This window comes from Mytilus trossulus, chromosome 8, assembly GCF_036588685.1.
Source record: "Mytilus trossulus isolate FHL-02 chromosome 8, PNRI_Mtr1.1.1.hap1, whole genome shotgun sequence".
Lineage (NCBI taxonomy): Eukaryota > Metazoa > Mollusca > Bivalvia > Mytilida > Mytilidae > Mytilus > Mytilus trossulus.
Genome location: NC_086380.1, coordinates 15618361 through 15760362, shown reverse-complemented (window position 1 = coordinate 15760362; position 142002 = coordinate 15618361). Strand labels below are relative to the sequence as shown.

At 33.0% G+C, this 142002-nt stretch overlaps 8 protein-coding genes and 2 long non-coding RNA genes across 13 annotated transcripts; 5 read left to right on the top strand and 5 right to left on the bottom strand.

Annotated features, from left to right (window-relative positions):
• Positions 1-14244: 14244 nt before the first annotated feature.
• Positions 14245-29459, bottom strand: LOC134680597 (hillarin-like). Of its 2 annotated transcripts, none has more exons than XM_063539699.1 (7): positions 29052-29459; positions 20840-21109; positions 19925-20293; positions 19159-19290; positions 18205-18287; positions 17479-17625; positions 14245-16205 (listed from the first exon to the last, which is right to left on the bottom strand). In XM_063539699.1, exons 1-7 carry the CDS (start codon positions 29457-29459, stop codon positions 14852-14854), a joined length of 2763 nt encoding a protein of 920 aa, XP_063395769.1. In that variant the 3' UTR covers positions 14245-14851. The 2 variants fall into 2 exon arrangements, with proteins under 2 accessions (XP_063395769.1, XP_063395770.1); XM_063539700.1 differs by lacking the exon at positions 29052-29459 and adding an exon at positions 21228-21287.
• Positions 29460-29505: 46 nt separating this feature from the next.
• On the top strand, positions 29506-31237 carry LOC134680599 (uncharacterized). Of its 2 annotated transcripts, none has more exons than XM_063539701.1 (2): positions 29506-29608; positions 30109-31237. In XM_063539701.1, exon 2 carries the CDS (start codon positions 30140-30142, stop codon positions 31043-31045), a length of 906 nt encoding a protein of 301 aa, XP_063395771.1. In that variant the 5' UTR covers positions 29506-29608; positions 30109-30139; the 3' UTR covers positions 31046-31237. The 2 variants fall into 2 exon arrangements, with proteins under 2 accessions (XP_063395771.1, XP_063395772.1); XM_063539702.1 differs by having other exon boundaries at positions 29564-29597.
• Positions 31238-33852: 2615 nt separating this feature from the next.
• Positions 33853-44385, top strand: LOC134680596 (lysophospholipase D GDPD1-like). The gene is made up of 10 exons (XM_063539698.1): positions 33853-34094; positions 36979-37021; positions 37598-37733; positions 38467-38512; positions 39024-39145; positions 39869-39958; positions 40227-40360; positions 41100-41162; positions 41643-41694; positions 43039-44385. The coding sequence occupies exons 1-10, from the start codon at positions 33947-33949 to the stop codon at positions 43183-43185; spliced, it is 981 nt and encodes a 326-aa protein (XP_063395768.1). The 5' UTR covers positions 33853-33946; the 3' UTR covers positions 43186-44385.
• A 1079-nt stretch (positions 44386-45464) lies between these two features.
• Positions 45465-49655, bottom strand: LOC134727388 (uncharacterized). The gene is made up of 2 exons (XM_063591766.1): positions 49614-49655; positions 45465-46121 (listed from the first exon to the last, which is right to left on the bottom strand). The coding sequence occupies exons 1-2, from the start codon at positions 49653-49655 to the stop codon at positions 45465-45467; spliced, it is 699 nt and encodes a 232-aa protein (XP_063447836.1).
• Positions 49656-51334: 1679 nt separating this feature from the next.
• Positions 51335-87033, bottom strand: LOC134681682 (uncharacterized). Its single transcript, XM_063541329.1, has 2 exons — positions 86930-87033; positions 51335-52342 (listed from the first exon to the last, which is right to left on the bottom strand). The coding sequence occupies exons 1-2, from the start codon at positions 87020-87022 to the stop codon at positions 51677-51679; spliced, it is 759 nt and encodes a 252-aa protein (XP_063397399.1). The 5' UTR covers positions 87023-87033; the 3' UTR covers positions 51335-51676.
• LOC134681681 (uncharacterized) lies at positions 53879-64274 on the top strand. Its single transcript, XR_010100660.1, has 4 exons — positions 53879-53980; positions 59373-59511; positions 61878-61927; positions 63760-64274. It is a non-coding gene; the product is annotated as an uncharacterized LOC134681681 (long non-coding RNA).
• Positions 71367-81700, bottom strand: LOC134680595 (uncharacterized). Of its 2 annotated transcripts, XR_010100480.1 has the most exons (4): positions 81554-81700; positions 74097-74235; positions 72835-72884; positions 71367-71500 (listed from the first exon to the last, which is right to left on the bottom strand). It is a non-coding gene; the product is annotated as an uncharacterized LOC134680595 (long non-coding RNA). The 2 variants fall into 2 exon arrangements; XR_010100481.1 differs by lacking the exon at positions 72835-72884.
• On the top strand, positions 83304-86463 carry LOC134728358 (uncharacterized). The gene is made up of 2 exons (XM_063592954.1): positions 83304-86053; positions 86379-86463. Exon 1 carries the CDS (start codon positions 83324-83326, stop codon positions 85223-85225), a length of 1902 nt encoding a protein of 633 aa, XP_063449024.1. The 5' UTR covers positions 83304-83323; the 3' UTR covers positions 85226-86053; positions 86379-86463.
• Positions 87034-98367: 11334 nt separating the features above from the next.
• LOC134728357 (pre-mRNA-processing factor 19-like) lies at positions 98368-113804 on the bottom strand. The gene is made up of 17 exons (XM_063592953.1): positions 113745-113804; positions 111987-112136; positions 111043-111119; positions 109797-109854; positions 109364-109447; positions 108984-109051; positions 108367-108444; positions 107526-107567; positions 106878-106952; positions 106033-106108; positions 105413-105522; positions 104714-104869; positions 103988-104057; positions 103118-103273; positions 102475-102575; positions 101467-101528; positions 98368-100988 (listed from the first exon to the last, which is right to left on the bottom strand). Exons 1-17 carry the CDS (start codon positions 113761-113763, stop codon positions 100844-100846), a joined length of 1527 nt encoding a protein of 508 aa, XP_063449023.1. The 5' UTR covers positions 113764-113804; the 3' UTR covers positions 98368-100843.
• A 2028-nt stretch (positions 113805-115832) lies between these two features.
• Positions 115833-116513, top strand: LOC134681680 (homologous-pairing protein 2 homolog). The gene has a single exon (XM_063541328.1). It carries the CDS (start codon positions 115853-115855, stop codon positions 116489-116491), a length of 639 nt encoding a protein of 212 aa, XP_063397398.1. The 5' UTR covers positions 115833-115852; the 3' UTR covers positions 116492-116513.
• Positions 116514-142002: the final 25489 nt, after the last annotated feature.

Sequence of the window (142002 nt, the reverse complement as noted above, 5' to 3'; positions counted from 1 at the left end):
ATCTGATTTGTGTAACGAATCTGTATAAAGGATACCTAGAAGCAGTTTTCGGCAATCAACGACAGAATGAATTTTAAAATATTAGTCGATAATGGAACCAATCGAAATTAGTTGTTTGTTTCAATATGAAATGCATTACAAGTTTTATAATTATTATGAAAATTTGTATTTACACCGATGAACTGTAAAGTTCAAGGTAATAAAGAATTTGAATTATTTTAAGCTGAATGTAAAGAACCTTGAAGTTCGCAAATTATATATAAAAAAGCAAAGTTGGACTGTCAAGGCATTTTTGTAGTTTAATGCAATAAACGTTTGAAGCAAATATGCAGAAAATTCGAGTACTCTTGCATAGGGATCTTGTGATTTTAGTCTCTTATATAAAGTTTTTTTTTATTGTTTGCTGTGTGCATAGTGCCGATATGTTGAGTTGAATATTTTCGATCTGATTTTTTTTAAACTTTTTTTGTTGTGTTGTGCTGATAACCCCTTGTCCAAAGTAAGAGTATGATAAGGGACTCACGAACATGTTTAACATAAAGACTTATAACAGAAAAACTCTTGTCAAAAAAGTAAAATAACAAAAAAACATAACTCCGAGGATAATTCTAAACGATAAGTCCCTTATCAAACGCCAAAATCAAAGGTTCAAACACAACAAACGAATGGATAACAACCGTAATATTCCTGACATGGTACAGTCACTTTCTTATGTAGAAAATGGTGGGATAAACCTAGTTTTATAGCAAGCTAAACCTCTCACTTGTATGACTCGCATCGAATTCATGCATTTTATTGACAACGATGTTTGAACAAAATATACAGACATAATAGGTAGAAATGTCACAAATAACTGCAAAATGTTATTTGATATAGATTTAAAACATTTTTAAGTTTTGTTTTATAGATGCCAAAAAACGTGGCCTTATGATACTAATAGACAAAGTATAATTTTTCTTTGATGTAAATTTGAAAATAATACAGTGTAAAACAAATTATCAAGAATTGATAAAGTCGTGATATAAAATAACAAAACACGAAGAGTTAAAAACATTATCATGATCATACGTGACTTATAAATTCCTGATATATTTTATAATTCAAAAGTAAGATTATACAACTATTAATTTAATGGTTTCTGTAATTCTACTAATTGCGTAAAAGAAATAAAACATATGGTACACCCCTTGAAACAAAACAAATCTCAACGAGGAACATATCATTTCAACAACAAAACAGCTATCTACTTAACTATAATGTAAGGATACCAAATTTTATGATTTTTAACCGAATAAACCCGTATCTGATCATAGCTTGAAACACCGTTACAATTTAACAATAAACAAATAAAGGTCTTATAGAAATGTAATTTCAGAGTAGCCGCCGTCGATTTAGGATTTGAAGGTCGTAAACGGAGTAAAGTATTGTCTGATGCCATTCAACATTTGATAGGAAACACTTTTTTTTAAATGGTATTGGCGTCTTTATTAAGATATCTACCCAATATAATTTTGTATGAAGTGAAATACATGTACTCGATATGCCAGGGATGAACCCTAGGATTTATTTATTTACTATACCCTATAAAGGACAGGAAGCTCTATGTAACAGTATTTATTACTTTCTAGGTTTTCTACACGATTTATGAAAACTGCTGGAGTTGATACTCCATGAGAAACAGAATAAAAAAATGTGACTATTGATTGGTTTAAACAAAGTTAGAAATAAAGAACTACACCGCTTTAGAAGAGGCAGCATTATATATCATTTGTTTAATTTAGGGCGGGATCACTCATACCCATTACTTACTCATATAATGAAATTGTATGCGACTGTCATACAAGTGAGAGGTTCAGCTAGCTATAAAACAAGGTTTAATCCACCATTTTCTAAATAAGACAGTCCATTCGTTTGATATGTTTATACTTTTGATTGTGCCGTTTGATTAGTGACTTTCCGTTTAGAATTTTCTTCGGAGTCTAGTATTTTTGTGTTTTTACTTTTCGTAAACTCAAGAAATAGATGTTTTGTTTTAGTTTCGTTATTGTTATATATTTTTAACTTCTGCGCAAATGGTTCCTCTTATCATGTCAATATTCTGCACATCTTGTAACTCTCATCTGTATGTATGTATGTAATATTGTTTATCCATTATAGTTGCCTCGTATATTTTATGTATGTGAACACACTGTTAGTAAAATAACATAATGTTTGCCTCTCCTTTAATATTTTCAGTTGCCATGATTTACATCACTGTTCTTTGTCTACTTTGTAAACTAAATTCTTATATTTTTAATTGATTATTATATATTCACTTTCAGTTTGAATCAATTCAGTGCATCTTCAGTTTTATGTCTTAACTGAATCATAATTAGCTTTCTTCATTTGTTGACTCTTTTCTTTTTATAATTTGTGTATAAACAGTTTATCCACACGTCTAGCAATGCAGATTTAACGTGTTTATGTATCCAATATTTTCGAGTAAAACAGTATTTTTGGTAAATGGATCTGTCGATGAAAATTATTATTTTCAACATTTTCATTAACCTGTTTCATTACATCATTAGCGAATTAAATTATGTAGTGTTGCGAGTAATTGTGAATTACCGTTGCCATAGTTTTCCTTCTAAGTTGATAATTTTGTTTTAAATCAGATAATCTTTTATCGTTGATCCATCTTGTGAGTAAAAGCGTGTAAAATCGTGCAAGTGCTAAATAATAACCTCCAAGTATTCATGGTATAGGATCCTACTGTTAGTAATATAAACCATATACAATTTACAGCGCTAAATAATAACTTTAAGCTAGCGAAGATGATATTGACTTAGAATATACGTAAGAAGTATAGATTATCGGGTTTTCTACACATTGATATCGTAAAATATCAATCGCGAGTTGCAATGCAAAACTTTTTGAATTCAAGGCCTGGTCTCGTTTGAAGCCTTGTTACGAGAATTACGGAGCGACAGAGCAGGGTGATATAGGCATATGGAAGGACGATAGACGCGCTTTATATTACCACTGCTTTCTATTCCATTATTGCGCGGAAGAAAAACATTTAAACAGAAAAAAAGTTCAACGTTCGAATGTTGTCACTTGTGCAGCAGGATCACTTGCTTCTTAACACTCGATTTCTATGGGTTCTTGTATCTACTGTCTATGTTTTTGTTAGTTTATCTTGTTCAGATTTCTTTTTATGTTTTTTTGTTTGACTTTCATAACTAACGATATAAATATTTGACTGGTAGAGTTTCAGTTTTATAGTTTGAGTTCGATTGCGTATATGAAAAACTTATTTCAAAATTTTTATATCCATAAAATTAATAATGTAAAGCTGTGTTATTAATTCTTTTTAGAGATTAGTTTTGTTTCTAAAAGAAGTTTTAAAAACAAAATTTGCTTGATATTTAGCATTGTGTATTGATTTATGTATAAAAGAAAATTTTTGGCAAATAGGATTCCGATTATTCCATACAAATATTCATCAGAGATGTTTTATAATGATAAAGTTGCACAACGAGGGTATCTTAATCCTGAGGATTTAAAAACGCTGCTTCCAAGCAATGCTAGTTTTCGTATAGTGCACCCCTTGGATCTGGTCCGGAAGATAGTTTTACTGTAACTTTACCCATGTAAAACATTCTTATGTAAGACACCTTTCAGAAATGTTATGATTCTAAGATTATGCCTTTGTCACGGTACTTTTCTATCCCAAATTCATGTATTTGGTTTTGATGTTGTATTTGTTATTCTCATCGGATTTTTTCTAATGCTTAGTCCGTTTCTGTGTGTGTTACATTATAATGTTGTCGTTGTTCTATATATATTATATTTATATTTAATGCGTTCCCCTCAGTTTTAGTTTGTTACCCCAATTTTGTTTTTTGTCCATAGATTTACGAGTTTTGAACAGCGGTATACTACTGTTGCCTTTATTTGTTCATATGCAAGTAAAGTAATTCTACAAATCTCAACATCAGGATATTTAAGATTTTTTGCCTTAAATGCAATACATATAAAGTTTGTTTTATACATATTTATTTATAGTGGATTGGGAAACACGTTATTGCAACTTATACCGGTATTAATCCCTTTCCATTTTGCGGTTGATATGGCTGCCTTGTAGCGGCATTAGCCTGCTCTTTATCGAAATCTACAATGGTGTCTTTTACCTGCAAGAGATATAGCTCTTTCTTAACATGGGTCAGACATTAATCGTCCCCTTACGTTGTACTATCATCGTTTCCTCAAGACCACACTAGCATACGTTTCAAGTAAACATTTAAACACTGCGAACACTCTAACATCGATAGTATGTGCTTAATCTCTCTTTCTATTTCGTATGTGTATGGTCAATGTCGATCCGATTAGTAAAGTTTCTAACAGATTTAAAAAGTAAGTCTTAGTGGTGTCCAAGTTAAAAACAATAATGGTTGAGAGCTCACAACACCACATTCAGCATGTCCCTATCCCAAGCCTGAAATTCGGCGAATGTAATTAGATTTTGTCAGCCATATTTATTTTCGTCTATAGTTTTAAGCCAAATTCAGGTTTTGGCTTTTTTTCTTACAGGATAGATGAATATACAGATTTGATTTGGTTCATTGTTGAAGGCCTTACAGTGCTCAATTTATGATTATATCCACGTCACTGGTCTCTGTTGGGTAGTTGTCTCATTGGGGGAAGGTCAACTGGTTTAATACTAAAAAATGGCACCTGTAAATCAAAATGTATATAATGAAATCTGCAAATATATATAGAGAGATGTGGTGTGAGTGACAATCTAGCTGTATTCAACGTTTATGAAGTATTACTAGTAATTGATTTACAATATAATTTAAGTTTTCTATTCAAGGTGCCGAAAATAGCCTCATCCAACAATTACTTCGTGTAAATATGAACACAATACAATGAGGTATCCAGTTATCAAGATTTATTTATATCTATTGATATAGACGTGAAATGAGATTACAACAAAAAATCTTTAAAACTACTAGTAATATTATGGGTATACGTGAACATAAAATCTGATTGTAATATATTTTTCAAAAGAAAGATTATGCAACTATTATTTTAATGTTTTCGACAATTATACCAATTAAGCTAAGAACATTAACATATGGCACACCTTTAAAACAAAACCAATCTCAACGAGAAGCAGATTTCTCCTTCAACAACACAGCGTTAATGCAAAATTGTTTTCTCCATTATTTTTTGCATGTTACTGTTAAAGATTAGCATTTTTTTATTTTTTCATGTTTGATATAGTATACATGTAGTACAGTTTGAGTGTATTATTCTTTTTTTTTAATCTTCCGGATCTTAACCGGTTCACTTAAACGTATATTTCTTAACTCCTGCTTTACATGTATTACCCATTGTGCACCGCTTAAACAATTCTAACATATGTTGGTTTCAAACCTTTGCTGAGGCTAACCAATGTTAGGATTTTATTTGTTGATTGGTGTTTACTTTTGAACAAAGTGACAGTAATATATATCGTTTGTGTAATCAAAGGCGGGGTTTGTGTAATCAAGGGTGGTGTATATATAAAAAAAAATAGTCCTGGTATCTATGATGAGTTTATTTACAACCACTAGGTCGATGCCACTGCTGGTGGAGATTGATTTCCCCGATGGTATTACCAGCCCAGTGTTCAGCACTTTTTTGTGCTGACATGAATTATCATTGATATGGTCATATTTATAAATTACCTGTTTACAACATTTTGAATTTTTGAAATACTAAGGTTTTTGTACCTCAAGCATAGATAACCTTAGCTGTATTTTGCAAAACTTTTAGAAGTTTGGTCCTCAATGCTCTTCAACTTCGTACTTTATTTGGCCTTTTTAGTTTTTTGGTTTCGAGCGTCACTGATGAGTCTTTTGTAGACGAAACGCGCTTCCAGCGTATATACAAAATATTGTTCTGGTATCTATGATGAGTTTAATTGTATATTTGGATTTGCTCACAAAAACTATCCCGTTTTATTTTATTTTTTATCACAATTCATTATCCATTGCTTATTCCTAATCTATATAATTGTTTCTATAAAAGTAGAAAAAATCAGGTATGATGACCAATTAGACAAGTCTCCATAAGTTTGAGAACCGTTGTCATTTTGATTGTATTGGACTTCGGCAAATGTTTTCTCTGATTCTGTCAAATGAATGTCTATAATGTAACTCTTATATGTTTGTTTGTAATATAGTATGTCCATTATCGTTTCCTCGTATATTTTATTTATGTAAAAGTTTAGTAAGAGAACATTAGGTTTGCATCTCCCTTAATATTTAAGTTGTCATGAATTCATCGCTGTTGGTCGACTTTTATAAAATAAATTTCTAACATTTTTAAATACTGATATTCATTTTCAGATATGGAATGATTCTGCTTTCGGTAATAATGAGTGTCCCTCTTCCATCTTTTGGATTTACTGATTATATATATTTATGTTTCCTTTTTTTCTCTATTTTTTCCTCTTTTGTTTGTAAATATCCCTAGCCTGCTTGGTACATATATCTGTCGATGAAAACTATTATTTTAAAATATATTCACATCGAACTGTTTCGTTACATTATCAGAGTATTAAATTATGTACAGTTGAAAATAATTGTGAAATACTGTTACCATAGTTTTTTTTTCTCAAGCTTCTTCCTTTCTTTAAATATCAGATAATCTACCTTAATTATCGGCCCTGAATAGTGAGAAGTAGTGTGTAATGACACTATAATAGTGCTAAATTATAACATATAATGATCCACATATGAACTGTTGACCCTCCTTGATCACCCGAGATCACACTTGGTTTCTGTGGTGTTATATTGCTTAAAAACAGAAGTTTGTCTGTGTACAGCATTATTTGTATATTTGGCTTTCATGTTTATGTCATTTTATTGTCTTATCATGATATAATATTTTTTTCTACACGGTTGGAAGAAGGTCGAACTTTTATTTGCCTGGTTGTGTTTCATCATTATAGTTTGAGTTCAATTTACATATCAAACTTATTTCCATATTTTATAATAATCACAATCAATAATATCAAGTGGGGTAATGCTTTTCTTTTAAAAAATATTTTTATTTCTAAAAGCAGTACTCCAAATAAATTTTGCCTGGAATTAAGCTTTGATTGTTATTATGTTTCCATAAAATCATATTACATGCTGTATCATGTTACAATATAATAAGGAATAACGCTTGTATATGTCTATAGTAAAGGTTGCGTTGTTGTTTTTTACAATTGTGTTTGTACGTAACAACTCATTATTTGTTATAAAACACTACAATGTATTTCTATCATAGTATTCTTCAAAAAATCGCCACTTTTACAATTTGTTTAGTATTTATGGTTGATTTGATTATTGTTGTTTTCACGCCACTTTTACGCACCACAAATTAGGATTTATGGAAATTCGGTGTCATGATTTACTAAAGTTATGTCATGCTTTAGCTCGTTTCTGTGTATGTTACATTTTATTGATGTCTCGTTGTTCTCCTCTTATATTTAATACATTTCCCTCAGTTTTGATTTGTAACCCGGATTTGTTTTTTCTATCGATTCATGAGTCTCGAATAGCGGTATACTACTGTTACCTTTATTTGGTTCATGTTTGTCATGATTCAGTTCATAAATTCTTTAAAAATCATGTATATGAACTGGATATAAACCAACGAAATAGCATTCTTTGTATGATTTCAAAATTATAGAGTTATTTAACATGTATAAAGTGACGAGTAAAAAGTTTGTCTTTTTAAGTGAGTGGATCATATAGGGCATTACTTTTAAGATTGTGTTTCATTTAAAAGTTCATATAATAATGGCACATATGAAAATGAATAAAAGGGTGTCGCTTATGAAATTGAATAAAATGATGTGACTTGTTTTAATTTTAGAAAGACTAGAACACACCCGCGAAATCGCGGGCATTCGGAGCGTAGTTTAAAGTATGTAAAGTGTTGTTGGAAGAATTTTGTAAAATATTGAATGACTGGAGAATTTCAGCAAAAGTATCATAAGTCATAGGTTATTGGGGACAGGAAAATGCTTTTTTTTTTTTATCCTTCCTCCTTTATTTTCAATATTCCCATTTTTGGGTTTTCTATCAATTTCAATATGTATGCACATTCAAGTGAGGAGCCTGTAATTCAGTGGTTGTTTTTTGTTTATGTGTTACATAATTGTTTTTCGTTCATTTTTTGGTACATAAATAAGGCCGCTAGTTTTCTGGTTTGAATTGATTTACATTGTCAGTTCGGGGCCTTTTAAAGCTGAGTATGCGGTATGGGCTTTGCTCGTTGTTGAAGGTCGTACGGTAACATATAATTGTTAATATATGTGTCATATTGGTCTCTTGTGGAGAGTTGTCTCAACATGGCAATCATACCACATCTTCTTCTTTTTGTAATCAATGAATTTTGTAAAAGATTTAATGACTGGAGAATTTCAGAAAAGGTATCATAAGTCATAGGTTATTGGGGACAGGAAAATGCTTTTTTTTTTATCCCTCCTCCTTTATTTTCAATATTCCCATTTTTTGGTTTTCTATCAATTTCAATATGAACATACATTTAGTATGTTATGCACATTCAAGTGAGGAGCCTGTAATTCAGTGGTTGTTTTTTGTTTATGTGTTACATAATTGTTTTTCGTTCATTTTTTGGTACATAAATAAGGCCGCTAGTTTTCTGGTTTGAATTGATTTACATTGTCAGTTCGGGGCCTTTTAAAGCTGAGTATGCGGTATGGGCTTTGCTCGTTGTTGAAGGTCGTACGGTAACATATAATTGTTGATATATGTGTCATATTGGTCTCTTGTGGAGAGTTGTCTCAACATGGCAATCATACCACATCTTCTTCTTTTTGTAAACAATGAATTTTGTAAAAGATTTAATGACTGGAGAATTTCAGAAAAGGTATCAAAAGTTCACATGAATATTTTTAGCGCTTATATTTTGTAAAAGATTTAATGACTGGAGAATTTCAGAAAATGTATCAAAAGTTCACATGAATATTTTTAGCGCTTATCTGTATATTATGAACATTCATTACTATATAAATATAGTGTATTTACTTTCAATTATGAGTTTACTAATCGATCCATAGTGGTCATTGGTCTAGTATACAGACCCTCTCTATTTAATAAACTCTGTGACTGCCGTGGATAGTAAACTTGAAAATGATAGCCTAGTCTAAGCAGATAGAATTCTGAAAATACACTTTATTCTTTGTATATGTATGTTCAAAGTTTACAGAAAAACGCAAACCGGAAGTCTAATCTGACTTAAAATTTCGTCCAATGACGGAACAATATCCGGATGTCTTTATTCTCGTTTTTCTCCAAAAATAACTCAATCTGAATAATCATATGAATGGATGACAAATTGCACTATGCATTGTACCTATAGGACACAGAGGCGTGTTGATCAATTAATTGTGGAAAGAAAAGAAGCGACACCCAATATGAGGTCTTCTCGTTTAATCGTATAGATAAATACTATAAGAAGTTGTAAAGTGTATAATATAAGAATTGTAAAGGTGCTATAAAGTATGACTCAAAAGTTTACAGAAAAACGCAAACCGGAAGTCTAATCTGACTTAAAATTTCGTCCAATGACGGAACAATATCCGGATGTCTTTTTTATCGTTTTTCTCCAAAAATAACTCAATCTGAATAATCATATGAATGGATGACAAATGGCACTATGCACTATACCTATAGGACACAGAGGCGTGTTGATCAATTAATTGTGGAAAGAAGAGATGCGACACCCAAAATGAGGTCTTCTCGTTTAATAGTATAGAAGCTCTGCTGTTAATATTGGTAGCTGAACATAAAGGTCAATTTCGACGGCTGGGACAAACAATACACATTAGAAACCGCTTTATGTTGATTTTAAAATACAAGGAGCTAAAAAGGACAGTATAAAAGTAAGAATCTATGGTTTCGTGGTTTCCAATGAATCAACTAGTTACAAGCTACCAAATACACAAATGAAAACAAATAAAGACCTCCATGCGTCCTTTGTAAATGAGCAAACGCCATGCTGTATAGTAGCTATGAAAGATTCCGACATAACAAAATGTTCAACAATATATCCTAGATAACCAACACCTCATATTTCCCCTGATATTACAATTATTAACTTGGGGAAAATATATATGAACAATAAATGTTGGAAGACGTGATCTTGTTTATTCCAAACTTACTTAACTTTAAAAACAAAAAACAAAAAAAAAAAAAAAAAATCTTAACTAAAAATTAAGTTCCAAAACGTGAGTATTTTGACCCCGATGATTCAAAATCAACTTCTGCTGTTGCAAAGCTTGACAAAACTTGCCAAAAATCAGTTTAAGCTGAGATAGGTAAGAAGTGAAAAGATACTTGAGTTCTGTTTTCAAACATGTATATATGCCTAATTCTAAATAGAATGTGATCAGTTATGCGGAATATTGCAAGTAAATGACGACTTTTATACTGGCTAAAGTTGTCAACAAACAAACAGGATAAAAAAACCGGACACAGATACACAGCCACTGCACATGCCTTAGGCGACGGCTGATTATAGCGTATCTAAGAACATAGTACGTCTAGTCGTACAATGGTTCCGTTAAATATTTTGTAAAAGACAAAGCAGAACGTTTACCCAAGGGGAAATTCAAAACTCACCGATCAGAGAGAAACTGAAAAGATAAATTGTACAAAAAAACGAAAGACGAGGAAAGACAAACAAGCCTATTCAATAGAACATGGAAATGTTTCGCATTTAACACTGGGGATAACATTTTGGTATAAATGACATTGTGTATTTCAGAAAACTTTAAATTGTCTATCAATATTAACGTGAAACTTATAAACTTTATTTTTGTTCTAAAGCAGGAAAACTTTTGAAGCACTTATCTGAACCATGTCAATTACTTAACAACATCATGTAAATTGTCGATAGTATGCTTTTTTGGATAAACTACAGTTTTAATGTTAAAAGATTGACGTGAAATAGTAAATCAAGCATCTTATTTTACTTTTTTATCATTTGAGTAAAACCAATGAAATCGTTCAGGGAGCAATGACCAAATCATGATAAAATCATTGTACTAAATCTTCTCGATATAACGGCGTTATGTTACTACTTATAACTTATTGTTTAGAAAACCATTGTTCTATCCTATTTCAATGATTTTGTATTTTCATTTTATTTATTATACTTATCTGCACAAGACCCTACAATTTCTAACATTTAAGAAAAAGTCATTCAAACCACCAAATTTTCCAAATTAGGCGATCTTTTTTTATTGATGAAGAGATATGAGTATATAGTTATCAAAAGTACCAGGATTGTAGTTTGTTATGTCACGGTGACATTAAAATTACAATATCCTTGATTAAGTAATCAGAATTAAACTATACTACATTGGTCAACTAGAGTAAAACGAAAACAAGACCTGGAGGATATCATAGGAACATTCAAAGTCGAAAATAAACTGACAACGCCTTGGCTAAAATAAAAGACAAAAAGACACACGACAATATACACAAAACAACATAGAAAAACAATGACTGAGCAGCACGAACCCAATCAAAAACTCTAGGTAATCTAAGGTGCTCCAGAAAAGTAAGCAGATTCTGCTCTTCATGGGCACCCATCGGCCTGCTTATATATCTCCTAATTGATACGATATTCCCGGGTCTGTATTTCCCCATTTCCTTGATAGAGGGTTGCTGCTTACAAAGAAGCTATAAAATCAAGAGTTCCAAATGGTGAAGTTGAAATCATCCCTTCGTAAATTTTACGGACGCCATCACGAGTTGGTTGACCGTTATGGAATATCCGTTACACAGATAATATCGGCTATGTTTCTTATGTCGTAACTACAATCCCGTTCTCTTTTCACGAATGTGGCCTACCGAATTAGACTTTTTACCGGGTTGTTTGTTACAACATGAGCAACACGACGGGTGCCACATATGGAGCAGGATGTATTAACCATCCCGGAGCACATGAGATCACCGTATTTTTTGGTCGGATTGTGTTGCTCAGTTTTTAGTTTTCTATGCTGTGTCGTGTGTACTATTGTTTGTCTGTTTGTCTTTTTCTTTCGTAGCCATGGCATAGTAAGTTTAATTTCGATCTATGAGATTGACTGTCCCTCTGGTATCTGTCGTCCTTCTCTTATGGAAGTACAAATTGGAATATATCCGTTGCCATATCTATAAACGAGAGATTATATGGCGGTTAATCAGCTCGTGATTGTTTGCATATATTTAACGAAGAATGATTTTAACTTAACCACTAGAAACTCTTGGTTAATAACTTCCTTGTGAGCAGCTACAGTCTATCAAGGATATAATGATAAGATAATTTGATTTTGAAAGTTTTAAAAAAAGATGATAAGTAGAAATGTTCGTTGGCTATTTCATGCGGCAAATACGAGTTCAACGCTTCATCTATCCTTAACTTGTTTTGTTAAAAGTTTGCTATCTGTGACGACGACGAACATATGTGAAAAATTTACAGGGATTTAGAAACGAAAGCGTTTGGTCTTTGGTGATCATGTTATGATTATTTCAAATCTGTAGTTTGACCATGATTTCAACATTTTATCCATTAGTTTACTTCATATTTTAAGAAGTACAATATAAGAGTGTATGGCATTAACGTAGACACACGAAGCGAGATAAAATACTTAGAAACTTAAATAATGAAGATTAAAAAAAATAATGGTCTTGATGTGAGGAAAAGTGTGGCGATATTTGGTCCTATAACTTCATTTTTTAAGCTACTGATATGATGAAGGAGTCAGCAAAGTTTACACTGAAGGAATACAACAAGAGCCATTATATTTCGCTTTTAAAATTGCAAATAACCCTGAAAGTTAAATTGTTTTTAGTCTATTATATAATGTATTATTTAGCATTCACTAATCTGGACACTTAAGTATTTAGTTTTCTATGTTGTGGCATGTGTACTATTATTTTTGTTTGTCTTCTTCATTTTTAGTCATGGCGTTATCAGTTTAATTTTGATCTATTAGTGTTACTGTACCTCTAGTATCTTAAAACCCTCCTTAGTGATGATAGACGTAGAGTATTTGTGTAAGGATTCAAACTTAAAATGAAGTCCATATCATGTGAAAATAACACGAGCGTAATATTTCAATTTAGATATTGACCGCATTATGATGGAGTAGGTAGTATGTCACTGTTGCGACATGAGAAGTTACTAGTGGAAAGTTGAAAGCATCACGTTTGTCATTGACTCTAGTTGCGTGAAGTCGTTCATATGTGTCAACAGCGAAGAAAATATCAAGATATGCTGCTCGATAATATTCCTTAACTGGAGTTTACAAAAATATGAGATTCAAGCGCTCTCTGAAATATGGGTTATCGAGTGAAGAAAATCATCAACAAATATATTAGCTTTGCAAGATGTTTTGTATTTGAATCGGTTGTAAGAAATTATATTCCATGTTAGCACAAGAACAGGTCAGCCAGTAGGGTTGACGACACTTTTGTTGAGTTTTATTAACTGATAGTCGGTATTCCAATGTATGCTTAAAAGGGAAGACAAAAACAATAATACCGGAGTTCGAGGAAAAATCAAAATGAACGATACCTAATTAAAATAATCATAAAGCTCAAACACATCAAATGAATGGATAACGACGGTCATATCTTGACTTGTAACAGACATTTTCTTGTGTAGAAAATGGTGGAATAAACCTAGTGTTATTGCTAGCTAAACTTTTAACTTGTATGACAGTCAAATAATACTGACAACGATAAGTGAACAAAACAAACAGACATAATAGGTAAAAAATGTAAAAAATAAGTGTGCATCCCAAATGGCTGGATTATGGTAATGAAAAAAAATCTTACAAAACCTTCTCGAAAAATGGCGTCTTATTAACTTTCAGATAAAGTGATAATGTTGTCACTCAATACGTAGATAAATGATAGTTCAATAAATTTTTACACTCCATGTATTCCAGTGATCTTAGGATAAAAGCATTTACCAGAAGAAAAAGGTCTGCTTCATGTATTTGTTTCTTGTTATTGACACAAAAGGACGACGCCAAAGTAGTTACTATGACAAATATGATGATTTCATCTTTCCAAATGTAAACTTTTCTATATCTCTAGTTTTCATTGTTTCATTGTTTTATTCTTTCATTTTATTACTTTTATTTCAGTTAACGATACATATTACGCCAGGTGTCTGTGCTGATCAAATACAAACAAAAAATATTACATATAAATTTAATTCCATAATATTATAACCAACATTAACAAAGCTGCCATTTAATAAATTAAGCACAGTTATTTTAATAACAATATTAGACAACATCCTGCATTAAATGATTGCATTTTGGTGTATATATTTTGTAAGATTATAAATAGCACTATTTGTCTCTATTAAACAGAAGGTTATAATTTGATTCATGCTAGCAATGCTTAAAAATTATTAAACTCAAATTTCTTAATGTTCATGCGTGGGCTTGTAACAATTATTAAGATTTTATAAAGATAAATATCTGGGAGTATTATACTTATACTTATTGCGTAATTTATAAAATTATATGCAAAATAAATATGCATATATTTCCAAATTTTTGAACGAGTTCACCGAAAACGTCATTGCAAATTCTGTAAGGGTATGGAAACTGGCATGAATTATTCAACTCTTCGTTTGAATTTGTTCTTCTTGTTACAATTTTCATGAGCATTTAATCTACACATCAGTAGTTTCATTTTTTTGGCATTTTAAATTTATTTGATTAACTCAATTAAAACTATCAATAAATTGCACATTCGTGTTGAAATTAATTAACAAGAAGCAAAACCACAGTAGATCATATTTCCGTTTCACCATCATCTACAAGTTCAAAGTCCAACAAATGAGCAAATATTGATGCATCTCTTTCGGCTGTAAATCTAGCATATATTTTTGCTGTTCCACGTGTTTTCCCTGTATTAATATTACCTTCCCAAGTAAATCCTAACTTCCGTTTTAAATGATACCAAAGTTCTCCTATTACAAGGAACACTTCCACTGCTTGTGGAACGTCCAATCTAAACATGTAGCGTTTGTTCGTCATCAAGTCACCTGACACTGGCTCGTGGAGTGTGCACCTCTGCCATCGATGGTAGGTTTTAGGGAACACAGTCACCGTAGGGTTAGCCTCCTGATTTATTATTAGATAACGATATGCACAATCTAAAGTCTGACCTTCCTTGTCAGAACTTGATGCATAGAGTGAAAATATGTAGTAACCATCCCTTGGACATCGAATCATATAAGTTGCATGTGTGTCCGTTCTTGACCTAAGAAACACGTAGCGATCAATGTCGGTTACTGATTCATCACTTGTATCGTAAAACTGAAAAGTGTGGGTTATTTTGTTTTCCTTGTCAAGTTTAAATATTATCTCCAAATTCTGTCCATTTGATACAATCAGTGGATCCACTTGGTTTTCACAAGATATATTAAGATTCTCCATAACTGGAGTTGGTCCATAAAACGGAACCGGAGGATACGCAGGCGCAGGTTCGCCTATGATACGAGTACAGTTTACAAGAAAAGAACAAGCACTTTCTAGGCATTCTGAATGCCAATAATCACCAGTGTAAATAGAAAAATAATATAGTCCACGTCTTGGCAAGTTGATAGTAAATATTACCTCGTTTTTCACATGACGAAGTAGTATTCGACCTTCAAGTAACCTCGATTCAACAGATTTGTCATAAGACTCTAATAAAGATCCAAAACCCAATATTTTCGGAGCCACAACTCTTACTTCTACCATTCCTGTGTCAGTTGTCAACGTTCCTCCATAGTTTGAATAAAATTTTAACCCGTAATTAAAAAATGGAGATTTAACAACCGGTAAATTAATAAATTCCGAAAACGGAAGTGGTATGTCTAACAGTTGCCATGACGCATCATCTGGATAATGTTGATAAATATAATCCTCTGGATCAGTCAAAAAATAGAATTCGTCATATTTGTGGAACATTTCGGGCAAGTCATCTTTATGTCCTGACACATGACGTGCCGCCCACGTGCAGTTAACAAAACGCCAGTTACCATCGATTGCTACCGCTGTCCATGAATTCCTGAATGCCCCGCTTTCCATTTTCATTCCTGGTTTGTAACCAGCACCTTTGGAATATCCCAAAATAATTTCACAATGCAGACCTGCAAAACTGATAAATGGCTAAAATAAGTAACAGAATATGTATTACTTTCAAACAAGTATAAACTGTTGGGAGGATACACCACGAAGATTAAAAACACTTAAACATCCCATGAGAAACACTTAAACATCCTATGCATTTCAGTAACGTTTGAAGTGTCACCTTTGGGAATAAGATGTTGTGCTAAAATAGCATGCAGACAACATAGATTGTCAAAATATTGTTATTGCTCGCCTTGATCTTACTGAAAGTTTTTTTTTGTTTAAAGCCTTCCCTTTAGTCTAGAAAGAAGATGAACAACAATGCACTGTTTGGCACATTAATCAGAAATAATTTTGTATAATTTTTCTTGATTCAATATGCGTTTTGCTCCAATATATGACTTGACCAAATTACCTGGTAACATTTTTCATATATTCCCTCTCTTTAGGATTTTAAGATAAAGTTTCAACAGCAACCATTCAATTTTTCACTATTCAAATTAAAACCCATTCGCTCATATGAATGGGAGTTGTTACCAAATAGTCTGTTCCTATGTTTGTTTTGTAGCAGCTAATTGTTTCTGTTATGCCGTTGTTTTCTTTTTAACACTGATATTTTTCACCTCGGTTTGGTGCATGACCTGTATTTGTTTTCGCTTTATCGATCTATGACTATTGAAAAGCGGTATGCTACTGTTGCATTTATTTATATTGACAATGTCCACTTAAAAAAATGATGGGTTTTACAGCTTTATAATCGTTGTAATGTGCTAGGTTTTAATATAAAAACAAAGGATATGGCGTATCCATCTATGAAACAATATCAGAACAAGGACAGCAAAGACACACTAGGGCAAAGGAACAGCACTTTTATTGCAGTTCTTCATCTCAAAGTCACATTTGGGCCTTTGACTGCTAATTCTTACATGCTTCATTTTTCTATGTGCATCAGGAGGGCTACTTTTCCGATATTTTATGCATTTATTTTTCAATGCTTTATAAAATATGAGCTATGAATTTGAAATGTAAATTGCATGATTTATATGTGTTGGCGTTTTCTTTAAATGTTCTAAAACTATTAATATGTGCTTGTGTTTATATTTTTTATGTAAATATCCTTTTTACATGTTGTATGATTGATATGTATAGAATTCCTCCTTTCTACTGATCATTTTTTTGATAAAAGTTTATAGCAGTACAAAAGCTCAATGTAAATTATATTGCAATGCTACAACTCTTATGGACTATTTTGCTCATTTGATTCATTTTATCTGATTTCAAAGTAATCTTGTTAAACTTACTTGCACAGTTTTTTAAAGAGTTGATGGTATGTCTCTTTACCACTCCGTACTCCCTTTAGTAATGTCATGGCTTGCATATTTGGTCTGATTATTTCATTTACATTGTGTTTACTCAGATCTTTGGCTATCACCCACCGAAATATAACTCTGAGAAAAAAACCATACAGTTTTAATACAGTCAGTTCTGAAGAAATATACGATTTTTGTTTAGCTGATATATTAAGTACATTTTGATAATTTATTAAATGATGGTTGCGGCAATAATTCATTTATGTTTATCGCTCATAACATTCACTATATACTAGTATTCGTGTTTAATATGTATTGCTATTTTCAGAATTCTCAAATTGGTTATGCGACAAATCATTAAACCACAGTATTTCATTATATAATGGGGATTCATTATAATTCGTTGTCATCGATGAACCACGAAATTAAACGTTCAGCGAATAACAAAGTTTTCAAATGCTTGTGTGCAAAATTCGTCAAAACCCCGAAATTCAATATCCTCAAACATGTATGTTAACCTTTATTCACAAAAATTGGTACCCACGAAAATAAATGAAGCCATAGTATCTAAGTGTATACTTCGTTTAGTGAAAACATTCAGTTAGGTTAATAAATTCTGGAGTTAAGTTAACACGTTGGTTTATTTGTTATAAAAAAAATTCTCTGTTGTTTTTCTTTTTGAACACAGGGCTCTAAAAAATCATTTCATATACCAACCTAGCCTTTTCAAGTTCAGTTTCACATTCACGTGTTAAATCCTTGATCAGATCTGTAAAGGAACCGTAGTCCTGATTGGCACACTGCAAACGAAGAAAAGAATCATCAAAGATGTCAGGCTAATAATTATATACACCAAACGTGCATTTCGTTTAAATAAGACTCATCAGTGACATGCAAACGAACCGAAACTGTTCAACTCAAATCCGAAGTTCAAGATTATTAACAGCCAAAACTTCAGAAAAGTTGTGCCAAAACGGCTATGGAAATCAATGGTAGAAAAATATTCATTATAATAATAGTTTATAAACAATCAGTTTATCAATGATATGTCAAATCAACACGAGTATTGATTACTATGATCGCGATACTATCTGGCGAAACAACCACAAATATCAGAATATTTATTTAAGGTGGTACCTAACACTACAGGAAGATAACTCTGTAAAGTCAGCTAAACGTTTTAATTACGTTGTGTTCTAAAGGGAATATTAAGCTTCTCAATTATCAAAATTGGTGTTTGTCAAACTGCTATATAAACAGTGTATTTTTTCTGACAAAACGATTGGTTCAAAATTTTTGAAATAGATATAGGAAGATGTGGTGTGAGTGCCAATGAGACAAATCTCCATCCTAATAACAATTTAAAAAGTAAACCATTATAGGTTAAAGTACGGCCTTCAACACGGAGCCTTTGCTCACACTGAACAACAAGCTATAAAGGGCCCCAAAATTACTAGTGTAAAACTATTCAAACGGGAAAACCAACGGAATGTTTATTTTTTGTGAAAGGGTTAAAGTAAATAGATTGTCAAAATTTTATGAAAATTAAACGAGCCAAATTAATTTTAGTTGGATACCACCTTAAAGGTAGCAGCATCTTCTTTATCTTTCTATAGTGTTATTAATTTAATTGACTTTAGTTGAATTTAAATATCGTTTCAAGAGCTTTACCTCTATAGCACGTTTATCAAAATGTTCAAAAACTTCTGGTGACTTATATAGTTCTCCTTTCTTTGTTTCTGGGGCCATTGTTGCAGGTTTCATTGAATGGTCATAGATGGCTGTTCTGTCAAATTCCTTGTCCTATTAAACAAATATCAAATGAAAATTACTTAGAATTACTCTGGCAGAGAAAAGAGTAGTAGTATACACTGAATAATGTAAACTATAATAGATAATCAATAAAAATATGTTCATACTTTGACAGAATAAAATGTGTCCACTACATAACGTTGGTACTGTAAAATATCAATCAACGGTTCTCGTCAACAATTCAGATAATACCAGCACATGTCCTTTGACATATTTCTTAGTATATCTGAATTTTTTGTCTCTTATATTTAAATCTATGTAATACACACGTAAGATATTCACCATATAGTTTTACTTCTTTTAGTTTCTTGTGTACAATTCGGAAACTAGTATGGCGTTCATTATCACTGAACTAGTATATATTTGTTTGGGGGCCAGCTGAATGACGCCTCCGGATGCGGGAATTTCTCACTACATTAAAGACCTGTTGGCGACCTTCTGCTGTTGTTTTGTTGTTTTTTTCTGTGGTCGGGTTGTTGTCTCTTTGACACATTCCCCATTTCCATTCTCAATTTTATTAATATATTTATTATTTTATACTTTATGCAGCATGTTAATTGGCTGTGTTAGGGTTGCATTCATTATATATCCCGTCTTATAAATTTAAATACAAGTATGTACGTACCTTCTCCGAAATCAACAGCATCATTTCAAATCCATGACGATCCAGCATCTTTGCTGTTCTAGTTTTCTCCTCTGTTGATATTTTGTCCATCATTGTTTTCAGTTTTTCTTCTCTCATACGTCTGAAGTGATCCTCTATCCTTTCCCTCTCAGCCATTAAATTTGGAGTACTTCCGGAAAGAGACATCTGCTCAAAACTTGACAGAAGCTCGGATGCTGCTCGTTCTTTTTCGTAACCAATGGTTTCATCCAATCTTCTCATTTCTTTTTCTCTCTCCTCCAATAAAAATCGTTGTAATCTTTCTTCCTCTTCTTTGTGTCTCTGTTCCAAAATGAATTGGCCTTGGAAAACACCACTGGTTTCAAAATCCTACAGTTCACGAAAAAATGAAATAAACAACAAAAAAAGAAAACAACGAAAAGGAAAGTCGGTATAATTGGTCGTTTCAAAACTCTCAACTATGTAAACAGTATTTTGTTAACTCATCAGTATTATCGTAGCTTAATTCCTGCACGATAACCAAATGCAATATAATTTATGGACATTTAGTAGTCCTAAAATGAAACAAAAAGGTATCTCTCCGTTTGTTCTTAATGTACACATATTTCACTTTTTCATCATATCGTCTTTATAAACATCATTGTGGTCCCAAATAAATGAAAATACTATATGTTTTTTTTAGAAAAGGACACATTGTCACTGAAAGCTTGCTACTAGAACAGCACGACTTTGCAGTGGTAAGAAAATATTGAAGTTATCTGAAACGTATACAAGAAACAAACCCAACAGCAAAACTAGCGATGAAACCGTTTTTGAAAGTATTATAAGATGTAACAGAAGCCTTGCAAAGAACATTTGATATATTTCTAAAGACAAAGGCGATAAAAGAAGAAAACATATAAAAATCAATCTTACACTAAAGCTTTGCAGTGGTGGTTTTGGTCTTAGATAGCTGGTTGCTGACATGGTACTATAGTCCAAGCTATGAGGCGTCTGCATGAAACTTGATATATCATTCATGGTACTCCTAGGTGTAACGCTGACCAGGCTTGAGTCTGTTGTGAGGTTTCCTCTAGGTGTTGAAGCTCTTGTTATCTTCGGACTAACCCTTGGGCTATTTCGAGGGCTCGGAACTGGCTTGGGACTAGAACTTCTCGAAAGATTCTTGTTATTTTCTCCTGGTAGCTGTGAAAATAAGTATTTGGAAATGTTAAGACAGAAAAATAAGAAATTTACAGAATAATGAGTTTATGACAATGTATATACAGAAACTCTCCTACATAACAAACTATGGTATTCAAACCTTGCCAGCTTTTCTAGTTTCGATCATCTCCGTGAAGTGAACCATTTGGAAATAAAAATTATCAAGTAATTCACTGAATTTTCTCACATAATTTAAATATCTAAATTACATACTTTTGCTATATCATTTTCTTTTCAACAATTTACATAGCTTACTTGTAACTATTTGCCTTAAGGGGTACCATCAACATTTATAACATGCAATTTACACAATTAATTGTTAGTTGACAAGTTGATAGAGACGACCAGACTGTAACAAATTGTGGGAAATACTAAAAAATGTAAGAGCCTCATTTGAACTTGGAAAAGGAAGAAATATATTTTTTTGCAAATTGAAGACAAATTTGTGCTAGTCCGTTTATGGGCCCTTAGTATTCTGAAAACGACTTAAGGAATGTTACACCTTCGATGTATTGTATGAAATAATCCGATTAAATTGTCGTACATTCAAAACCAACACATTTTTGTGTATGATTAATATCAGAAATAACTATAAAAGTGTGTCAAAGTGACAAAATAGACGCGTTGGTTCAATGGATTTCGAGTTTTCGTTAATTGTTTGCATTCGTGTTTAGATATCCAGATTATTAATTCTCTTGAGTAATACAAACGATAATTTATTATATATTGACTGCGTGTACAATTATAGATTTATAGATCATAAGTTAGTAAACAATAATAAAACATGGCCGATCTTACCTGTGTGTTACCTGTAAAAAGGTAACAGTAGAGTAATCAGATGATATGGTCTATTGCTACTCGTATTACATTAAGAAATACAATGCATTTATGTGATTATGGGAGTCTACCACAGCCGCTGGTTGATCTGTGACGGCTTCACGTTCAGTGGCAAATATTACAAATAATGTATGTTATTTATAATGGTGTGTACAATATGTAAGTACATATGTACAAAGTAAAAAATGAATGTACAAATTAAAAAAAAAAAAATTATAACAATTGTATGTACAAATTATAAAAATGTGTACGTACAAATTTTTAGTACAAATTATCAAAATTGTATTTACAAATTATAAAGTTTTTGCACAAGTCATAAGTTTTTTGACACATACTTTCTTGCACCAGGTGATACAGTTTTATCTTCTAAAATGTTTTAAATTCAAATTTATATACTTCAAACTAACATTCAGTGCTATTCTACTTGTCATCCAACTGGAAATGAGGTTACCTGAATGGTTTTAATTCAACTATTATTATTTTTCTCCTGATACCATATTCATATCCACAATTTGTCAAAAGGTTTTCTGTTGTCATATGATGTTTTTTTTGTATCAATGTTCAGTATTAGATTGTATCATGTAGTTGTGAAAATATGTCAGAAATATGCGAAACAAAAGACTGTGTGCTTGAATCATCCATTTGAGTTAAGCAGTTCATAAAACACTGATAACTTGTACAAAATATCTGCACAAATTATAATGTGTACAACATTACAACTTGTACACAACATATATAATGAACGATAATATGCTTGCTCATACTGCAGCAATCAAACATGTTGCCCTAACCAAACACAGTGACACTACTCTGACTGAAAGCTTAACTTTGTTTTCGTTTACTCGCGTACTTGACTTAGTCGAACACAGGACATCCAACACTGAGTTTCAGGGCAAACACTGCAAAGCAGCGACTTGATTTATAGATATCATAAAGAGCTCCTTTTAAATTTCAAACAAATTGGACGTGCTTACTTTTATTTGTTATTTTTATGGGGAAAAGGGTTCAATGCATAAACTGTGACATAACACAAACATCTGATAGTTTTAATATAAAGTACATCTACAAATCACCTTTTGCTCGGAGGTTTAGAGATTGTGGGCTTGTCTCCATCAATAAGTTTTATTTTACTAGTTATCCTATGTATAGTAGTTACTCGAACACAATAAGTTTTATTTTACTAGTTATCCTATGTATAGTAGTTACTCGAACACAATAAGTTTTATTTTACTAGTTATCCTATGTATAGTAGTTACTCGAACACAATAAGTTTTATTTTACTAGTTATCCTATGTATAGTAGTTACTCGAACACAATAAGTTTTATTTTACTAGTTATCCTATGTATAGTAGTTACTCGAACACAATAAGTTTTATTTTACTAGTTATCCTATGTATAGTAGTTACTCGAACACAATAAGTTTTATTTTACTAGTTATCCTATGTATAGTAGTTACTCGAACACAATAAGTTTTATTTTACTAGTTATCCTATGTATAGTAGTTACTCGAACACAATAAGTTTTATTTTACTAGTTATCCTATGTATAGAAGTTACTCGAACACAATAAGTTTTATTTTACTAGTTATCCTATGTATAGTAGTTACTCGAACACAATAAGTTTTATTTGACTAGTTATCCTATGTATAGTAGTAACTCGAACACAATAAGTTTTATTTTACTAGTTATCCTATGTATAGTAGTAAATACAACACAATAAGTTTTATTTTACTAGTTATCCTATGTATAGTAGTTACTCGAACACAATAAGTTTTATTTTACTAGTTATCCTATGTATAGTAGTTACTCGAACACAATAAGTTTTATTTGACTAGTTATCCTATGTATAGTAGTTACTCGAACACAATAAGTTTTATTTTTCTAGTTATCCTATGTATAGTAGTTACTCGAACACAATAAGTTTTATTTTACTAGTTATCCTATGTATAGTAGTAACTCGAACACAATAAGTTTTATTTTACTAGTTATCCTATGTATATTAGTTACTCGAACACAATAAGTTTTATTTGACTAGTTATCCTATGTATAGTAGTTACTCGAACACAATAAGTTTTATTTTACTAGTTATCCTATGTATAGTAGTTACTCGAACACAATAAGTTTTATTTTACTAGTTATTCTATGTATAGTAGTTACTCGAACAACTGATCTCAAACAAGTTGAGGGTAGTTTATAGGAGATGTCACGAAAGTATTTACAGCAAAATAATAATGTATAATGAACCGAAATGCTTTTATTACGGTTTTACAATGTACATCTCGACATGAGGACAGTTAAGATTAAGACTGGTTGATTTAAGAGGACAATGGAAGATGTGGTATGAGAGCCAATGAGACAACTCTTCATCCAAGTCACAATTTATAAATTAAACCATTATAGGTGAAAGGTACGGATTTTAACACGGGACCTTGGCTCACATCGAACAGCAAGCTATATGAATTGCCCCAAAAGAATATTAGTGTAAAAACATTCAAACGGGAAAAACAACGTTCTAATCTATATGGAAAAAAACTAGAAACAAGAACCACTTATGAACCACATCAACAAACGACAACTTATGAACATCATATTCCTGACTTAGGACAGGTGCAAACTATAAAAGGGTCTGTTTTCTTATAGCGAATTAATAAATCGCTGCATAATTTACTTTGCTTCTTGACTGGGGTATAACATTGTTTATCTCTGGTCTTCCACTTTCCCACAGTATAACTTGAGCCAAAGTTAGGAGTTCGTTTTGGCTGTTCCAAGTTATTAATTCGCAGCCACGTTCGGTCAGAATGTGGAGGGAAAATATTAAAACATGCTCTCCCTTCACATGAAGGAGACCATTTTAAAACACAATGTTACCCCTATCTTAAATGCTCTTATCCCCTATCTATATCAGAAGCAAACGTTACCCGTCGATTATCCCAACAGTTCCCTCTGCTGAATCTAAGTTATCATTTCTAATTTATCCTCTTCTCGTCGTAGACATGCATGAAGAAGTTGAAACTGGACGTTAAAAAAAGCAACAATCAAACTATCACCACCAAATTTTCTTTTCCAAGTCATTCGTACTTATGGTATGTTAAAACTTCGTATATTTTAAACCATAAATGTTAAAACACATTAAAATGTGTAAATTGTTAACAAAAACAATAAATTATATATTCATTTCCATCCGTGTATGTATGCGTTCTTTTTTTTGTTATTTTGTAAATCAAAAATATTTTTAAAAAAAATCTTTTCAAATTTTTAAATCGTAAAAGAACAATAGATTTTAAAATCCTTTTACAATTCCCCTTAGTTCTAGCTTTCTGCATGTACTGTGCTATGCGTATTTTTTTTAACTTTAAATAAATGGAATTCTTTCAAAATTAAAGAATGTGGTGTAACATGTAAGTTTCACTGTGTATTCTTTGTTTTTTTTGTTTTTAATACTGCATGTCGTAGACAGCGGAAAATCCTTAAAATAGAAACACTTTAAGGTGACGATTTTATGATGCCGTCAACATACATTTTAATTGCATTTAAACTTTTCAAAATGACCATTTTTATCAGTTATATTTGAGAAGGTACAAGGTATATAACGAACACAAATACTTTGTATATGTATATGAGGGAAAAGTCGACTATATGTCAACGAGACAGTTTTTCCCCAAAAACATAAATAAACGAAAGACATATAGAGTGTCCCCAGTCCTGTCAGTGTTCTTGTATGACAAGAACCAATCAAATGACAACCAAACAGAGAAGTAGCAGTCACCAATAAAATAAAATAAATATAAATATGATTTGAACAGTAGAATAATAATACATGAGTTCTTGGTGGACCTGAATAGCTATTGCAAAATCCTATGACAAAACGTACTCTTTAAAATTAAGAACCTGAAATTGTGTTTCTGGAATTGATATAGTAGTACTTCCAGCATGATATTAATGAATAGTTTCGTTTGTAGATTCAAAATCCAATTTGTTCAATGTGGTAAGGAAATCTGTTTTGAGATTTAAACTTAATTTCAGTGATTTATAGAGCGAGGACCTGTTGCGTTCTACATCAACAAATCTCCCATGTCATGGGAAATGAGTCGATAAAAGGCATCAATCCCGTTAATACCTCACTGTCAAATTGAGTTTTGTGGATCAAGATGTAATATTGGAGAAATGTTTCAATTTAATGACAATTCCGATGAATCGTATTCATTTTGTATACGAAATAAATTGTTTATAGTTGACAAGTCTACGGATATAAACGTTAATATTGTCTGTCAGAATGACGAATCTTCTGGATAGACTTTCAGTACTGTCAAGCGACAATGTATCCGGTGGTACCTGGTGAATAAAGACAAAGGACTCCGAGCAGTTGACCATGTGTCAAACACGTGACTTGATCATATATCTGGAAGCTGATAGATGAAAGCAAAGAGTAAACGATACATTTTATTTGACACTCATGTCAAATTGTTTAGACATTAATGAACGAGCGATTCAAATAATTTAATATATTTCATATTAATAACAACTTCCTTTTCATACATTTGTGAATGGCTAATATATGTATTTTCAATAAATATTTAACATACATTTCAATATGATTTGAACATTATGTTACTTTTTTTTACTCAAAACACCAAAAATGAAACACTGGCTTTGTACGTGGGTCAGAACCGAGTTGGCGTCTTTAAGACAGTGCGTTCTTGGCAAAAATTAAAATAACAAAAATATCAAACTCCAGGGAATTTCAAATTGAAAAGTACCTTATCAAATGGCAAAATCAAAAGCTCAAACACATCAAACGAATAGAAAACAACTTTCATATTACTGAATTGGTACAGACATTTCCTTTTGTCGAAAATCGTGGATGAAACCTGGTTCATATTTAAACTTTTCTCTTTTTCATAATGGTATTACACACATTTAAAACATTAACCCTTTGCTATATCGAATTTGTTGTTGCAGTTTATTTTATTTGTACTTGTCAAAACATTTAAAATCAAGGAAACGTAACCACCTATCCACCTATATATCGGGAATTCCGAACAAACGTTAAACTATAATGTACAAGCCGTATCATATCTTGTATTTCCAGCAACTTGTAACTTTTTCAGTATTATCCAGTCTTAAAGAATTTGAGGAAATTACAGGAAATATAAGTTTCTTCACTAGTTTATGTCTTTAAATCCATTATTTTATTGTTAATTGAGGTTTTTCTCTTCAAAACGCACTATTAATAATTGTCGGTACTACAGGTGCAGTAGGGTACAAAGATCCTACTGCACTCTATTGCAGTGATAGTCGGTAATAAGGTGTACTCTATTGCAGTGATAGTCGGTAATAGGATGTACTCTATTGCAGTGATAGTCGGTAATAGAATGTACTCTATTGCAGTGACAGTCGGTAATAGAATGTACTCTATTGCAGTGATAGTCGGTAATAGGGTGTACTCTATTGCAGTGATAGTCGGTAATAGGGTGTACTCTATTGCAGTGATAGTCGGTAATAGAATGCACTCTATTGCAGTGATAGTCGGTAATAGAATGTATTCTATTGCAGTGATAGTCGGTAATAGGATATACTCTATTGCAGTGATAGTTGGTAATAGAATGTACTCTATTACAGTGATAGTCGGTAATAGGGTGTACTCTATTGCAGTGATAGTCGGTAATAGAATGTACTCTATTGCAGTGATAGTCGGTAATAGAATGTATTCTATTGCAGTGATAGTCGGTAATAGGATGTACTCTATTGCAGTGATAGTTGGTAATAGAATGTACTCTATTGCAGTGATAGTCGGTAAAAGAATGTACTCTATTGCAGTGATAGTCGGTAATAGAGTGTACTCTATTGCAGTGATAGTCGGTAATAGAATGTACTCTATTGCAGTGATAGTCAGAGATAGGATGTACTCTATTGCAGTGATAGTCAGAGATAGGATGTACTCTATTGCAGTAATAGTCGGTAATAGGGTGTACTCTATTGTAGAGATAGTCGGTAATAAGGTGTACTCTATTGCAGTGATAGTCGGTAATAGGGTGTACTCTATTGCAGAGATAGTCGGTAGTAGTATGTACTCTATTGCAGTGATAGTCGGTAATAGGGTGTACTCTATTGCAGTGATAGTCGGTAATAAGGTGTACTCTATTTCAGTGATAGTTGGTAATAAGGTGTACTCTATTGCAGTGATAGTCGGAAATAGGATGTACTCTACTGCAGTGACAGTCGGTAATAGGGTGTACTCAAAACCAGATCATATAAACTTACATTTATTCAAATTAAAAACAATAAAATGCAAAGGTTTTCATCAGTCAAATTAAATCTACCTGTAAGGCAAAACACTGATACATGTGTTATCTTGTGAAATTGAAATCCGTTAGAGATTATTGTTATATATTATATGTAATAAATATTAAAGTGACTGACTACTTTTAATTTAAATAACTAAAATATAGATATAGCAGTTTAAATCGATTTCACAGATGGTTTAAATGTAAACTGCAACGCGCTGATTTTAGAAGAAAATTATGGCGACGTTTTAGGAGCCTTATCTCTATTTTAAGCAGTGAAGCATATTTCAACACAATTTATTTATATCAACATTAAGTCATGAATAGTAAATACCTTTTATTGATTAGTTTGCATTAGGTGTGTTTTATATGAGTATCAAAGACTTGAGTCATGAATGAACACGGATATATATTATGCGTCAGCTGGGGTAGGCCAGGATGATCATACGTAGTCCCGTTCTAGTTTCATATGAACTCAAGATGGCTTCAATACATTTGTACAATCTTATAATTATAATTTAAAATGCCTGAATTTACAAAAACCTTAAACCACAAGAAAATTATACAACCACATATGATCTATCATATGCTCTGTTATTTTTCAGCCAACCTGGGACTGATAGATACATGTACTATGTATTAGTTCTATATCCAACTCCTCTTCTATTCTGTGTTATATAGTCAACACAGACCAGACAATTCGTACCTGGTTTGTTTTTCGTCAAACTTAGCGTTTTCTGTGATTTATTATAACCACAACATACATAAAAAGAAAGTCGTACATTAAAAGATTGTCATGTATACCTGTATAACATATCCCGTGGACGGCAAAGCATTCTCTATGTCTAATGGTTGTCTCTCATATCGGACCTGGTCCAAAAGTTTACCCACATGAGATTTGCAATAAACTTCTTTGTCTGAAGTCCCATTCGCATCGTTTCTGTGGAATGTCTGCATTGTCAACGGAAGTCCACATATCCGACACCGAAAACATTGTTTATGGAATAAAACACCAACATTGACTTGATCTGATGTTCGAACCCTGCGGTAGCACCGAAAGCAAGGGTCCTTTGGGTCGGGATTTGGTTTTCGTTCAAATCTGAATTCATACAATGTCGCTCTTTCATACGTAAAGGAATATTTGTACGATCCATCCTCTCCTCGGCCTTCCTGAACGTCTATTTTCACTGGAACATCCATATCCCCAGACATTTCATGTGTTCATAACATCCATTTTGTTTACGTGAAATACCACAATGTTGATATATAAAATTGTACAGGTAATCTGACCTTAAACTGTCATACCTGTGTGGCCCGGTAACTAGCAGTAGGGGAAAACAATCTATAAATGTAATAGTCAGGTAAAACATAATTAATCATTAATGTGTTTACAACAATACAATTATGAATCGATAATAGAACAGAAGTTACAAATGATGTAATAGTTTGTATACAAATGCTTTGATAAAAGCTTTTTTTCTATTGCATAACTTAATTTTCGGAATAAAAGCTTACACGAGTAAGTTTATAGACTGTGGAATTCAAATGTGACTCAAATATGTATGCAAAGAGGAGTATACTTTTATCTCTGCTATGACGAACAAGGACATGGTCTCCTCTTCTAAGGGGTCAGATGAAGAATTTATATGAATCCTTGGCCAGATTGTAATATAATTATATTAAAATTTTCCTACATGTATAAGTATTCAGTAAATTAACACTATTAAAGTATATCAATTTCATATAATGTTTAAAAATAAGATGTTAACTAGTATAAAATAAGTTGGCAGCTATGAAACTTAAAAATGTCCGGAAACAGTTTTCAACCTTTACTTTGTATATTTTCTATCTTCCGTTTCAGAAGGGGGCGTGGCAATCATGTAAACAAAGTAATGGCAGACGAAGTCGTTGCGGGAATAGTGTCTTCTCTTAAAGAACTACTTGATGAAGAAGAGCAGTTGATTAAATATAGTAGGAAAATTTTGAGAGAGGAGAATGGTTTCTCAGTATTCGTAGATGACAAAATAAAGAAATTGTTTAGTCTTGCGTTTGTTTACAAAAATATATTCCAAAAGCACGATGTCAAAACCAAGGAGGAATTTGAACGATTGATCAGAAAATATTTTAGACATTCAGATGTTAGAGACTTGCACGATGAATTAGTTGACACAGAGGTGGAATGGGATTCTATACTAAAAGACCTTGATCAAAGAATGGGGGCTTTGTCTGATGGAAAAGTATTGAGTATAGGAGATAAAGCACCAGTTGATACTGAGCTGGTGGATGCACGCTCTGGACAATCTACATCCATAGAACAGTTCTTAGCAGGCGGAAAGCACATTGTTCTTGTTCTACTAAGACATTTCGCGTGATTACCGTGACGAAATCACGTTGCACAACTCGAAAGAGCCATGGATGACATTACAAAAGCAAACGGGTCAGTAATTCTGATTTCATTTGGACTAATAGAAGGTGCGGAAAAGTGGTTAGAAGAAACAAAGTCGAGTTTCCCGATGCTTTTGGATACTGAAAGACGAATTTATTTAGCGTTTGGTCTTCCAAGGTCAGTTGCAAAAGTTTGGGGAGTTGGCAGTATGGTATATTATGCAGAGAAGATGACACAGGGTATACCACTACCAAAACCTTACGAAAACATCCATGACGATGCAATTCAGATGGGAGGCGATTTCATTATTAATAAAAATGGAGATGTCACCTTTTTGTATTGCAGCCAAACTTCGAGCGATAGACCATCGATTCCAACCGTACTTGAAGCTATTAAAGGTTGTGAGAAATAAATGTGACAAAAACTGGAACTACACATAGTATTTGATTTTCGACATGAAAGTGTATGATAGTTATAGCTGAAAACAAAGAATGTTGGCTGTAGCTGGATCGAACTTTTTGTCATCACATGCTAAATTTTAGTATTTTGTTGCGTTTATCATTTTCAAAATTTATTAGTTAATTTATAAATGATATATGTGGCAGCTATTTTTTTTTTTTTTATAGAAAATTTCCAATAGTACCGACACACTTGTGCAGTTAGACTTTATACTAAACGAAACACGACAAAACAGAATAAATTGCGTTGTATCATGATGCAAAGTGAATTTACTCATTTCTATTAATTTCCTTCCTGGAATGCCTCAAGTCTCTGAACTAGGTCCATACCGTGTGTTTTGTATATAAACGTTTTATCAGAAGTGGTTAGTTTAAAAACCTTTTTATTTGCCGACGATACAAACATATTAAAGTTGGTTTAGGATCTAAAGCGAAGAGCAATAGACACTAATAACTATTGGGTAACAGTTTTATTAAAATTTAAGAAGAAAATAATATAGGAGTAGCAATTCCTACAGAGGTGTCATTCGAAAACTTCATACGTTAAAGAGAAAATAAAAAATACCAGAATTCTATTTATATTAATGGACTTCTGGAAATACTCAGTACCAGCAGCCTTTAGAAGAGTCGTTATATAGTTAACAGCTGAAAATTTCCTGTCATATATGAAACATAAGTGACTCAACCAGCTTATACGTTCAAATACAAAATATTTATAAATTTCTTAATATAAAAAAGACGGAAATAAAGCTGAAATAATTCTACTATGAACTATAAAATTATCCATCAGCATCAGCCTAAAAGAGGAACGAAAGATACCAGAGGGACAGTCAAACTCATAAATCGAAAATAAACTGACAACGCCATGTCTAAAAATGAAAAAGACAAACAATATTACAACATTACAAATGACACAACATAAAAAAAACTAAAGAATAAGCAACACGTACCCCATTAAAACTAGGGGTGATCTCAGGTGCTCCGGAAGGGTAAGCAGACCCTGCTCCACATGTGGCACCCGTCGTGTTGCTTAAGTGATAACAAATCCGGTAAATAGTCTTAATTCGATAGGTCACAAAGGGAAGGGGATTGTAGTTGCGACGTAAGGAAAATTTCAGATATCATTTGTGAATCAGTTGATTGAGGATAAGGGGAGACAAGGTCAAGTCATATTATACATGTACATAAGTAAATACATTAGAAAAGTACAGAAAACATGAATATCTTGTGTATGTCGACTACAAAGTCTTATATAAACGGAAGACAAGCTATCAGTATTGTTAGAACTAATATAATTAAGTCTGATGAAGAGGAACCTATACCAAATTTTAAAAAGTAAGTAAGAATGTGCCAGTAAAAAACACACACACAAAAAGATGGGAAATTAACAATAGGAAAGGAAAATTTCCCAATTAATAATATTGTTTGGTAAAAATATTACCGAATGCTGTATTTGTATTTCGGGTTAAGAAAGAAAATTTGTCACAATTACTGTTGGTCTAATAAGAGTGAGTTTAGGTGGTTGAAATATTTAATTTGTATAAATGGTATGGAAAATCTGAATTGATGAAAAGGAAAAAAATGACTGCGACAGGTATGGCCTTGTAAACATTTTTTTTTTATTTGAGGTTCGCTTGGTCGTTATAAAGTTGATTTATAAATTGTCATGATTCAAAAGAGTACTACAGCAGCAGTAGTAGGCAGTTTGAATCAACCACTTGACTCTATCTCCCATACGAACATGACTAAGACATATTAGGTCAACAATTCTTAATGACCTAATATAATTATCTTTGTAAGTTTAACATTGTTTAATTAATAAAACCAAGTTAACCCACAATTTTCTTCCGAGGTAACTCAAGAATGTAACAGTTGTGTCCCATACATTCCATTGCATTGTTGATAATGTTCAATTTTATAGAGGCTTTTCCTTTTTGAATTTGCCTTGGAGTTCGCTATTTGTTTAATTTTTCTTCTTTCTTCTTTACACAATTGATTCCTGCATTTAATGTTTCGGAATATTCATTTTCATCCTGTTTTAACCATATCAATCAAAATTTGCTTTTCAATAATGAATACTATATAAAGCCCACGGTATGGGGGAAATCTGGAGTCAGTATTTTTTTGTCATTTGTTATCTGCTTGGCCAGATTATTATTTTCGTCAAAAAAAACATAACCCTCTCCTGTCTTCTCCTCCCATTTGAAGTTGAATTGTTGCTATATTCAGGCTCTATATGGCCAGCCGCCATTGACATGGGATTTTATAGAAAAAAAATGCCTAAAAATATGAAGAAAGGTCTACACATAATTTATTGGAACGGAAGGGAAAATATCCATGTCCAAGCGAGCTGAAACGTGTGTATAAGCTTAATGTGTCCACTTACCCCATTCGCCCCTATTTATTTTTCAAATTTCTCAAATTAACTAACATAGATATAGGAAGATGAGGTGTGAGTGCCAATGAGACCACTCTCCATCCAAATACATTTGTTTTCTGTTTACTTAGAATATTTAGATTAATGGTGATGTATGCTCTGTATCAATAAGATCAAAATCAGATCTTTCCGTTTGTTCCGTTAAATGTAATTTTCGCGGTGCTCCACCAACGGAGATTGATTATTTTTTCCTTTTAAGTTCCGTAAAAATCACATAACCGTAATCATTTTGAATTTTACTTTATCATGAACTCTTTCTTGTGGAGTACAGAAATTACATTTCTATTTTTAACATATGATTTGTTTTCCTTCTGTAGGAGCCTCTCTGTAGTCAAAATTTAGAACAAACGATGTCATTACAAAGTCCAAGAAGAAGAGTGACAGTTGATTTATCTCAAAAATAATTTTCTGATAACCGATGTTGATAGAAATTATCATAACCATGTCGGTGTTAGCAGTGATTGGAGGCTACATAGTAACCTCAGTGTTGTTACTGAAATTTCCTCACATTTTACACAGGAAGAAAAACATAAAATTCAAACCTGTGCATATAAGCCATCGAGGGGGTATGCATATTTTATTTGTTGTCATAAATTTACACTTTTTGTTCTGTATCTGTACAAACAATGTTATTGTTAAACAATCATATTTCTTCTTACTTAAAAACAAGGATTCACTATACAAATCCTTGTTAAAAATTATAAAAAAAAAAATAAGATTGATTTTTGAAGCATCAGCACTTCAAGGTGGGTCTTATTGGGATCTAAGCGTGATGCGGGATTGCTGATTTTTTCATAAGCGTGAAATGTGAAAGTCAAATTATTGTGTTGTGAAAATGGGAAATGAGGTCTTGCGGGACCTGGGAAATGACAAAAAAATGAAAATTGCTTACAGACATAGTGCAAGCCGGATACGGGTATCTAACAAAACAACAAGCAGGATCCCGGATCAGAACCCCCCAATGAGACCCCCTACAAGAAGGCAGAATTGCGGCAACAAAAATAAAAACGTGTGGTATGAATGTAAATAAGACATCCATCGAACAGTGTACAAATTATTTGGTTGTTCAAAACTATCCATATAGGTCGTCATTGTATGGTCTAAACTAGAGTTGCTGACCACAGGGGGAGGGGGGGGGGGGGGGGGGGGGGGGGGGGGGGGGGGTAGGAGGGGGTCTGATCCTAAAATTCTGGGGTGTAAAACACAAAATCCTGAGGTCCTGACTTTAAATAAATTTAAATCCCGAAATTCAAAAAAGAATTCCCAGATCCAGATAGGGCCAATCCCAAAATCCCAATCTTAAAAACACCAGATTCTGGAGTCCCGATAAAAGTCCTATTCCCCCTCACAGGTGACCAGTGACCCTGATTTTCATAACTAAAGTGACTATGTAGTCCATCCCAATGTTTAACTGTTCACATGCTGAATCTGTTTGGTTGTGCTCAGTGTGTAAATTATATACATTCTACACTCACATTGGTTCGAATTGGAACATAAAAAGGTATTCCAATAATCGATATGTGGTAATCTGAAAGAAAAATAACACTATTACATTTGAGATTAATTTCATGCATTGTGTTCAAAGATAAATATTGAGATGATGGAAGGAACAAATATTAAGAATTTATATGACTTTTTCTCTTTTAGACATGTTAGAAAGTAATAATAAAGGAAATATATTTCTTTGCTAGAGTTTTCCCTTATTTGTTATTTGTTTAATATCAGTTAATGTGGATATACATGTACATGTACATTTAGCAAAGCTGTAAAATCATCAATAACTGTAGTCACCAAATCTAGATGTACATTGTACATGTATTATATTAATAATAATAGACATGTATAAGTGTCTTTTGCATACCTGTCAACCTGTGACGATGAAAATGCAGGTCATGACCTGCATTGAAGCATCAAATCTCAGGTCATAACACGTACGAACTTTTTCGAGCTAAATTTCAGTATTTATGGTACATTTTCTTTTATTGTACTTCACGTTAAAATGCTATATTTTGATTGGCTAATACGAGGGTGTCAATTTACTCTATCACATGGCTGAGAGGGTGACAATTTTTTTGAATGATACCCTCTCGTCTAAACCAATCAAAAATCGACAATTTAAAGGACAATGGATTGAATTTACATCAAGTAGTTGAATACAATGCTAAAGTTTTACGTTTTGGCTCAAATTTTATTTTTTAACTGTCAAAATAAAAAAAAAAACATCTGGCTTAATTTTGTTGTTTTTATTTCTAAAACTCGCAACGTTGCTATGTAAGTGACGTCATAGAAAATTCTTTTGAAATAAAATTAATCTGTAAAAGACAAAAATGGTAGGACGTTCAGTATAATAAATTAAATAACACATAGCTGAGAGGGTGATAGAGCAGATTGGTACCCCTTGAAAAAGCATTGTCAACCTTGGCTTCGCCGCGGTTGACAATTTTTTCTCGGGGTACCAATCTGCTCTATCACCCTTTCAGCTATGTGTTATATATATAAAAATGTATATCAAAGATACCAAAACATTAATGCATGTTCACTTGGTTAATTCATTTCAAATCCTATTAATTATTATTTCATTGCACTTTCAAAGAATTTTATAAATTTGTGTATCACAGTCTTACATTCTTTACTTATTGTTATAATTAGCAAGGATTTGTATACTTAGAATTTACTTTTAAGAGGTGATATTTAAATGTTTGAGACACTGGCTCTGCAGCCTTAAAAAATATCAACAATTACATTATGAGGAAATTAGACTGTAATAAAATATAGTAATACAGTTAAAGGAAGTATAAATGTAAAATATATTTTACAAATATTTTTTTTAAAATTGTATAAAGGTCTAAAAATGATGAAAAGTTATTTTTCAATATGTATTTAAATTTTATATTTTCATGATTTAATCTTTTTCACCCATAAAACGTTTTGTTTTATCCAGAATTAGATACTATAGATAAATATAAAAAAGAAGATGTGGTACATTGTACATGTATGATTGCCAATGAGACAACTATCCACAAAAGACCAAAATGACACAAACATAAACAACTATAGGTCACCGTACGGCCTTCAACAATGAACAAAGCCCATACCGCATAGTCAGCTATAAAAGGCCCCGATAAGACAATGTAAAACAATTCAAACGAGAAAACTAACGCCAGTAACGGTCCATTTATTAAAAAAAATGAATGAAAAACAAATATGTAACACATAAACATAAATGACAACCACTGAATAACAGGCTCCTGACTTGGGACAGGCACATACATAAATAATGTAGCGAGGTTAAACATGTTAGCGGGATCCCAACCCTCCCCTAAACTGGGACTGTGGTATAACAGTACAACATAAGAACGAACTATAAAAATCAGTTGAAAAACGGCTTAACTCATTCAAAGCATTTATAGTTTACTATGTACTATTTGACATTTGACATTTGTATTACAGGAGCTGGAGAACACATAGAGAATACAATGACAGCATTTAAACAGTAAGTTTGTAGAAAACTGTTGTATAATATAACTCTTAATGACAATCGCCTATTTGTTTGACAGCTATATGTCAATTCTTTTTATTTGTGTTGTAAGGTTGCTGTCTCATTGATGTGTAAAACATGTATCTCTTTATCCACAATTAGAGATGTCATAGAAAAAGTAAGGATCTATGACATAATATCAGTACATGCACAGCTAAAAACACTTAAAAAGAAAAAGAGCAGTGCTTTTATCACTGTTCTTCATCTCAAAGTCACAGTGTGGCTTTCAACAAAAGAAGAAGAAAAAAGTGTCACCTCTTTGCAAGTTTACATATTAGTCAAACAAATTTGAAAAGTACTCAATTGAGTATAGTCTGATAAGTATAAAGTGTATTATATATCTTTTCCTTTCTACGACTGTTATTTTCTTCTTACCTAGACAAAAACATAAGTCTTATTTGGGGGTAGGTTAAAATTCTCGTAATGGTTAAAACAAAGTAAATTAGGAAACATTAAAATTCCTTCTTGGTTCAAAGAATTGTTATATTATATTTGACACTTAAATGGTTGTCCTTTTTACCATATTTTCAGTGCTGCTTCCATTGGAACAGATATGTTAGAAATTGATTGTCATATTACCAAAGATGGTCAGGTGGTTGTATCACATGACAGTAGTCTAAAAAGAACATGTGAGACAGAGGGTCAAGTGTCAGATTTTAAGTATGAGGTAAGTTATATTTTTTAGCCTATGGAAATTCTTAGTTTTGTAAAATAAGGAGGTGTGGTAAGATTGTAAATCATACAACTATCCACCAGAGTTCAAATGACTGAGACATTTAAGGTATGTCAAAGTAATTATAGGTCACCTTATAGCCTTCAATAATGATATAAAGATCCATATTGTATAGTCAGCTATGAAAGGCACCAAAACAAACACTTGTCATGAATGTGTAATAATTTAAATGAGAAAACTAATGATCTTATTTAGAACAATACAATTTATGAAAAACAGATATGACAGTCATGAAGCAATTCATCCACTGAAATACAGGCTTAGTATGGTGTTCATTATCACTGAACTAGTATATATTGGTTTAGGGGCCAGCTGAAGGACGGGTGCAGGAATTTCTTGCTACATTGAACTTTGACACATTCCCAATTTCCATTCTCAATTTTATCCTAATTTTTTTTTTATGTTTTCATATCTTTTACTACAATCTATTTTTTTTTGTTTTAAATAAATACTTGTTTATTAAAAAAAAAACCTGTTTACAATTTCTTCAGTTGCTCCTAACTTTGGATAGACACACAAAGCATTTGTGGGTGTAAACATATTTGTTAATGCAGTAATAGAGCACATAAGAATAGGCTGTAAAAATCAATTGCAAATTTCTGAACTCTAGAGATAGATAAGTTTTATCAATGTTTTATTTATAATGTCTGGTTTAATATTTTTTAAGGAACTGCCACTCCTGAGTCAAGAGCACAGATTAGATTTCTATCAAAGTAAGTATACATGAGTTTAATTTATCCTTACAAAGTTTTATGAAGTTACAAATGTAATGAATAAAATTTTACAGTTATATGGGCATTATAATGTCTTATTAAAAAGTCATTTAGGAACAGGTCACATTTAGTGATGCAGTCCAAGATTGTCTTTCCCTGATTCCTAGATACTTGACATGAAGGTTCATAAGTAGAAAGTACAAAAGTAGAAATTAGCCAGATTTGTTAGTTATTTGTCTACAAATAAGTATGAAATTTATTGTAAAAGACTGCAGTCCTGATAAGCACACTAACCAAATGGCAGGATTTCTTTTTTAATTGTTTAACAACTTATTTTAAAAAGGGGCATTGATTGTATAGGCCAGATCCTATGTTAATGGTTCTAATGAAAACAGTCCCATTTACTCCTTCATATTTGTTACTATAAAGGTCTATAAGTATGCGGTCTGACAGTAAAATACTTGTCTATCATGCATTAACCAGATATATTGATGACACTTTACTTTTCCAGCATTTACACTGAAGGGTGGAGAAGATAGGAGAATACCATTATTACGGGAAGTGTTTGAGGCGTTTCCTGACATGCCTATCAATGTAGATATCAAAATAGACGATGACGAACTTATAGAAAAGGTAAAACTAACACCATATTTTAAAGAGTCACTACATAGTTGATGGGTATGAGAGAATTTTATGTTTATAGGGGGTCTCATTGGGGGGTTCCGATCCCAGATCCTGCTTACTGTTTTGTCAGATTTTCGTATCCCCTTACACTATATATGTAAACAAATCTCATGTTTTTTGTCATTTCCCGAGTCCTGCTAGACCTCTTTCCCGTTTTCACGACACAATGATTTGACTTTCACGTGTCACGCTTACAAAAAATCGGCAATCCCGCGTCACACTTAGACCCCAATGAGACCCACTTTATATGATGATTGTATATGTTTTGTGTGTTTATTATAGTATGAAGAGTAAATGTTAACAATATACATTTTAGTTTCCATTAAGATGTCATTAAGCACATTTGCCACTGAAAAAAATTGTCTATGAGTAACATTAAGGAAGGTGGCTTTGCTTTCCAGGGACAAGTGCCTGTGTTGTTCAATAGAAAATTTCAACCTTCCTTGTAAATAAGCTATGACATTGTAATTTCTAAAATCATAATTTGAATTGTTTGACATATACAACAATGTCATACTTTGTCAGTGCAGATGACTATGTTAAAATAATACACATAATACAATGTTATTTTTTCATACAAGTGCAAGAGTTTCAACCCTACAGAATTTTCTCTTTTAATAAATAAAAAAATTGAACTAACCAATTTGTAGTGTAATATCATATATATTTCAGGTTAATAATTTGATAAAAGAATATAAAAGAGAACATTTAATAGCCTGGGGAAACAGGAGTAGTAAAGTGACAGAAAAATTATACAAAATTGTAAGTACATATAGGGCTAACTTGATGTTTCTTCTTTTTGAGTCCACTAATACCAGAAATGGATTTATACATGTACTCAACTTCATGAAAGGCAGAAATTGAGAACTGACAATAATGGAGAGAAAAAGATTGTATGATATTTTACAATTCAATGTTATTTATGATCTTATTTACGGGCATGTTTCACAGAATGGCCACAATCAACATCTAGTTTTTGGAATGTTTTTGTTGAAACACAATATCTCATAATTTCTTTCTTTTTTTTCAGAATCCAGATATTCCCTTAATTTTCTCCATGCAGAGAGTAATAATGCTGCTTGTATTATTTTACACTGGGTTGCTGCCCTTTGTTCCAATCAAAGAATCATTACTAGAGGTCGTCATGCCAAGTATAGTGTTTGAGTGAGTATGGACTGACAACAGATGCGGATCCAGCCATTTTAAAAGGGGGTACCAACTATATGCTCCCATTCAAATGCATTGATTGGCCCAAAAAAAGGGGGGGTTCCTAAAATTGAGAATGGAAATAGAGAATATGTAAAAGACACAAGAACCTGACCAAATGGAAGAAAATAGCTGAAAGACAACCAATGGGTATTCAAAGCACAGAGAAAATCCCCACCCGGAGGGGGCCTCAACTGGTCCCTTATTGATAAATGTGTACTAGTTCAGTGAAAATGAACGTCATACTAAACACCAAAACATATAATTTTTTTAAAGTATGAGTTTTACAAAGGCTAGAGGCTCCTGACTTGGGACAAGCACAAAAAAGGCAGCATTTTATATTTGAAGAAGTATAAAGTCTTGATGCCAAAAGTCTTAAGAATTGTTAATATTTCTATACTGAACTAGTTAATATAAAGTCTCTTATAGATTTTCTTCTTGCACCCTATTGATAGTTTTTTACATGCATTTTTGCTGAGATATTCATCCCGATATTTCTGGAATAGCAATGTTCTTTGTTGCAAATTCCCATATACCGGTATATCAAAGCAAAATTTGTATTTTATGAAATCATACATACTAAATTTTGTTAATTGTTGAAAAGTTGTAAAATCATGTAAATACTTCATACAAAATTAATACAATATAAAAGTTTTACAGTATACTAAGTTTCTAGCTATCATTTTTCTGATTTCAGTGACAGGAAGATTCCTGTAAAATTCAGTAGAGCTATGAGATGTTTATTAAGGACAGTTGATGTGTAAGTTGCATTACTTAAGTATTAAGTTTATTGTAAATGGTATATCAGGCGGAATTTAAAAAGCGATTAACTATATACTCCTCACTCTAGGAATGGAGGCTTTATTACAATCACCTTGCATGTCTGTTTGTCTGTTTATTGGTACTTTTTACCAACACTTTTCTCAGTAACTACTTAACAAAATAAAATCATAGTTGGTAAGCTTGAAAATAATATCATGTATAATCAAAAAGTGTTTTTAAGGTCAAAGAATATAAAATGACAAATACTATCTTATGCAAATCGTTCAATTTTATTAATGAATTAGACATCCTAATTTACAGACTAGAAGAGAAAAATATTCATAGCCAAAGAGCTTTACTATTTTGATATTCTTATTTTCACAAAAAATCAATGATTTTATGGTGAGAATGAGGCTGGTTTTTTTCTGCCTTCCCAAGATTTTCAAGCATATAGATAACGTATATTAATTGATTACAGGTTACTAATGAGTCCAGTATTATTTAATCATTTAAGAAGAAGAGGGATGCAGGTAAGTGTAATAATTTTAAGTTTTGAAACAATTTTGTACTTTCATGTTATTGCCTTCGTCATAAAAAGTACATCATATCTTTTGATGTCACCAATTAGTCCAAGTGTAGATAAGAAGATAATAGGAATAAACACTTGTAGGACATGAAGAGAATAAAAACTCATTACAGCAAAATGACTTGAGTTTGTCAATAAAGGTAATATCTTTGGTTAGCTTGCTTGCAAAACAATCCAGCAACTTTACCTACACACTCAAGTAATTCTGCTGTAAATTAATGAAGCGTTAAAGACAACTGCTTATTTCCAATTCAACACTAGCCAGTAAAGATTAATAATTAGGGAAATCCAAAACTATATAGATATAGGAAGATGTGGTGTGAGTGCCAATGAGACAACTCTCCATCCAAATAACAATCTACAAAAGTAAACCATTATAGGTCAATGTATGGCCTTCAACACAGAGTCCTGACTCACACTGTACAAAAAGCTATAAAGGGCCCCAAAATTACTAGTTCAATACCATTTAAACGGGAAAACCAACGGTCTCATCTATATAAAAAACGAGACATATGTATAAATTACATATACAAACGACAACAACTGTACACCAGATTCCTGACTTAAGACAGGTGCAAACATTTGCAGTGGGATTAAACTTTGTAATGGTACCAAACCTTCTCCCTTTTTCTGAAACAATAGCATAACATTACAACATAGAAAACCACACAATAAAATATCAATTGGAAGGCTTAACTCAATAAAAATTAAAAAAACATTTTTACCTTAAAGATGTCCCAATCTAAAATCATGTCATCTGTTTATTGATTCTACTCAAGACCATATGCAAAGATGATAAAAACACAGGAACAAGTTGCAAAACCACTTGAAACATATAAATCAAGATAAAAATAATTAAAGAATCACTTGACCTCAAATGGTGCAAGGCCTAATGAAATGTTCTGTTAGCCATTTCTGTCATTGGGTCACGTTTAACTAGGTATTTCATACTACTAAACATACTGCAGTAATATACAGTTTCCTTTTCTGATTTCTTCAGTTGATAAAAAAGTTATTTTAGACCATAAAATTGAGAATGGACATGGGGAATGTGTCAAAGAGACAACAACCGGACCATAGAAAAACAGCAGCAGAAGGTCACCAACAGGTCTTCAATGTAGCGAGAAATTCCTGCACTAGGAGGCGTCCTTCAGGTGGCCCCTAAACAAATATATTCTAGTTGTATATGTCATAACATGTATACATTATTGTTGCCAAACTCTGATGAAGCTAGTCTGATAACTAGCAAGGAATTTTAACATTTTAAGCCTTGTTATTTGTTTTACAGACATACTTATGGGTTTTAAATGATGAGGAAGAATATACAAGGGCCTTCAGACTGGGAGCTGATGGTGTGATGACAGACTTTCCAACAAAACTTAAACAATATTTAGACAATCACCCTGAATATAAAACTCAGAAATCAGATGTATAACATAGGGCTTTATTAGAATCAAATACTTTGTTTATATCAAATGATATTTGCTTGACCCTAAAACTCTTTTAATTTGGTGTAGTAACACATATTTTGCTTGAACCAATAGAACATTTGTGGAACCAAACTGTATTTTGCTTGAAACGAAATGTCTTTGACATTCTGAACAATATTTGGCTTGAACCTAAAAATCATTGTTGTTGCAAACAATATTTGGCTTGAACTTAAACTTCTTTGTTGTTGCTTACAATGTTTGGCTAGAACTTAAACTTCTTTGTTGTACCAAACAACATTTTTCTTGTACCAAAACCTCCTTGTGCAAAAAAAAATTTGCTTTAAACAATACAACATGTTGTACCAACGTATATTGAGGGGGATAGGAGGGGTCCTGATCCCGAAATCCCAGGCTTAAAAACATGAAATCCCTAAATCTCGGACATAAAAACATGAAATCCAGAGGTCCCTAAATTCGAATAAAGTATTCCCGGATCTGGAAAGGGCCAATCCTGAAATTTCGAACTTAAAAACACTCACTCCCAGAGTCCCGATAACGGTCCTTTCTCCCCTCTATATTGTGTTTGAGGAATTACCACTTATTATACCAAACAATATTATACTTGAACCTAAATTTCTCTGTTGTGCCAAACATTTTTTTTCTTTTATCAACTTTTTTGTAGCATATATAATATAAATCTTCTATGTTGTACCAATTATTATTTTGTTTGAACCCAATTTCTCTGTATTACCAAACACCAAGACTTGTTTGTTGCAGAAAACCATAGTATGCTTCATCATTAAATTCTTTGTTGTACTGACCAATATTTATATTGAACCATTTTTTTTTATCTGTTTTATGTTATTTTTGTATCAAATTTAAAAACATCCTTTTATGCTCTCCTTGACCAAAGGGCAAGGAATAGCTATTGCCATCTGATAATTCATCAAGGTGTTTTTCCCATTATAACCCTGAAATAATTTTTTTAATAATTTACATAAAAACATTAAGCCAATCAAACAAGGTTTACCACAATTATGATATCAAAATTAAGCAATGATAAAAATTTTCTTTGTGGTTAACTTTGTATGGGGCCAAATTACAAAATATTTATTTTTCTTCTCCTCGACCAAAGGGTTATTATATAATTTCAAGCCCCTGCAGTGTGTTTGTTCATGGCTGCCCGATATAACCTTAAACCATTTGGCCATTCAAAACCAAATTATCAAAAATTAGATGTTGAATGATAAGAAATTGGATTTTTTTTGCTGTTTTTTTTTTTGGTCAAATTCCTTATTTAGGTTTAAAAGCAAAAGTATTTCCTTTCATTGATTCAATCATTTTTTTAAAAGATTTGATTGAAGGAAAAAACACTAAAAATAAACAACTTTTACATTAAGGAGTTTTACTTAAAAATAAGAGAATTTAGCTTGATATATATATACTTATTTTTTTATCATGTACTAGCTGATGTTATGTCACATTTACGGTTATATGTCAATTATGATGTCTGCATTTGATAAAAGAATAATATTTTTTATAATTTGTCACCACTGCCACATTAGCATTAAACAGTGTTCTTCTATATCTGTAGAAATCCAAAAAGGGTACATTACACACATTATAGTATTTTAGTGAATGAACCATTTACATTATTGGCAGTATTGCTTTATCAATAATTTTGATTGATGCTGGAAATAAAAAAAAATTATGGCTTATTACCACATTGTCATAAAACAAACTTCAACCATCTCAATAGTTAAACATTGTATATATCATGGTACATCCTTCTGACATGAGCCTGTTATACATATTATCTGCAATAACCCACCTAAACCAATATTGACCATGCAAAACTTTTGTCACTGTTGTTTTTATAGTATATTGTTATTTATTTATTTATTGATATTGTACAAAAATAAAATTAAAATGAAGAATGTGTTATTTATTCTAATTTGTACAGCACTTATTTTCTTGGATTTCGTTAATACATGTATGTCAAATACCAAGAATTGAAGTATCATAATTTTGCTTTTTCCTCAATCCTCACAAGTTGAAATTGAAAAAAATAAAATGAATTGAATATAGGTAATTATTAAATTTGATACACGATAATTATACACATGGATTATAATGATACATTTGGTTCAATGTATAAGATGAATACTTGAGCTATTCCTCTGCTTATAGTTTTTTTTTTATCAATAGTCAGAGAAATTAGAGTTGACGGGATAAAAATTGGAATACAATTAATAACAAAAAGTTGCTCATAAAATTTCATAATTTATAACTGTTTAACAAAAAACTTTGCTACTTTATTGTCGCCCATGTTTGTGAAAACGATTTCATCATTAACTTTATATTCGTCATATCTTACAGTGAACAAATTTTCAAATTCAAATTTCTCAAAGATTTTCTGTGATATGTTGGAAGTACAGTCTGCAGCAATACACACTGGGATAAATCCTAACTTTTTACAAAATGTCAGTGAAGCCTTTGTTAATTTAGAGGCTATTCCACGTCCCTGGTAATTCTTCTTCGTCGACAAATGAAGAAAATGTACTGCTTTTTCAACACCAAAATGTTTAAATACATTCTTTTCCTCCAGTTTGTGAGCCAGGAAAGTTCTGATTTTTTTCAAATTTTCATTTTGAATCTGCAATATTGCTGTGTCGTCTGCTTCATGTATTGTTTCTATACACATTGTCAAACATCCAATGATGCTGCCTGTTGAGTTAGACACCATCAAGATAGACAGATTGTCTTTTAAACGGTATGCAGTCCTTCTAGTCGTGTCTACCAACTTGTAGGATTTGCATAAAGGTTCATCGATCCAAAAAGTTTCTTTCAAAAATGAGATGAGACTATCCATGCGTTCTTCTGAGGATATTTCTAAATGCATATCAGAGAGATGTAATGAATCGCTAATTCCTTTCAAAACCTATGAAAAAGAAAGTATTTAGTAATTCCTATGCTTCATATTTGGAAATGTTTGCAGTTTATTCTAAGGTATATATCAGAAAGTGGTTAAGGGGTTTATGATGTTATATATATATATAAGAACTATATTGTAAAATGACACCATCGTCTACTTTTAAGATCAGTTATTTAAATTGACATAAATTAGCATTCAAATAGATGTTTTAAAGGAAAGCCTGGATTGTACAGTTACAAATCCTTGAGAAAGATTATGTTTTCCCTTTTTAAAATGTATTAACAAAGTGGTGTGCACATCTTCAGTGTAAATGAAGCATTCGTAGAAAACTGAAGGAAAAATTATAATGCAGAATTGGGACCCTCCATCGAGAATGTTTATCTTGCTGAAATTGATATGTCAAAGATGTTATATTTGTTACACAGTATGTATTATTTATAATGTCAGTGAGTGTCAGTAGTTATGCTCGTGAGTGCCATGATTTATAATGACCGTGAGTAATATAAAATGAAATGTCAGTGAGTGTCGTTAGTAATATTGTCCGTGAGTGACGTTTGTTATAGTGGCCGCGAGTTTTGTTAGTAAGAATGTCTATGAGTGCCGTTGCTATAATTAGCAGTGAGTACCGTTACTTGAATGGCCGTTAGTGTCGTTAGTTATACTGGCCGTGGGTACTGTCAGTTATAATGGCCGTGGGTACTGTCAGTTATAATGGCCATGAGTGTCATTAGTTGTAGGACCATTTAGTCGTTAGTTGTAATGGCCATGAGTGTCGTTTGTTATAAGGCCATGTGTGCCGTAAGTTATAATGTTCATGAGTGTCGTTAGTTTTAATGGCCGTGAGTGTCGTTTTTTATATTTGCCGAAGGTTTAGTTTATTATAATTGCACCGAGTTCCGTTAGTTATAATGACGTGACTGTCCTTAGTTATAATGATGTGAGTGTCGCTAGTTATCATGGACGCGAGTTCTGTTCGTTAAAATAACCGTGATTGTCATTAGTTTTAAAGGCAGTGAGTGTCGTTAAATATAATGTCCGTGAGTGCCGTTAGTTATAATGGCCGTGAGTGTCGTTAGTTATAATGTCCATGAGTGCCATTAGTTATAATGACGAGAGTACCGTTAGTTATAGTGACGTGAGTGCCGTGAGTTATAATGAAGTGAGTGTCATTAGTTATAATGACGCGAGAGTCGTTAGTTATAATGACGTGAGTGCCGTGAGTTATAATGACGTGAGTGCCGTGAGTTATAATGACGTGAATGCTGGGAATTATAATGACGTAAGTGCAGTTTGTTAAAACACGCGGGGTCGTGAGTTATAATGACGTGAGTGTTGTGAGGTATAACGATTCCGAGTGCCGTTCGTTATAATGGGTGTAGATGTCGTCACTGGTTATACCATGAATTATAATTCCCGTGAGTGCTATAAAATGGAAGATCCGATTAGTTAGTTATAATGACCGTGAGTGCCGTTAATTTTAATGACCGTGATTGTTGTTAGCTATAATGGCCTTAAGTGTCAGTAGTTATAATGGCGTGAATACCGTTATTTATATTTGTCGTGAGTGCCGTTAGTTTTAAATGGTCTTGAGTGCTGTTGGGTGTAATTGCAGTGGGTGTCGTTAGTTATAATGACCGTGTGTACCGTTTGTTGTGAGTGTCGTTAGTTTGAAGGCCGTTTGGCCGTAGTTTTAATGCCTGTGAGTGCCGTTGGTTATAATGGAGTGCGTATCGTTAGTTATTTTGGTCGTGAGTGCCGTTACTTAAACATGGTATTGAGTGTCGTAAGTTATAATGACTTGAGTGCCGTAAGTTATAAGGGTCCTGAGTGTCGTTATTTTGTCGTGACCGTGAGTGTCATTAGTTGAAATGCTCATTCGTGTATTAAGTTATAATTTTCGTAAGTGTTTTTAGTTGTAATCGCCGTCGGTATCATTGATATTGGTTGAAGTGTATGTCTATGTCATAAATAAGAATGTCCGTCGGTGTCATAGTTTGTAGTGAATGTTAATGTTTTCAGTTATACTGTTCGTCGGTGTCATTGGTTGTAGTATATGTTAATGTCATAAGTTATACTGTCCGTCGGTGTCATTGGCTGAAGTGTATGTTTATGTCATAAGTTATTATATCCGCCGGTGTCATTGGTTGTAGCGTATGTCGATGTCATAAGTTATACTGTCCGTCGGTGTCATTGGTTGTAGTGTATGTCGATGTCATAAGTTATACTGTCCGTCGGTGTCATTGGTTGAAGTGTATGTCGATGTCATAAGTTATACTGTCCGTCGGTGTCATTGGTTGTAGTGTTTGTCGATGTCATAAGTTATACTGTCCGTCGGTGTCATTGGTTGTAGTGTTATCGATGTCATAAGTTATACTGTCCGTCGGTGTCATTGGTTGTAGTGTTTGTCGATGTCATAAGTTATACTGTCCATCGGTGTCATTGGTTGTATTGTTATCGATGTCATAAGTTATACTGTCCGTCGGTGTCATTGGTTGTAGTGTTATCGATGTCATAAGTTATACTGTCCGTCGGTGTAATTGGTTGTTGTGTTTGTCAATGTCATAATTTATCCTGTATGTCGGCGTAATCGGCTGTAGTGTATGTAGATGTTATAAGTTATACTGTCTGTCAGTGTCATTCGTTGTAGTGTATGTCGATGTCATAAGTTATAATATCTGTCGGTGTCATTCGTTGTAGTGTATGTCGATGTCATAAGTTATAATATCTGTCGGTGTCATTCGTTGTAGTGTATGTCAATGTCATAAGTTATAATATCTGTCGGTGTCATTCGTTGTAGTGTATGTCGATGTCATAAGTTATACTGTCTGTCGGTGTCATTCGTTGTAGTGTATGTCGATGTCATAAGTTATAATATATGTCGGTGTCATTCGTTGTAGTGTATGTCAATGTCATAAGTTATTATGTCCGTCAGTAAAATTGGTTGAAGTGTATGTCGATGTCATAAGTTATCATGTCCGTCGATGTCATTGGTTGTAGTGTATGTCGATGTCATAAGTTATTATATCTGTCGGTGTCATTGGTAGTGGTGAATGTCAATGTCATAAGTTATAATGTCCGTCAGTATCATTGGTTGTAGGGTATGTCGATGTCATCAGTTATAATGTCCGTCGGTATAATTGGTTGAAATGTATGTCAATGTCATAAGTTATTATGTCCGTCAGTGTCATATTTTGTAGTGTATGTCGATGTCATAAGTTATACTATTTGTCGGTGTCATAAATTATAGAGTACGTCGAAGTCATAAGTTATAATGTCTGTCGGTGTAATTGGTTGCAGTGTATGTCGATGTCAAAGGTTACAATGATCGTCTGTTTCATTAGCTGTAGAATTTTTCGATGTCAAGAGTTATACTGACCGTTGGTGTCATTCTGATTATTATTCTAAGATCTTTTAAAATTGGTCAAATTTGCACACAATAGCGAAAATTGAAAGTTCATATGTTGTGTTCCCATTTCTATTATCTCGGATTTTACTCACATTTTCTAATTCATCTCTTGGTCGTATATTGTGTTCAGTCATATTTAAGTTGTTTAGTAAATTACAATGTTTTCATGCATATATTACATCTGCTTCCGTTATTTTTTATCTGCAGCTTTGTGCATATGAATAAATTCAATGAACTTAATGTACTGATATCGAAATAATTTAAGTGCACATATTTAAATTCGTCATTTCAAATTCTTATTATTAATTTTAGCTTTCAGTTGAGAACTGCTAGTAATGCTTTTCATTCAAAACTAAAAAAAAATGTTTTTTCTGGTTTACCGCGCGCAATCATCTAAACAAAGGAAGCGGACACTTTTTCAATTAGGCGCTATATTTTGGGTTTTTTTGGTTGTTTGTTGGGGGTTTTTTTTTGGGGGGGGGGGGGGGGGTAGATTATCCAATTTTAGCCGAAATTCTTTTGAGCACAACCTTCCCTTCTTCAAAGGATGAATGTCTGTTTGGAGCTGAAACTTGGGTCACTTAAGATTAATAAGGCTAGCCAATATCCGTGATATAAGCAAAACAGCGATTTGTAGTCAGATCCTAATCTTACCAAGACTTAATTATATATCAAAATACCACACCCCTTTTCTTGTCGGCGGGACAAACTTTTAGCGGCGAAGTAACTGCTAGAAGATTCGAAAACAACATCCAACCAAAAAAAACACGACAATTAATTCTTGTTCTCGTGCAGTAAATTGTTGTCAGTTTCCTTGGTTTTTACGGGTCCTACTAAAATGCGCCCGGGAGCGCCCGGGTGAAGAAAAAGCGCCCGGGGAAAATAAAAAGCGCCCGGAGAAGAAAATATAGCGCCCGGGGAACAAAAAAGCGCCCGGGGAAAATATTTAGATATTTTATTGGCATGAGACAACTTTGTTAAGTTATGGACATTGATTTTTTTTTAAATTTTAGACAAGTAATTTGCAAATTCAGATAATAGACATTTGTAATAAAGCACAAAAACAAGTATGAATATTTCAATTTTAACAATATTATATGAATACTATTTCGAAAGACTGATAATAATATTAATGGATCACAGTTTATGCGGCAGATTTATAACATGTAAGACATCAAAAGCCATGTTTCAACATGCAGTTTCGAAAATAATAGACCTCAAGCACCGATTATTTTTAATAACCGGCAATCATGATTCTTCTTTATACTCTTATTTATATTTATTTACTTACTTATATACAATTTAAAATGTAAAATGTAAAAGTACAACAACACTTTAGATGTAGCATCGTACATATCCCCATTTCTATTACTTAGGACAAAACAAGCAATGATTAGTTATTTTTTAAGGAAAAAAAATATTGTTATGAAATATTATTATTTTCTTCTCCCGGGCGCTTTTTCTGTTCCCCGGCCGCTATATTTTCTTCTCCGGGCGCTTTTTCTTTTCCCCGGGCGCTTTTTCTTCACCCGGGCGCTCCCGGGCGCATTTTAGTAGGACCGGTTTTTACAACTTTAATCGTCGCAGTTAGTATACTATATTCGTGAACATGCAGTAAACTAAATACTGTGGATGGTGTCAGGATCGCCGGTAGGTTAAGCCGAGTTCCCATCAACTTGACTAGTGACACCCAAACAAAATCATCGTGGTATTTGTCGACTTATTGGTAAGACAATGATAATCCACAGGGACTCGGTTAGCGGATTAAAATTTTGTAAATTAATGTTTTAAATTTATTTTTTGTTATCTCCTGTCTATTTGCATGACTATATTAACGTATTTAACGTTGCCATCACTATTTCTTTGTTTTCTGGCAATGTGCAGTTTACTATCCATATACTGAAAAAACCTATACCACGGCAACATATTGTTCTTGATAAAGACCGAATCACAGGGGTATGTTACAATTGCCGGGTTCACTATTCATACGAACCCCTAAAATACACAGGGTTCGTATGGATAGTAAACCCGGCAATTGTAACAAACCCCTGTGACCGAATGTTAGATCATATAACTTTTGATAAAAAGGCAATCTGAATAATGTGATGCACGAAGTACAATGAGGTTATAAAATTTAAAAGCGAAAACATATTTTTCACAACTGTTTTACATAGAACTTGGCTGTTTTGCTGTCGCCTGTGTCCGTGAAAACAATTTCGTCGTTCACTTTATAATCATCATATCTAACTGTGTATAAGTTTTCAAACTCAAATTTCTCAAATATTTTTTGTGAAATGTTGGAAGTACATTCACCAACAATACAAACTGGAGTAAATCCTAGTTCTGTACAAAATTCAAGTGAAGCCTTCATTAATTTCGAAGCTATTCCCCGCCCTCTGTGATTTTTATGAGTTGCCAAAGCTAGAAAATGCATTGCTTTATCCACACCAAAATGCTGAAATACGTTCCTTTCAATCCATTTATGACCAAGAAATGTTCGCACTTTTCTCAATTTTTCATTTTTGATCTGCAGTATTCTCATGTCGTCTACTTCGTTTAATGTTTCTAGAAACATTGTCCTACACCCAATGATTTCTCCCGAGGTGTTCGAAACCAACAAAATTGACAAGTTATCTTTCAAACGGGATGCAAACCTTCTAGTCACTTCATCGTCAATTTGTAGTCCTAAAGATTTCCATAAAGGTTCATCTGGCCAAAAATTTTCTTTCAAAAACAAGATAAGACTGTTTGTGAGTTCATCTGAGGACAATTCTAAATGGGCATCTTCAAAATGCATTGATTTGTCGATTCTCCGTAAAACCTGCAAAAAATGACTATTATTAATTTACGGTATTGGTTATTACACAGTCGCTTTTGGCGATTATGTAAGTTATTTAGACTGAAGGTAAAATCTACCCCTACATAACATTGATACAGAAATTAGTCAAAAAGGTCATGTCTAATGAACTGTAATAAAAGTTACAGATACCAACCTGCATGTAATCCATTTATAGTAAAAAATACTCCAAATTACAAAAGTTCAAAAACTGATACCGAATTATGTGAAATTCAACAACAACAAAAATATGTCCAACATGATTATAGGTATACAAAGATAGTGACGGATGGATGGACGGACGGACCCACAATGTTAAATAAATATACCAACGTTTCGTCGCTGGGAATTCAAATTCAATCTATTACTGTAGTAAATAATTAAGTCATCGATTTATTTCATGGGTCATCAACAATAATTGAAAATCAGATGACATAAGAATTCTCTTTGGTATCGCCTTAAAACGCAGTGTTTTCTCGTTTGAATTGTTTTACATTATCTTATAGGGACCTATACGGTATGGGCTTTGCTCATTGTTAAAAGGCCGTACGGTGACCTTTAGTTGTTAATGTCTGTGTCATTTTGGTCTTTTGTGGATAGTTGTCTCATTGGCAATCATACTACATCTTCTTTTTTTATAATTGCTTATGTTCTGGATCCAAATCCGGAATTGTGGTTACCATTTTTGACTCTAATTTTTGAATCATCACTTTACTTCCTGCTTGTTGAGGTATATAATATACAGGGTGCAATCAACAGTTTTTTTCTATGACGTCACATTTTTAGGGACCATGCATAAGTGACCCTTAGTGGTGGACTGATTAATAAAGATACTTGTATAAAACTTGATATCACTAGAATCAGAATGTTCTCTAGTTTATAATGAAATAAAAATAATGTGTACTTTTAATATATTAAAAACATTCCATCCAATGAACATGGGGGAAAAAAGCTCTAATTTTGACAGAAAAAACTTGAAACCAGGTCATGTGCACAGACATGAAGACATGATCCATGCACATTTTTCATAATCAAAACTGTATGAAATTTGTAGGTTTTTACCTGGCCTTTCAAAAAAATCTTGTTTCAGGGTACGGTTTCCTGCTCCGAAAAGAGCTACAGTGGCTGCAAATAAGTTTTCAATTTTCACTGCCAAAAAAACAGGATGTTTACAAAATTGTCTCCCCTCAAAACATGTAAAGTTAATTTAATTTTTTAAAATATTTCAATCATTCAACCTGTTTTAATTGAAAGCTAATTAACTATATTTTACAATCAAACACAAAAAACATGATACTTTTGCACCAATTGAGTTAATAAACAGGGGTTTCCCTCCATGGTTATTTTTAGTCAGGGAATAACCCCTAGTTTTTTATACGAAACTGTTTATAGCACCCACAAGGTTATAGATATTGTAACCCGGACTGTAACCTCGTATTTGTGCGCATGCGCAACCGGAACTGGGCGGATCCGGTAGTTTCTACTTTCACTTTTTGAAAAAAAATCTTCTATGTGGAGATAGATTTGTGTTAGGACTTGAAACTTGAAACTATAGACTGAGTATTATAGAGGTGGTGAAAAATGTAACAAATCTTGTAAAACGAGAGTGGTTTGATGTTGATGGTAATTTTTCATACACCTTATCAGGGGCGAATCCAGCCATTTAAAAAAGAGGGGGGGGTCCAACTATAAGTCACCATTCCAATGCATTGATCGTTAAAAAAAGGGGGGTTCCAACCCCCCTGAACCCTCCCCTAGATCCGCCACTGCACCTTATCACTATTTGTCCGCCATTACTGGATATCACACAGGTTGTAGTAAAATTTTGAATTAAAAAAAAAAATGGATCCACAAAGGAAAAATGATTTTCATGATTGTTGTATTTGTCATAAGTTCTATGCAGTCGGATCAGCCAGGATTACCAATAATTAAGGTGTATTCAATATGATAGATAATTGCTATATATCTAGGACCTCAGTTGATTTATCTCTTCTGTCACTTTATGATATTGGTCGAGGGTGATGCGATATGTGATACAGATTTTGCCATGTTATAAACGCTTTATCATATATTTCACCAGACTTTATATATATGTCACCATACTTTATATATCTGTCACCACACTTTATATATATATGTCACCAGACTTTATATATCTGTCACCACAATTGATATATCTGTCACCACACTTTTTATATCTGTCACCACATTTTATATATCCGTCACCACACTTTATATATCTGTCTCCAGACTTTATATATTTGTCACCATAATATCTGTCACCACACTTTATATATCTGTCACCACATTTTATATATAAATGTCACCACACTTTATGTTCTGTCACCACACTTTATGTTCTGTCACCACACTTTATATACATGTATCTATCACCAGACATTATATATCTGTCACCACACTTTATATATCTGTCACCACACTTTGTATATCTGTCATTAAACTTGACATATCCATAACCACACTTTATATATCTATCACTACTTTATATATCTGTCACCACACTTTATATTCTGCCACCACACTTTATATATCTGTCACTGAACTTTCTATATCTGTCACCACACTTCATATATCTGTCACCAAACTTTATATATCAGTCACCACACTTTATATATCTGTCACCATACTTTATATATCTGTCACCACATTTTATATATCTGTCACCACTCTTTGTATATCTATCACCACACTTTATATATCTGTCATTACACTTGACATATCCATCACCACAATTTATATATCTATCACCACTGTATATATCTGTCACAAGACTTTATATATCTATATCACCACACTTTATATATCTATCACCATACTTTATATATCTGTCACCACACTTTATTTATCAATCAGCACACTTTAAATATCTGTCACCACACTTTTTATATCAATCAGCACACTTTATATATCTGTCACCACACTTTATATATCTATCACCATACTTTATATAACTTACACCACACTTAACATATCCATCACCACATTTTATATATCTGTCATTATACTTAACCTATCAATCACCACACTTTATATATCCATCATGTCACTATATATCTATCCCCCCATTTTATATATCTGTCACCACACCTTATATATCTGTCACCACACTTAACATATCCATCACCACACTTTATATATCAATCACCTCACTAAATATATCTATCATCTCTCTTTATATATCTATAATTACACTTTATATATCAATCAACACACTTTATATATCTATCACCACACTTTATATATCTGTCACCACACTTTATTTATCAATCAGCACACTTTATATATCTGTCACCACACTTTTTATATCAATCAGCACACTTTATATATCTGTCACCACACTTGATATATCTATCACCATACTTTATATAACTTTCACCACACTTTATATATCTGTCATTATACTTAACCTATCAATAACCACACTTTATATATCCATCATGTCACTATATATCTATCCCCCACTTTATATATCTGTCACCACACCTTATATATCTGTCACCACACTTAACATATCCATCACCACACTTTATATATCAATCACCTCACTAAATATATCTATCACCTCTCTTTATATATCTATGATTACACTTTATATATCAATCAACACACTTTATATATCTATCACCACACTTTATATATCTGTCACCACACTTTATTTATCAATCAGCACACTTTATATATCTGTCTCCACACTTTTTATATCAATCAGCACACTTTATATATCTGTCACCACACTTTATATATCTATCACCATACTTTATATAACTTTCACCACACTTTATATATCTGTCATTATACTTAAATTATCCATCTCCACACTTTATATATCCATCATGTCACTATATATCTATCACCACACTTTATATATCTGTCACCACACCTTATATATCTGTCACCACACTTAACATATCCATCACCACACTTTATATATCAATCACCTCACTAAATATATCTATCACCTCTCTTTATGTATCTATAATTACACTTTATATATCAATCAACACACTTTATATATCGATCGCCACACTTTATATATCTGTCACCACACTTTATATATCTGTCACAACACTATATATCTATCTCTAGACTTTATATATCTATCACCACACTTTATATATCTATCACCACACTTAACATATCCAGCACCACACTATATATATCAATCACCCCACTATATATATCTATCACCTCACTTTATATATCTCTAACTACACTCTATATATATGTCACCAGACTTTATATATCTATCCCCACACTTTACATATCTGTCACCACTTTTTATATATCTTTTACCACAATTTATGTATCTGTCACTACACTTTATTTATCTGTTACCACACTTTACATATCTATCACCACACTTTATAAATGTGTCACCATACTGTATATATTTGTCACCACACCATATATATCTGTCACCATACTTCATAAATCTTTCACCACACTTTTAATATCTGTCACCACACATTATATATACATCACTACACCTTATACACATCACCACACCTTATACACATCACCACACCTTATACACATCACCACATCTTATATATATATCTATCACCTCACTTTATATATCTATCACCATACTTCATAAACCCATCACCTCACTTTATATTTATCTATCACTAAACTTTATACATCTATCACCACACTGTTCATTTATCACTACACTGTTCATCTGTCACTACACATTATATATCTGTCACCAGACTTTATATATCTATCACCACACCTTATATATCTGTCACCATACTTTATATATCTATCACTACACTTAACATATCCATGATCACACTTTATATATCCATCACTCACTACATATATCTATCACCTCACTTTATATATTTATCACAGTAACTACACTTTATATATTTATCACCAAACTAAATATATCTATCACCTCACTCTATATATCTGCCACCACATTTTATAAATCTGTCCCCACACTTTTTATATATATCTATCACCACCCTTCATATATCAATCACCTAACTTTACATATATATCTGTCACCACACTTTAGACATTTGTAAGTACACTTTATATATCTTATCACCTCACTGTATGTATCTATCACCACACTTTCTATGACTATCACCACACCTAATATATCAATCACCTCACTTTATACATCTGTTTCTACACTTTACATATCTATAATCTTACTTTTGCACAATCATACACATTTTAATTTTGAAAACTATTATTGCCATGGTAGAAAAGACTATAGTTTATGTGTGTATCTTTTCAGAAAATTGGTGGGATTTTTATTGCTATAAAGAGATATTTGAAAAACAAACAGAACATATAAAAGCATACCACATGACTGATATCTGTATAGAATATAAATACAGCCTAGGGATATATGTAGGACTGTATCTGTAGGACACCAACTTGCGGAATATATATTTATGACCACACTCTACATATCTATCACCACTCTGTATCATTAATCACCTTGCTGTTAATATCTATCACCACTCTGTATCATCAATCACCAAACTATATATTTATCACCACTCTGTATCATCAGTCACCCTATTGTAAATATCTATCAGCACTCTGTATCATCAATCACCTACATGTATATATCTATCACCACACTAGATATCTATCCCCACTCTGTATCACCAATTACCACACTGTATATAGCTATCACTACTCTGTTTCATCAATCCTCATAGTGTATATATCTTTCACCACTCTGTATCATCAATCACCCTACTCTTTATATGTATCACCACTGTGTATCATCTTTCACCACACTGTATATATTTATTACCACTCTATCATTAATCACCACACTGTGTATATTATCACTCTATCATTAATCACCTTACTTTATATATCTATCATCACACTGTATATATCTATCACCACACTATATACATCTATCATCTAACACATCATATGCCACAACACATTATGTATCTATCACCACACTTTATAAATCTATCATCACACTTTATATATCTATCATCACACTTTATACATCTATCACCTAACTGATCATATGTCACAACACTTCATATATCTATCAACACGCTGTATATATGTCACCACACTTTGTATATCTATCACTTCATTCTATATAAGTAAGACCTCATTTTATTAATATACCACCTCTGTTTATATATCTATCACCTTATTCAATATATCTATCAATACAATGTACATCTTTCACTACATTTTATATCTCTATCACCTCACTTTATACATATATCACCACACTGTGTATCTGTTTAAGTCCGAGCCGCCTCGGCGAGGACTTTAAAATTTATAATTTAACTATCGAGATTGGATAAATCCGATAATCCACGAGTAACTATGTAAGAATCTGTTTCTCTAATGATAAAAAAGACATTTTCTTTTTTTGTTAACCGAAAATCCCCTTCGAGTGCCTTTCACATTGCACGAAGTTGTCAATTTCATTAACACCTGTTATCGTATTTTGATTCATTCAGTTACATGTAGCTAAAAAGGTCATGACCCTCAAAATCATCCAATGATCTTTTGAGATCACCAGCAACCACACGTTGATTAAATTTTTTTATACAATGGGTTCGGAAAGGGATAAATTTCCATAGAGTTAGAGAAATATATATATATATCATCCTTTTGTTTATATATCATCACACTGTATATATCTTAATACTATTCTGTGTATTCTTTACCTCACTGTATATACACATAACCCCACTATAACTAAGTTCACACTTATCACCTATCTATATCTATTTATCACCATCTTATCATATTTATAGTAACACAATGATTATATCTATCATCATTCTGTATCTATTTTTCACCAGACTGTATACTATAACTTGTATATTCTATAAGTGAGAGAAATATACTGGTCAATGTATAATTTACTGTGAAAGGAGATATGCAGATATGCAATGTCCACTGAGATATGTTTGTACTAGCTTGTATACTTATCATGTAGCAATTCTCAAATTCATTATTTATATTTTTGTTCTTCTTACAGAAATACCAAACGACATTTTGCAGGGATTTAGAGGTCATTGCTGAAAATGGAAGAAAGAACATGGATACATCTAATTTTAAATGAAATAACAAGAATAGTTAAATGATTTACAACCAAGCAGCACTCAGTTATAGTGATGGTAAAGTATTTTTAGAAAATGATACTTAAAAAATAATAACTTGAAAAAAGATATATATAGTGTGGTGGTTCATATATTCCTCCATTGCTACAGTCGCTATATTCATCACCACACATAATGTTCATCATCAATAAGTCTACCGTATGTGGTGGTTAAAACTGTAGGACATTTGAAAGGTGGTTATATCTCACGTTCAAGTTCATGTGGAAAATATTAGATTTGACACATTTTCGTACTTTTAGTTGCAAAACTAAAATATGCATTGATCAATTGAGAAAGAAGTATTTTTCAATAGTTATTCATAATCTCTGCCTATTGTAAGACTTAGTGCAGTCTCAATAGCTACCCCCATACTATGATTATCTATCACTACAGTCTCAATAGCTATCCCCATACTATGATTATCTGTCACTACACTCTCCAACAGTCATTATGTATATATCATAGTAGTATCATAATAGTCTCTATGTATATCTCAGGGTAATACAAAGGCTATCCCCTTACTTTATTTACCAATCACCTCACTTTATATATCAATCACCACACTCTCTATATATATCCCCATACTCTCTATATATATCCCCATACTCTGTATATCTTCCCCAAAAGTCTCTCTGTATATCTCCACATAATAAACACCTATCACCTCACTTTATTTATCAATCACCTCATTTTATGTATCAATCACCACACTCTCTCTATATATATCCCCAAGTCTCTATATCTGCTCCAATAGTCTCTCTACATATCTCCACACAATAAACCCCTATCATCTTACTTTATTTCTCAATCACCTCACTTTATATATCAATCACCACACACACACTCTCTATATATATATCCCAAACTCTCTTTATCTACCCCAAAGTCTATCTGTATATCTTCTCATTATAAACACCTATCACCTCACTTTATTTATCACTAACCTTACTGTATATATCAATCACCACACTCTCTATATATATATCCCCAATTCCCTATATCTGCCCCAAAAATCTCTCAGTATATCTCCACACAAAAAACACCTGTCATCTTACTTTATTTATCAATCACCTCACTTTATGTATCAATCACCACACACACTCTCTATATATCTATCCCCCACTCTCTGTATCTACCCCAAAATTCTATCTGTATATCTTCACATAATAAACACCTATCACCTCACTTCATTTATCAATCACCTCACTTTATATATCAATCACCAAACTTTCAATATATATCCCAACAGTCTCTATGTTTATGACCACATCATAAACACCTATCACCTCACTTTATTTATCAATCACCTCACTTTATATATCAATCACCACACACTTTTTATATCTATCCCCATACTTTGGGTATCTATCCCACAGTCTCCATGTTTATGACCAAATAACAAACACCAATCACTTTACTTTATATATCCATCACCTCACTTTATATATAAATCACCACACACTTTTTATATCTATCCCCACAAAATAAACACCTATCATCCTACTTTATTTATCAATCACCTCACTTTATATATCAATCACCACTCACACACTCTCTATATCTATCCCCCACTCTTTTTGTCTACCCCAAAAGTCTCTCTGTATATCTTCACATAATAAACACCTATCACCACACTTTATTATCAATAACCTCACTTTATATAGCAATCAACACACTCTCTATATATATCCTCATAATCTCTGTGTCACTCACCACACTGTCAATATCTATACCCACAGTCTCTATGTTTATGACCACATCATAAACACCTACCACCTTACTTTTTTTAATCAATCACCTCACTTTATACATCAATCACCACACACTCTCTATATCTATCCCCAAACTCTCTATATCTACCCCATAGTCTCTATGTTTATGACCAAATAACAAACACCAATCACTTTCCTTTATTTATCCATCACTTCACTTTATATATCAATCACCACACACTTTATATATATATATCCCCATACTCTCGATATGTATCTCCACAGTCTTTATATTAATGACCACATCATAAACACCTATCACTTCATTTTATTTATCAATCACCTCACTTTATACATCAATCATCAATCACTCTCTATATCTATTACCCACTCTCTATATCTACCCCCAACAGTCTCTATGTATATTTCTACATATTAAACACCTTTACTTTATTGATCAATCACTTCACTGTATATTTTCACCTCAATTTATATATTATTTCTATCACACCACTGGGTATATCTTTTAAAGCCCTATTTATATCATTTTAAAAGTAGATATGAGCATGATAATAATCCACCGTTTTGTGCAGAAATCTGTTTATGTTTATTTAGATTTAAACTTAAAATTACTCAATGTGACACCTCACTGTTATTATTTTTTTTCTTCAGAAAAATGAAACTAAATTTTTGAAAGATAGAACATAGAAGAAAAGGAAAAGGTAATCTTCATTGAAATTAAAAGTATTACTCATAGTTATCAAAGGTACCAGGATTATAACTTAGTACGCCAGACGCAAGTTACGTCTACATAAGACTCATCAGTGACGCTCATATCAAAATAGTTAAAAACCAAACAAATACAAAGTTGAAGAGTATTAAGGATCCAAAATTCCAAAAAGTTGTGCCAAATAAGACAAAGGTAATTTATGCCTGGGATAAGGAAATCCTTAGTTTTTTGAAAAAACCAAAGCTTTGTAAACAGGAAATTTATAAAAAATGACCAAATAATTGATATTCATACCAACACCAACACTTTACTCTTTACATATGTATGTAAAGAGTTAATTAGCAAAGTATTATACATATGTATGTAAAGAGTTAATTAGCAAAGTATTATACATATGTATGTAAAGAGTTAATAAGCAATTAAACAATCCTGGTTGAAATGAAATAATTTAAAAGAAATTATTTTTAAAGAATAGCTGCTCCAACATATCGTGCAATATTTCATGTAAATATCATGTCAGATATCTTTTCAATAAAAGTAGCAAATATGGTATACTAACTGTCAGTCAAAGATTCTAACATTCAAGATGAGTAAACCTTAGAAATATATTGTTTCAGTGTTATTGTACTTGTAACTAGGTCTACATAATACTTCTGCTGGCACACACATAATGTATATACCACCACATATTATATATCTAGTATAATTATTGCCACATATAAAATATCTACCGCCACACATAATTAATCACCACACTACATAAATCATTCACCACAGTCTGTGTATTTATCACCACAATATTTTTGTCTATCACCACACTGTGGTCTATCACCACACTATTGTCTTTCACCACACTATGTTTGTCTATCACCACACTTGTCCATTACCACACTATTGTCTTTCACTACACTATGTTTGTCTATCACTACACTATGTATGTCTATCACGACACTAAGTCTGTCTATCACCACACTATGTTTGTCTGTAACCATGCTATGTTTGTATATCGCCACACTATGTTTATCTATCACTTGAGTATGTTTGTCTATCACCACACTATTGTCTATCACCATGCTTTGTTTACCTATCACCACACTATGTATGTCTATCACTTCAGTATGTTTGTCTATCACAACACTATATATTTTAATCATCACAGTTTACATATTCACCAACACATTCTTATTATTGATACTTGATAAAAAGAAATAGTTATGATTAAGCCTTGTTTTCTCTCACATTGTCATTTCATAAAACAAAAAGGTAAATCATCTGAGTCATGGTTCTGTGTAAAGTCATTACTAAAGAAAAAAATAATTTTAACTTTTCATTTAAATGATTGGTCTCACAAAAGAATTGTATTTCTGCATTACAAAGTTTACAATTTGATACAATCTTGGGATTATGTTCTGTTTTTGCACTGATGAAACACTCCTCTTTATTCTTTGATGGAAAATAAATAACAAAAAGTAAAATCACAAAAATACTGAACTCAGAGGAAAATCAATTTGGAAAGTCCATAATCACATGGCAATATCAAAAAACAAAACGCATCAAAAACGAATAGACAAGAACTGTCATATTCCTGACTTGGTACAGGCATTTTCAAATGTAGAAAATGGTGGATTAAACCTGGTTCTGTAGCGCTAACCCTCTCACTTTAATAACAGTCTCATCAAATTCCGCTACATTTACATGATGCGTTAAATAAACAGTCACAATTAATAAAATAGTCAAAATATGGGTACAACTGTTTGAGGCATTGAAATTCTGTATTGTATTGGACTAATTATTTATTCAATTGAACCATATATTATTTTGTAGGTTAAAGATTTAGTGCCGGCCACACAATTAAGAAAGAATACGAACAAGAATCTTTACAGAACAGGGGAGACTATTTTACTGTGCTTAGATCTGTGTTTTTGTTATAATTAATTAATATTGTAATTTGTTCTTGGATAAAATATCTGCCATGTGGAGGACAACTGAACTGTGTTCTTATATTTTGAAGACGTGCAATGATTTAAAATGCATTAAGATGAACTTTTTACTACTCGGAAAATGGTTATCATTAAAGTAACAAACATAGAATTCATTTACATGAATACATTTTATATTCTATGTATAAAATGTTATATCTAAAAGGTGAAAGTAAACAGATTCCTGGCTGTTTAAAATCAAATGAAAACAGTTTTATTGTGTAGTTAAGAATGTATATACGTTGTTCATGCATTTATGTATTGGAATATCTAGAATTGTACAATGTATTGAGTTTAGTGGATCTTTCGTTCTATGTTATTTAGGTTTTATTTTCATAAAATAAAAGTTCTAAAATTTAATCAATACTTTTACTTTGTATCAATGTGACAATTTTCCAGCAACAGTCATATATGATTGCTTTTCTGTATATATAATGAAATTCCTCATCTCTTTATTGACAAGAAATAAATATTGTGTCTATGATGATGATAAGAAAATGTAAATAGTCTTATGATATGGAGACTTGGAAAATCATGAAATAATTGTAAATAAAGCTCATAAAATAGAGTCATTGGTTTCCGAAAATATTCAGATTATTCCAGAGGGAACATCTACAATCTTTTATATGCACATTTTATATGTTATCGACTGTTAGACATGCATAGGTACTTTAGTCAGGGTGAAATATATCCAAAAGACACTTATAGAGTAGGCTGCATGTGTTGAAATTCTCCATGAAAATTTATTCAGTAGGCTGCAAGTGTCAACCTTTGAGGACATCTACAATGCTTCATACACATTTGATATTTTACTAACTGCAAGGGATACATGTATATAGGTACATGGGTTAGGATGAAATCTTTTCACAAACATTTATACAGTAGGCTGCAAGTGATGATATTTGAGAGGGAAAATTTACAATTCTTCATACATTTTTGGTATTTTCCCAACTGCAAGAGATATATAAAAGAGGAACGAAATATACAAGAGGAACAGTCAAACTCATAAATAGAAAATCTGAAGTACATTAGTAAGGATCAAATCTTTCCATAAACCTTTATGCAGTAGGCTGCAAGCGTTCATATTTGAGATAGATCATCTACAATCCTTCATACACATTTTGTATTTTACTGACTACAAGACATATACAAAAACAAATATGAAATATTTCCAGGAAAATTATAAAGCTGTGGTTTATGCTCATAGTTGAAGGCCGTATGGTGACCTTAAGACATAAGTTGTTATTTTCTGTGTCGATTTGGTCTCTTGTGGAGAGTTGTCTCATTGGCAATCATACCATATCTTCTTTTTTTATAATTAGGAGGATGTAAGTGTTGATATTTGAGAAGGAACATCTACAATCCTTCATATTTATATATATATATATATATATAACAAGATGTGATATGAGACAAATCTCAATTCAAGTCCCAAGTTGAAGAGTAACCAATTATAACATGTTTAAGTCAAAGTTCGGTCTTCAACACAGAGTTTTGGCTCACACCGAACGGCAAGCTATATAGGGCCCAAACTCATTAGTGTGAACCATTCAAACGGGAACACAAACGAATTTATCTAAATGAAAAAACGAGAAACACTTATGAACCACGTTAACAAACAACAACCACTGAACATCAGGTACCTAATGAGGACAGGCGAATAACAAATGCAGCGGAATTAATTTTTTTGATAGGTACCAAGCTTAACCCTTAACTTAACAGTGTGACATCACAACATAGAAAGACTCACTATGAAATATGAATTAAAATGGGTTAACTTAATCAAAAGACATATAACCACAAACTTGAATGTATACACTGAACGAATGAGTTTGATATATGCCACAATGATAATACAAAATCATTATAATAAGGGATTATATGTTAAACAATTTCACATGGATAACCATAACCTTTATTGTAAAGGATCACGGTTGGGAGTTTACCGACTACAGGAGCTATATAGATACTTGGGTATAACTGAAATCTATCAATGTACATTTATACAGTAGGCAGTATGTGCTTGAATTCGAAAAACAACACATACAATCCTTTGTGTACATTTGATATAATACAAATTGCAGGATAATGGTCAGAATTTGTACAGTAGGCAGTATGAGCTTGAATTCGAGAAACAACACCTATAATCCCTTGTGTACATTTGATATAATACAAATTGCAGGATTATGGTCAGAATTTGTAAATCTGCACAAACTATCGTATCGTTTATGTTGGCACCACCCACAAAACGTAAATCGTTAGTTCTTTATCTGTAATTTTATCTTCAAGTTGTCTTTGTGTTTACTTTTGTAGGACATGTATCTGCTCATTATATTACTCGTTGTTATTATCACCATCTACTCTAAAACTCCTAACCGAAATGAAATAATCTTTTGGCATAATGTTAACTTTCTAATGTTGTAGTGCAATTTATATTGTAGTAGATTTTTGGGTCAGCATTGTATGTGGGTTTCATTACCGAAGCATGAACGTATTTTACAATTTCGGTTTATTTGAGAGAGATACAGTGTTAAGGATTTGTATAGTGAGAAGGATTTTGCAGTTTATACAAATTCTTTCCAATATTTATCCATAAATTCTGAAAACCCTTTATTACAATAATTTATACCTTCTCATAATCTTATCCATCTTAACCATATAATCTTTAAGCATCTCATTATTTTATCAGATTTTTTATAGCGTATACTTTATACACTTGGAGATACACTTATATTCCCATGAAAAGCCTGAAATTAACAGATACGCAAGCTCAAAATATAATTGTAGTTATCTTTAAGATAAATTCGTTTTGGCATGACTTATATCTCAATTATTATATAAATTAGGTTAAATCTTAAGTAGTTAATATACAGTTACACGAAAGGCGTATTGATTTAAATCAAGAACGGATTTGTCTTCAGAATAACCGATATTGCTTCAATTTAATACGCCGTTTCAGACTGTGTTCCTTTTTTGAATAGCAGGTACACTTGTTCCAAGTTGGGGAGTAAGTTTTAATCAATTATGCGACAGTTATATCAGTTGTCCATATAGCACTTAACCCTTATTCAACATGGTATTGAAAAAGTCCAACATTATAGGTGTAAATCATATGTTAGCTGGTGTTCGCACATTAAACTTCAAGATCATTTAAGATCGACAGGTTATAGTTTTTAAAGTATCATTATTCATCGAAACATTTAACAGAGTGTTGTAAGCAATTAAGATATTTTCTTCATTCCATTGTAAAATATGTTATAAATCTGAACATCGGACAGACGCTAAATTAATTTTTAGTCAAACAAATGTGTTAATGCTACCTCCATTTCTATGATTACTGATAGAATAACTGAATGCAAACAAACAGAAAAATATATTGAAAACTTCTTCAAATCTTGTATCTTGTATGTTTTAACAAATAACAAAGTTTAGTCATATATTTTTTTAAAGTTTATTCATATGTATCATGACAAATGTACACGTATCAAGTTCAACTTCTAACTAATTTTACTACTGACTTCTGTGCGTGAAATATTCGTCGCTGGGCGTTGACCATTTATTCTAAAAACAGTTGTTGGCATGACACGGGTTGAAAATGCCTGTACCAAGTCAGGAATATGACAGTTCTTGTCCATTCGTTTTTGATGCGTTTTGTTATTTGATTTTGCCATGTGATTATGGACTTTCCTAATTGATTTTCCTCTGAGTCCAGTATTTTTGTGGTTTTACTTTTATGTTCTTCTCATATATGTTATGATGGTATATGATACTAAACCCCTTACGGGAAGGATTGTGCCTGATGTTCATATGGTGAAATCATAATCATTCAGTCAGTTTAATCGAAGTCTGGAACTGGGATGTCAGTTAACTGCTAGTAGTCTGTGGTTATTTATGTATTAATTTATTGTCATTTTGTTTATTTTCTCTGGTTACATCTTCTGACATCAGACTCGGACTTCTCTTGAACTGAATTTTAATGTGCGTATTGTTATGCGTTTACTTTTCTACATTGGTTACAGGAATAGGGGAGGGTTGAGATCTCATAAACATGTTTAACCCCGCCGCATTTTTGCGCCTGTCCCAAGTCAGGAGCCTCTGGCCTTTGTTAGTCTTGTATTATTTTAATTTTAGTTTCTTGTGTACGATTTTGAAATTAGTATGGCGTTCATTATCACTGGCCTAGTATATATTTGTTTAGGGGCCAGCTGAAGGACGCCTCCGGGTGCAGGAATTTCTCGCTACATTGAAGACCTGTTGGTGACCTTCTGCTGTTGTTTTTTATTTGGTCGGGTTGTTGTCTCTTTGACACATTCCCCATTTCCATTCTCAATTTTATGCAACAGGAATTAATCAAAAATATACCATAAAAAAAATCAAGTACTCAGAAAACGTAGAAAAGTTGTTTCAGCGAATGATTTAGTAACAAACAAATGTGGTAGTCGTAAGAGGTAATACTTAATTAAATTCCATAAGAGTGAAATTATCTTCATTCAATAGCAAGTTATCTCTGTCAAGTAATTTTATATCACAACCAGATCTGAGCTTAAATCATGCCTTGAACATTCAACGATCCGTGTATATGAGAGAGTCGACAATTTGCTTAAATAAAATGACGATCTTCAGTTAAAAACCAAATCCTCTAGATATTTGCGGCTTCTGGTTGGTACTCCACAAAATATATATATTTTTTTTATCTTTTTATCTTTATCTCTATTATTAACAAATATCAGTCTTTTTCAATAATTCTAAACCACCCACGGAAAAAGATATGTTTAGTGAAAATTTTTGGTGTGGTTTGTGTTGCTAAGTTTTTAGGTTTTTTATGTTTTTTTTTAAACTGTTGTTTGTGTTTGTGATTTGGTCTTTTTTTTTTTTTTTTTATCTCTGGCGTTCTCCCTTTATTTTCTACTTCTCAGTTTGTAAGTCCCTTTGGTATCGATCGCCTCTCTTAAGCTTAACTTCTGCGAGGTTTTGAATAACTGCATCTGCTGTATGTTCCCTTCAAATCGATTGATAGTTGTGACTTTTTGAATCGCTATACTACTTTTTCAATCAAATGGTATAAGTTTTTTTTATAAATAGCCATTTATTATCAGCAACTAATAATAGCATGTCCTCTTCGGTCAGGAAAATGATGAATACGGCATATATACGTGTAAAGAACTATGACGAAATCATCTTAGTTATATATTTTCTCCATAAAACTGTATAAAGTAAAATCACAAAATACTGAACTCAGAAGAAAATCAATTTGGAAATTCCATAGTCACATGGCAAAATCAAAAACAAAAGGGATCAAAAACGAATGGACAAGAACTGTCATATTCCTGACTTGGTACAGGCATTTTCAAATGTAGAAAATGGTGGATTAAACCTGGTTCTATAGCGCTAACCTTCTCACTTTAATAACAGTCTCATCGAATTCCGCTACATTTACATGATGCGTTAAATAAACAGTCACAATTAATAAAATAGTCAAAATATGGGTACATCAGTCATCATATTAATGTTCGGCAAATAAGTTAAAATGCATGACTGTAGTTTTTCGTATTTTTCGCCATTGTCCATAGATTTGTTCGTGTGTTGTGAACAAAAGTGTATTATCAAAAGACATTTTCTTCATGAAAACTGTATATCAATGTTCGGCAAATAAAGTTAAAAACGCCTGACTGTAGTTTTTTGTATTTTTTTCCCCAATTACCCTTAGATTTGTTCGTGCACATGTGTTTTGAACAAACGTGTATTATCAAAAGACAGTAAAGACCGTGTAGATTCCATTCACTACAAACAAGTTTAAAATATCTACCGGTACCTTTATGATATTTTTGCTTTGAATAATTAAGACTTGATTTTCTCAATGCTAGTATGAAGATATCAACTCTTTCGACTAATGTCTTTCGGGATTAGATATTTCACCTTATAATAAATTTCCAAGTATTACCTAAGTCATGAAATAACGTCTTTTGAGTAACAAACAAGTTTTAACTAATCAACTGTGTAAATTCTTCAATGGTTTCAGTACATACAAATAAACAAAAAAAATACTGAGAACCACGGCTGATACAAACTGGTTCCTAGAATTCGGAACAATACCAACTGCCTATATCTCATAACCATAAACAAAACATATACAGACTGTATATGGGATTCACAGACAATGAAAAGACTAGATGTATCTTACAACCACAGAAATACAAAGACTGTTTTAAAAACCACAGACTATTTACATTCAGATATTTTTAAAGAACCAAAGACAATACATTCACGTACCTAACAATTAGACAATACTTAAGAATACATGCAGCGCTTTAAAACCAGGTTAAATCCACCATTTTCTGCATTTGAGAATGCAGGTACGAAATCAGGAATATAACCGTTGTTGTTTTTTCATTTGATGTATTTCATCATTTGATTTTGCCATTTGATTGCTTTCCTTTTTGAATTTTCTTCGGAGTTCAGTATTTATTTATTTCACCTTTTATGCATTCTGTTTGATGTGTTTGAGCTTTTGATTTTGCCTTTGATCAGGGACGTTCCATTTCTGCTTTTCCTAGGAGCTCTGTAATTTTTTATTTTACTTCATACAAATCAAGCATATTCTTTTTGCTCTGCATGTTCTTATTTTGTGTCATGGAAGAATACCCATATCATGTGTTATTCTAATACATGAAGAAAATCTTGAAGTAATCTTTCAATTAAACATTGTTTCACACATGCTTAAGACTTAAAAACTTGAAATGTGGTATGATTATCAAGAAGATAACTATCCAATGGAGACTTTCAACAATGGCAAAACACATACCATATTGTATAATGTAGTTCAAAAGGAGAAAACCAACCATGTCATTAGTGTAGACAACACATTCAGAAAGTGAGTAGGTTAAAATCAATCCAGTTTAGTCTGATGTAAAATCATTCTGTAATTGCCAAAAGTGCATTTGATATAAAACATGTATAAGGCAATTTCCTATAAAAAAAATATTTCCAAGGGACATTACTCATGGTGAAATAGTGGATTTGAAATGAATTTCAATCTAACCCTAATACTTGCTAAGATAAACCTTCAATATAAATTTCGTAGCAATCCTATGAATGATGTAGATTTGAAAAGGCTTTCCATGCAATTTTTCGTATAATTTATATTTCCAAGGGGAATAGCTCCTTCAATAATAATTGTTTGGCACTGAATATGACTCCCCTATAAAATGAATTCTAAACACTAACTTTCCTAGGAGCTACATTACGTTTAAGGGTTATCAAGTATAAAGGTATATTAAAACTGCTTCTGAATTTACTAGTTGTTACAGATACACATGTTAGAAAAAGGTTAAAAAAGATATGCATTTGTCACTTTACTAAGAGTATCCCATGTTACCAAAGAACCCCAAGCATGAGAAGGAGAATTGACATAAAGTATTTTAAAAGAACATAATATAACATGATTTATTGTACATAACTCTTTAATACTAATTGAATATAACTAAAACACAAATCTAAGTGCAGTACAAATAATCTCCTCTGTTCTGTAAACATTCGTGCCTCTCATTCTTTCTTAATTGTGTGGCAGGCACTAAATCTTGTTTAACCTAAAACATAACAATATGGTTCAGTTGAATAAATAATTATTCAAAACAATACAAAATTTAAAAGCCCTAAACAGTTGTTATTTGTTTTCCATCTAAGGACAAATAGGAGTGTTCTATCCTTGCAATGGCAGAATCCCAAGACAATATCAAAATGTAAAACTTATAGAAATACAATTCATTTGTGAGACCAATTATTTAAATGAAAAGTTCAAATCATTTTTTTCTTGGTTAATTACTTTTCTTTGCTTTACAAATTTGATGATTAAAATATAAAGTGTGGTGATAGACAACCATACAGTGGTGAGAGACAAAGATAGTGTGGTGATAGACAAACATAATGTGATGATAGACAAACATAGTGTGGTGATAGACAAACATAGTGTGGTGATAGACAAAGAAAGTGTGGTGATAGACAATAGTGTGGTGATAAACAATAGTGTGGTGATAGACAAACATAATGTGGTGATAGATGTACACAGTGTGTTGATTGATTATGTGTGGCGGTAGATAAACATAGTGTGGTGATAGACAAACATAGTGTGGTGATAGACAAACATAGTGTGGTGATAGACAAAGAAAGTGTGGTGATAGACAATAGTGTGGTGATAAACAATAGTGTGGTGATAGACAAACATAATGTGGTGATAGATGTACACAGTGTGTTGATTGATTATGTGTGGCGGTAGATAAACATAGTGTGGTGATAGACAAACATAGTGTGGTGATAGACAAACATAGTGTAGTGATAGACAAAGAAAGTGTGGTGATAGACAATAGTGTGGTGATAGACAATAGTGTGGTGATAAACAATAGTGTGGTGATAGACAAACATAATGTGGTGATAGATGTACACTGTGTGTTGATTGATTATGTGTGGCGGTAGATATATTATATGTGGCCATAATTATGTAATGTGTGGCAGTAGATACATAATATGTGGTGGTATATACATTATGTGTGTGCCAGCAGATGTATACTGTAGACAATGCTACAAGTGCAATAACACTGAAACAATATATTTATAAGGTTTACTCATTTTGAATGTCACAATCATTGACCCACAGTTAGTATATCATATTTGCTACTTTTATTGAAAAGATACCTGACATGATATTTACATAAAATATTGCATGACATGTTGGAGCGGTTATACTTTAAAAAACATTTCTTTTAAACTATTTCATTTCAACCAGGATTGTTTATTGCTTATTGACTCTTTACATACATATGTATAATACTTTGCTACTTAACTCTTTACATACATATGTATAATACTTTGCTAATTAACTCTTAACATACATATTTATAATACTTTAAATTTCAATGAAGATTACCTTTTCCTTTTCTCCTTTTTTCTATCTATCAAAAATCTTGTTTCACTTTTCTGAAGAAAAAAAATAATAACAATGATAGGTGTCACATTGAGTCATTTTAAGTTTAAAATCTAAATTAGCATAAACAGATTTCTGGTCAGAAACATGGATTATTATCATACTCATATCCACTTTCAAGTTGGAATAAATAGGGCTTTGAGAGATATACCCAGTGGTGTGAAAGACATAATGTATAAATTGAGGTGAAAATATTAACAGTGAACTGATAGATATTCTGAGTGAGGTGATACATATGAAATGAGCAATTGATTTACAAAGTGAGGTTATTGGTATTTCCAGTAAGGTGATATGGTATATTGTGTGGAAATATACATAGAGAATTTGGGGTAAATATAGAGAGAATGGAGATATATATAGAGAGTATGTGGTGATTGATATATGTAGTGAGGTGATTGATAAATAAAATAAGGTGATAGGTGTTAATAATGTGGTCATAAACATAGAAACTGTGGGGATAGATATCGAAAGTATGGGGATATATATAGAGAATGTGGTGATTGATACATAAAGTGAGGTGATTGATAAATAAAGTAAGGTAATCTAAGGTGTTTATTATGTGGAGATATACAGAGAGACTTTTGGGGTAGATATAGAGAGTATGGGGAAATATATAGAGAGTGTGGTGATTGATATATAAAGTGAGGTGATTGATAAATAAAGTAAAGGGGAAGCTTTTGTATTATCCTGATATATACATAGAGACTATTATGATATATACATAATGACTGTTGGCATCGGAATGGAGAGTGTAGTGATAGATAATCATAGTATGGGGATAGCTTTTGAGACTGTAGTGATAGATAATCATGGTATGGGGATAGATTTTGAGACTGTAGTGATATATAATCATAGTATGGGAATAGCTATTGAGACTGTAGTGATAGATAATCATAGTATGGGGATAGCTATCGAGACTGTAGTGACAGATAATCATAGTATGGGGGTAGCTATTGAGACTGTAGTGATAGATAATCATAGTATGGGGGTAGCTATTGAGACTGTAGTGATAGATAAGCATAGTATGGGGGTAGCTATTGAGACCGTAGTGATAGATAAGCATAGTATTGGGGTACCTATTGAGACTGTTGGGATATATATGCAGAGTGTGGTGATGAATGCAGCGACTGTAGCAATGTAGGAATATATAAACCACCACACTGTATATATCTTTTTTTGAGTATAATTTTATAAAAATACTTTACCATCACTATTGCTGAGTGCTGCTTGGTTGTAAATTATTTAACTATTCTTGTTATTTCATTTAAAATTAGATGTACCCATGTCCTTTCTTCCTTTTTCACCAATGACCTCTAAATCCCTGCAAAATGTTGTTTGGTATTTCTGTAAGAAGAACACAAATATAAATAATAAATTTGATAATTGCTACATGATAAGTATGCAAGCTTATACAAACATATCTCAGTGGACATTGCATATCTTCATATCTCCTCCCACTGTAAATTATACAATGACCAGTACATTTCTCTGACTTATAGAAGATACAACAAATTATAGTATACAGTCTTGTGAAAAAAAGATAAAGAATGATGATAGATATAATCATTGTGTTACTATAAATATGATATGATGGTGATATACAGATATAGATAGGTGATAAGTGTGGACTTAGTTATAGTGGGGTTATGTGTATATACAGTGAGGTAAAGGATCAACTGAATAGTATAAAGATATATACAGTGTGATGATATATAAACCAAAGGATGATATATATATACATACTGTGTGGTGACATATATATCAATGGTGTTGTGATTGATTGATTTAAGCAGTGCATTTAGTTAAAAGATACATAAGGGGAGGGGATACATATATAAAATATGGTGAAAAATTATCAACAGTGAGGTCAAGAAAATATTTTCAGGGATGTCATATATATATAAAATGAGGAAATAGATATATAAATTAAGGTGAAAGATATATAAAGTGAGGTGATAGATATATAAGGTGTGGTAATGTGTATAAGGTGTGGTGATGTATATATAATGTGTGGTGACAGATATAAAAAGTGAGGTGAAAAATTTTAATAAAGTGTGGAGACAGATATATAAAGTGGGGTGACATATATATAAAGCATGGTGACATATATATAAGGTTTGGTGATAGATATAAAAAGTATGATGACAGATATATAAAGTATGGTGATAGATATATAAAGTATGGTGACAAATATATAAAGTATGGTGATAGATATATAAAGTCTGATGACAGATATATAAAGTATGATGACAGATATATATAGTGAGGTGACAGATATATAAAGTATGGTGACAGATAAATAAAGTCTGATGACAGATATATATAGTGAGGTGACAGTTATATATAGTGAGGTGACATATATATTAAGTGAGGTGACAGATATATAAAGTATGGTGACAGATAAATAAAGTATGGTGACAGATATATAAAGTATGATGACAGTTATATATAGTGAGGTGACAGATATATAAAGTATGGTGACAGTTATATTAAGTGAGGTGGCAGATATATAAAGTATGATGACAGATATATATAGTGAGGTTACAGATATATAAAGTATGATGACAGATATATATAGTGAGGTGACATATATATTAAGTGAGGTGACAGATATATAAAGTATGGTGACAGATATATATAGTGAGGTGACATATATGTTAAGTGAGGTGACAGATATATAAAGTATGGTGACAGATATATAAAGTATGGTGACAGATAAATAAAGTCTGATGTCAGATATATAAAGTATGGTGATAGATATATAAAGTATGGTGACAGATATATAAAGTCTGATGACAGATATATAAAGTATGATGATAGATATATAAAGTATGATGACAGATATATAAAGTATGGTGACAGATATATAAAGTATGGTGATAGATATATAAAGTATGATGACAGATATATAAAGTATGATGATAGATATATAAAGTATGGTGATAGATATATAAAGTATGATGACAGATATATAAAGTATGATGATAGATATATAAAGTATGGTGACAGATATATAAAGTATGATGACAGTTATATATAGTGAGGTGACAGATATATAAAGTATGGTGACAGATATATATAGTGAGGTGACAGATATATAAAGTATGGTGACAGATAAATAAAGTATGGTGACAGTTATATTAAGTGAGGTGACAGATATATAAAGTATGATGACAGATATATATAGTGAGGTTACAGATATATAAAGTATGATGACAGATATATATAGTGAGGTGACATATATATTAAGTGAGGTGACAGATATATAAAGTATGGTGACAGATATATATAGTGAGGTGACATATATGTTAAGTGAGGTGACAGATATATAAAGTATGGTGACAGATATATAAAGTATGGTGACAGATAAATAAAGTCTGATGTCAGATATATAAAGTATGGTGATAGATATATAAAGTATGGTGACAGATATATAAAGTCTGATGACAGATATATAAAGTATGATGATAGATATATAAAGTATGATGACAGATATATAAAGTATGGTGACAGATATATAAAGTATGGTGATAGATATATAAAGTATGATGACAGATATATAAAGTATGATGATAGATATATAAAGTATGGTGATAGATATATAAAGTATGATGACAGATATATAAAGTATGATGATAGATATATAAAGTATGGTGACAGATATATAAAGTATGATGACAGTTATATATAGTGAGGTGACAGATATATAAAGTATGGTGACAGATATATATAGTGAGGTGACAAATATATAAAGTATGGTGACAGATATATAAAGTATGATGACAGATATATATAGTGAGGTGACAGATATATAAAGTATGGTGACAGATAAATAAAGTCTGATGACAGATATATATAGTGAGGTGACAGTTATATATAGTGAGGTGACATATATATTAAGTGAGGTGACAGATATATAAAGTATGATGACAGATATATATCGTGAGGTGACATATATATTAAGTATGGTGACAGATATATAAAGTATGATGACAGATATATATAGTGAGGTGACATATATATTAAGTGAGGTGACAGATATATAAAGTATGGTGACAGATAAATAAAGAATGGTGACAGTTATATTAAGTGAGGTGACAGATATATAAAGTATGATGACAGATATATATAGTGAGGTTACAGATATATAAAGTATGATGACAGATATATATAGTGAGGTGACATATATATTAAGTGAGGTGACAGATATATAAAGTATGGTGACAGATATATATAGTGAGGTGACATATATGTTAAGTGAGGTGACAGATATATAAAGTATGGTGACAGATATATAAAGTATGGTGACAGATAAATAAAGTCTGATGTCAGATATATAAAGTATGGTGATAGATATATAAAGTATGGTGACAGATATATAAAGTCTGATGACAGATATATAAAGTATGATGATAGATATATAAAGTATGATGACAGATATATAAAGTATGGTGACAGATATATAAAGTATGGTGATAGATATATAAAGTATGATGACAGATATATAAAGTATGATGATAGATATATAAAGTATGGTGATAGATATATAAAGTATGATGACAGATATATAAAGTATGATGATAGATATATAAAGTATGGTGACAGATATATAAAGTATGATGACAGTTATATATAGTGAGGTGACAGATATATAAAGTATGGTGACAGATATATATAGTGAGGTGACAAATATATAAAGTATGGTGACAGATATATAAAGTATGATGACAGATATATATAGTGAGGTGACAGATATATAAAGTATGGTGACAGATAAATAAAGTCTGATGACAGATATATATAGTGAGGTGACAGTTATATATAGTGAGGTGACATATATATTAAGTGAGGTGACAGATATATAAAGTATGATGACAGATATATATCGTGAGGTGACATATATATTAAGTATGGTGACAGATATATAAAGTATGATGACAGATATATATAGTGAGGTGACATATATATTAAGTGAGGTGACAGATATATAAAGTATGATGACAGATATATATAGTGAGGTGACATATATATTAAGTATGGTGACAGATATATAAAGTATGATGACAGATATATATAGTGAGGTGACATATATATTAAGTGAGGTGACAGATATATAAAGTATGATGACAGATATATATAGTGAGGTGACATATATATTAAGTGAGGTGACAGATATATAAAGTATGGTGACAGATATATAAAGTATGGTGACAGATATATATAGTGAGGTGACATATATGTTAAGTGAGGTGACAGATATATAAAGTACGGTGACAGATATATAAAGTATGGTGACAGATAAATAAAGTCTGATGACAGATATATAAAGTATGGTGATAGATATATAAAGTATGGTGACAGATAAATAAAGTCTGATGACAGATATATAAAGTATGATGATAGATATATAAAGTATGATGACAGATATATAAAGTATGGTGACAGATATATAAAGTATGGTGACAGATATATATAGTGAGGTGACATATATATTAAGTGAGGTGACAGATATATAAAGTATGGTGACAGATATATAAAGTATGGTGACAGATATATAAAGTATGGTGACAGATATATATAGTGAGGTGACATATATGTTAAGTGAGGTGACAGATATATAAAGTATGGTGATAGATATATAAAGTATGGTGACAGATAAATAAAGTTTGATGACAGATATATAAAGTATGATGACAGATATATAAAGTATGGTGACAGATATATAAAGTATGGTGACAGATAAATAAAGTCTGATGACAGATATATAAAGTATGGTGATAGATATATAAAGTATGGTGACAGATAAATAAAGTCTGATGACAGATATATAAAGTATGATGATAGATATATAAAGTATGATGACAGATATATAAAGTATGGTGACAGATATATAAAGTATGGTGATAGATATATAAAGTATGATGACAGATATATATAGTGAGGTGACATATATATTAAGTATGGTGACAGATATATAAAGTATGATGACAGATATATATAGTGAGGTGACATATATATTAAGTGAGGTGACAGATATATAAAGTATGGTGACAGATATATAAAGTACGGTGACAGATAAATAAAGTATGGTGACAGATATATAAAGTATGATGACAGTTATATATAGTGAGGTGACATATATATTAAGTATGGTGACAGATATATAAAGTATGGTGACAGATATATAAAGTACGGTGACAGATAAATAAAGTATGGTGACAGATATATAAAGTATGATGACAGTTATATATAGTGATATGACATATATATTAAGTATGGTGACAGATATATAAAGTATGATGACAGTTATATATAGTGAGGTGACATATATATTAAGTGAGGTGACAGATATATAAAGTATGATGACAGATATATAAAGTATGATGACAGATATATATAGTGAGGTGACAGATAAATAAATAGATATAGGAAGATGTGGTGTGAGTGCCAATGAGACAGCTCTCCATCCAAATAACAATTTAAAAAGTAAACCATTTTAGGTTAAAGTACGGCCTTCAACACGGAGCCTCGGCTCACACCGAACAACAAGCTATAAAGGGCCCCAAAATTACTAGTGCAAAACCATTCAATATAAACAAAACAAGAAACGAGAAACACATATATATTACATAAACAAACGACAACTACTGTACATCAGATTCCTGACTTAGGACAGGTGCAAACATTTGCAGCAGGATTAAACGTTTTAATGGATCCAAACCTTCTCCCTTTTCCTGAAACAATAGCATAACATCACAACATAGAAAAACACACGATAAAATATCAATTTGCAGACTTAACTCAATCAAAAAACGTATGAATACACAATGAATATAAAAAGTATTGTGACAGATATATAAAGTATGATGACAGATATATAAAGTATGGTGACAGATATATAAAGTATGGTGACAGATATATAGTGAGGTGATTAATATATAAAGTGTGGGGATAGATATATAGTCTGGTGACAGATATATATGGAGTAGTGATAAATATATAAAGTGAGGTGATAGATATATATAGTGAGGTGATGGATATATAAAGTGTGGTGATGGATATATTAAGTGTAATGACAGATATATAAAGTATGGTGACAGATATATAAAGTATGGTGACAGATATATATACAGTGAGGTGACATATATATTAAGTGTGGTGACATATATATAAAGTATGGTGACAGATATATAAAGTATGGTGACAGATATATATAGTGAGACGATTGATTTATAAAGTGATCAGGTGATAGATATATATAGCCAGGTGATTGATATATAAAGTGTGGTGATGGATATGTCAAGTGTATTGACAGAAATATTAAGTCTGGTGACAGATATATAAAGTATGGTGACAGAATATATATACAGCCTTTTACAGAGTGGTGATAAATACAGAATGGTGATAAATATATACAGCGGTTTTAGATATGAACATATGTTGATAGATTCATAGAGTGGTGATAAATATATAGCATGGTGATAGATATTTACAGTGTTGTACAAAGTGGTGATTGATACAGAATGGTGGTAAATATATAGCATGGTGATAGAGATATACAGTGTTGTACAAAGTGGTGATTAATACAGAATGCTGATTATTATATAGTGTGTTGATAGATTTATAGAGTGTTGATAAATATATATACAGAGTGGTGTTAGATATATTCACTTTGGAGATTTTAACATATTGGTAATATATAGTGTAATGATAGATATTTATATTGGTGATATATATAAAAACAGTAGGATGATAGATATATACACTGGTGATAGATGTTTGCAATGGTGATATATATATACAATGGTGATATATGTTTACATTGGTGATAAAAAATAAATAAATTTTTTATTATGAAGATTTTTTTAACTCGTTTTATGGCATTCCCGACCTGATGATTATTTTCATTTAATATAGGTGTGGTTAGTTTGATGTTAGTTGTTCATTGGTCAATATTTGATTATGACGTCAAATTTTCAGGCTATTATCTGAAATTCCCATTGTGACGACATGAAGACAGAGAAACAGATTTCACCACATAATCTTCTGCAATACCATATTTATCCACTCTTGACAGTGTCAAAATTAATTGATTTTGATATCACCTAAAGGAATGTGTACTTTTTTATAGTCATGCACCAAAAATTACTGTTATAAACGTCATTTGCCAATTTTTTTTAACGGTTATTTGTGATTTCCTGATTTGCCAGGGATTACAAGTATCACCCTCATACATGACCAGGGATAGGAGGTGGCCCTGATCCCTTAAACATGAAATCCCGAATTTAAATAAATTTAAATTCTGACAATTCTGACATCCAGTAATTCAAAAAAAGAATTCCTGTATCTCTTAATAGATCTCTAAACCCTGAGCCTAAAAACACCAGATCCTGGAGTCCTGATAAAGGCCCTATCCCCCCTCATACATGCACGATCCATAACAATATTTTTAAGACTTTCTTGACGCCGCAAGAAATCATTTGGTCACCTCCTATGAACACTGACATAATAAATACACATGAAAAGAATTTATTGTCGGACTCTTTTGAACCAAATCACATTTTGTAGTTGGAAAAGGAAAAGAAGGGGGGGGGTTAATGTTATTTTGCATTTAGAGTTGATCATGTATGTTTTCATTGCTACAATGCATTATTTTGCAAACCTTTCACATGTTTTTTTTACGTTTTAGACGTTATGTGTGCTCTGAAGGACTGGGAAGAGAGCCACTTCAACAACTGAGCACGACGTGTATTTTCTTTGATAAATGTAAATAAAAGCGTACAAATCTATCTCCACATAGGAGATTTTCTTCAAAAAGTGAAAGTAGAAATTACCGGATCCGCCCAGTTCCGGTCGCGCATGCGCACAAATACGAGGTTATAGTCCGGGTTACAATATCTATAACCTTGTATATTATATACCTCGCTTGTTTTGAAAACAACTTGAGATACACTTTACATGTTATTTCCTTACTGTCTCGTAACGTGGTAAGCTTTTATATCTATAATATTGTCATATATATTTTATTCTACCCCTGTAAACGTTTTTTATGAGATATTCCTATTGTAAAGTTAAATTTTGAGATGTAAGTTGTTTATGAAACTCCCGGCAAATTGTAAATCTATGGAACGCCATTCGTGACATTTATGTATTCGTCACTACTTATAGTATGTATGGCACTCCATTTGGGACACTTTTGATTAATATTTCATTTTTGTCATTTTTATTGTATTTTTGAGTAGAGAAACATTTTATGAATGCTTTTATGATGTTTTGATCAGATTGTAAAGGTTGTTTATTTTTTCTTTTCAGTTTTTACCTTATACTAGAATGATGCACTACGCACCCATTTGATGTCTTGTCGGTGCCTTATATGAATAAAGTTGTGCAAATAAAATTCTTGTTGGTTATCTGGTTGTTTATCCTAGAAACAGCACAGTAAAAACACGAGATAATGGATTCACAACATGGACATGGTGATAACCCAGATTCAAGAACACATGTTCTTACAGATAGTGGACTGGAGCTTTATAATGCTAACATTAGAACTCACTTAAAGAAGATAGAACTTGTTCAAACAGAAATAGAACTTTGCCTTGAAAGATTTTCGACAACAAATTCAGAAGACTATGAGACAGTGTTAAAAATTCAAAAAACTTTAAATTTGTGTCATTGCAAATACAGTCTCTATTCAGAGGAGTACTTGAAATATTTAAGGAACACACGTACAGAGGACAGTCTCAGGATAGCTGAAGAACACAAAAAAGAAGATTTAAAGTACAAAGACATTATTGAACGTGCACTTCAGCAAACGAAGGTTTCAGACAGACACGAAACTTCTTCTCAGTTCACGCATAGATCTGGAGCACATTCCAGAGCTTCTTCCAACTCGAGCTCTGTTGCCCTTAGAAAACGTGCAAAAGCAGAAGCAGCTCAAGTCAAATTGGAATTTGCCTTGAAAGAAGCTGAAATGCAAAAACAGAAGGCATATATAGAAGAACAAGAAAAAATATTGAAGGCTAAATCAATTACTAAAAAGGCAGAATTAGCAGCTGAAATAGAACTGCTCAACTATAAGAAGGAAGCGGCGGCCGCTACTGCAGAGGCTGATGCACTTGAAGAATATGACCAAAATGTGAATGGTAGTAAAAAGTCTGAACTTCTTCTATCAAAAACTGTTTTTGAAAGAACTAATCAATATGTAGAACAGCAGGTACTTCAAGTAAAAGATGTAAGATTAACCCCAGACGTTAATATTGTACCACGTGATCCGTTCACAAATCCGACATCAGGTGATGCAGTCCATCGACATTCACATATGCCAACACCAAAACCGTCACAGCCAAAATATGATGTACCGAGTGTAAGCATGTTAAGTGCAGGTTGTAATGATAACGATATAAATACAAATGCACCGAAATTTCAACCTGACATGAGCACACATCAGAACGCACCTCAATCTCATCCTGATATAAGCATGTATCAGAACGCACCTCAGTTTCATCCTGATATAAGCACACATCAGAATATTGCTACAGATTTCACACGATTTCTTCTAAAGAAAGATTTGCTGTTATCAAGATTAACTACGTACAGTGATAAACCTGAAATGTATGCGGTATGGAAGGCTAGTTTCAAAAACATATTAAGTGAACTTTCCGTTACAGCGATGGAAGAGTTGGATCTTATGGTGAAATGGTTAGGTCCTGAATCTACACGGCATGCAAACAGTATTAGAGCATCAAATATTCATGATCCAATGAAAGGATTACAACGTTTATGGGAACGCTTAGATGAACGTTACGGTTCTCCAGAGTCAGTTGAAGCCTCATTAATTGCCAAATTAAACAATTTTCCGAAATTAACACATAAAGACAACAAAGAACTGTACGAGTTAGTAGACATTCTTTCTGAAATTGAATCCATTAAGGAAGATTCCAAGTATTATTCACTTTTAGCGTATTTTGACTCCTCGTCAGGAGTTCTCCCTATATTGAATAAACTTCCATACAACATTCAAGAAAAATGGACAAATAAAGCATCTCAATACAAAAGAGAAAAACAAGTAACCTTTCCACCATTTACATTTTTTGTGAAGTTTATTCGTGAATTAAGCCAAATAAGAAACGACCCTAGTTTTGCGTATGACCAGACAAATCAACCTAAAAACTCAAACACAACTGCCAAATCACCAGCATACATGTATAAGACAGCTATTTCAGTTCACAAAACCGAAGTTTCTAGTAGTGACCTTGACTTACAAAAACAATGTCTTTTGCATAATACAGGACACTCATTAAACGAGTGTAGAGGATTCAAAGCAAAACCTTTCCAAACACGTATGAAGTTTATCAATGATAATAGAATTTGTTACGGTTGTTGTGAATCGACAAAACATGTAAAACGAACATGTACTAACGCAATTAGTTGTAATGAATGTGGCAGTGACCGCCACCCTGGAGCATTACATATTAATCGCTCTAACACGTCTAACGACTCTATAGATCAGAATAATAATGAATCAAGTTTGCCTGTTCACGGCGGGGAGGAAGAAGTAGAAACTAAGTGCACAGAAATTTGTGGGACATCATTTCATAGTAGATCATGCGCAAAAATATTGCCAGTGAGAGTTTTTAGACATGGACAATATGAGAACTTGAAACTGTACGTTATATTCGACGACCAGAGTAATCACTCATTGGCATCACCATTATTTTTTGACACTTTTGGAGTGCATGGTACATCAGAAGAATATGTGTTATCTTCCTGCTCAGGTCGAGTGAAAATGTCAGGACGTAGGGCAAGTGGATTTGTAGTTGAATCATTAGATGGACAAGTTCAGTTGGAATTACCCACAGTAATAGAATGTGGTAATCTTCCACATAATAGAGAGGAAATACCCACACCAGATATTGCTATCAAACATGACTATTTGAAAAAGATGGCAGATCACTTGTCTCCACTGGACCCAGATTGTGAAATTATGCTTCTCATTGGAAGGGACATGACAGAAGCACATCATGTTTTAGAACAAATTATTGGACCTCGTAATGCTCCGTTCGCACAAAAACTGCCTCTAGGCTGGGTAGTTATAGGAAACATGTGCTTAGACAGAATAAATACTCCTGATGATGTTAATGCATATCTGACACATATTGCACCAGATTGTCAAGCTTCGATCCTTCAACCATGTGCTTACAATCATGACGATCATGAGTCTTTTGGCTGCTGTATCGATAACTTTGGAGTCTCTCATACGAAAGACAATACACATAAAAGTGCAATTTTCGAACGCACTGTACAAGATGACAAATCTATTATCTATAGAAGGTAGACAATTTTCGACATTAAAGAAAACTGATCTTCAGAAGGACAAAGAGGGTAACTGGTGTTCACCTTTATCTTCCCGCACTCCGAGAAGACGTATCCCAAACAACAGAGCAATGGTTTTGCATCGTGCTGAGTCATTTGAGAAAAGTTTTCAGAAAGATCCATTAAAACAAGAACACATAGTTACATTCATGCAGAAAGAGTTTCACTATCGACAAGAATGGGAAACACGCCAAAATTCTTTGACACCACTTCAAAATGTGAAGATCCGTAGACTGTTTGTCGGTACGTCAATTTCAATTCGAGATGCTTCAAAAGCTGAATTACATAAATTTTACGATGTATCTGAGCAAGCAATTGCAGCAGTGGCCACTTTAATCGGTTCTGATGGTATTTTCCGTAAAGTCCGTGTGCGTGTTATCCGGGAAGGAAAACCAGTTGTTTATACACGTTCAGTGACAGAACTTGTACTTTTATTCTCAGAATAGTGATATTATTATGAAAATTAAATATGATTGATATTTGTGACATTAGTAAATAGTTTGACACCTTTTTGTCAATAAAGTTTAGTATTGATATTTGGTACTTGAAGTCAGAGACACTAGGTACATTTTCATATTGTCTGATAATGTAAGATTGATATTTTGTTTTTTCAATTTTTATGAGGTAGTGATATTGTAATATATCAGACGGGGAGTGTTCTGAATCCAAATCCGGAATTGTGGTTACCATTTTTGACTCTAATTTTTGAATCATCACTTTACTTCCTGCTTGTTTTGAAAACAACTTGAGATACACTTTACATGTTATTTCCTTACTGTCTCGTAACGTGGTAAGCTTTTTTATCTATAATATTGTCATATATATTTTATTCTACCCCTGTAAACGTTTTTTATGAGATATTCCTATTGTAAAGTTAAATTTTGAGATGTAAGTTGTTTATGAAACTCCCGGCAAATTGTAAATCTATGGAACGCCATTCGTGACATTTATATATTCGTCACTACTTATAGTATGTATGGCACTCCATTTGGGACACTTTTGATTAATATTTCATTTTTGTCATTTTTATTGTATTTTTGAGTAGAGAAACATTTTATGAATGCTTTTATGATGTTTTGATCAGATTGTAAAGGTTGTTTATTTTTTCTTTTCAGTTTTTACCTTATACTAGAATGATGCACTACGCACCCATTTGATGTCTTGTCGGTGCCTTATATGAATAAAGTTGTGCAAATAAAATTCTTGTTGGTTATCTGGTTGTTTATCCTAGAAACAGCACAGCTTACAAGTCATACATCAAAATCGATTACGTGACTTGATATAGAAAAACTTCGAGAGCAAAACACTAGTATTTGTTATGTCAATGACGTCTACTGGTCCTTTTTCAGAGGTGGATTTAGAGGGGTTTTCAGGGTGCCCGGCCCCCCTTTTGGTGAGAAAAATTTGGTTGTTTGTATAGAGAATCACAAAAGCATGACTAGAGCGAGTCCCCATAGGCAGTCAGTGGGCCCACTCTTATGAAATTTCTCGATCCACCACTGATTTCTGTATACATCTGTCGCAGTGATAGTCGATAGCATATGTAGTGCAGACATATGAAATGTACAAATGTATTAAAACTCTTTAAATAGTTCTTGAACAAACGAATTCAAATTCTTTTCCACTACTTAAAATTTAAACAAGGAAATATTTGTTTAAAACTGACCTCAACAAGTTCACTTCTTGGACGAAGATTATCATTATTATCAGAATCAGCCATCATGTTGCCAACCGTAATGACCGTACCTTGACCTTTCATACACAAGCCGTGTTGACCTTACCTTGACCTTTCATACACAAATCGGACATTTACATATTATTATAAATGATAAATATGCTATTAGCCTAAGCAGTGGTTAATTCAGTCGATTCTTTACATCTATTTATAGCAGTAGCCGTCACGACCCCTTTAAGAGCGACTAAACCCACCAGACAGAAGCTAGCGAACAATAGCTAGCGAACAATAAGACAGCGAACAATAAGGCGATATATCGAGTAACCAAAAAAAAACAGAATAAGACAACAACGGCCGTTTAATAAAAAAATATTCAAAAATATAGCAATTTTAACTCAATTTTGAAATGGTTTTTATCTAATCCATTGATTTAACAAGTACAACTATTCAGTACCACATTAACTCTGCATATATCAACGGATTATTTTTAGGTGTAGGGCCACCAATGCACCCGCTTCAATTTAGAACGTATGTAAAAGTAGTCATACCCTGTAAAATATAGCACCTTTTATGTAATTGTTTAATCTAGAGCTCAAAATTTGAAAAAAATGTCAAAAAATGGGGGTAGGGTCGGTCTATTCCAGGGATTTCAGAGAAAAATAATGAGGGGTGTCACGGGGTATGACTATATAGGTCTTGTAGCAGAAATACAGGCGCTTCTTTTGCGCTAGGTATCGAAGGGTGCTATGTTAAAAAATCTGAAACTAGAGCTCAAAATTTGAAAAATGTCAAAATATTAGGGGGGTCGGCCTATTCTAGGACTTCTAGAGAAAAATAATGAGAGGTGTCTTGGGGTATGACTATAAAGGTCTTGTAGAGGAGAAACAGGCGCTTTTTTGCGCTAGGTATCGAAGGGCGCTATGTTCAAAAATCTGAAACTAGAGCTCAAAATTCGAAAAAAATGTCTAAAAAATAGGGGTAGGGTCGCCTATTCCCAGACTTCTAGAGAAAAATAATGAGGGGTGTCACGGGGTATGATTATACAGGTCTTGTAGAGGAAATACATGCGCTTCTTTTGCGCTAGGTATCGAAGGGCGCTATGTTCAAAAATCTGAAACTAGAGCTCAAATCCGAAAAAATGTCTAAAAAATGGGGGTAGGGTCTGCCTATTCCAGAACTTCTACAGAAAAATAATGAGGGGTGTCACGGGGGTATGACTATATAGGTCTTGTAGAGGAGAAACAGGCGTTTCTTTTGCGCTAGTATCGAAGGGCGCTATGTTCAAAAATCTGAAACTAGAGCTCAAAATTCGAAAAAAATGTCTAAAAAATGGGGGTAGGGTCAGCCTATTCCAGGACTTCTAGAGAAAAATAATGAGGGATGTCACGGGGTATGACTATATCGGTCTTGTAGAGGAAATACAGGCGCTTCTTTTGCGCTAGGTATCGAAGGGTGCTTTGTTCAAAAATCTGAAAGTAGAGCTCAAAATTCGAAAAAAAAATGTCTAAACAATGGGGGTAGGGTCGGCCTATTCCAGAACTTCTACAGAAAAATAATGAGGGGTGTCACGGGGTATGACTACATTGGTCTTGTAGAGGAGAAACAGGCGCTTCTTTTGCACTAGGTATCGAAGGCGGTTTGTTCAACAATCTGAAACTAGAGCTCTAAATTTGAAAAAAAATGTCAAAAAATTAGGGGGGTCGGCCTCCAGGGCTTTTAGAGAAAAATAATGAGGGGAGTCACGGGGTATGACTATATAGGTCTTGTAGAGGAGGAACAAGCGCTTTTTTGCGCTAGGTATTGAAGGGCGCTATGTTCAAAAATCTGAAACTAGAGCTCAAAATTTGAAAAAAATGTCAAAAAATTAGGGGGGTCAGCCTATTCCAGGGCTTTTAGAGAAAAATAATGAGGGGTGTCACGGGGTATCACTTTATAGGTCTTGTAGAGGAGAAACAGGCGCTTCTTTTGCGCTAGGTATTGAAGGGCGCTATGTTCAAAAATCTGAAACGAGAGCTCAAAATTTGAAAAAAATATCAAAAAATTTGTAAGGGTTCCGCGGAACCCAGTGTCTCGCCTACTTTTGCTGTAAATCGCAGGCTCAACAAAAAATGATGACAAAAATCAATAAAAAAAATCCTCTTGATACTATCTTTTGATTGTAAGAAGCTTCTGTCCAAGTTTGGTAAAAATCTAGGATAGTTAATGAATCTAATTAATGTTTTGAAAACTTAAACTGCCGACTGTATGTAATGTTAACTGGAAGAAAGTCTAAGTCCATTTAAAAATAAAATACAGAAAAAATGGAGTTATCTTTTTACAATATTTACTTCTGGATACTATCTTATGGTCATAAATAAGCTTCTGTCCAAGTTTGGTACAAACCCAGGATAGTTTAAGAAAATTATTTAAATTTTAAAAACTTTAACCACAGAGTGAATGTAATGTTTCCCTGCAGAAAAACTAAGTCCATTTAAAAGTAAAATACGGAAAAAATGGATTTATTTTTTTACAAAATTTACTTCTGGATACTATCTTATGATCATAAACAAGCTTCTGTCAAAATTTGGTTCAAACCAAGGATAGTTTAAGAAAGTTATTAAAATTCTAAAAACTTTAACCACAGAGTGAATGTAATGTTTCCCCGCAGAAAAAACTAAGTCCATTTATAAGTAAAATACGGAAAAAATGGAATTTTATTTTTACAAAATTTACTTCTGGATACTATCTTATGATCATAAACAAGCTTCTGTCCAAGTTTGGTAGAAATGCAGTATAGTTTAAGAAAGTTATTAAAATTTCAAAAACTTTAACCACAGAGTGAATATTTGTGGACGCCGCCGACGCCGACGGAAAGTAGGATCGCTTAGTCTCGCTTTTTCGACTAAAGTCGAAGGCTCCACAAAAATAAGGGGGGGGGGGGGGGGGGGTCGGCCTATTCTAGGGCTTCTAGAGAAAAAAAAATAAGGGGTGTCACGGTGTATGACCAAATAGGTCTTATAGAGGAGAAACAAGCGCTACTTTTGCGCTAGGTATCGAAGGGCACTATGTTCAAAAATCTGAAACTAGAGCTCAAAATTCGAAAAAAGTGTCTAAAAAATGGGGATAGGGTCGGCCCATTCCAGGACTTCTAGAGAAAAATAATGAGGGGAGTCACGGGGTATGACTATATAGGTCTTGTAGAGGAGAAAGGGCGCTATGTTCAAAAATCTGAAACTAGAGCTCAAAATTTGAAAAAAAAAGTAAAAAAATCAGGGGACGGCCTATTCCAGGGCTTTTAGTGAAAAATAATGAGGGGTGTCACGGGGTATTACTGTATAAGTCTTGTACAGAAAATACAGGCGCTTCTCATTATTTTTCTCTAAAAGCCCTGGAATAGGCCGACCCCCCTAATTTTTTGACATTTTTTTCAAATTTTGAGCTCTAGATTAAACAATGACATAAAAGGTGCTATATTTTACAGGGTATGACTACTTTTACATACGTTCTAAATTGGAGTGGGTGCATTCGAAAACTCTGAGGGTGGGGGCTAAAAGAATGAAATACCAGAAAATAACCTTTTATTTGGCTTTTAATTTTATTTAGAAAATGTATCAACAAAATCCTAAATATATCGTAAAGCTCTTTCAAATAGAAGCATCGTAATTCCATCGCCAATACGAACGCATACATCCCAAACTTTCATAGTATAAAATGTGTGACTAATTGATAAATGATAATTTTCTAAATATGGAGAATGCCTTCTCTACCTTTGAGACACAGGCACTCGTCTCATATTTTTCTCTTCTATATTACCTTTATAGAGACGAGTTATAAATTATGCGATTGCATTAAAACGTCATTGTGACACTATTCCTGCGCCATAGACGAGTGCCTATGCTTTGAGACTGTGTCCTTGAATTTGGCATAGTCTGATTGTTGCAAAATGCTCGATGATCTAAATATTCTCTCTGTGTCCTACTTTTCTGGGTTTTTTTTATATTATTATTATTTCTGCACAAAGATGATACATTTAATTTAGTTTGGTAAATTGCCAGGCATTTTATAGGGTAACAAAAAAGATCACATACAACATACTTTACAGCCCAATCACTGTTACAGAGACGTCGCGCAAGATACTGGTGACAATTTGAAGGTGATTCGAGAAAAATCGGCGAAAAGGCTAACTGTCCGTTTAGGACGCAACAATTTGCAGAATCGCTAAATAATTTTCGTTACCCAATCTAATGGCAACATAATATCTGTTTTTCATGATATTTTTTTCACGAATAGGTTTCGATTTGAAGCGCGAAATTTTATGAAATAGGCAATTTTGCCGTGTAATGCGTAACATTGAACATTGAGATCTCCAAACATTTTTGATAATGAAATATGGATTGAGTAGCCAAAGGTAGTTCTCATTTGGAAGGAATTAAGAACCATATGTAAAGTTTTGAATTACATAATTTTACTTACATATATGACGTCATACATGTAGAAAAATGACGTCATAGCAACTTTTTGATCTTGTAATGGTGACAAATAATCTAGACTCCAACTGCAAACTTTGAAGATCAAATTCATATACTGAAGGTAATTTTAAAAGGATATCGTTTATATTTATTATTTATAAATTACAAACATTTCTGTTTAAATTGGTACCAAACTTTTTGAGTTAACTTGTTTTAAAAAAAAACTATTGAAAAAATTTAAAATCAGAAAAAATGTCCCGTATCATCTGAAATCCAAACAAATATTCCATTTTGACGATTTCGGGATCTACGATGTATCGCGATTAAATCAGAAGAAAAATACTGATACAGATTTCAAAAATTACAACAAATACTGAACATGATAATATAAATACTGGCTGTTTTTATATTTTATCCTTTTCGCAAATAAAGAAAAGAAAAATCAGAAAAAATGTCCAATGAGACAAAAAACGTCGAAATATAATGAATCGTCATATTTCACACAGAGTCAATACGCAAAAGAAATTATAAGAAGAACTTGTAAAGAATCGATCTTCAAACATGAAACGATATGGGCATGTTTTTGCCTTAGGGAGCTTCCATTTGATTTTTAAGGGGGGGGGGGGGGGGGGGGGGGCTAGAATGAAATTTGAAAAAGAGGGAGGACAGGGGTTTTGAGTGTAAAAAAAGGCAGACAGGAGTTTCGAGTAAAAAAATAATGAATAAGAATGGAAACGGGGAATATGTCAAAGAGATAACAACCCGATCAAAACGTAGAAAACAGCTCAAGGCCACCAATGGGTCTTCAACATGCGAGAAATCCCGCACCCAGAGGAGGTCTTGAGTAGGCCCCGAAATCCTAATGTATACTAGATCAAGAAAATGGACGCCACTCTTCACTTCGAAACACAGAGATGAACTAAAAGTAAAAAAATATAAAAGACTAACAAAAGCTATAGGTACCTGACTTAGGACAGGCGCGAACTGCGGTGGGGTTAAAAGGGCAGTATGAGCAATTGGCAAACAAACCCAGGATAAACTTGTAAAAAAAGGCAGGACCAAATATAGTGAAAATAAAAAGGCAGGACCGAGATAACAACTAAAAAAAATGCCGGACAAAATTTTTCATCCTAGCACCCCCCCCCCCCCCCCTTAAAATCAAATGGTTGCTCCCTTAATGAAATAAAAATATTATTCTATATTAAAATTCGTAAAAAATGATTTGACTTTAGGAAGTTCTGAAACAATCTAAAAGAAGAGTTACCATATTAGATAATTTTCGTAGACAAAACAAGAGTCACCAATCCCTTCAAACAACCGAAATGATCTCTGGTGTTTCAGGAGAATGATTAGTTCCAAAAAAATAAAACACGAGACAAAAAAGACTCATATTTAATTATTGAATGTATTTATAAACCAACAATCAATTAAAATAATCGGACTTAAAAAAATCAGACCAAAATTTTGTGTACATTCAAATATAAATATGCTTTCAGAAATATGAATAACAGAAAAAAAAGTAAACTTACGGCTAAGGAAATACTTATTAGGAACAGAGAACGAAAAAGGCTTCAGAAAAATGAAACGAGTAGAAAATCTTATGGAAAGTTGTACAAGAATAAAGAGAGCGAGACAAAAACATATAGTCAAACGATTAATGCAAGAAAAAAGAGAGAACAAAGGGAGAAATCTAAGAAAATAAATGAAAGAAAACTGAAAAATAAAATGAATGTCCGTAAACACAGAGGTAAAAAAAATGTAGAACTTTCATCAATGTCACTTGTTGTACCAGAAGGTTCAAATGTTTTCAAAAACAGAATGGAAAAGGCCAGAGCCCTAACAAATTTAAAGAAGGTTTACCAAAATCTCCATCTAAACGATGCGCAGTTATATTGACTTATTTGGCCCGCAGATCCCCTCGATCGCCAACAATAGCTTATCTGAAACATTCAGTTTCGCCAGTTGAAATGGCCGTCGTTGCAGATATTCAAGAAATAATAAAATCTACAAAATTAAAGCGATCTAAGAATGCACGTTCGGTAATGAATTCTGTTACTGCATCAATCAGCGGGGAAAATTTAGCAAACTCGAGAGGTAAAATTAAACTGTGTAAAAATTTAGGTTTGCCAGCAAGAAGGGTTGCTGGAGGCCAGCGTATTAGGTCTAGAATTCTTAAAAGTGAATCGTCTGCATGGGCTCTTACGCAACAGAAAACAAGAAAAGATTCCATTTCAGAAGAAACAAAGAAAACAGTTTATAACTTTTGGCTCTCTGATGGCATATCACACCCGACCGGCAACAAATCCGATATCAAAAGAGAACGATTGGGACCAAACTTATATACTTCGCATATGACACACGTGCTGGAAAAAACACAAACTGATGCGTATTTAGATTTTGTCGCCAAATATCCGGAAATTAAAATTGGACAAAGAGCATTTGAGAAACTTCGACCGTTTTTCGTAAGACCTGCATCTGAAAAAGATAGAAATACATGCTGTTGTAGATATCACGTGGAAGCAAACCTTGTTTTCAAAGCATGTATGAAGTTCAGAAAATCGTGTGACAGGGAAACCGATTCGCAAGAAAGTGACTATCCCGTATTTGAGAAAATGTCAGACCTTATACATATTACGCTATGTCCAAAAGTAAATGGATTTTATAGAAAAAATTGTCTTGACCGAAAATGTAGCCTTTGCGGAGTTGGTAATTTCAAACTTTCACCCAACGAATCACAGTCGTCTTCAACTGTTGAATGGCAAAAATATGAATATATAACTGAAAAATCGAAGGGTAAAAATGTAAGGCGCCGACTGACCCTGATAAAAAAGAAAACTAGCGTAAACGAAATGTTTCTCAATTCAAAAAAGCTTCTCGAAACGTTCCCCGCTCACCAGCACCGATCAAACTGGCAAAGCAATCAACTTAAAAGTCTTGTTCAGAACTTGCCAGTCAATCATTGCATATGCATCCACGATTATTCGGAAAATTATCGCTGTGTCGAGAAAGAAGAAATCCAATCCAATTACTTCCAAAGAACTGAATGCAGCATTCATGTAACCGTCATGCACCGACACGCCATTTTAGAATACGATGGTGTAGACAGTACAGAAGAATTTCCGGAAATAATTACGGAACATTTTTTCGTAATTTCCCCGGACCTGCAACATGATAATGATTTTACAAAATATGTCCAAAAGAAAGTTAAGGAATATTTAGATTCAATATCATACACAGTTGATCATATGCATGAATTCACAGACGGTTGTTCTAGCCAATATAAATCGCGGCACTGTTAAGGAAGTTTATCTACTGCCATCCCTGATTTCGGATATAAAACATTCCATAGAAATTTCTTTGAAACAAGACATGCAAAAGGGCCCCAAGATGCCGCGGGGGGATTTATAAAAAGACAGGCGGACATATCTGTTCTACGTGGCAATACAGTGATTCAGAATGCGAAGGATTTATTTACGTTCTGCGAAAGTAGCCTTAAAAAGCCAAGAAGTGCATTATTTAAAAGAAGGGTATTTCGATATGTGGACTCAATTGATAGAAACAATTCCAAAATATTTAAGCCGATCCAGCAAAATAGACAAATACATCATGTTTTTACTAGTACATGTAATGAAATCATTGTTTCCGATCTCTCTTGTTACACGTGCGATCAATGCATTTTGGGGAATTATCTTAACTGTTTAAATGTAGAAAATACCGGGGTATAAAGAAAACTATTAAGCCACGCGAAATAACACAAACTTCTAACGAAGAAGAAGTAGCACAAGACACTGACATTCTTTCAGAAGACATATCAGATTTGGTATCCATAAACTCTGTTGTGGCTGTCAAAACCGACGATGATAACTTTGACTATTATTTAATGAAAATTTCCAAAGGTTCACAAGTATTGAATTCAGCAGAGAGTGACAGCTGGGGTGCTACATATCCCCCTGGATTCGAGGTTTTCCGGGGTCATTATTATGACAAAATCAGTGACAATGATCCGTTAAAATATAAACTTTTAAAGACAAAGACTGCTTTGGTACCGACGAAATCTCTGCTATACATACTTGCTGATGTAGATGCCTCTTATCGTATAACTATTTCAGAGGACACCCATCTAGACATTCTTTCTGTATTGGACAATTTGGATTGAAATAAGAATTAAATTATAAAACATCATGCACTGTTGTTTAGCCACTCATAAAATATTTTAGTAGACCTTTCCGATTCAAATGAAATGATTCAACGTGGCTCTGCTTATAATTAAAAAATATAAAATATATATATATATACATTTTTCGTTAAATAAAATATACATGAATATCTTTACTGAAAAAAAATATTCCCATGAAAAAAAACCTGAATGAATCAATGCTTACACATTAGAAATCACATTAGAAAAACGTTACGTAAAAAACAAGAAAATAAGACGGCTTTTTGCTATATTTCCGACGTTACGTTATTATCACCAGTATTTTGCGCGACGTCATAGCTATCAAAGTGACGTTAAAGGCTGCAAACAAAAATTCCAGGAGTAACTTTATATCACTTAATTATATACCCAATATCATCATTTTAAAAGAGTATTTATTAGTTGGTATCTTGCATGGTCCAATATTAGCAGCTAGATGCTTCACAACCAAGAGTCCCTTTATATCAATTATTATATAACCAATATCATCATTTCAAAAGAGTATTAGCTAGTATCATATCTTGGTCGATTATTAACAGCAAGAGTCTTCACAACCATAGATTTGTTCCTTCTGAGTAGTTTGCCCTACTTATCTCATTTTTATGTGATGAAAAATCGGCGAAGGAATGCTAACTCTAGTGAGCATCAAATTTAACCATGTTAAATTACCGTTTCGGAATCTAATGCATTCTGGTGACATTCTCAAAACACAAAAACGTTGTAATTGGAGAAAAACGTTCTAAAAAATTCGACCTCTGACGTATTTCATTTTGATGCAAGAAAAATTGTATTACCCAGTCATAAAGACTCTGTCAGAAAATTCGAATTAAATTAACAGTTTTGTTTATCTGCTGATTTCCGTGATAGAGATACAATGAATAAGCGCTGATTCTAGAAAAAAAATCCACGGAAATGAATAGGCTGACGTCACCACAACTGTTTAACTTAACAGCACCAATTATACTGCACCAGATGCACGCTTCACCAATTAATGTTTCAATGTTGAGCTGGAGGTCAAAAGATTTGAAAATTCGAAACCTAAAACACACTTTGAAAACTGACACCATGGAAAGGACCAAAAAATATTACCAGAGCAATATTAGAAGAACTGTAAATTCAGAAATTATTTCCTCAGGGGCGGATCCAGCCATTTTAAAGGGGGGTCCCAACCCAGGACAAAGGGAGGTTTCAACTATATGTCCCCATTCAAATGCATTGATCGTCAAAAAAAGGGGGTTCCAACCCCGGACCTCCTCCTGTATCTGCCAATGTGCCTGCATTTATTATTGCGATTTTGTCATGTTAGACTAAAATGAGATTTTAATTTTTGTGATATTCAGAAATTCCTGTTTAATTCATATCAGAAACTTCAAAATGCGAGTTTAAATAATTGCGTTTATGACTGTATTGTAGTTTTCACAATAATTCTGAATACACAGTAAGTACAAGATGAATCAAATGTACTGAACTACAGCCAGCAATAAAGAGTTCTGTCTGGCATTATTAAGTACCTGCTGGTTAATTTTGTGTTTTTTTTATGTACGATCACCTAGCCAGTTGGTCAATGTGAGTTGTTGTCGTCAACTTGCATCTGTTGTACATGCACTTTTTTTTAAAATCTTCTAGTCGGAACCAGCCCTAAAACAAAAGTTTGTCTATTTTACAATGAGGGGAGATATATGACCTTTATCAGGACTCAAGGATCGGGTGTTTTTAAGCTCTGGATTTCGGGATTGACCCTTTCGGGATGCGGGAATTCTTTATTCGAATTTCGGGACCTCGGGATTTTGTGTTTTGAAGTCCGGGATTTCGGGATTTCATGTTTTTAAGCCCGGGATTTCGGGATCAGGACCCCTCCTATCTCCCCTCTACAATGTCTACTACGAAGTGTTAATCAATGACATGCATGGCCACCGTGGCTAAAAATAGAACATTAAACATGTACCTCTGAAAGTAAAAAAATTCAAGCAACCCAATTTTTGAGTTATTGATTCTGAAACACCTATCTAGACTAGTTTTTGGATTTTACATCAGTTACCTTAAACGTTTAAGATGATCAGTTAAAAATGATACTGAAAAATTTATTAGTCCACAAGAATTTCTATCCTGAAAGTTTTAGGAAAATCTGTCAACCTGACCTGGAGTTATAGCCCTGAAATTTCATTTTTTTTTCTTTAATTTTTTTATCTTTATGTTATCTTAAAAATTGTATATATTTGTTGTACATAAAATGGTCAACTTTCAAAAATGAAATTAACTTCAAGTTGTAATACAGCCTTCATAGACAATTAAACTTAACACCTTTTGCTCCACAGGCAATTCAGACTATCAAATTCTTTAAGTTTTGTGGAAACAACTGTAGTTTTTTTGTCAATTTCAACAAATGAAAGAAATGTTTTTACATGCCTCTTCGCCATATTTCTTTGTCAGACTATGTTATCCTTTCATTTTCCCTGAAACTGTACTGTAGTCCTTTCAAAACTTGATAAAACAAGAATGTATCCATAGTGTACAGATGCCCATCCGCACTTTCATTTTTACTATTATTAGTTGACCATGAAATTGGGGTAAAAACTCTTAATTTGGTATTCAAATTAGAAAGATCCTATCATATCATAGGGAACATTTGTACTAAGTTTCAAGTTGAATGACCTTTATCTTCTTCAAAAACAACCTTGACCTAAAACTTTAACCTGAAGTGGGACAGACGAATGAACAAACTCACACACAGCCCAGAAAACATAACACCCCCAAACTATCATTGGTGGGGCATAAAAATAAGATCATTAAGAACACCAAGTGTTTATTTGTTAAAAAGCAGTAGTAACAGTTACATTGTATATAGATTAACCAATTATCTATAACTATGGACACACAATACTGTAGATAATGTCACCAATGAAGTATGAAACCCTTACAATAGGAATATATATCATACTTGTGTTAAACTATTTTTCTTCTCTTTTTGTTTGCATGGAGACAAGTCTATTGATCAAGAACTACTGTGGATTCATTATTAATTGTTGGATACCAATTTTTGTGTGTTTTAAGGGTACACTACAGGTGAACCACGAAATCAAATGTTCAACGAATCACAAATTGTCTATAGGCTTTTTATGCAGACTTTGGCAAAACCACTAAACCAAATATCCAAGATAATGTAAGTCTTCCTTAACACACGAAAATTGATACCCATGAAAATAAATGAATCCACAGTATATAAAATGGTTGACACTGCTAAGTTATCAAGGTACCTCTATAAAGCTGTTGATCCTAATATATTTGTTCATGTAAATAAAGTTACTTGTCTTTATCAATTTTCTTGAATGTGCCTTATTCTATTTACTTCAATATCTGAGAGCCAAAAATGTCAGGTATTCAAATCGCTTTTATGTAACAAACATTAGTATAACATAGTCTTAGCTATATTAATTTTATAAAGATTTATAAAATACATCTTGATAAATAAAGTTTATCAAATTAACCTATTGTAATAAATGCTGTATAATTCACATGAACAAGTAATTGAAAACTTTCAACCATTGAAAAACAACCATCACTGTACATTCATTTATTCTTGAATACAAAACTGTCTCTCTTACATAATTCCATTTTAAAATGAACTCTTTTTTCTCTCAATAATGTAAACCAACTTATTTTCAAGTATACTTTATTCTGTGTTTGGCCTTTTTTAAACCATTTAACAGTGATTTAATTTCACAACTTGATGTAGATAAATAAGTAAAAATCACAGGTTTTACCCATTCTCGATAATTTATATTTGCGTTATTTTTCTATTCGCAAAAATCGTGAAAATAAATCGTTCACAAAAATTAGTTGGTTTACAATATTACAAATGTTATAAAATGACATGACATTATTTGGTGATATTTTACATATTTCTGCTTTAACAAACTACAACACACAAAAGTCAACAAAATAAACAAAGTCCCTTCATCATAAATATTTTTACCACTTCCATTCATACAAATGATGATGACAAGGAAGGTTATACAAAATTGAAGGTCAAGTTCAAATGCTCTAAAACCCACCTATGATTAACAAAAAGTGCTCTTGAAAAATTGTGCTTTTCACTTTCATTTTCAAACATAACCATTTTAAAAAGACATAACAGAGAAAATTGTTCTCATAAAAAATATTATGATCAAGTGGGACAACAAAACTCTTTTTATTTTGCTTGGCCTCATGAAGAATGAAATGATTATAACATGTGATCACAAAAAATATGTTGTTATAAATGTATATGTTTTATGACGAAACCATATTGATTGGTTACATATGAAAATAAAAAATGGCCATCTCTTTACATTTTTCTGCTGGTTTCCCTTTTTTAAGGTTATTTTCAAGTGTATGTTATAAATATTGAGAAACAGTTTGAGAGTTTACAATATTCAACTTCTATCTCCATTCAATATGAACAAAAGGAGATTAGAAAGAAAAATCTACAAAAGAGAAACCTCATATTACAATTTTAACAAAAAATAAATCTAGAGATGTCAGAAGTTTCTTTATCCTATTTTATCTAAGCATGAGGACTATTCCGTTAAAATGGATGTGGCTAGCTAAAAGGGGACTTCCAAACTCTCGTAGGATACAGCATTATCTCCCTTTTTTATTTTACATACTGTTGACTCATTGTTATTAGTGGGATACCAATTTAAATGAATTTCTTGGAAAAAGGTGAAAAATAAACTCAAAAGTTCAACAAAGTACAAAAATGTCTAAGGCTTTTAAGCAGACCTTTGTAAAACCACATAATTAATAATTCGCAAAAAGGATTTTTTTTCAATTTATCCTTGAAATATTGGCACCAATGAAAATAGAAGTACTTTTTTGTGTAATTTTTCATACATAGTTGATGTTCTACAAACCAAAGAAATCAATTTTCATGGAGTAGTAATGAATTAGTAATATTGAATGACTTGTATAATGATTTTAATAATTCGATGCATCACTGCTGAAAATTACTATCACTTACTGTACAAATGTTTAAAAATTGCAAACAAATTTTACTTATGAATGTAAAATTAACATTAGTGTCTAACTGGACATACTAATAATGACATCTATATAAAATAAAGTTAAACAAAACAGTTTTATTAGACTGCAGGATATTTGTTCACATAATGCAGTCATGGCGTTCTACAGAACTAAGTTCAACCTCTACCTTATATAAACCAAAATATATGTGATGATGATACTAACAAACATTATGATTTCATTCATAGATTGTTCCTGGTTTTAGCTCATCCCAAAGAATTTGACAGATCTATCCATACTGACTGATGAAACGAATGTTGAGTTGTGACCAAATCTGACACCGGTTGCCATGGCTGTGTGATCGTTGAATACTCCTAATTCCTGCCACTGTTTACACAAATATACTCTGTAAATAGACAAAAATTAAATATAGAACAGTGATTATAAACATTTCTGTTTTTACATATTTATATGTATCTTATATTAAAGCAGGCCTAATTATCAGTATTTTCTTTTTTATCAATTTTACTTGGACCTTTAATTCCTTTATTTGACTTTTCCATGGTCTTACCAACACAATATTAAATAGCAAGATATATAGTTAATCACTGCCTTTCTCAAATCTAATATTTCATAAGGATGGATTAAGAAACAATAAAAATAAAAATCATGGATTGGAATGTTTTGTGTTTATTTAAGGTGTTCAGGGTGATTCAAAGTTTATTTACAGAAACGTCATCTTCGCCATATACATGGTATCATATTGGTCAATCAAGAATTGATGGACCTGTAATAAGCTGTACAAATGCACAAAAGCTTACAAAAGGGTGGATGCTTACATATGGTATTGAATAATTAAACTCTATGTAAGAATAAATGTTTACCTTATGTCTGATCCAGCTACAGCCAGGTAAGTTCCACTTTGATCAAAACATAACGACCTCACCTGAAAAAATAAAGAATACATTAGTATGTTATGTGATCAAGTCCCTTCAACTTATACATAAACTTAGGGCTGTTCCCTTTAAACATACACAGTACACTTTGAAAACATAGTGACCACCCATAGAAAGGATTTAGAGTCTTGCATTATTTTTTAACCTGTTAATCAGAATATTTTGCATCCACCTATAGTGGCAAATTTAAGTTACCATACCCTGGGTCCCATGTATGTTTTTATGGAACAGCTCTTAGTAATAACTTGTATCACCTATGAAATCTCATGGTCTAAACTATGATTCATATAGTTTGATATACATTTTTAAAGATTTAAAGAAGTAATGAACATGTTTATTCAGGTTTAAATTGATGGGATCGTAACTTCATGGTAAACCATCATACAACTAAACTTCAACTTATGGACCCAAATTCAACACACTCTTCCTATTGTAGGCTGGGAATAATACTATGTTAAAAGGTTGTATCAATCTATTTTTTTAATGCTGATCATTAAAAAAATCATAGAACCCAGAGTGGTACTTTGGAAATCTCAACTATGTTTAAGTGTCATACCTATTTTTTCATGGATTTTAAGGGTATAAATAAACTACAAATTCAAGTGTTCTACAAAGAACAATTTTCTATAGCCTTGTTTGCAAAATTTGGCAAAAAATAGAAAATCAAAAATATCCACAAAAAAACAAGAGCTTCACAGTACTGTAAATTCGGAAATTATTGCGTGCATTTATTATTGCGATTTTGTCATTTAAGACTTAAATGCGATTTTAATTTTTACAATTTTACAATTTTGAGAAAAATCCTGTTAAATTCATGTAACATATTTCAAAATGCGAGTTTAAATTATTGCGTTTACAACTCAGTCGCATTTTTTGCAATAATAAAAACCTCACATTAATTTCTGAATTTACGATATATATTTTTGATCAACCTACTTCATATTTGTCATCCAATGTAAGTGTCTTGAAGTTCTTCAGTTTTCTTAAATCCCACAGTTTGACAACAGAGTCTTCAGCAGATGTAGCCAAATAGTAACCTGTGGATAGAAAATAATGACTTGTTAAGAACACAGAATTGTATAAACAATTTCATTCATTATATTGTGTTGTATGATAACATTCCAAAGATGAAGAATTATCACTTGTGAAATTTAAGATGTAGACATAGTGTCTAAAAACATAATTATCTTAGTAGACATTCCAACCTATCTCTTTAATTTTCTAATACATCAAGTTATACGAGACGAGACGTGTGTTGTTATCATCAAGCAATTTCTTATTTCACCTCATTGTTTGGTAACTTATTTCCATTTCATAAGCTTTATTGATAGGTCCTTCTAATAAAGATAGTACTTGTCCATTGATAATTCTATTAATTTTTTATAATAAAAAATGGCATCAATATTTAGTTGTGAAATTGCTCGAACAGAATTATCATTTACAAACATACAATATTATTGGGGTTAAATTTCAGTGTTTGTGTTTCCAAATGGATTTTGAAACAGAATAAAAAAGTTTTCCTGAAAATATTTCTATGAAAATGAAGAGACATTTCTATTTACAGGTTAAGATAACTTACCATTTTCAGAGAATGCTATACTTGTAATAGGACCTTGATGACCAGGGAAGTTTGCCACATTGGCTCGTTCTTTTAAATCCCAAATTTTGATCATGGAGTCCTCTGTTCCAGTTCCAAAAATCAAACCATCAGGATGAAACTGTGCACATGTTAATGCTATGGAAGTAAATATAAAAAGTATATAAAACAAATTTAAAACAAAATGCAGAAACTGGGCTCATGTCAAAGCTATGGAAGTAAATATAAGTCAAAACATTAATAATAATACTGAAACTGAGCAAATGTCAAACCTATTGTAAGTAAATATAAAACAAAAGTTAAAATTAATGCAGAAACTGGCCACATGTCAAAGCTATGGAATTAAATATAAATCATAACATTCATAATAATGCAGAAATATTGCTGAAACTAAGCACATGGTAGTATGTTCTCACCTGTAAAAGTGAAATAATTCAATATTAAATTTGACCTCTGTTTTGTTATCAGTGACACATTTTAAACCTCTGTTTGAAAGTTTCGTAATTTATAACATTTAAAACCGTTGTTCATTGTCTACTTATCAATCATGTAAGCCTTGTAAACTGGATTTGATTGTTGTGTTGAAGAACTATCTGTAGACCTTGAGCTGTTTTCTATTTATTCAGGTTCTTGTCTCTTTCAAACATTCCCCTTTTCCATTCCCAATTTTAAAATCAAACTATTATATTCTATATTAGTTCAAAACTGTGCATGTAATTTCAAAAATGGCCATCATAGTTAAATGTTAACTTTTAAATAAACTTTTTCTTATCAAAATTTAAGTTTACAAAATAAAACTTAAGCTGTTGCCTCCATGCCATGTATTTTATTTTCTAAATGAATAAATCTTACCATGCTGAGATTGTGGATCGTTCACCTTTGTCAACACTCTACCAGTTCTCAAATCAGAAAAGGCCCAGTGCTGCAATTATTATTGAAATATTACAAAATTTGTATACAAAAAGATACAATGCAATAAGTTTATTGAAATAAAATTTGCATTTTTATGTTATTTTTTTCATATTTTGTCATTTCTTGAGTAAATTATCTTCCCTTTAATACAATGGAAATAAATTATTTTCTGGTTACCACATCCATAAATAAACAGTTATGTCTGTAGAAATAAATTTTTGAGAGGTCTGTTTTTTTCTTTCTTTCTCAAATATTTACAATTATAATTGAAGATATTGCTACAACAGTCAATATAGAAGGTAGGATGTTAAAAAAAATAAATCCTTAATATTTCTTGACAAGGTAAAATGACTGTGATTTGCTTTGTGTGTTGTTTTTAATACTGTAAAAGCAGAAATTTTCGTGGATGATAAAATTTCATAATTTCATGGAAAGAATATATTCACGAAATTAAAATCCTCACGAAAATTAACCTAAACATGTACATATTATCACTTCCATTTACTGGAAACCAGGAAATTAAATCCCCATGATATCATATATAGCGATAAATCCTCAAAATTTTAACCCAACGAAAAATAATGTTTCTACAGTATTGTTTTCATGTAATTGTGTAACAAATCTGCAAACTATTATTTGGGATAATAATCAAATGTCAAAACTTACTGTATCTGTAGATGAACTAAGGAGATAGTCCCCTGTGGCGTGTAAACTGATTCCTGTGACTGGAGCGTCGTGAGCTCTGATTATCTGAGCACATTGAGCTGTCTGTACGCCCCATACTCTGATTGTACAATCTGGTGAGGCTGTAAATACTAACTCCTTCAAAATAATAACAAGTCAAGGGCTATTTAAGTGGCGAAAAAAGTAACAAACATCATTTTAAAATTGTAAAACATTCTTCCAAACAGCTGAATATAATGTGCTTTACATGTCTGTGTCTTTTCTATTGTGTAATAAATGAGTCTTGTAAAAGCAATCTCAAAATCTACTCTCAACATGGTAAATTGTATGGTTACTGTAGACTTTCAAAGCATAATTTCATAAATCCATTTTTCATATCCTGTCTATCAATACTTAATTCTGGTAATAAAACTATTTTCAGTACACAAAATGATCTGAAACACCAAATTCAGTATTTTCAACCGTTGATTTATGAATTTAATTACAGTTATCATTATCGAATGATTATGACTATAAGCCTTAAACTCATTATATACTGCTAAAGAATCCTTTATAGTCAATAAAAAGACATTTAGACTTGGGGGCAAATTCACTTCTTATACTAATTTATTTCCCCTAACAAAGGGTGACAAGGAAGGAGCTATTTTATAACCCTTTTTCTTCACTGTATTCTGTACCTACCTCATCTGGGTGATATATGACACTGGTGACCTTTTTAGAATGACCTTTGAGAATGGCCATCACTTGTTCTGTATCTTTGTTAAACACTACTGCATTCTTGTCATTACCACCTAAAATAAAATACTTTAAATTACAGTACAAAAAACACAATAGTCTGCAAATACTTAATAAAACACTCACTATACATTATTATTTGTGGGATACCAATTTCTGTGGTGGGTTGAACCATGGAAGTACACATTTACTATAGGCTTGTCGGCTGACTATGACAAAACCATGAAATATACTTTCCACCACAAAAAAAACAACAATATTTCCTTCATCCACAAAAATTAAAAAACAATCCACAGTATTCAAAATAATATTTGATCATATAAGAATATGTATTTATTATGCATTTATTAAAACCATTTCCTTATTTTGTATTGATGCATTTTCTAGGTAGGTGTACATGATATGTATCCAGATAAAAACATGAATTGAAAGTGTGTACATGAAAACTTTTATAACTAACTTATATCAACATGTATTTGCCAACCATTTAAAACCAAAAATTTGTGGCATTGGTTTTCAAAGTATCATGGTAAATAATAAGTTATAAATGATATGACAATCCTTACCAGTAACAATCTTCGCTGTATCTTTCAAACAAATGTCTAGTGATAATATTCCTGGTACACTGGCACTGTGTAAACCCTACAAATAAACATTATAACATATTAATTTTTTCCAAAGTTGGTGTACATCTTTAACAGACTTTGTTTCCTTCAAAATTAAACTTTTACTTATGAATGAACAATATGATATTTAAATGTTTTATGTTCTTGTTGAGCATGAACTGCTTACCTTACAAAACTAACAATATCTCCAAAGATTTTATCAGGTTAATGTAACTAACTTTCATTGTTTTAGTAACACCAACTTGCATCCCAACTATTTAATCTATAATCTTTTTTTAATAAAAGTTCTTGAAAAAATTTCTGGTATGTGGTTATTATTCCTCTATCTCACATGTTTTTCTTTCTAATTATAAAGTCTTCACAGTAGAGACAAGAACTTTCCTCTCATACCACATCTTCTGATTTTTATATGGGACCATGAGAAGGTACTTTGAAATCTCAAAAATGGATGAAGTGCAGATATTTCTTTGTAATTTGTAGTGAAAATGTATGGGATATTCTTAAAATTTCTTGAATAGGTAGTTATCCCCTTTTCAAAGTCACTTGCATCATGTAGGTTTCAATAGAATAGCCCTCAACAATATGAAGAAAGTTCTTATAGCTGATTTTGCGGTATGGGCTTTTCTCATTGTTGAAAGCCATCACCTATATCTGTTAATTTCTATGTCATTTGGTCTTTTGTGCACAGTCATCTCATTGGCAATAATACCACACACTCTTTTTTTATATGTATGCATTAACTGTCTGAAGTTCCATGACTATGATTATAGAAAACATATACATACTGTATGTGATGCTAGTTGTCTGTACTGTTTTATATCTTCTACTGTAGCTAATCCTTCTGGTACGGTTTTACCTCTCTGAAAGAAAACATTTTACTATTAAACATTTTGTTTTTAGTTCCAAATTCTTTTCAAATTGTAATAAAGTGAACAGGTGCTTTGTAATCTACATATATATTTACACACATTTTTCTTTCACTTTCTAAATAGCATTGGTTTAATTTTTCAATCACTGAATTAATATTTAGAATAGGTAAAAATACTATATCATTTAAAAAATGATTTACAGTGGAAAAATTAAAATCCAATTAAGGCTAATTTCCATCTGAGTAACTTTATTTGACAAAGAATAAATTGTTTTACATTGACTAGAAATCTCTAACAACAAATTTCTCTTCTGTTTCACACTGGCTCTCTAGCACTTTGGCTAATACTGTAAACCAACTTATTTTCGCGTTTAGCCCTTTCAAGGCCATTTGTGGCAATTTAATTTTGCAATTCTCAAATTAAATTGATGTAGATAAGTAAGAAAAAATCAAAGTTTAACAAATTCGTGACGATTTATATTCGCAATATTTTTCAACTCGCGAAAAAATAAATCGCTCGCGAAAATAAGTTGGTTTACAGTAATTTAGTGTAATTTTCATTTACCTTCTTTCTTTCAGCTGTCAGTAATGTGGCTTTGTCTTGTAACTGAAAAAAATCACATTGTTTTATTAAAATGCAAGTACATTTGGTACATAAACCTTACAGTGACATTCCTCATCAAAGATTTCATGACAAAAACTTAACAATACAGGCCTGAAAATACAGGTTTTCATTCACAGTGAAAAGTGTATTTAATTCCTGTCATTCTATTGTACAGGTTATCCCATTAAAATGGATGTGGCAGGGTGCAAATGAGAGTTTTATTTTTTAAACCACATTCATTTATGTTTGTATGACCAAATGTTGTATGCAAGAAAGTAGGTAATGTTTTCTTGCTTTTATGGGGGAAAGGGGTAATTTGAAAGTCGTCTCCTTCCATCTCATATCCATTTAATGGAATAGATCTAGCAGTAAGTTGCACTTTTTATTTAACTCTAATGATAAATAGCACATATAAAATTACAGAGCAATAAAAATAAAGGATACAATAACAGGTTTCAAAACTTGTCTTCTGATTAATTCTACTGAAAAACAGGGCAAACTTAGTTATCTTTAAACAGATAAGGTCACTGGTGTTTAACAATTTTCTAAAAAAAAAAGCAATTTGTACAACTTTTTTTCTCTCTCATTTAAATATTAATCCTTTTATATAGCTTCATTTTTCTAGTAACTTTTGATTTTTGCAATTGCACCCAACAACAGTTGGCTGTTAAAATCATTTCAACACATATTTAAACCTTTGTTAAATGCATTTAAAACATTTAGTTACCTCCTCTTCAATAAAATGAATAAACAAACCACATCCAACTTAAGAGGTTAATAAACATAACATTATGTAGAATACCTTCTGTAAAACTTCATCACTCATGCCAGCTTCCTCCATAGGTTCTGCTGCCTCGGGTCCAGCTTCTGCACCAATAGACTGAAAAATATAACAATATATGTTATAAACTTGATTTCTGGCAATTGCCTGACAACTTTGGAAGAAGTTCTATTGTCTCCATCTTATACATTTATATAAATCATATCTATTTAATATTTATTAAAGAAATTCTTCGGTGCATTAAAATTTGTCATTTTTTATAACAGCTGTTGAAGGAATATTGCACAAATGAAACAGCTTGACTCATATAGTTCTACCTAAGGTTCATTATCATGATTATTACTTCAAAAAGATAACAATCAAACAATTTTCAAGAAGACAGGAATATCCTTTCTTGTGTAACAATTTTATTTTTTAATTATAACCTAAACATTTTCTATCAATGTTCATTGAAGTACAAGTACAATATTTGGTACCCATATATCAATTTCAGGTGTCAACTACTGTTTTATTTTCTTTGATGGAATTGTAGCTATATATATGCACTTTTAACATACTTTTAGAAAAAGAATGAAAAGGAAGCTTTTAAAATACGAAGAACACAGATACTCATCTGTTGAATTAATATATATACTTACAGGTTGGGGTGCAGGTGCTGCATAATTTCCAGGGGTAATGCCTGCCTGGGGTTTCAATGTGGCCAAAGCTGAAAATATAATTTTACGGTTTAAATTTGTCTTGCAGGGAACTCTTTAAAATCCAAGGTAGCCGTATCACTAATACCCTAAAAAATGACTTAAATCTTTTCTACTGGCAAATGACTGGACTTAATTTTGTTAAATTTTGTGAAAGTAGTTATTTAATATCACATGCTTTGTCAAGTTAGCTGCCTTCATCATTGAAAATAAACTATCTTAATGAAAATATCAAGGGTAACTACATATATTCATTGTTTGTCAATACTTTTAAATATTATTTCAATCATCAGAACTATTTGTATTAACATGCACCAATTTACCTTCTCTGGCAGCTGTTACTTCCTTGGTTAGACGAGCGATCACACGACATGCAGCATCGTGCTGATATAAAGCATGGGATAATTCTGAAATAAATGAATTATATCTTGTACAAAAGGATTAGGATGTAATTAATCAACTTAAGGCCTACAGCTTCAAAATTGTACTGCTCAAGCAGATCTGTAGATCTGTAAATTCAGAATTTAAGGAACACCATTCTGATTTTCTGAGCATATTTTCACTTCCTGATGTGTTCATTCTATGCAGTGGAACTTGTTTTGACTCATGAATACTTTTTTGCATGTTGCAGAGCATATTTCTATATAAGATCCTGTAATTGGAATTGTACCTAATATAGGCTAGTTGGAAAATTGTAGTTTTAAATTCAGATTTTGAAATAACCCATAGAATTTTTGAAAACCAAGATATATATACCTTGTCTTGCTGTCTGTAGTTGCTGTCGAAGTGTAAAACTATGTAACATTTGAGCATCCTGCAATAAATAATTATACATTTGAATAATAATATGCTGTATATGTTCCTTTTTTACGTTACATTATCTCCATTCATTTCCTATGAAAAATAAAGAGACTTTAATTTTCATTTAAAAAAAATGTGTAAGGGTTCCGCGGAATCCAGTGTCTCGCCTACTTTTGCTGTAAATCGCGGGCTCAACAAAAATGAGGAAAAAAATCAATAAAAATTTTCCTCTTGATACCATCAATTATGATTGTAAGAAGCTTCTGTCTAAGTTTGGTAAAAATCTAGAATAGTTCATAAATCTAATGAATGTTTTGAAAACTTTAACTGCAAACTGTATGTAATTTTAACTTAAAGAAAATCTAAGTCCATTTAAAAATAAAATACAGAAAAAATGGAGTTATCTTTTTACAAAATTTACTTCTGGATACAATTTTATGATCATAAATAAGCTTCTGTCCAAGTTTGGTAAACACCCAGGATAGTTTAACAAAGTTATTAAAATTTTAAAAACTTTAACCACAGAGTAAATGTAATGTTTCCCCGCAGAAAAACTAAGTCCATTAAAAAGTAAAATACGGAAAAAATGGATTTATATTTTACAAAATTTACTTCTGGATACTATCTTATGATCATAAACAAGCTTCTGTCCAAGTTTGGTACAAACCCAGGATAGTTTAAGAAAGTTATTAAAATTCTAAAAACTTTAACCGCAGAGTGGATGTTATGTTTCCCCGCAGAAAAAACTAAGTCTATTTATAAGTAAAGTACAGAAAAATGGAATTTTATTTTTACAAAATTAACTTCTGGATACTATCTTATGATCATGAACAAGCTTCTGTCCAAGTTTGGTAGAAATCCAGTATAGTTTGAGAAATTTATTAAAATTTCAAAAACTTTAACCACAGAGAGAATATTTGTTGACGCCACCGACGAAGGAATGTAGGATCGCTTAGTCTCGCTTTTTCGACTAAAGTCAAAGGCTCGACAAAAATAAAACAGACATATAATTAAATTTTTTTTTAAACTTATGGATAGTAAATAACCTACAGATATTTTTCAAACTTTATTTTTATCTGCATCAAATCTCATTAAAGTCCCTTCAAACCATCTGAAAGTTATTAAAGTGTATAACCAGACTAAAAGTCCCAATGTTTGTATATTTCAAATATATACAATTCAAAACAGATAAACTTCTTACCCATTCATCTTGTAAAACCTTCAATATGGCTGGAATACTAGTGGCAGAAGCAGGTCTTGGTTTTACGAGAGGGTTAGCTAAAAGAAACAAAATAAACATGTAATCTATCATTCTATAGAACTTTTATTAACATTATAAAAAATAATTACTAACTTTTCATTTACATAAGAATTGCTTTACTTTGTGAACAATTCTGGAAATTTTGATGAGGCAATCTAAATACATTTGTCTCTCACTGTAGGCGAAAATTGTATTTTGATCTCTATATATCTTTTTGGTGATTTGATTGCCCATCATCTCCTCTTATTTATAATTGTTCGGGATTCCGGACACTGATTCCTTTGGTCAATATGAATGACCACAATGACATTTTCTTAATGTTACATGCAAACTTTCCCTGCTGCATAATGTTAAAACCATTTGTTTTCAGTATTAATCATATTTTCTGTTTAGAGTGGATATCCCTGAAAGCTCCTGAATTCTGTACCATTTTTAGAAAGGGTCCATGTACCTTTAAAATCTTATATTCTAATATATTGTTATGTAATTAGGGCATTAAATAACCTTTTCCCTCCATTTCTTATATCTTTTATGTTTCATGTCCTCCTTTTTTTAGCATGTACAGGAATCTTGTATAAGTATTTTTTAGTCTTTCATATCTTGTTCCCTTTAGGAAGCATGCTCTTGTATTTTGAAAGTGTATTTTCCTTACAAGTAATTTTTATTTTTTTATATATAGATTAGACCGTTGTTTTTCTCGTTTGACTGGTTTTACGGCAGTAATTTTGGGGCCCTTTATAGCTTGTTGTTCGGTGTGAACCAAGGCTCCGTGTTGAAGGCCGTACATTGACCTATAGTGGTTTACATTTTTTTAAATTGTTATTTGGATGGAGAGTTGTCTCATTGGCACTCACACCACATCTTCCTATATCTATGGTACTTACCTTTTATTTCTATAAGGGTTTCTACAGCTACTGATTCTCCATTCATTGGATCTACTCCATTTTCTTTTATATATTTCTCTATCAGTCGTTTCTCATAGACATGTCCCGATACAGGTGAGATAACCGGCTGCTCTGGAACTTCATTACTGACTAAAAGATAATATGTCACTTGAATGACTTGTATTAACATTAAAGCAATCATTACTTGATTCTCAATATCTATTAAACCTTCTTATATTAGAACTTGATGATAGGAAGCCTATTCCCTTTATTTTTTGTTTTATTTGGTACTTAAACAATTCTACTACATGTTGTACATAGCATTCTTTATTGTGAGCGGCATGTCATAAAAGAAAACAATTTCATTCAATATTTATTATGTTTATGAAGACCAATGAGAACACATGTGTAGAACCAGAAAAATTGGATGTGAGATATGTACTGATTATTATTTTCGTCTTAGATTTTAATTAGTTGTTATTGGCTTTAAACTAGCTGTCAATACTTAAATCTGTTCTTAGTGTCATTTTGATGTTAGGATGAGGGATTGATAAATTTTCTGTCACGTCTGGTATGTGTTAATGTTTGATATATATTACGTCTTTGAATTGATCTGAATTAAGCCTTTGTCAACTAATTTGTTCTTAAGTTGTGTTGTTACACCATTGTCCCATGCTAGGGGAAGGTTGAGAGCGCTCAGAAACATGTTAACCCCAAATTTATTCTGTGCCTACTCCATGTTAGGGCCTGTAGTACATTGGTTTTCGTAGGTTTATGTCTATCATTTTTGTTTTCTCTGTTTTGATTTAATGTTATGTTGTTAGTATTTTTCAATTGAATTGACAATTGTTTCATATTTTCATGTTGGGGCCTTTTATAACCAACTATACAGTATTTGTTATCTCGTTTGAATTGTTTTACATTGTCATATTAGAGCCTTTTATAGCTGACTATGTGTGGTATGGGCTTAGCTCATTGTTGAAGGACGTACGGTGATCTATAGTTGGTAATGTCTGTGTCATATTAGTCCTTTGTGGACAGTTGTCTCATTGGCAATCATAACACATCTTCTTTTTTATAAGTACTTCCTATTTATTTGTCAAATCTTTGGTGGATAGTTGTCATACCTTGTTGCTATTTGGCTGCCAATGCACAAATACATTGGAAGTACTGTATAGATGGTTATAAAAGGCCCCAACATGCAAATATGAAACAATTGGACATGGGTCATTGCAAAGGGTCCCATGAAATGTTGAAGTGAAATCAGAAAATATCAGACACCACCATGGAAAAGTGGATTGTTGTATGAGTCAAAAGTTACACTCCTGCAAACACTTGCGTCAAGCAGAACAGATCTCCAAATAGCAAAAAGGTGTATTGGCAATCATACCTAAATCTCCTCATTTTCAAAAGGGAATTAAATCAATAAGGTATACTATTTCATGCGACATTTCAGTTGTCAACAAGAATTCTTTGAGTTTGAATGTTTGATGTTACCACCTAAACAAAATGCTCAAACTGCTCATTTACTAATTTTTATCATTAAACATTATTTTAATCTACGATTCTCATGCCTGTTTTAGCCGGCATGGCAAGCATGTTGTTGAAATGTGTGTATTTTGAAAAGTAAGGAAATTAATGTTGAATGTAGACATTCATTGAGATTGTAATAACTTGTAGCAATTACTGAAACCCAGTAGATGTAATTGGAATTCGAAATATATGAGAAAACATAAGATTTTTCTTTTTCTTTCTTACTTGCACAGCAAAGCGCCATTTTGAATATGTCACGTGATGTAATTACAAATTCAGATCTATGTCGGAAATTAATCCGGATAATAGTGTATGTCCTATTTTCAACTATAAAAAATATATAATATCAGAGACATATAATACAATATAATATATATAGTATTATATGTCTCTGATAATATGAACTTGTATGTAGCCTGTTGAAAAGCACTATTATCAAAATTTGATGGGTGGTTGTTATTAAAGAATGGTTCAAGTGTTTTTAAATATTATTTTTTTCAGTGAATATTTAAAGGAAATAATTATATCCAATTAAAAATTTATCAAAACTCAAATTATACAAATGTGATGATCACTCTGTCAAATGGTTTTCATCGAACCTCTCAGAGAATGCAAAAAGTTAAGTTAGAAATCACTGAATCAGAATATAAAACTGTAACTTTTGGAGTTCCTAAAGGTTCTATACTTGGACCTTTATTGTTCCTCATTTATATAAGTGACTTACCATTAACTTTAGAATATACATAATCTGATCTACATGCTGATGATACAACTTTACATTTATCATCTAAATCTATTGTAAATCTAAATATATAATATGTTTGAAAAAAGACTTAGACAATGTTATTAAATGGTGTAAAAAAAATGATATGACGATAAATAGCAAGAAATCAAAATGTTTGCTTGTTGGATCAGACAGAAAACTGGTAAACTGTAATGAATTTTATCAGGCATGTGTTTTATCACAAGATAATATCGCTTTAGATAATGAGGGTGATAGGACCTTTACCGGGACTCCGGGATCGGGTGTTTTTAAGCTCGGGATTTCGGGATTGACCCTTTCGGGATCCGGGAATTCTTTTATCGAATTTCGGGACCTCAGGATTTCGTGTTTTCAAGTTAAGCCAGGGATTTCGGGATTTCGGGATTTTAAGCTCGGAATTTCGGGATCAGGACCCCTCCTACCATCCCTCGATAATGTTGAAGTTGAAAAACTTCTCGGAATTCATATTGATAAAAAACTGTCATGGTCAATTGAAATTGACAAAACATGCGAAACTATTTCATCCAGAATATATTTGTTAAAAAGGTTGAAACGTTATTTACCATTAAAGGGTCTTATTCTTTTTTACAATAGCTATATATTACCCATTATTGTCTACTGTTGTACAGTATGGGGTCTTACTACACACATTAATCTGGAGAGGATACACAAGCTCAAAAACGTGCTGCAAGATTAGTTTTATCTGTTTCTTTTGATTTTCCATCAACAGTTTAAAGTCATAAGAAACGAGTGACCGGTGAAAAATAATATTCTTCCAATTCTTGAACCAATGCATACAAACATCATAGATCTATGCAATACATGTATATATGCAGTTGGTCATAAAAAAGATTCATTTCTGCAGAGGATGATGATTAATTCTGATTAAATGGTACATAATGACTTGACTATACATGCACTATTTATAATAAACAAATCATTCAAAAATTTTATGTTTTCGAATATCATTAATATAGTTGTGAAAATAAATAATCAGTCCCTTGCTTTAATGAAAATGAAAAATCTTGCTTCAATAGTGCAGAAAATGAATAATCTGTCCTCTTGGTTTACAAAAATAAATAACCGATCAAAAACAAATCATCCTGCCCCCCTCCCCCTCCCCCCCCCCGCCCCGCAGAATATCAAATGGTCGTCCCCTAAGTCAATATTAAATAATTTTCAGTTTAGTGAAATTTGGTATGCAATTGAACTAACATTACCAAATCTCGTTCCTTAGAGATTGTTTGGCACTGCCCTCCACTTTCCTTCCTCATTCATAAAGAGAGAATTGTTAGCTTCTAAATACTAGTATGCAGATTAAACTTATCAATCCTTTAAATAAACTTATTCTAAAAGGTTACCAATTCAACACTGTAATTAACTTACATCATTAAATATTGTCTTAATTGGTATTGATATTGATTTTGTTCTCAGAAAATTAAAAGCAAACTAAATATTATTGTTATATATACATATACAAAGGCCGATAACTCCAATTAATTATTATGTCCCCTGAAAATTGTTTCCCGCTAATACTTCAAACGTTCACCAGATTAGCCTGTTTTTTAACATGAGTAAATCAAAAGAAGCACTAGCTTCCAAGGCAGTGTTTGATTACTTGAATAAACAGAACAGACCTTACAGTGCTATTGATATTTGTAATAATTTACATAAAGAACATGGCAAAACTGCCATAGTAAAAGCATGTGAAGTTCTGACAGAAGATGGTAAAATTAAAGAAAAGCTCAATGGTAAACAGAAATGTTATTTTGCCGACCAGTCACAATTTCCAGATGTTGATGACAATGAGATAAAAGAAATGGATGTTGAAATAGTCAAATTATCTGAACTTGTACAGAGTAAACAAGAAGAAAACAAGAAACTTGAGACAGAGCTGAGAAGTTTGAATAGTTCTATATCCACAGAAGATGCAGAGAAAGAAGTTAATTCACTCAATGAAGATTGTGAAATGTGTAAAGAAAAGTTATCTAGCCTAAAAGGAGGAGCTGTACAGATATATCCTGCAGAAAAGGACCGGATATATAAGATGAGAGAGAAGTTTGTTAAAGAATGGAGGAAGAGAAAAAGACTGACAAATGATGTATTAGGTGCAATCCTGGAAGGATATCCCAAAACAAAGAAAAAGTTATATGAGGATGTTGGAATAGAGACGGATGAAGATTTACATGTGACAGTGCCAGAAATTTGATATTATTTTAACTTCTTTTATTGTTAAAATTATTATACACCTTCATGGTCTTTCAATCTGTCGATACCTGCACTTCACTAGGTTTTTCTCTGGATGTTTATGACATCTTACACTAAATCCATTGGCTGTTGATAATTTAGTCTTAGATGCATGATTTGAATGTCGAACCTGCACCTTTTGTCGCAGAAAGCTCGACATTGGCATAGTGATCTGGTGGCTACGGCGGTGGCGGCGGCGTTAGCTTACGTTTTAAAAACTTTATATTTTAGAAGGTGAAGACCTGGATGCTTCATAGTTAGTATATACGATAGATGCCTTATGTTACGAAATTTCTGTCAGTCACATTTCCTATGTCCTTAACCTCATTTTCATGGTTAAGTGAACACATGAACAAAAGTTAAGATTTTTTGTAATGTTAAATTCTCTAGTATTATAAGTAATAGGATAGCTATATTTGATATGTGCGTATGTTGCAAGGTCCTTTTTCCCGTCATACAGTCTTCACTTGACCTCGACCTCATTTCATGGAACAGTTAACAAGGTTCAGTTTTGGTGGTCAAGTCCATATATCAGATACTATAAGCAATAGGTCTAGTATATTTGGTGTATGGAAGGACTGTAAGGTGTACATGTCCAACTGGCAGGTGTCATATGACCTTGCCACATTTTCATGGTTCAGTGGTTATAGTTAAGTTTGTGCATTTTTGTCTGTTTTTCTTATACTGTATGCAATAGTTCTATTATATTTGGTGTATGGAATGATTGTACGGTGTACATGTTTAGCTGGTAGGTGTCATCTGACCTTGACCTCATTTTCATTGTTCAGTGGTCAAAGTTAAGTTTTTGAATTTTGAACTTTTTGATCTAATACTATATACAATAAGTCAACTATATTTGGTGTATGGAAATATTTTATGATCTATTTGTCAGTCGCTCAGATTTAATTTGACCTTGACCTCATTTTCACGGTTCATTGCTCAGTGTTAAGTGTTTGTGTTTTAATCTGTTTTTCTTAAACCGTAAGCAATAAATTTGTTGTATGGAAGAATTGTTAGCTGTACATATCTGCCTGGCATGGTTCATCTGACCTTGACATCATTTTCATGGTTCAAAGGCCATTTTTTAGTTTCTGGGTTAATGTTAAGTTTATGCGACAGTTGTAATAAAGCTTTATATTTAGGACTGTCAACATAATATCAATGATTAATAAAGAAGGCAAGACATTTCAGCGTGTGCACTCTTGTTTTAATATAGGTTGTTATTGGCTGTTAACTAGCTGCCAGTAACTGCGAGTACTCTAATGTATGTTTCCTTATGTTTTTGGAATAAACAAGTACGACCACTTCTACCCTGTGTTTTTGTTAGATTTATTTTTATTTGTATCCACCTGATCTATCATGCTCTAAGCCTTTTTCAATTGATTTGTACAGTTCTTTCTTATGTTGTACTGTTACACCACTGTCCAATGTACGGGGAGAGTCGGGATCTCGATAACATGTTTAACCGAGCCACATAATATATTTACAAAATAGCTGTTATCATTGGCGGATCCAGGGGGGTCCGGGGGTTTGAACTCACCCTTTCTTTTGGTCGATCAATGCATTTGAATGGGGACATATAGTTGGAACTCCCTCTTTGTCCTGGGTTGGGACTCCCCCCCTTTTTTTTAAATGGCTGGATCCGCCCCTGCTGTTATTTTTTCCCAGCGGAATAAATATTCTCTACAAGGTTATAGGTTTTGAGAACTTATATTATCAAGAAAATCTATTACATGCATGGCAACAGTGGACAATACTACAATTTGATCAGATGAATTGTTGCGCGAACAATAAAATTGAGAATGGAAATGGGGAATGTGTCAAAGAGACAACAACCCGACCAAATAAAAAAACAACAGCAGAAGGTCATCAACAGGTCTTCAATGTAGCGAGAAATTCCCGCACCAGGAGGCGTCCTTCAGCTGGCCCCTAAACAAATATATACTAGTTCAGTGATAATGAACGCCATACTAATTTCCAAATTGTACACAAGAAACTAAAATTAAAATAATACAAGATTAAAATAATGCATGGATCTGAATTTACGAAGTGGATTTCTCTAAAGAAATTTGTAAAATGTTTAATGGTGAATGGAAAACGACAAACCTCCATCAATGATGATTTAAATACGCTCTTCAAAACGATTTATTTTAAATCAGGTCCATAATTTTCTTTAATTTTCAAGACCATAAGGATATACATTTTAAAGTATTTTCTAATAAAAAAACAAACTCTGCTTAATTTTCTTAACATTTTAAATTGTCTTTGTGTTTGTTCATTTTCTTTGTGATCAGTTTATTAGTGAATTTCATTATAAATTTTCTACAATTCAACTTTGTAGAAATTGACAAAAAACAATTTCCCGAAATAGCTGCTTTAGCAAAATTACATTCAATTTCTCTTCACCAGAAATTATCCATCTCTTGTTTCCCAGACCGGTGATTTGTGATAAATGAGTGACAGGGTTATTATTCCCAGTAAAGTTACAAACAATCATTTTATCTTTTTCTTTGACATTTTTTCTTCGATTTCCCCGTTTCTTAATAGTTGAATGATGTCACTGGCATTGTTATATTTGTATTTCTATGTATAGAGTGTTGTTTTTCTTCTAAAATTACTCTCCTTAAAAATCGACATCAGCTGTCTGTCTTTATTTCTGTAACTTTTTTATATTTTTTGTATATTCTTTCTTTCTTGTTTGTTTGTTATATTATTCCCTATTCCATACATTTTAGCACTCCATTATTATATTTTTTTTATTTCTCTTTGTTCTGTATAAACTGTCATTCATACCTTCATCCCAGATGCTCTTATAATAACTTCGTTTATTTTGATATGTTTCTTTCTCTTTGCAATTTATACACAGCTTCTTTTGCATGGGTACTATTTCTGATCATTTCTGTACTAAAAATCTGTAGTACTGGAAATCTACGTGTAAATCTATTGTAATATTTAGGTACCTGTATTTTACAGTACTTTATTTGTACTTGAAATTTAGGTACTACAGATGTTTGGTTGCTACCTTTACATTTTCAGCATTTTGAAAGTTTTTCTATTTCAAATCTCTTAAAATTATGATTTTTCAAACATGGAATATTGTATTATTTCTGTACCAAAACATTTAGCACAAATCAAGTACCTAAATATTACAATTATTTTAAAGTAGAGAAATATTACTAACTATTTAAAGTAAATTTCCAGTACTACATATTTTTAGTACAGAAATAGTACCTATGCAAAGTAGCTGTGTAGGATTCTCTGAAATGATTGGGATTGTTTAAAACGCTAAAGCTCTCGAACTTCTTAGTATTAACCTCAATTATCCTAAATAGGAAGTGTTGTTACCGTTATGAAATAACACTTTTTGATTCCTTCTATCCTTTTCCGTAATTAGTTTCCTATTGTTGATTAGTCGTTGCAATTTCTTTCTGTGTTATATTGTTGGTTTATTGAAATGTTCTCCATTTTGTGTCTTAAACATAGATTACAATTAAAAACATACTCTCACGTTTTTCATATTTAATGGTCAAACTATAAAATATAATATAATCATTATATATAGTGCATGTCTACGCAGATGTATACTGCAAACAAACCAATTATTTGTTGTATACCTTTACAGCCGTTTTTTGTGAGTGTGATAGTAGAGGTAATATATTTGGTTAGCTTGTCTGCTAGCTGAACCTTGAAGTCATTATTAAATAAGGTATTCGTATTCGTACTTCCCTCCTTTCGAAGTAGCCTTGTCCTGCAGTTGGATAGATTGGTTATCTGTCGGATTAGTTTAAACTATTAGAGGAGTGCAGTTTACCTAACCTAATAATGAATTCACGGTTCAAAGATATTACCTTAAAAGTTTGTCTACACACTAAATGAAATCGGCTGTAAAATATTCTCGGATGCGCATTGTATTGATCACTTTATAGAAAGTTATAGCGCTTATAGCAATTTCTTAAAATATTTCGCGATGTTTATCTCTGATATAGTCAAATAGTATCTCTTATATCATCTTCGCTAGCCAAGGGTTACGGTCCACTCCCGTTTTCTTCATAGAACGGGAGTGGATCGTAACCCTTGGCTAGCGAAGATGCTCTTGTATAGTCGAATATTATGTTTTATGCCATTTCTTCGGGTTGTCATTCCAGTGACACATTCCCTATCTTCATACTCAAAAACTGTTTTATCTTCAAAATTATTCCATTTTCCATTCTCTTTTTATGTAATGACATTGGGGTTTCCCTTTTGCAATGCAGTAAATTAAGTCTATAGGAAACCAACTTAACAAAACGTGCGTGTTCCATTACCAAAGAAATAAATAAAAGCTGGAAAGAAAAATCATTTAGATAAGTTCAACGCGTACGTATTAGGATTTTTTTTTAGCTTTATATAACTTCTACACATGTTTTTCAAATGAACGTATAGACAAATGATGTGCTCTCATCATCATCTGGCCTCAACTGGATAATCCAGACAGAGATCGACCGCAGACAAAATTAAAATAGAACACGAAACGGATATCCAATTAAACTCATTGTCTCTTACTTTCCACATTAATAAGCACGCAGTAAAACTCAGTTTAAAATAAAGTCCGAGTCCGATTTAAGGCAGCAAAACAAACTAAGCAAAATGTCAATAAACATGATTTACAATCTTATTCATCGCTGCCACTTCAGTAAAACAAAAAGGCGTTGTGTCTCCACTTCAAAGATATCCTACACTGATAAAAACTGATAGCCAAGATCTAGCCAATAGAGATGTAGGCGTCGTTAAACACCAACAAGCCAAATTCTAGCCAATAGAGCTGTAGGTGTAGTTAAACACCAACAAGCCAAGATCTAGCCAATACAGCTGAAGGTGTCGTTAAACACCAACAAGCCAAGATCTAGCCAATCGAGATGTAGGTGTCGATAAACACTAACAACGTCAAGATCTAGCCAATAGAGATGTAGGCGTCGTTAAACACCAACAAGCCAAGATCTAGCCAATAGAGATGTAGGTGTCGTTAAACAACAACAAGCCAAATTCTAGCCAATAGAACTGTAGGTGTCGTTAAACAACAACAAGCCAAGATCTAGCCAATAGAGCTGAAGGTGTCGTTAAACAACAACAAGCCAAGATCTAGCCAATAGAGTTGTAGGTGTCGTTAAACAACAACAAGCCAAATTCTAGCCAATAGAACTGTAGGTGTCGTTAAACACCAACAAGCCAAGATCTAGCCAATAGAGCTGTAGGTGTCGTTAAACACCAACAAGCCAAGATCTAGCCAATAGACCTGTAGGTGTCGTTAAACACCAAGACAAGATCTAGCCAAATGAACTGTAGGTGTCGTTAAACACCAACAAGCCCAGATCTAGCCAATCGAGCTGTAGGTGTCGTTAAACATAAACAGGCCAAATCTAGCCAATAGAGCTGAAGGTGTCGTTAAACAACAACAAGCCAAGGTCTAGCCAATCGAGCTGTAGGTGTCGTTAAACACCAACAAGCCAAGATCTAGCCAATAGAGCTGTAGGTGTCGTTAAACACCAACAAGCCAAAATCTAGCCAATCGAGATGTAGGTGTCGTTAAACACCAACAAGCCAAGATCTAGCCAATAGAGCTGTAGGTGTCGTTAAACAACAACAAGCCAAGATCTAGCCAATAGAGCTGTAGGTGTCGTTAAACACCAACAAGCCAAATTCTAGCCAATAGAACTGTAGGTGTCGTTAAATATCAACAAGCCAAATTCTAGCCAATAGAGCTGTAGGTGTCGTTAAACACCAACAAGCCAAATTCTAGCCAATAGAGCTGTAGGTGTAGTTAAACACCAACAAGCCAAGATCTAGCCAATATAGCTGTAGGTGTCGTTAATCACCAACAAGCCAAATTCCAGCCAATAGAGCTGTAGGTGTCGTTAAACACCAACAAGCCAAATTCTAGCCAATAGAGCTAAAGGTGTCGTTAAACACCAACAAGCCAAGGTCTAGCCAATAGAGTTGTAGGTGTCGTTAAACAACAAGCCAAGATCTAGCCAATAGACCTGTAGGTGTCGTCAAAGACCAACAAGCCAAGATCTAGCCAATAGAGCTGTAGGTGTCGTTAAACACCAACAAGCCAAGATCTAGCCAATAGAGCTGTAGGTGTCGTTAAACACCAACAAGCCAAAATCTAGCCAATAGAGCTGAAGGTGTCGTTAAACACCAACAAGCCAAGATCTAGCCAATAGAGCTGAAGGTGTCGTTAAACACCAACAAGCCAAGATCTAGCCAATAGAGCTGTAGGTGTCGTTAAACACCAACAAGCCAAGATCTAGCCAATAGACCTGTAGGTGTCGTTAAACAACAACAAGCCAAGATCTAGCCAATAGAGCTGTAGGTGTCGTTAAACAACAACAAGCCAAGATCTAGCCAATCGAGATGTAGGTGTCGTTAAACACCAACAAGCCAAGATCTAGCCAATAGACCTGTAGGTGTCGTTAAACACCAACAAGCCAAGATCTAGCCAATAGAGCTGTAGGTGTCGTTAAACACCAACAAGCCAAGATCTAGCCAATAGAGCTGTAGGTGTCGTTAAACAACAACAAGCCAAGATCTAGCCAATAGAGCTGAAGGTGTCGTTAAACAACAACAAGCCAAGATCTAGCCAATCGAGATGTAGGTGTCGTTAAACACCAACAAGCCAAGATCTAGCCAATAGACCTGTAGGTGTCGTTAAACACCAACAAGCCAAGATCTAGCCAATAGAGCTGTAGGTGTCGTTAAACAACAACAAGCCAAGATCTAGCCAATAGAGCTGAAGGTGTCGTTAAACACCAACAAGCCAAGATCTAGCCAATAGAGCTGAAGGTGTCGTTAAACACCAACAAGCCAAGATCTAGCCAATAGAGCTGTAGGTGTCGTTAAACAACAACAAGCCAAGATCTAGCCAATAGAGCTGTAGTTGTCGTTAAACAACAACAAGCCAAGATCTAGCCAATAGAGCTGTAGGTGTCGTTAAACAACAACAAGCCAAGATCTAGCCAATAGACCTGTAGGTGTCGTTAAACACCAACAAGCCAAGATCTAGCCAATAGAGCTGTAGGTGTCGTTAAACAACAACAAGCCAAGATCTAGCCAATAGAGCTGTAGGTGTCGTTAAACAACAACAAGCCAAGATCTAGCCAATAGAGCTGTAGGTGTCGTTAAACAACAACAAGCCAAGATCTAGCCAATAGACCTGTAGGTGTCGTTAAACACCAACAAGCCAAGATCTAGCCAATAGAGCTGTAGGTGTCGTTAAACAACAACAAGCCAAGATCTAGCCAATAGAGCTGTAGGTGTCGTTAAACAACAACAAGCCAAGATCTAGCCAATAGAGCTGTAGGTGTCGTTAAACAACAACAAGCCAAGATCTAGCCAATAGACCTGTAGGTGTCGTTAAACACCAACAAGCCAAGATCTAGCCAATAGAGTTGTAGGTGTCGTTAAACACCAACAAGCCAAGATCTAGCTAATCGAGCTGTAGGTGTCGTTAAACAACAACAAGCCAAGATCTAGCCAATAGAGCTGTAGGTGTCGTTAAACAACAACAAGCCAAGATCTAGCCAATAGAGCTGTAGGTGTCGTTAAACAACAACAAGCCAAGATCTAGCCAATAGAGCTGTAGGTGTCGTTAAACACCAACAAGCCAAGATCTAGCCAATCGAGCTGTAGGTGTCGTTAAACAACAACAAGCCAAGATCTAGCCAATAGACCTGTAGGTGTCGTTAAACAACAACAAGCCAAGATCTAGCCAATAGAGCTGTAGGTGTCGTTAAACACCAACAAGCCAAGATCTAGCCAATAGAGCTGTAGGTGTCGTTAAACAACAACAAGCCAAGATCTAGCCAATAGAGCTGTAGGTGTCGTTAAACAACAACAAGCCAAGATCTAGCCAATAGAGTTGTAGGTGTCGTTAAACACCAACAAGCCAATATCTAGCCAATAGAGCTGTAGGTGTCGTTAAACAACAACAAGCCAAGATCTAGCCAATAGAGCTGTAGGTGTCGTTAAACAACAACAAGCCAAGATCTAGCCAATAGAGCTGTAGGTGTCGTTAAACAACAACAAGCCAAGATCTAGCCAATCGAGATGTAGGTGTCGTTAAACAACAACAAGCCAAGATCTAGCCAATAGAGCTGTAGGTGTCGTTAAACAACAACAAGCCAAGATCTAGCCAATAGAGTTGTAGGTGTCGTTAAACACCAACAAGCCAAGATCTAGCCAATAGAGCTGTAGGTGTCGTTAAACAACAACAAGCCAAGATCTAGCCAATAGAGTTGTAGGTGTCGTTAAACACCAACAAGCCAATATCTAGCCAATAGAGATGTAGGCGTCGTTAAACACCAACAAGCCAAGATCTAGCCAATAGAGCTGTAGGTGTCGGTAAACACCAACAAGCCAAATTCTAGCCAATAGAACTGTAGGTGTCGTTAAACAACAACAAGCCAAGATCTAGCCAATAGAGCTGTAGGTGTCGTTAAACACCAACAAGCCAAATTCTAGCCAATAGAGCTGTAGGTGTAGTTAAACACCAACAAGCCAAGATCTAGCCAATAGAGATGTAGGCGTCGTTAAACACCAACAAGCCAAGATCTAGCCAATAGAGCTGTAGGTGTCGGTAAACACCAACAAGCCAAATTCTAGCCAATAGAACTGTAGGTGTCGTTAAACAACAACAAGCCAAGATCTAGCCAATAGAGCTGTAGGTGTAGTTAAACACCAACAAGCCAAATTCTAGCCAATAGAACTGTAGGTGTCGTTAAACAACAACAAGCCAAGATCTAGCCAATAGAGTTGTAGGTGTCGTTAAACACCAACAAGCCAAATTCTAGCCAATAGAGCTGTAGGTGTAGTTTAACACCAACAAGCCAAATTCTAGCCAATAGAACTGTAGGTGTCGTTAAACAACAACAAGCCAAGATCTAGCCAATAGAGCTGTAGGTGTCGTTAAACACCAACAAGCCAAGATCTAGCCAATAGAGTTGTAGGTGTCGTTAAACACCAACAAGCCAATATCTAGCCAATAGAGATGTAGGCGTCGTTAAACACCAACAAGCCAAGATCTAGCCAATAGAGCTGTAGGTGTCGGTAAACACCAACAAGCCAAATTCTAGCCAATAGAACTGTAGGTGTCGTTAAACAACAACAAGCCAAGATCTAGCCAATAGAACTGTAGGTGTCGTTAAACACTAACAAGCCAAGATCTAGCCAATAGAGCTGTAGGCGTCGTTAAACACCAACAAGCCAAGATCTAGCCAATCGAGATGTAGGTCTCATTAAACACCAACAAGCCAAGATCTAGCCAATAGAGCTGTAGGTGTCGTTAAACAACAACAAGCCAAATTCTAGCCAATAGAGCTGTAGGTGTCGTTAAACAACAACAAGCCAAGATCTAGCCAATCGAGATGTAGGTGTCGTTAAACACCAACAAGCCAAGATCTAGCCAATAGAGCTGTAGGTGTCTTTAACAACAACAAGCCAAGATCTAGCCAATAGAACTGTAGGTGTCGTTAAACAACAACAAGCCAAGATCTAGCCAATAGAGCTGTAGGTGTCGGTAAACACCAACAAGCCAAATTCTAGCCAATAGAACTGTAGGTGTCGTTAAACAACAACAAGCCAAGATCTAGCCAATAGAGCTGTAGGTGTCGTTAAACAACAACAAGCCAAGATCTAGCCAATAGAGCTGTAGGTGTCGTTAAACAACAACAAGCCAAGATCTAGCCAATCGAGATGTAGGTGTCGTTAAACACCAACAAGCCAAGATCTAGCCAATAGACCTGTAGGTGTCGTTAAACACCAACAAGCCAAGATCTAGCCAACAGAGATGTAGGTGTCGTTAAACACCAACAAGCCAAGATCTAGCCAATAGACCTGTAGGTGTCGTTAAACACCAACAAGCCAAGATCTAGCCAATAGAGCTGTAGGTGTCGTTAAACAACAACAAGCCAAGATCTAGCCAATAGAGCTGTAGGTGTCGTTAAACACCAACAAGCCAAGATCTAGCCAATAGACCTGTAGGTGTCGTTAAACAACAACAAGCCAAGATCTAGCCAATAGACCTGTAGGTGTCGTTAAACAACAACAAGCCAAGATCTAGCCAATCGAGATGTAGGTGTCGTTAAACAACAACAAGCCAAGATCTAGCCAATAGAGCTGTAGGTGTCGTTAAACACCAACAAGCCAAGATCTAGCCAATAGACCTGTAGGTGTCGTTAAACAACAACAAGCCAAGATCTAGCCAATCGAGATGTAGGTGTCGTTAAACACCAACAAGCCAAGATCTAGCCAATAGAGCTGTAGGTGTCGTTAAACACCAACAAGCCAAATTCTAGCCAATCGAGATGTAGGTGTCGTTAAACACCAACAAGCCAAGATCTAGCCAATAGACCTGTAGGTGTCGTTAAACAACAACAAGCCAAGATCTAGCCAATCGAGATGTAGGTGTCGTTAAACACCAACAAGCCAAGATCTAGCCAATAGAGCTGTAGGTGTCGTTAAACAACAACAAGCCAAGATCTAGCCAATAGACCTGTAGGTGTCGGTAAACACAAACAAGCCAAGATCTAGCCAATAGAACTGTAGGTGTCGTTAAACACCAACAAGCCAATATCTAGCCAATAGAGCTGAAGGTGTCGTTAAACACCAACAAGCCAAGATCTAGCCAATAGAGCTGTAGGTGTCGTTAAACACCAACAAGCCAATATCTAGCCAATAGAGCTGAAGGTGTCGTTAAACACCAACAAGCCAAGATCTAGCCAATAGAGTTGTAGGTGTCGTTAAACACCAACAAGCCAATATCTAGCCAATAGAGATGTAGGCGTCGTTAAACACCAACAAGCCAAGATCTAGCCAATCGAGATGTAGGTGTCGTTAAACACCAACAAGCCAAGATCTAGCCAATAGAGCTGTAGGTGTCGTTAAACAACAACAAGCCAAGATCTAGCCAATAGAGCTGTAGGTGTCGTTAAACAACAACAAGCCAAGATCTAGCCAATAGACCTGTAGGTGTCGGTAAACACAAACAAGCCAAGATCTAGCCAATAGAGTTGTAGGTGTCGTTAAACACCAACAAGCCAATATCTAGCCAATAGAGATGTAGGCGTCGTTAAACACCAACAAGCCAAATTCTAGCCAATCGAGATGTAGGTGTCGTTAAACACCAACAAGCCAAGATCTAGCCAATAGACCTGTAGGTGTCGTTAAACAACAACAAGCCAAGATCTAGCCAATCGAGATGTAGGTGTCGTTAAACACCAACAAGCCAAGATCTAGCCAATAGAGCTGTAGGTGTCGTTAAACAACAACAAGCCAAGATCTAGCCAATAGACCTGTAGGTGTCGGTAAACACAAACAAGCCAAGATCTAGCCAATAGAACTGTAGGTGTCGTTAAACACCAACAAGCCAATATCTAGCCAATAGAGCTGAAGGTGTCGTTAAACACCAACAAGCCAAGATCTAGCCAATAGAGCTGTAGGTGTCGTTAAACACCAACAAGCCAATATCTAGCCAATAGAGCTGAAGGTGTCGTTAAACACCAACAAGCCAAGATCTAGCCAATAGAGTTGTAGGTGTCGTTAAACACCAACAAGCCAATATCTAGCCAATAGAGATGTAGGCGTCGTTAAACACCAACAAGCCAAGATCTAGCCAATCGAGATGTAGGTGTCGTTAAACACCAACAAGCCAAGATCTAGCCAATAGAGCTGTAGGTGTCGTTAAACAACAACAAGCCAAGATCTAGCCAATAGAGCTGTAGGTGTCGTTAAACAACAACAAGCCAAGATCTAGCCAATAGACCTGTAGGTGTCGGTAAACACAAACAAGCCAAGATCTAGCCAATAGAGTTGTAGGTGTCGTTAAACACCAACAAGCCAATATCTAGCCAATAGAGATGTAGGCGTCGTTAAACACCAACAAGCCAAGATCTAGCCAATCGAGATGTAGGTGTCGTTAAACACCAACAAGCCAAGATCTAGCCAATAGAGCTGTAGGTGTCGTTAAACACCAAGACAAGATCTAGCCAATAGAGCTGTAGGTGTCGTTAAACAACAACAAGCCAAGATCTAGCCAATCGAGATGTAGGTGTCGTTAAACACCAACAAGCCAAGATCTAGCCAATAGATCTGTAGGTGTCGTTAAACACCAACAAGCCAAGGTCTAGCCAATAGAGCTGTAGGTGTCGTTAATCACCAACAAGCCAAGATCTAGCCAATAGAGCTGTAGGTGTCGTTAAACAACAACAAGCCAAGGTCTAGCCAATAGAGCTGTAGGTGTCGTTAAACAACAACAAGCCAAGATCTAGCCAATAGAGCTGTAGGTGTCGTTAAACACCAACAAGCCAAGATCTAGCCAATAGAGCTGTAGGTGTCGTTAAACAACAACAAGCCAAGATCTAGCCAATAGAGCTGTAGGTGTCGTTAAACAACAACAAGCCAAGATCTAGCCAATAGAGCTGAAGGTGTCGTTAAACACCAACAAGCCAAGATCTAGCCAATAGAGCTGTAGGTGTCGTTAAACAACAACAAGCCAAGATCTAGCCAAAAGAGTTGTAGGTGTCGTTAAACACCAACAAGCCAAGATCTAGCCAATAGACCTCTAGGTGTCGTTAAACACCAACAAGCCAAGATCTAGCCAATAGAGCTGTAGGTGTCGGTAAACACCAACAAGCCAAATTCTAGCCAATAGAACTGTAGGTGTCGTTAAACAACAACAAGCCAAGATCTAGCCAATAGAGCTGTAGGTGTCGTTAAACAACAACAAGCCAAGATCTAGCCAATAGAGCTGTAGGCGTCGTTAAACACCAACAAGCCAAGATCTAGCCAATCGAGATGTAGGTGTCGTTAAACACCAACAAGCCAAGATCTAGCCAATAGAGCTGTAGGTGTCGTTAAACAACAACAAGCCAAGATCTAGCCAATAGAGCTGTAGGTGTCGTTAAACAACAACAAGCCAAGATCTAGCCAATAGAGCTGTAGGTGTCGTTAAACAACAACAAGCCAAGATCTAGCCAATCGAGATGTAGGTGTCGTTAAACACCAACAAGCCAAGATCTAGCCAATAGACCTGTAGGTGTCGTTAAACACCAACAAGCCAAGATCTAGCCAACAGAGATGTAGGTGTCGTTAAACACCAACAAGCCAAGATCTAGCCAATAGAGCTGTAGGTGTCGTTAAACGCCAACAAGCCAAGATCTAGCCAATAGACCTGTAGGTGTCGTTAAACAACAACAAGCCAAGATCTAGCCAATCGAGATGTAGGTGTCGTTAAACACCAACAAGCCAAATTCTAGCCAATAGAACTGTAGGTGTCGTTAAACAACAACAAGCCAAGATCTAGCCAATAGAGCTGTAGGTGTCGTTAAACACCAACAAGCCAAGATCTAGCCAATAGAGCTGTAGGTGTCGTTAAACAACAACAAGCCAAGATCTAGCCAATAGAGCTGTAGGTGTCGTTAAACACCAACAAGCCAAGATCTAGCCAATCGAGATGTAGGTGTCGTTAAACACCAACAAGCCAAGATCTAGCCAATCGAGATGTAGGTGTCGTTAAACAACAACAAGCCAAGATCTAGCCAATAGACCTGTAGGTGTCGTTGAACAACAACAAGCCAAGATCTAGCCAATCGAGATGTAGGTGTCGTTAAACACCAACAAGCCAAGATCTAGCCAATAGAGCTGTAGGTGTCGTTAAACACCAACAAGCCAAATTCTAGCCAATAGAGCTGTAGGTGTCGTTAAACACCAACAAGCCAAATTCTAGCCAATAGAGATGTAGGTGTCGTTAAACAACAACAAGCCAAGATCTAGCCAATAGAGCTGTAGGTGTCGTTAAACACCAACAAGCCAAGATCTAGCCAATAGAGCTGTAGGTGTCGTTAAACAACAACAAGCCAAGATCTAGCCAATAGAGCTGTAGGTGTCGTTAAACAACAACAAGCCAAGGTCTAGCCAATAGAGCTGTATGTGTCGTTAAACACCAACAAGCCAAGATCTAGCCAATCGAGATGTAGGTCTCATTAAACACCAACAAGCCAAGATCTAGCCAATAGAGCTGTAGGTGTCGTTAAACAACAACAAGCCAAGATCTAGCCAATAGAGCTGTAGGTGTCGTTAAACAACAACAAGCCAAGATCTAGCCAATAGACCTGTAGGTGTCGGTAAACACAAACAAGCCAAGATCTAGCCAATAGAGTTGTAGGTGTCGTTAAACACCAACAAGCCAATATCTAGCCAATAGAGATGTAGGTGTCGTTAAACACCAACAAGCCAAGATCTAGCCAATAGAGATGTAGGCGTCGTTAAACACCAACAAGCCAAGATCTAGCCAATCGAGATGTAGGTGTCGTTAAACACCAACAAGCCAAGATCTAGCCAATAGAGCTGTAGGTGTCGTTAAACAACAACAAGCCAAGATCTAGCCAATAGAGATGTAGGCGTCGTTAAACACCAACAAGCCAAGATCTAGCCAATCGAGATGTAGGTGTCGTTAAACACCAACAAGCCAAATTCTAGCCAATAGAGCTGTAGGTGTCGTTAAACAACAACAAGCCAAGATCTAGCCAATCGAGATGTAGGTGTCGTTAAACACCAACAAGCCAAGATCTAGCCAATAGAGCTGAAGGTGTCGTTAAACAACAACAAGCCAAGATCTAGCCAATAGAGCTGTAGGTGTCGTTAAACAACAACAAGCCAAGATCTAGCCAATAGAGCTGTAGGTGTCGTTAAACAACAACAAGCCAAGATCTAGCCAATAGAGCTGTAGGTGTCGTTAAACAACAACAAGCCAAGATCTAGCCAATAGAGCTGGAGGTGTCGTTAAACATCAACAAGCCAAGATCTAGCCAATAGTCATGAAGGTGTCGGTAAACACCAACAAGCCAATATCTAGCCAATTGAGTTGTAGGTGTCGTTAAACACCAACGTTCAATCCAACAAATAAGCATTTCGCAATGTACTTTCATTATTGATGATCGAAATAAAAATATTTGACATCCAACACATAAATCAATCGCTAAAGAAATAGTGAAACTGACAAAAAGGACCAATTACTGTTTTTTTTCCTTTCCTCTTTGTTTATCGATATTCGGTCGAACGAAATACGCATTGAATTCGAGTATGACCTACTCGCAAGCACGACAACTTATCTGCATAAGTTCCACATTTATAAGCAAATTTTGTATTTGAGCATACATTTAGTAACAGAGTTCTTTAATTGAAATAGACTTATTCAATATCATTAGAAATGCGTGTCCATGCGATATATGTCCATCGATAGATTGCATGCCAAGATTTAGAAATTGCCTTCCGGTGAAATTCTGCAAATATCCCGTATGATAGAGCAAATTACATGGATGATTAATATTGACCATTTGGTATATGGCCTTGTTCTAAGCGACACGTACATGACGGTCATAAATTCGTTTGTTGAATGAAATCAAACCTTTAGCTACTAATGGGTGCCGTAGGAGGTCTACCGGAATTTTTAGAGAGGATTTTTTGGCATGATTTGATAGAAGTGATTGTTATTGGAAGTCTTTATTCTACGGAAAGAAGATTTTTAAGAAAAGATAGGGTCACCGCACGTTTTTTCCGGCTAAAAAAGGAAAATTCCATGTAGATTCCTTCAAAAATATTAATATTTATAAGTTATATTCTTAATATAAATTGGTTCTTTTAAATGAAAATTCACATTTAATATCTGCATTCCTGCATCAAATTTTGCTGACTTGATAGAAAATCTGGAGCTTTGGTTCTCTGTTTTTACAATCCAAGATGGAGGAAGACACCATATCACTTTAATCATATGTTTAATAATAGGCCCGCATCAAGTCGGAAATCTGATCACGTCTAGTCTAGCATACACTTGTATTTTTTGCATGCAAACAAAACAATGAGTGATATCAAAGTATCCGAGTTATCCAAATGCACTCTTTTAAACCAATACATGAGTTAAATTGACTGAAAATATTCTGAAAAGTATTTAATCATTAATTATTATTGGCTACAAAAGACCAATTGTGAAGCCAATGAAATTATTTTGTTTAACGTTATATAATGCATGTTATTTTTATTTCTTTGTCGTCTATTTCTTTCACATTCCTAAATCAAATTGATGATAGCAGCGTTTATAGATATTTTCAATTTAGCGACAATTAGGTTCGTCTCGATTCTAGTATTGATGTCTCAAGAACTGACAAAAATCTGATGTATGGTTTTCCATGGCATATAGAAAAAGATCGGTGAAATTTGTTTATCGTCATCAATATTTTGCTTTATTTACTATCCTAGCCTATAGAAATGTTCTGAACAAGTTTAAATCCATAAGAAGCCAGGTTTTTGGTTTGATCTCGTTCCATTTTAGTGAGATTACTTAAGATACACCAAATAGATTATTAACTCGTTTAACGGTTAGATTATAAAAGACTAACAATGAGTTTACAAAACCCATTTTCTGAGAATAAACACATCAATTCGTTTACATGCTCTTCGGTTATTGAACTAAAAGCCATAAGTAATTGAATACTAAAAGATTTTAATTAGAATCTAGATAACAAACACAAATATTAATCAGACAGGATAATAGTACAGTTGATAAATAGACTTATAAATCATTCTCTATCCACCAACTTCTATCATTTAGAAAATTTGCGTGTTAGTAAAACCAAATTTCTGTCTTTTATAACAGAACATAATTATGGTCGATATGGAATTGGTCAAATGGAAGTCTTCACGAACTAGGAAATTATGTGTTGAAAGTCGTTATTCTAATAGGCTGGTACCTGACTACTAATATCATATTTCACAATATCGAAGGCATCCTGCATATTTCGAGGAGGTTCTAGTGCTCTAACCGTCTGAACTAAAGAAGCTCAACTTTCCTGTCATACCTTCATCACTAAAGAGTCATCGTATTATGGCTATTTTAGAAGCGGATCCAGGGATCCGGTGGTTGAAACCCCCACTTTTTTACGATTAATGCATTTGAGTGGGAACATATGGTTGAAACCCCCTTTTATAGCTAGAAATGCCCCTGTAATTATATCATATCTAATATTTGTGTGTTTTTTTGTTGTGGTCAAATGTACAAGTAGAGTAGGATTCTCAATAGAAAATTACATTGTCATCTCCGGGACTCAAACCCGGAACAGACTGAGCATACGAATGTGTGTGTTTTTGTCATTTACAAATATTTGCTAAAAATGTCATGAGAGCATGATACAACCGTTATCTTGTGGGTGTTTTTTTTATGCAATAATCATAAATAGTTTCTGACGTACAGCGCTACATGTGAAAATACACACCCTTGTTTTAGTTACTAAGTCCCGTAACTCAAAAAGTTTGAATCTTATTTTCAATAAAAATGTATACAGATCGTTTGACTATCATAAGAAACAAATGTTATAAGTTTAATGAAATTTGGATAAGTCGTTCTAAAGTTACGATGCGACATGTTTGCGCCGGAACGTCATGATACAGACGATGAACAGACGACATTTGTATACCATAATATTGACGGGCGTATAGAAATAATTAGTCTGAAACCGGTCATAGTGAAAGTTCGTCCTTTAATCGACCGATTGAGTATCTATCAGAAAGGAAAGCAAAAGTAAATTAAAAACCAATTGTTCAAAGAACAATTGAAGGTCTTTACACCAATAAGGATCTATTTTGATATGAAAATATTAAAATTCAGTTTAAAATGTTAGTTCCTATGGCTAAATGATATATAAATATGAATTTCAAGCAAAGGTCAAAATCTAGAACGTCCAATTAACCTTTGACCCTGACCTCAATTTCAAGGTCATAAACCAAGGATCCCAAATTAAAAGATCCTAGGTCTGTATTATGTATGGTTCATGAGTAATATCACTTTACGCATAATTCTAAATATAACAGGGGAAAAAATCCCATTTATTCTCTTCGCACCCTTCCAATCAAAATTTATAAGTTAAAGTGATATGCAGTGAAGTTTAGCATTTGATCGTTCATTGATAAAATTCTGGCGTATCATAAACAAACAACTTGTAACGTCTCATTTCATTGGCCGAAAGATTTAAATACAACAACAATGTAGTCAGTCTAGTCAGCGTGCACGTGAATTGACACAGGTGACCGACAATGGAATTTACTATGTAACTACGAACGTAAAAACAATGATTTGTACAGTTTACAAACCTTTGGCCAAAAGATTTAAATAAATGTTTTGCTAACTTCTTCAAATAGTGGGGTCGAAAAAGTATACTGATATTCCCCCCGATAGGTTATAATCCTTACAATGTCGTAGTCACTTATAAAGTATTTCATAATACTGATCCTGCTTTACAATAATTAATGATGGGTTGCACTGACATTCCTCCTTTATTATTTTCATGCAAAAAACATACACACAGTAGCTACCATAAAAGGAGGAAGTTGTTCCCCAAAGATAGAAACAAAATAACTAATCGTATCATTTGTGCACCTGAATGAATTCAGTGAAGATTATTTCTTTCGCATGTTTGGAACTAAATAAATATTAATACTTGTGAGAAATGTCGTAGTTTAAAAGGAACAACTCCCGTTTGAATTGTTTTTACATTGTCATTTCGGGGCCTTTTATAGCTGACTATGCGGTATGGGCTTTGCTCATTATTGAAAGCCGTACGGAGACCTTTAGTTGTTAATTTCTGTGTCATTGTGGTCTCTTGTGGAGAGTTGTGGCATTGGCAATAATACCACATCTCCTTTATTATATATAAATGTACTGTTTTCGATTATGAATGGGTGAATATTTATTTTTTTAAATTTATACTGTAACAATAGAGTTGCATAACATTGTTGAACAATCCGCTAAAGTATATGTAGTATGTATTCTTATTTCAAATAAAATACAAAACGAAACGTGTATGGTAAACTGATCAAAAAAATATCAAGAAATTAAGGATGACTAAATGTATGTACAAGATGAAACTCACCTTTTTATAAATACATTTAAATGATTTAATGAATACAGACATTGTTTGTTTCTATTTACATAGATATAGGAAGATGTGGTGTGAGTGCCAATAAGACAACTCTCCATCTAAATAACAATTTATAAAAGTAAACCAATATAGGTCAATGTAAGGCCTTCAATACGGAGCCTTGGCTCTCACTGAACAACAAGCTATAAAGGGCCCCAAAATTACTAGTGTAAAACCATTCAAACGGGACACCAACGGTTTAATATTTACAATATATAATTTACGTTCTTTTTTTCAACCGAGAATAGCAAAACCTCTTGAATTATATCGTTTGTATAAACTTCATTTAATTATCCGCTGTGCCATGATTGGCCATCTCCGTTTTTTCTTAACAAAGCGTGTTACATGTAATGAATTTACTTACAATTTCGGAATTTATTTTTTTCCTTCAAGTTAATGGAATCAGAAAAAAAATCACTATTCTATGAAGAATAACTAAAACTTGGCAAACAATATGAAAAGTGTTTGTAGTAAAGTATACAGTTTCATTTTTCAAGTACAACGTTAATTCATGGAGTCCATTGAGTAAAAGAGAAGGCAGGATAAGCAACTTGGGTGTGTCAATGAAAAAAATATGTGAATTGAGTTTTTTTTTATCCTACATTAAACTTTTGATGTCGTCCCTTGATTTAGAGGAGATATTTAAATTGAATATTTTAACTGTTAAGATATTAAAGTTTAAACTTTACTACCAATTAATTGCAGAAAATTATAACACAAATGAATTTCACATGCACATTAAGCTAGAATTGTGATTAGAATCATGTATGCGAATACGACGATGGAAGCTTTAGACGACCTTGACCAGCTACGTGAATATTAATCAGTCCATTCAACGTTAAAGTACGTGTGTTCTATTTTTGCAGGTGTGAAGTCGAAGGTTTGAATTGACCAATGAAAACGATCGTTCCTTAGAGAGTTAATCTAATAAAGTTTGTTTGTCCTGAGACTACTATAACACGTGTTATAGTAGTCTCAGGTTTGTCTGATTATGTCGCACGACCTATCGCGAAGCTTGGCCGCAGTTGGGTATATGACATGTCGCAACTAACAATTTAGTAAAAATAATTTGTTGAAATCTTATAAGGTTAATGATAAAGAGTGAAAATAAGCCAAAATCAAAATTTAGAATTTGACCTTGACCTTTGACCTTGACCTAATTTTCATTTTTTTGGACCAAGGATCTTAAATCAAAAGACCCTAAGCCTTTACTTTATAATGATAATGAGTTATATTACCATACAACTAATATAAGATATAAAAGGGGGAAAAGTCGCATCAAATGTTTACGTACCCTTTTAACTAAAATGTACGTGTTACGCCATGTCGTAACACACATTTTGTGAAAATATTTTGTCGATATCTTACAGGATTTCTGAAAAAAAGAGATAACAAGCCAAAATCATATTTTTGAACATGACCTTGACCTTTGACCTTGACCTCATTTTCATTTTTTTGGACCAAGGACCTCAAACCAAAAGACCCTAGGCCTCTATCACTAATGGTTTTCCAGTAACAAATTTATTTCATTTATTTCATTTCATAAGAGGAAATAACTCTCATATGGAGTCTTCGTAAAGCTTCGGTGAAAATAAAACGTAACATCCTGAGGATATAACGAGCAATTTGGAAAAATAAATTTGTCGGTTTCTTTGACGGTTGCGGAGGAAATCTGATAACAAGAAAAACAGGGTTTGGGGAGATAACTCTTACAAAGAAAAGTGTTCGGTTAAACAGGGTCAGTTTCAAAAGCGTATAGACTGAATGATATCATATACAAAAAAACTAAGTGACATCTTTTGAAATCGCAGTACCCGGAGAAAACCACAGATATGCATGACAGGAGAATTTGCTATTTCGAGTTAATTACGATCGGATACGATTTAAAGGGGTACAAGCTATAAGATATACAAAAAAAAAATGATGTATGATTTTTTTGTTCATTCATTAATAAACATAAAACAATAATTTGATTTTAGCAACGGGTATGGTTAAATTTTGTCAAAAATCAACAAAGAAACATCAATGATGAATTATTCACTTGCAAGTGAATAACTTGACCTCATGGAATCCGTATTCACGTGGCTTTCAATTTACCCCCTTATCTAGATTGAATTACGCATGAATTATGTGTTCGGTTATTTAAAGAAAAAGAATATCAAAATGAACATGAAACAAATGCGAATCATTTGATTGACTGATTCGATTCCAAAAACACATTACTTTACGGGTTAAATGATTAACACATATTTTGAATATATTATATGAAATTAAACAGACATAGAAATTAAAGTCTAGTTTCACGAATTCGCTATCTATTTTTATCTACTTTATATGTTTATATCACTCATAATAATTCGAATTTGAGTCAAATTGGTGAACATGAATTTGACAGGTAATGCCTTAATAAATGTATTAAGACGCCAATTTTCGTTTGTTCAATAGATATTTATGATATATATACATTTAATAAAATATGTACTATTATCATCTTCATGCCATGGTACAAAAAAAAATTAAGAAAAAAAAAATAAATAAAGACATCATTTACTAAGCATGCTAAGATAATATATCATACAGATCAATTCGGATTAATAAAATAATAACCAGACAAGAATGATATTTTATTGTTAAAAATGTTTCAACCAACAATGTGTTTCACAATCAGTATATACACTGCAACATGAATATAGTCTACCTTTTTATCTGATTATTCTTTTTCCCCATCTTATCTGATTATTCTTTCCCCCTTTTTATCTGATTATTCTTTTCTCCCTTTTTATCTGATTATTCTTTTTTCCCCTTTTTATCTGATTATTCTATTCCACTTTTTATCTGATTACTCTTTTCCCCCTTTTTATCTGATTATTCTTTTCCCCCTTTTTATCTTACTATTCTTTTCGCCTTTTTATCTTATTATTTCCCCCCCCCCCTTTTTATCTGATTATTCTTTTCCCTCTTCTTATCTGATTATTCTTCCCCCCCCCCCCTTTTATCTAATTTTCTTTTCCCCTTTTCATCTGATTATTCTTTTCCCCTTTATATCTTATGATTCTTTTTCCTCTTTTTATCTTATTATTCTTTTCTCCTTTTTATCTTACTATTCTTTTCCTCTTTTTCCCTGAAAGTGACATTGTTTGCCTTAAATTACTGGAGAATAAAGGATTTTTCCCCTGCAGAAAAATCCCAATTTGAAAAAAATGGCTAAAATTATTCCCCAAAAGACAACTTTTCACCAAACAGTGCAGTCTCAGTAGTAATTGTGCACGAATACAAACTGAAAAACAATCATTGAAACCATTTCCATGCCTAAATTGACTACATGTGCAGATTTTGTCGTTTGTTTATGTGTAACATATTTGTTTTTCATTCATTTGTTTTACATAAATAAGGCCGTTAGTTTTCTCGCTTGAATTGCTTTACATTGTCTTATCGGGGCCGTTTATAGCTGACTATAGGCGGTATGGGCTTTGCTCATTGTTGAAGGCCGTACGGTGACCTATAATTGTTAATGTTTGTGTCATTTTGGTCTTTTGTGGATAGTTGTCTCATTGGCAATCATACCACATCTTCTTTTTTTATAAAGGTCTATTTGTGTATTGGTACTGACAATAAGGGGTCTTATTTCAAATAAGGGTTTACCTCTTGAAAGGGGGTATGTAGATTAAAGTTCCAGTCAAATTTATCTTTCCTTTTAAATTTCCCAATTTGAAAAAAAATGACACATATTTCCCAATAAAAAAGGGTAGAGGCAGTTTTGAAAAAAGCTAACAATATTACTGTCTGATTATTCGTGTCCTCCCTTTTATCCTATCATTCTTTCCACCCTTTAATCTGATAATTATTTTAACAAAATTTACAAGTTTCTTTCTCAACAATTGACCCATAACAAGGTATACGAAAAAATTCAAAGCAAATCCGAATATCCAGCTTATGTCTACAACTTGAAATAGAACTTCTCTAGTGTTGTAAAAGTTTGTCAATGTTGTTATATATGCAATCGTCTCGAGTATTGAAATAAATTCAGATAATATAAAAATAACACAGACAATCACAACTATGACAGCAGACCGGTGTTGTTTCTTCTGAGATAATTGGCTTTCAGTGCACGATATATTTTTACTGTGATATATTAACTTCCATGATAAATATACGGTACTTGTTATAATCAAAATGACTGCCACTAAATATGTAATACCTATAACTGAATTCACAGTTTTAGCAATCTGTTCATGACTTTTATATATTTCACTCTGCAAATCTAAGCAAGGAACACCGTTTATATTGTAAGTTATATAAAAATTGCTCGCAATCAAAGGCGCATTTAACAAAAGTGAGTAAATAGAAAATCCCACCGACAAAGCAAAACACAGTTTGTTGTTCACGTGCGTTTTCGTCCACAACGGGAATTGTAGTGAAATGGACTTTAGTAAGCACAACAAAGTTGTGATTAAAACAGACACAATGTGGAACGTGAATGCCAAACTTTCAACTGTATGCACTGCCAGAAATTTGCAATAATCCAAAATGTACCAGTGCCAATATATTTCCCCAAAATAAACTATGTGGTTGAAATCAAACATGCGCGCTATAAAATCTGGTGACGTAAGCATCAAAGCTGTAAATGTGTCGGAAATAGCCAGAGCGGACAATAGAACTGTTAACGGTGACCTGTGCTTTTTCTGTAGAAATGCGATGACCACAAATGCATTCACTGTTATAACTATTATGGTTAGCGCTATAGAAATGTAACTTATACTTTTGCGCGGTATCCCAAATTTTATAAGTTTATGTGGTGTACCATAGCAAGGCAATCGCACTTCTAAACATCCATGTTTTTCAGTGAAATCATTCATCATTCTTAGGCTTATTAAATATTTCTCTCTTATTCCTGTTACTAAATATCCATGAGAATGAACGAACTCCAAAAAATTCAACATACATTGTGTGCTGTGAAACTCAAACAGAATCTGATTATCTTCAGTTATTTCATTTCCAATTTCTAAGAGACCCTTTCCATCTTGCTGCTCGTAAGAATAAACATACTGGTCCAGAAATTTTATATGACGCATACAGCTGTTCATGTCCGTCAGAAAATCAGCCATGTTTCTTTTCGGTATCGTCTGACGATTTAGTTCTATAAAATTCTTGAACGAATTTGTACAATTTTTATCGCTAAAACTAACATTTATTCCTGAGAAATATGGAAATTTTGCATCGATAAACTGGACGTCATTGGAGTCCGAAGAGAAACAAAATGCATTTCTGATCATAGTACTATTTTGACACTTACTCTGTTGAAGCGTATTTAACAAACCATTCGAGTCTTGAATAGAATGGAAACTTCTGGAACAATTTGAATCACTAAAGTCTATATTCCAGATATCTGTCAATTTCCAACTATCGTTGTGTTTGTTGTATATGTATAAAACAAATGAAATACCAACACTGTCTAAAAGGTTTGCATGTAACATACTGGACGCCGTAACAACATTGCTGACATTTTTTATATCACATTCAATTTGCTGAGCACACACTATTAAATAATTTCCAAATAAAACAAATAAAATAAAAACATTAGTTTTTAAGTCTATCAAAGTCATCATGACCGCAAAGTCTTTCTGACCGAAACAAATTGAAGCAACCACTATCGTAATCGAGGAGCGCTAGTCTTATTTAACAAACCAATACGAACATGAGATTATAGATATTACTAGAGGTCGCTTTTGATTAACGTCAAACCCTTCATCCTTACTTATTGATTGCGTACAAATATATAACTACATGGTACGTATCTTCTTTCAACAATGTTCATGACAAAATACATTATACTCTAATAAGAATGGTTCGAGAAAAACAAAAATAGTCATTTTTTATCACACTCTCGTTCCACCATCCATCATCATCATCAATGATGACTGTCAATAGTTTTGTTTCCATCTGACGCGTTTTGTCTTCTTTTGGGAATATCAGAACGAAATGATGTCTAAAAAAGTTTAATAGAATTACTACAAGAATTTAACAGAATTCCTGACATAACATTCCAAATGAGAATGTCTATAACACCAATTCAAGCGATAACATCAGACAATAACATTATGTAATTGCAGATGTAACTCCCTCAGGCAAAGTTTAACGTTTTAAACTGTAAAAGTTAAATAGAGTCGTGTTTTTTATGCTCTCAATTTATATTTATTTTTGTTGTTTTAATTGTCGATCCGATCGCACAGTTATCTGATGAAGGTTATTCAAGAAGTACAACTACGGTGTCAATTGGTGACGTTATAATTGTTCAACCAGGAATTAATATAGCCAACCATAGGGTATGGTTCATTCTCATTGTTGAAGGTCGTACGTTTGACTATAATAGCCAATATAATGGAATTGTATGCAACTGTCATGCTGACAAGTAAGATATTTTTGCCTGCTATAAAACCAGGTTTAATCGACGATTTTCTACATAAGGAAATGC

Coding starts and splice junctions, on each gene's coding strand:
- LOC134728358 (XM_063592954.1), top strand. CDS start 83,324: ATGAGCACACATCAGAACGCACCTCAATCTCATCCTGATATAAGCATG.
- LOC134680597 (XM_063539699.1), bottom strand. CDS start 29,459: ATGTCTGGGGATATGGATGTTCCAGTGAAAATAGACGTTCAGGAAGGC. Junction 19,291..19,924: donor TGCTGTTGATTTCGGAGAAG/GTACGTACATAC, acceptor TTTGTTTAATAG/GACAAGGAATTTGACAGAAC. Junction 18,288..19,158: donor TTGATAAACGTGCTATAGAG/GTAAAGCTCTTG, acceptor CTTCGTTTGCAG/TGTGCCAATCAGGACTACGG.
- LOC134727388 (XM_063591766.1), bottom strand. CDS start 49,655: ATGACTGAACACAATATACGACCAAGAGATGAATTAGAAAAT. Junction 46,122..49,613: donor CAAGAGATGAATTAGAAAAT/GTGAGTAAAATC, acceptor TCTTTTTCATAG/GTTTTGAAAGGAATTAGCGA.
- LOC134680596 (XM_063539698.1), top strand. CDS start 33,947: ATGTTGATAGAAATTATCATAACCATGTCGGTGTTAGCAGTGATTGGA. Junction 34,095..36,978: donor GCATATAAGCCATCGAGGGG/GTATGCATATTT, acceptor TTTGTATTACAG/GAGCTGGAGAACACATAGAG. Junction 41,695..43,038: donor TAAGAAGAAGAGGGATGCAG/GTAAGTGTAATA, acceptor TTTGTTTTACAG/ACATACTTATGGGTTTTAAA.
- LOC134681680 (XM_063541328.1), top strand. CDS start 115,853: ATGAGTAAATCAAAAGAAGCACTAGCTTCCAAGGCAGTGTTTGATTAC.
- LOC134728357 (XM_063592953.1), bottom strand. Junction 107,568..108,366: donor GTGATGAAGTTTTACAGAAG/GTATTCTACATA, acceptor GATTTTTTTCAG/TTACAAGACAAAGCCACATT. Junction 101,529..102,474: donor CATTGGATGACAAATATGAA/GTAGGTTGATCA, acceptor TTATTTTTTCAG/GTGAGGTCGTTATGTTTTGA.
- LOC134681682 (XM_063541329.1), bottom strand. CDS start 87,022: ATGAAAGGTCAAGGTACGGTCATTACGGTTGGCAACATGATGGCTGAT. Junction 52,343..86,929: donor CAAGAAGTGAACTTGTTGAG/GTCAGTTTTAAA, acceptor CATTTTTTGCAG/GTTTTACGGAGAATCGACAA.